This window comes from Oncorhynchus gorbuscha, linkage group LG02 (genome assembly GCF_021184085.1).
Source record: "Oncorhynchus gorbuscha isolate QuinsamMale2020 ecotype Even-year linkage group LG02, OgorEven_v1.0, whole genome shotgun sequence".
NCBI classification, from domain to species: Eukaryota; Metazoa; Chordata; class Actinopteri; order Salmoniformes; family Salmonidae; genus Oncorhynchus; species Oncorhynchus gorbuscha.
Genome location: NC_060174.1, coordinates 66,902,394 through 67,020,472, shown reverse-complemented (window position 1 = coordinate 67,020,472; position 118,079 = coordinate 66,902,394). Strand labels below are relative to the sequence as shown.

At 43.7% G+C, this 118,079-nt stretch overlaps 2 protein-coding genes across 4 annotated transcripts; both read right to left on the bottom strand.

The window, feature by feature from the left end:
- Positions 1 to 11,109: 11,109 nt before the first annotated feature.
- On the bottom strand, positions 11,110 to 15,501 carry LOC123993958 (V-set and immunoglobulin domain-containing protein 1-like). The gene is made up of 7 exons (XM_046296442.1): positions 15,289 to 15,501; positions 14,928 to 15,091; positions 13,659 to 13,863; positions 12,141 to 12,299; positions 11,924 to 12,040; positions 11,679 to 11,814; positions 11,110 to 11,575 (listed from the first exon to the last, which is right to left on the bottom strand). The coding sequence occupies exons 1-7, from the start codon at positions 15,347 to 15,349 to the stop codon at positions 11,425 to 11,427; spliced, it is 993 nt and encodes a 330-aa protein (XP_046152398.1). The 5' UTR covers positions 15,350 to 15,501; the 3' UTR covers positions 11,110 to 11,424.
- Positions 15,502 to 33,335: 17,834 nt separating this feature from the next.
- Positions 33,336 to 101,097, bottom strand: LOC124007883 (gamma-aminobutyric acid receptor subunit beta-4-like). 3 transcript variants are annotated; one of them, XM_046318716.1, is made up of 10 exons: positions 99,963 to 101,097; positions 98,388 to 98,482; positions 64,816 to 64,883; positions 59,837 to 60,057; positions 45,233 to 45,315; positions 41,205 to 41,342; positions 39,861 to 40,013; positions 39,206 to 39,462; positions 38,325 to 38,414; positions 33,336 to 37,974 (listed from the first exon to the last, which is right to left on the bottom strand). In XM_046318716.1, the coding sequence occupies exons 1-10, from the start codon at positions 100,040 to 100,042 to the stop codon at positions 37,621 to 37,623; spliced, it is 1,539 nt and encodes a 512-aa protein (XP_046174672.1). In that variant the 5' UTR covers positions 100,043 to 101,097; the 3' UTR covers positions 33,336 to 37,620. The 3 variants fall into 3 exon arrangements, with proteins under 3 accessions (XP_046174672.1, XP_046174682.1, XP_046174692.1); XM_046318726.1 differs by lacking the exon at positions 99,963 to 101,097 and adding an exon at positions 98,744 to 98,863; XM_046318736.1 differs by lacking the exon at positions 99,963 to 101,097 and adding an exon at positions 98,561 to 98,678.
- Between the last annotated feature and the right edge of the window lie 16,982 nt (positions 101,098 to 118,079).

The following is a 118,079-nucleotide window of genomic DNA, read 5'->3' as shown; positions in this document are numbered from 1 at the left end:
CTTGTCATTTTGCTTTTCCCTCTGTTCGTTTTCCCCCTGCTGGTCTTTTTAGGTTCGTTCCCCTCTTTCTCTCTTCCTCCCTCTCTCTCTTCTCTCTATCGCTCCGTTCCTGCTCCCAGCTGTTCCTATTCCCCTAATCAATCATTTAGTCTTCCCACACCTGTTCCCTATCTTTCCCCCTGATTAGAGTCCCTATTTCTCCCCTTGTTTTCCGTTTCTGCCCTGTCGGATCCTTGTCTATTGTTCACCGTGCTGTGTCTGTGTATCGCCCTGTCGTGTCGTGTTTCCCTCAGATGCTGCGTGGTGAGCAGGTGTCTGAGTCTGCTACGTTCAAGTGCCTTCCCGAGGCAACCTGCAGTTCATGATCGAGTCTCCAGTCTGTTCTCGTCATTACGAGTGGAATTATGCTGTATGATTGTAGATTTACTTTACTGGATTAAAGACTCTGTTTTCGCCAAGTCGCTTTTGGGTCCTCATTCACCTGCATAACAGAAGGATCCGACCAAGAATGGACCCAGCGACTATGGATTCTCTCTACTCTACTCTCGAGTTCCAGGGAGCGATGCTCGGCAGACACGAGCAGGAATTGTCTGCTGCTCGGCATGCCGTTGAGACCCTGGCCGCTCAGGTCTCCGACCTCTCAGGACAGTATCAGAGTCTTCGTCTCGTGTCACCAGCTACTTCCGGTTCTTCCGAGCCTCCGGAACCTAGGGTTAATAACCCACCATGTTATTCTGGGCAGCCCACTGAGTGCCGCTCCTTTCTCACCCAGTGTGATATAGTGTTCTCTCTCCAACCCAACACATACTCAAGAGAGAGAGCTCGGATTGCCTACGTCATATCACTCCTTACTGGTCGGGCTCGGCAGTGGGGCACAGCTATCTGGGAGGCAAGCGCTGAGTGTACTAACAATTATCTGAACTTTAAAGAGGAGATGATAAGGGTTTTTGATCGCTCAGTTTTTGGGAAAGAAGCTTCCTGGTCCCTGTCTTCCCTATGTCAAGGTAATCGATCCATAACGGATTACTCTATAGAGTTTCGCACTCTTGCTGCCTCCAGTAACTGGAACGAGCAGGCGTTGCTCGCTCGTTTTCTGGAGGGACTCCACGCTAAGGTTAAGGATGAGATTCTCTCTCGGGAGGTTCCATCCAGCGTGGATTCTTTGATTGAACTCGCTATTCGCATTGAACGACGGGTAGATCTTCGTCACCGAGCTCATAGAAGAGAGCTCGCGTTAACTGTGTCTCCCCTCTCTCCGACACTACCGTCTTTCCCCACTGACTCAGGTGTTGAGCCCATGCAGCTGGGGGTATTCGCATCTCGACTAAGGAGAGGGAACGGAGAATCACCAACCGCCTCTGTCTCTATTGCGGTTCCGCTGGTCATTTTGTCATTTCATGTCCAGTTAAAGGCCAGAGCTCATCAGTAAGCGGAGGGCGACTGATAAGCGCTACTAGACGGTCCTCTCCGTCAAGTACCTGTACTACCTTACCGGTCCATCTACGCTGGACCGGATCGGCAGCTTCCTGCAGTGCATTAATAGACTCTGGGGCAGAGGGCTGTTTTATGGACGAAGCCTGGGCGCGGGAACATGACATTCCTCTCAGACAGTTAGGGAGCCCACGGTCATGTTTGCCTTGGATGGTAGTCCTCTCCCCAGTATATTATATGAAACACTACCTTTAACCCTCACTGTATCTGGTAACCATAGTGAGACCATTTCTTTTTTGATTTTTTGTTCACCTTTTACAGCTGTTGTTTTGGGTCATCCCTGGCTAGTGTGTCATAATCCTTCTTTTGATTGGTCTAGTAATTCTATCCTTTCCTGGAACGTTTCTTGTCATGTGACGTGTTTAATGTCTGCTATTTCTCCTGTTTGTTCTGTCCCCTCTTCTCAGGAGGAACCTGGTGATTTGACAGGAGTGCCGGAGGAATATCATGGTCTGCGCACGGTCTTCAGTCGGTCCAGAACCAACTCCCTTCCTCCTCACCGGTCGTATGATTGTTGTTCTGATCTCTTCAAGAAGCGTTTTGCATCCGCTCCTATCCTTGTTGCACCTGACTTCACTAAACAGTTTATTGTTGAGGTTGACGCGTCGGGGGTGGGCGTGGGAGCCATTCTGTCCCAGCGCTCCGATACTGACGATGGGGTCCACCCTTGTGCGTATTTTTCTCATCGCCTGTCACCGTCGGAACGTAACTATGATGTGGCTAACCGCGAACTGCTCGCCATCCGTTTAGCCCTAGGCAAATGGCGACAGTGGTTGGAGGGGCGACCGTTCTTTTGTCGTTTGGACTGACCAAAAGAACCTTGAGTACATCCGTTATGCCAAACGACTGAATGCGCGTCATGCTCGTTGGGCGTTGTTTTTCGCTCGTTTCGAGTTCGTTATTTCTTATTGCCCGGGTACTAAGAACACCAAGCCTCATGCTTTATCCCGTCTCTTTAGTTCTTCTGTGGCTTCTACCGATCCCGAGGGGATCCTTCCTGTTGGGCGTGTTGTCGGGTTGACTGTCTGGGGAATTGAGAGACAGGTTAAGCAAGCACTCACGCACACTGCGTCGCCGCGCGCTTGTCCTAGTAACCTTCTTTTCGTTCCTGTTTCTACTCGTCTGGCTGTTCTTCAGTGGGCTCACTCTGCCAAGTTAGCTGGCCATCCCGGCGTTCGGGGTACGCTTGCTTCTATTCGCCAGCGGTTTTGGTGGCCTACTCAGGAGCGTGACACGCACCGTTTCGTGGCTGCGTGTTCAGACTGCGCGCAGAAGAAGTCTGGTAATTTTTTTCTGCTTCTGCTCCTGGTCTTGCTGGGTCTCAGTCTGTTCCCTGCCATCGCATCTCTCCTGTTCTTGTTCCTGCCCTTGCTGTGTCTCAGTCTGTCCCTAGTTGTTACTCTCCTGGCCTGTTTGGTCCTGTTTGCTCTAAAGCTTTCAGTTCTCTACCCGTGTCTCATTTTTTTTTTTTTTTTTAGAGTAGTACCCTAGTTTCCCTTTTTATCGTTTTTCGTTACGGTCCTGAGGAGAGGAGTTGGGTTCTTTCTCGGGACGTGCTGGACCGTTTGTGATCTATGATTTCCTCCGTTGCCGCCAGTGTTCCTCCTCGAGAGCGCCAGGAGGCGCTCGGTGAGTGGGGGGGTACTGTCATGTTTTGTCTTATTTTGTCTTGTCATTTTGCTTTTCCCTCTGTTCGTTTTCCCCCTGCTGGTCTTTTAGGTTCGTTCCCCTCTTTCTCTCTTCCTCCCTCTCTCTCTTCTCTCTATCGCTCCGTTCCTGCTCCCAGCTGTTCCTATTCCCCTAATCAATCATTTAGTCTTCCCACACCTGTTCCCTATCTTTCCCCCTGATTAGAGTCCCTATTTCTCCCCTTGTTTTCCGTTTCTGCCCTGTCGGATCCTTGTCTATTGTTCACCGTGCTGTGTCTGTGTATCGCCCTGTCGTGTCGTGTTTCCCTCAGATGCTGCGTGGTGAGCAGGTGTCTGAGTCTGCTACGTTCAAGTGCCTTCCCGAGGCAACCTGCAGTTCATGATCGAGTCTCCAGTCTGTTTTCGTCATTACGAGTGGAATTATGCTGTATGATTGTAGATTTACTTTACTGGATTAAAGACTCTGTTTTCGCCAAGTCGCTTTTGGGTCCTCATTCACCTGCATAACAAGTATAGTCTACCCCGAGGAGGAGTGGTCCCCGGAAGGAGATCAATACTACAATCATACGACCGGTGAGGAGGAAGGGAGTTGGCTCGGGACCGACTGAAGACCGTGCGCAGATCATGATATTCCTCCGGCACTCCTGTCAAATCGCCAGGTTCCTCCTGAGAAGTGGGGACAGAAGAAATGGGAGGGATGGCAGACATTAAACACTTCACATGACAAGAAACGTTCCAGGATAGGATAGAATTACTAGACCAATTAATAGAAGGATTATGACATACTAGCCAGGGATGACCCAAAACAACAGGTGTAAAAGGTGAATGAAAAATCAAAAAAGAAATAGTCTCACTGTGGTTACCAGATACTGTGAGAGTTAAAGGTAGTGTCTCAAATCTGATACTGGGAAGATGACTACCATCTAAGGCAAACATGGGCGTAGGCTTGTCTAACTGTCTGAAAGGAATGTCATGTTTCCGAGCCCATCCGTCCATGAAACAACCCTCAGCCCCAGAGTCAATCAAGGCACTGCATGTAGCACCCGAACCGGTCCAGCGTAGATGGACCGACATAGTAGTACAGGATCTAGATGAAGAGACCTGAGTAGTAGCGCTCACCAGTAGCCCTCCGCTTACTGATGAGCTCTGGCCTTTACTGGACATGAATTGACAAAATGTCCATCAAATCCGCAATAGAGGCACAGGCGGTTGGTGATCCTCCGTTCCCTCTCCTTAGTCGAGATGCGAATACCTCCCAGCTGCATGGGCTCAGTCTCTGAGCCAGAGGAGGAGATGGTTGCGATGCGGAGCAGGGAAACACCGTTGACGCGAGCTCTCTTCCACGAGCTTGGTGACGAAGATCTACCCGTCGTTCTATGCGGATGGCGAGAGCAATCAAAGAGTCCACACTGGAAGGAACCTCCCGAGAGAGAATCTCATCTTTGACCACTGCGTGGAGTCCCTCCAGAAAACGAGCGAGCAGCGCCGGCTCGTTCCAGTCACTAGAGGCAGCAAGAGTGCGAAACTCTATAGAGTAATCCGTTATGGATCGATCACCTTGGCATAGGGAAGCCAGGGCCCTAGAAGCCTCCCTACCAAAAACTGAACGGTCAAAAACCCGAATCATCTCCTCTTTAAAGTTCTGGTAATTGTTTGAACAATCAGCCCTTGCCTCCCAGATAGCTGTGCCCCACTCTCGAGCCCGGCCAGTAAGGAGTGAAATGACGTAAGCAACCCGAGCTCTCTCTCTAGAGTATGTGTTGGGTTGGAGAGAGAACACAATATCACACTGGGTGAGAAAGGAGCGGCACTCCGTGGGCTGCCCGGAGTAGCAAGGTGGGTTATTAACCCTAGGTTCCGGAGGCTCGGCAGGCCAGGAAGTAACAGGTGGCACGAGACGAAGACTCTGGAACTGTCCAGAGAGGTCGGAAACCTGAGCGGCCAGGTTCTCCACGGCATGGCGAGCAGCAGACAATTCCTGCTCGTGTCTGCCGAGCATGGCTCCTTGGATCTCGACGGCAGTGTTACGAGCGTCTGTAGTCGCTGGGTCCATTCTTTGGTCGGATCCTTCTGTCATGCAGGTGAATGAGGACCCAAAAGCGACTTGGCGAAAACAGAGTCTTTAATCCAGTAAAGTAAATCTACAATCATAAGACATAATTCCACTCGTAATGACGAGAACAGACTGGAGACTCGATCAAGAACTGCAGGTTGCCTCGGGAAGGCACTTGAACGTAGCAGACTCAGACACCTGCTCACCACGCAGCATCTGAGGGAAACACGACACGACAGGGCGATACACAGACACAGCACGGTGAACAATAGACAAGGATCCGACAGGGCAGAAACGGAAAACAAGGGGAGAAATAGGGACTCTAATCAGGGAAAAAGATAGGGAACAGGTGTGGGAAGACTAAATGATTGATTAGGGGAATAGGAACAGCTGGGAGCAGGAACGGAACGATAGAGAGAAGAGAGAGAGGAAGAGAGAGAGAAAAAGGGGAACGAACCTAAAAAGACCAGCAGGGGGAAAACGAACAGAGGGAAAAGCAAAATGACAAGACAATCTAAGACAAAACATGACAGTCCATAGCTGACAAACATATTTTTTTTGTCGTTCGTATAATAGCTTGTAAATGATCCTTTGTCTGTCATTTCAAAACGATTCTTATCCTTTTTAATCAAGGCAGTGCACAGACCTTTCAGGGGGCAGGTGCTCAAAATAAAAACACTTTCATAATTCATATCTTGATATTCCTAAAATATCAACTGCCTCTGTAGCGATGTATTTTTATTTTGAAGAAAAGGGCTATTTATTTGTACAATACACTCATTACAAATTGTATGCCTCCTAAAGACATGATTGACAGGGGAAAGAGGGTGGGCTTTCAACTTGTCATTGTTGATAATTGATGTTAACCTGCTAGTTAGCTAGCTTGATTTTTGTTTTGTTTTTTGTACTGATTGTGATTTATCCTCAATGTTCTTCAATTCTTAAATAATAATTTTATAATGTAACATTCATAATCTTCTAACTCATGATATATGACTGGCTGGCAAGTGGCTTGTATTGTTATTCGAGTATTCTGGTGGTCAGCGCCAGTAGACTGCCTGTGTTGCTGCTGCCCTGACATATGATGCAACTCCCGACTGAAGAAGGCATGGAGTTGAGTCAGAGGGTCGTTGATATTATTATTATTATTATTATTATGAAGACGCACCTCTGTCTTTCTGCCTCTCTCTGCTGCGTTTATTAGCCAACCAGACCAGGTATTGATGATGCTATTTAATCTAGTGTTATCAAGTGTTAATAAAATATTATGCTGATGTGGCAGTACTGCTGATATTTAAACTAGGTAGCTGGCTAGTTGCAAAGGGTCGGAAACTTTCCGGTAAATTTCCGCATATTTTCCGAAAATGTTTCATGGAAAGTTTGCTTAATAAATTCATCAAAAAAGTTAGCTTATAACAGTGAACCTTTTTTGGGGGGATACACATAAGGCAATTCTAGGTCTTGTGGTATATTTTGGTTAAACTATCCTCAATTCAATAGAATTGCAACCCTCTGCATGCACAGTGCATTCTTCCATCACATGTGCAGCTGATTCTCAAGATCTTGCATACTAATGAGATGCTTTTGAGCCCACACTACTATACTGTCTGAGCCAAGGACTACATTCTTTCTGGTAAGTTTTGATGACAATACTGGGTGGGGTGGATATATGACAATTTTTTTGTTAACTAGTAAATAGTAGCCTACAGCAAAGTGTGTATGAATAATGTAGAACTTGTTAACCATTTCTGCTAGTTAGTTTATGCTACCATGTGGGTTTTAGTTTGCTTGAGCCTGCTAACTGAGGAGTGTTAATTCACCTGTTTCCATACATGTTTCATTTAAAAATATACATCTTACAAAGGAGTTGTTTAATCTAACTGCTTAACTATTTATCTGTACATGGAATTGTATTTGTTTTTTCTCTAATTATTTTCTAACGTTTACAGGAAAATGCCACGGGTGTCACGCCCTGTCCTTAGATATCTCTGTTTTTCTATATATTTTGTTTAGGTCAGGGTGTGACTAGGGTGGGTACTTTAGTTTTTGTATGTCTAGTGAGTTTTGTATGTCTATGTTTATCGTTGTCTCTGATTGGGGATTATATTTAGGTAGCCATTTTCCTCATTTGTGTTGTGGGATCTTGTCTATGTATAGTTGCCTTAGTGCACATCAGTAGCGTCACGTTTCGTTTGGTTGTTTGTTGTTTTGTTCAGTGAGTTTCGATTTATTAAAATTATGTGGAACTCTACTCACACTGCGCCTTGGTCTCACTCATACGGCGATATTGACAACGAGCACTATCAGATGTGTGGAGACATTTCACTGCAGGTAATGTAGAAGGAAAGCTGTGTACATTTGCAAATACTGTGCCAAATCATATGTGAAGAATGCAACAAAGATGCAGAATCATCTGGCCAGGTGCATTAAGTTCCCTCAGCGCTCACAACAAGCAGCCTCTGACAAAAGTCCCTCTACTTCTATTCAAGGTGAAAATGATGAATCAGACACCTTAACGATAGCAACAGCTCATGGTCGTCTTGGAATCAGTAGTTTTTTGACTCAATGGAGGAACGTAGTCTGAGAAATGCTGATGAATGTCTTGCTCGAGCTGTGTATGCAACTGGTTCACCTCTGATGCTCACAGGCAATGTGTATTGGAAGAAATTTCTGAATGTTCTTCACCCAGCATACATCCCTCCAACCAGATGGATGCAGAGTTCAACAGAGTTCAAGTGAAGGTCAAGAAAATCATAGAGAAAGCAGACTGTGTTGTAATCATCTCTGATGGGTGGTCGAATGTTCGTGGGCAAGGAATAATGAACTACATCATCTCCACCCCTCAACCCAGTATTCTGCTAGAGCACAGACACAAGAGATGACAGACAAACATGTCTCTACATTGTAGATGTGCTGAAGGCAGTCACCTTCGACCACATAAGGTATTTGCACTGGTGACAGACAATGCTGCGAACATGAAGGCTGCTTGGTCTAAAGTGGAGGAGTCCTACCCTCACATCACACCCATTGGCTGTGCTGCTCATGCATTGAGTCTGTTCCTCAAGGACATCACGGCACTGAAAACAATGAATATTTTCTACAAGAGAGCCAAGTAAATGTTTTAAGTATGTGAAGGGTCATCAAGTTACAGCAGCAATCTACCTCACCAAGCAAAGTGAGAAGAATAAGAGCACCACACTGAAGCTGCCCAGCAACACCCATTGGCGTGGTGTTGTCATCATGTTTGACATGGAGAGTATGCTGGCAAGAGCATCCTGTCTGGTGCAGAGATCAACGAGGTCTATGGTGTCATCACTACCATGTCTCCCCACCTTGGCCTGGATGAGGGCAGGGTTCTTGGCAGTCTGGCGAAATACACTTCCAAGCAAGGGCTTTGGGATGAGGATGCAATATGACAGTCGTGCCAACATAGGACTGAGGCTCTTTCCCCTGTTGCCTCCCTCATCAAAATCCCACCATCATCAGCCGCCTCAGAGCGCATCTGGTCCTTGTTTGGGAACACACACACCAAAGCAGGCAACAGGTTGACCAACACAAGAGTGAAAAAATTGGTGGCCATCCAGGCAAATTTGAGGCTTTTTGAGCCTGACAACGAGCCGTCCTCAACAAGGTTGGAAAGTGACAGTGAAGATGAGGCCTCAGAGGCTGATGTTCAAGAGGTGGACATTGAGGAGGTGCAGGGAGAAGACATGGAAGCCTGAGAGGAAGACAACCAAAGCTTTAGTTTCTGGACTATCATTTTACAGATGTATGTTGAAAATGTTTTTGGGAGATGCGATGGATCATTGGGGATCATTCAATATTCCCTTTCTTTTGTTGTTCAGTGAAATCATCCCATGTGAAGAGTCAACTCACTGTGTTCAGAACGATGACAAAAACTGTATACAAAAAAACATACAGTGCCTTCAGAAAGTATTCATAACCCTTGACCTTTTCACCCATCAGACTATCCTCAATTTAAACTTGTATTTACTAATATGTTGTTACAGCCTGAATTCAACATTTATTAAATGTATTATTTTTCTCACCCATCAAGACACAATATCGCATAATGACAAAGTGAAAACATGTTTTTAGACATTTCTGCAAATGTATTGAAAATTAAATATCTAATTTACATAAGTATTCACACCCCTCAAAATTCTTCAAGCTCTGTCAAATGGTTGTTTATCATCGCAAGACAACCATTCTCAGGTCTTGCCATAGATTTCCAAGTAGATTTATGTCAAAACTACCTCGGCCTCTCAGGAACATTCAGTGTCTTCTTGGGAAGCAACTCCAGTGTAGATTTGGCCTGGTGTTTTAGGTTATTGTCCTGCTGAAAGGTGAACTCATCTCCCAGTGTCTGGTGGAAAGCAGACTGAACCAGGTTTACCTCTAGGATTCTGCCTGTGTGTAACTCCATTACGTTTAATCCAGAAAAACTCCCCAGTCCTTAACAATTACAAGCATACCCATATCACAGCACTGCAACTTTGGTTTTTAGATGTGTTTTTTGTTGTTGTATCCAGTCGGATAAACACTCCAAACCACCTACACGATGCTCGGAGGAGTCTGCGTGGTCCTAAAGCACACCGTTGTGTCCCCCCCCCCCATGATAAAACTGAGGGGGACAAAAATGACATGTCCCCCCATCCCCAGTGAAAGTTGCATCCCTGCCATAACATGATACAGCCACCACTGTGCTTGAAAATATAGAAAGTGGTACTCAATGGTACTCAATTATGTGTTGTATTGGATTTGCCACAAACAATGCTTTGCTTTCAGCATTTGAAAACCTCCTTGGTCTTTGTGGTTGAATCTGTGCTTGAAATTCACTGCTCGACTGAAGGACCTTACAATTATCTGTATGTGTGGGGTACAGAGATAAGGCAGTCATTAGAAATTATTTTAAACTCTTATTGCACACAGAGCAAGTCCATGCAACTTATGTGACTTGTTAAGCATATTTTTACTCCTGAACTTATTTAGGCTTGCCATGACAAAGGGGTTGAGTACTTATTGATTCAATACATTTCAGCTTTTCATTTTGTATTAATTTGTAAAAATTCCCTAAAACATCATTGCACTTTGACATTATGGGGTATTGTGTGTAGGCCAGTGACCTAACAAAGATCTAAATTGAATCCATTTTAAATTCAGGCTGTAACACCACTAAATGTGGAAAAAGGTAAGGGGTGTGAATAGTTTCTGAACGCACTGTATACATACTACCCCCTGAAAGGGCACTTGGCGAGTGGGAGGGAAAAGGGGCAGGTGCCCCTTTAACAAAAATGTATCTTATCTGTGTATGTATCTGGCTCTAATGTCAGTTAATTTTCCTGTGATTTTGTTAGTAGTGACATCACTTCTGGCCTTTCAGCTCCCCCTACTGGTCATTAACACTGTCTTTGAATCAGTATGTGGCATAATATTTGACAACAATGTTTTTCCTTTCTGTTCGGGCCATCTGTATCCGGGCCATCTGTATCCATCTGTACGCACCAGAGACTTAAAGGTCCACACCTCTATTTTCATGCATATCTGAATCGTGACTGTGGGATCAGATGGACTCTGTACTCACACAGCTCTCTCTCTCTCCTGATAATGAAAAAGGTGAAGGATTAACAGAACATTAACACGGAGCTCTATTCTAGTCTTTTACACCATTATTTTTCTCCATGGGCTCATTCTTAGAAATGTATTTCTTGGAGACAGCAGCAAGGTGTTAAGGTCAAGTGGTAGAGGCCACCTCTGATTGGCTGTGCTACTTTCATGTTGCTCTCCTCAGGTTTCCTGGAAAGGCCACAGGGAGTCATCACAGTCATTTCAGACCAAACATATCAGGATTTACCCCATGTCATTCCAGACTATGTGTATATCCACATTAGTAATTAAACACTTGTCTCAGTTATGCAAAATTGAATTTGTATTTATTTTCTTCCAGAAAGCATGGATGAGCATTGGTTAGATTTGTCACAATGTATATGAAATGGGAATAAACATTTTGTCAGGGAATGGGTGGATTACCACATTAATCAGGGTGTAGAGTGATTTGTATTTTTTTTGTGTGTGAAATCAAGACAATTGGAATTCCTTATATCACATAAAACAAATATGAACCATTACTTAAATTGTGACTTAAAAAAAACATTATACAAAAACACAAACTTCAGTGGAGCATTGTTTTTCAGAGTAGTGATGTCACCCCAGAAGCATGTCAGGCCTCTCCTAAGCTTCGGCCCGCTCTCCGTCAGCGTCAGAATGGACGTGGCTGTTTGTTGCCATGGGAACCCCTCCGGAGGTCACATAGGCTTGATGGCCACTCTCCCTGGTAGGGACGCCTTCATACGCCACTGTGGCCGAACTCTTAGGGATGGCTCTGGCGGGGGGAAAGGAAACTGTCGGTAAGACACTGCACCACACATTTGAATTGTATTGTCTGTGAATGCGTTAAAAGTGCAGCACAAATCATAATCACTCACTGCATCTCTGTTGCCTTTGAAGCCTTGTATTTCTGCTTCTTCATGGAGTGTGTCATGTACCAGATAATAAGGATAATAAGGACAGCTCCAAGAAGTGCTCCAATGACTGCACCAGCAATGGCCCCATCACCTAGCTCTGTTAATGGTGGGTTATTGGTAAGATTAGTTACAGCAGTGTGTTTAAAGATTATATAGCCGCAATCAATAAAAGTCGAAACAACAGTATACGTATATATTACCCATACCATGGCTGAGCTCCACGGTGCAAGTAGCAGATCCTACAGCGTTAGAGGCACTGCAACAATACTCTCCAAACTCAAACTGGGATATGTTTTGGAAATACAAGGATCCTATATTCGGATCTGAAAAGAAAGAGAAAGAACACAAGTCTAGCAAAAGCATTCTAACGAATCAGAGAACAACAGAGTGATGGGGAATGTGTGTTACAGTATGGCAACTCACCAGGGTTCCCCATTACAGGTGTCTTGGTCTTGTCCTGATCCACTCTGATCCAGGTATAGGTGGGGGTGGGGCTTCCCCGCTCACTGTGGCAGGTGAGGGTAACCAGGTGACCAGACTCCACATCACCATGGACAGCACAGAAGGGCACAGATGGCCTCTCTTACAGACCATGTAATAGAGAGAGAGAGAGAGAGAGAGAGAGAGAGAGAGAGAGAGAGAGAGAGAGAGAGAGAGAGAGAGAGAGAGAGAGAGAGAGAGAGAGAGAGAGAGAGAGAGAGAGAGAGAGAGAGAGAGAGAGAGAGAGAGCAAGAGTTAAGCTTACGTAATATGCTGCAAGCTGGACCCAGTTGATCCAACTACCGGCAATCAGAGAAAGTGCCCAAATGGTATGGCCAAGTTAGACATAAAAGTCAACACTTTGCCCTGGACCAGTAGCGAGCTATTTAAAATAATTACTTTATTATTCTGGTGGGGACATTTTGGTTGTGGCTCTATTCATAGATTTAAAAAAATATGATCAAACATAGACAAAGAACATATGCAATATATACAGGTAGAAAAGGGCAGTTCATGAGCGATCAATGATGAATCTGTACGTTATACACCATACACAGCAAAACACTCTGTCAACTACAAATTCAACTGTAGGCCAGCGCTCTGGCCCTACTTGGGGTTTTTAACACTCAGGATTTGGTCTAGTACTAGGTACCGTTGACGTTGGAATGCAGAACACTGGATGATTGATTGATACGAGTCGTTACAGTGGTACATTCATACATGAGCATTCTAGTGAAGCTGGATGTCATCGCCCTGAGTGTTTCTTATGCTTTGCAATGGTGACAAAGGTGGCATTGTACTGTACACAATGATACCGGCAGGGTTTACGGTGGCAAAGATGATGAATTTATACAACAGACATGACCAATTAAGACAATGCTATATTGGTAAGATGTGCAGCCATTGTTACAGTCAAATGTGTATATCAACACAGCATGAGAAACAAAAAGGCCAAGACCATTTCCATGGTAGGACTGAATACCGCGTATTACCTTCACCATAATGCTTCACTACAACCTCTCTGCTTTATCAAACTGGGAATCATTCATTTCATCTGAAAAAGTCATGTGTCTCTCCAGTCTATTCCTGAGGAGTACGAGACATGTCGGAAGACGGCCTTGTACTCCGGTGTTCCTGTTCTAATTTCTGACACTGACAATGAAGATACTAGTCTGCTCCAGTTCCCATGGAAACTATTGTGGACACTGAGGCCTGCAAGGTTGTCCTGGTAACTCTGTGGATGAGTGGAATCACAGAAGGCATGTAATTCAACGATCACCAAACTCAGACTAGCAAAAACAGTGAAACTATTTCATAGATCTGCCCGTGTGTTGTGGTGACACTGAAATAGGAAGAAGATTTACTTCAATTCAATGATTACATGTGACATCATTGTATTCATTTATGAAGTAAACCATGACTCATTTCAAAGCATTTGACCAAATGTAAAACAGAACTTACCAAGAATGTTGACAATGATAGTGGCCTCAGTCTGCCCATTGACATCAGGGAAGTTGTGGACTTCGCAGGTGTAGGCCCCTGCATCTGACACTTGCATGTTGCTTATTGTTATTGAGGCATTGCTAGTAGCTGGATAGGTGGGAGCATTCAACCTGCCTTCATACGGTTTCGAAATAACGTCCTCTCCTGACTGAGAGTAATACACCTAGAATGTAACAGCAAGAATGTTTTAGAGCTTACATAAAAACAACCACGGGACAACCAACAGATTTCGTGCTGATATTTCAGAGACCTACTCATTCTACAGAATCAAGTTACAATGCGGCAGGGAAGTGGGAGCAACCCCAAGTGTGAGTGAGACTGCGTGACGTGAGGATCCTGAGGTCTGAGGTTCTGCTCTACTGTAACATTGCCTCCGGTAAGAGGGCAGGGAGCCACTTGTGCTCTGGTGACTGTGCTTTTTTTTTGTCGTTCCAAGGTGTGTCACAAAATGGGCGCTCAAGAGCAAACACCATATTGAATAGTACCTGCCTTGGCTTTTATGAAAATACGGAAGCACAGCAATCAAGAGCGATGATGTACTGTTTTGTGATTGAGGGGAGGTCCAGAATGAACTGCACTTCTTAATTTATTGTACTTTATGTGATGATTTGAGAGCTGTACTGTTTGATAAAATGTTGCAAAGACAACAGGAACTGTTCTGAATTAGAAAAACTTGAATGGTTTTCGAGGAAAGAAGCATTCCTGGTTGCAAATTGTATCTCCAGCTTGGAAGACAAGATCAGTTGTATTTTTGATTTGTTCTCTCAATAGTTTTCACTGATGCATGAACGTATGTTTATATACTGTATATGTATGTCTGCTCATGTAGACATAATGATTTTATTTTGCTACAGAAAATGCAGTGTCTGATATGCCCATGTGGGCATCCAGAAGATGCACGACACTGTACTTATAAAACAAATCAAATCATCGATCCTTCGATCAAATCATGGGAAGTCATGCCATCCAACAGCATGCCCGTCAACTGCAATGACTCTCCTGAACTCCCATGTACACCCGAAAGCAGTTTGATCACGCATGTTCAAATTCAGACGTCTTTGTAAATCCCATGTAAGTACGATAACATTGCCTTTGGCACTCTTGTCCATGAACAGGACAATATCCTTTGGCAACACTAGGTGTGTACAACGGTCCAGGTGACAGTGAGGACACAGAGGGAGTGTGATCATGTGGCAACATAGGACATAGTAGCGTCAGCCTACATACCTGCTGTGGCACATTGGAGGTTTTGGCAACAAAACTCCACTGGATGATGATGTCGCTGGTGTTCTGCACGGTGGTAACAAACGTGCACTGGAGAAGAGCACTTTGACCGTTTGTCACGGTCATAAACTTCTCGGGGACCGTCACTGTGATTAAATGCCCACATCCTAGAAAAAAAAAGACTGAAAACACATATTGTTTTTACTTTTATGAGCATTTTCCTCTGCTTGAACATGATCCTTTAATCTCAAATATGTCGCACTCCAACGTGTAAGGCCAAGATATATACAGTAGGTCCACAATACTTCATCATTATTGTTTCAAAAAAAAGGTATAGCACAGGAACGAACGCATAGTTACCCACCCATCATGCTGAACAGCAGCGCCATTCTCAGTGGAGGGGACATTTTAAAGGAACTGTTCATGTGTCGTTCAATAAGGCAGCCGAGAGCGTTATCGTAGCAGTACCTGAGAAAGCCCTCACCTCTCTCAGTCCTTACCTATCAACTAAGGAGTAATGGGCAACGGCCAGGCAGAGTGTACTGTATTAGCCCGTGGTGACACTGTAGTAGTGGTCAGGCTGATTTTGTGCCTGTAGGAATCGTGGGGGTGTTTGCACAGCCATATTTGCCATATCACCTAGACTGGGCGGGAACACTCTCTGACTGTTATCTTTCAAAATGAGGAATTGCATTTCCAAATGACTGCTATTTGTTCATACTTCAATGTTTAGACTTACAGGCAGGCCATGATGTCTGTGCTAAAGAATATATAACACAATTGAATTGATGTCTTTGCACTTTGCACCATACTGTACTACACAGTACAGTATACCTTCTTGATTCTGTCTGTTAACCTTATTCCAACGGCCCACTATGTATCGACAATGACTGTTCCAGTAATTCATTATTTCGTATTTGGCCTGATGGTCATTCCTCCCTCTTCTATGCTCTAAATGTACCTTGTAATTCATTCTGGGTCAAGGAATTCACGTAATGTAATCTCTACTTGGTTTTTATCACCTGCCCTGAGGAAGTGTGAGCCAGAGCACTACAATACCCTGCTTATCTTTGGGGAGTTCACTCCCTGGCACTGCCGCTGAGTTGTAAAAGACCGTTTTGCCCGTGTCACTCTGCTCGTGCTAAGTGATCGACACGGCGGTAGGGGGGACAATGAATCAAGTATAATTAGTTGTGCATAATTACAATAAAGTGACATAAGAAATGAATGATGAGGAAATGTTGATCAGCAGGGACTAAACTGTCAGAGGGAAAACAGGGAAGGGGAATGTAGAGGGAGATGTGGAGAATGGAGATGGTGTTGAGGAAGGTCACAGGGAAAACAGGGAAGGGGGATGTAGAGGGAGATGTGGAGAATGGAGATGGTGTTGAGGAAGGTCACAGGGAAAACAGGGAAGGGGGATGTAGAGGAGATGTGGAGAATGGAGGTGGTGTTGAGGAAGGTCACAGGGAAAACAGGGAAGGGGGATGTAGAGGGAGATGTGGAGAATGGAGGTGGTGTTGAGGAAGGTCACAGGGAAAACAGGGAAGGGGGATGTAGAGGGAGATGTGGAGAATGGAGGTGGTGTTGAGGAAGGTCACAGGGAAAACAGGGAAGGGGGATGTAGAGGGAGATGTGGAGAATGGAGGTGGTGTTGAGGAAGGTCACAGGGAAAACAGGGAAGGGGGATGTAGAGGGAGATGTGGAGAATGGAGGTGGTGTTGAGGAAGGTCACAGGGAAAACAGGGAAGGGGGATGTAGAGGGAGATGTGGAGAATGGAGGTGGTGTTGAGGAAGGTCACAGGGAAAACAGGGAAGGGGGATGTAGAGGGAGATGTGGAGAATGGAGGTGGTGTTGATGAAGGTCACAGGGAAAACAGGGAAGGGGGATGTAGAGGGAGATGTGGAGAATGGAGGTGGTGTTGAGGAAGGTCACAGGGAAAACAGGGAAGGGGGATGTAGAGGGAGATGTGGAGAATGGAGGTGGTGATGAGGGAAAACAGGGAAGGGGGATGTAGAGGGAGATGTGGAGAATGGAGGTGGTGTTGAGGAAGGTCACAGGGAAAACAGGGAAGGGGGATGTAGAGGGAGATGTGGAGAATGGAGATGGTGTTGAGGAAGGTCACAGGGAAAACAGGGAAGGGGGTGTAGAGGGAGATGGAGAATGGAGGTGGTGTTGAGGGAAAACAGGGAAGGGGAATGTAGAGGGAGATGTGGAGAATGGAGGTGGTGTTGAGGAAGGTCACAGGGAAAACAGGGAAGGGGGATGTAGAGGGAGATGTGGAGAATGGAGGTGGTGTTGAGGAAGGTCACAGGGAAAACAGGGAAGGGGGATGTAGAGGGAGATGTGGAGAATGGAGGTGGTGTTGAGGAAGGTCACAGGGAAAACAGGGAAGGGGAATGTAGAGGGAGATGTGGAGAATGGAGGTGGTGTTGAGGAAGGTCACAGGGAAACAGGGAAGGGGGATGTAGAGGGAGATGTGGAGAATGGAGGTGGTGTTGAGGAAGGTCACAGGGAAAACAGGGAAGGGGGATGTAGAGGGCGATGTGGAGAATGGAGGTGGTGTTGAGGAAGGTCACAGGGAAAACAGGGAAGGGGGATGTAGAGGGAGATGTGGAGAATGGAGGTGGTGTTGAGGAAGGTCACAGGGAAAACAGGGAAGGGGGATGTAGAGGGAGATGTGGAGAATGGAGGTGGTGTTGAGGAAGGTCACAGGGAAAACAGGGAAGGGGGATGTAGAGGGAGATGTGGAGAATGGAGGTGGTGTTGAGGAAGGTCACAGGGAAAACAGGGAAGGGGGATGTAGAGGGAGATGTGGAGAATGGAGGTGGTGTTGAGGAAGGTCACAGGGAAAACAGGGAAGGGGGATGTAGAGGGAGATGTGGAGAATGGAGGTGGTGTTGAGGGAAAACAGGGAAGGGGGATGTAGAGGGAGATGTGGAGAATGGAGGTGGTGTTGAGGAAGGTCACAGGGAAAACAGGGAAGGGGGATGTAGAGGGAGATGTGGAGAATGGAGGTGGTGATGAGGGAAAACAGGGAAGGGGGATGTAGAGGGAGATGTGGAGAATGGAGGTGGTGTTGAGGAAGGTCACAGGGAAAACAGGGAAGGGGGATGTAGAGGGAGATGTGGAGAATGGAGATGGTGTTGAGGAAGGTCACAGGGAAAACAGGGAAGGGGGGTGTAGAGGGAGATGTGGAGAATGGAGGTGGTGTTGAGGGAAAACAGGGAAGGGGAATGTAGAGGGAGATGTGGAGAATGGAGGTGGTGTTGAGGAAGGTCACAGGGAAAACAGGGAAGGGGGATGTAGAGGGAGATGTGGAGAATGGAGGTGGTGTTGAGGAAGGTCACAGGGAAAACAGGGAAGGGGGATGTAGAGGGAGATGTGGAGAATGGAGGTGGTGTTGAGGAAGGTCACAGGGAAAACAGGGAAGGGGAATGTAGAGGGAGATGTGGAGAATGGAGGTGGTGTTGAGGAAGGTCACAGGGAAACAGGGAAGGGGGATGTAGAGGGAGATGTGGAGAATGGAGGTGGTGTTGAGGAAGGTCACAGGGAAAACAGGGAAGGGGGATGTAGAGGGCGATGTGGAGAATGGAGGTGGTGTTGAGGAAGGTCACAGGGAAAACAGGGAAGGGGGATGTAGAGGGAGATGTGGAGAATGGAGGTGGTGTTGAGGAAGGTCACAGGGAAAACAGGGAAGGGGGATGTAGAGGGAGATGTGGAGAATGGAGGTGGTGTTGAGGAAGGTCACAGGGAAAACAGGGAAGGGGGATGTAGAGGGAGATGTGGAGAATGGAGGTGGTGTTGAGGAAGGTCACAGGGAAAACAGGGAAGGGGGATGTAGAGGGAGATGTGGAGAATGGAGGTGGTGTTGAGGAAGGTCACAGGGAAAACAGGGAAGGGGGATGTAGAGGGAGATGTGGAGAATGGAGGTGGTGTTGAGGGAAAACAGGGAAGGGGGATGTAGAGGGAGATGTGGAGAATGGAGGTGGTGTTGAGGAAGGTCACAGGGAAAACAGGGAAGGGGGATGTAGAGGGAGATGTGGAGAATGGAGGTGGTGTTGAGGAAGGTCACAGGGAAAACAGGGAAGGGGGATGTAGAGGGAGATGTGGAGAATGGAGGTGGTGTTGAGGGAAAACAGGGAAGGGGGATGTAGAGGGAGATGGAGAATGGAGTTGGTGTTGAGGAAGGTCACAGGGAAAACAGGGAAGGGGGATGTAGGGAAGGGGGGAGATGTGGAGAATGGAGGTGGTGTTGAGGAAGGTCACAGGGAAAACAGGGAAGGGGGATGTAGAGGGAGATGTGGAGAATGGAGGTGGTGTTGAGGAAGGTCACAGGGAAAACAGGGAAGGGGGATGTAGAGGGAGATGTGGAGAATGGAGGTGGTGTTGAGGAAGGTCACAGGGAAAACAGGGAAGGGGGATGTAGAGGGAGATGTGGAGAATGGAGGTGGTGTTGAGGAAGGTCACAGGGAAAACAGGGAAGGGGGATGTAGAGGGAGATGTGGAGAATGGAGGTGGTGTTGAGGAAGGTCACAGGGAAAACAGGGAAGGGGGATGTAGAGGGAGATGTGGAGAATGGAGGTGGTGTTGAGGGAAAACAGGGAAGGGGGATGTAGAGGGAGATGTGGAGAATGGAGGTGGTGTTGAGGAAGGTCACAGGGAAAACAGGGAAGGGGGATGTAGAGGGAGATGTGGAGAATGGAGGTGGTGTTGAGGAAGGTCACAGGGAAAACAGGGAAGGGGGATGTAGAGGGAGATGTGGAGAATGGAGGTGGTGTTGAGGGAAAACAGGGAAGGGGGATGTAGAGGGAGATGTGGAGAATGGAGGTGGTGTTGAGGGAAAACAGGGAAGGGGAATGTAGAGGGAGATGTGGAGAATGGAGGTGGTGTTGAGGAAGGTCACAGGGAAAACAGGGAAGGGGGATGTAGAGGGAGATGTGGAGAATGGAGGTGGTGTTGAGGAAGATCACAGGGAAAACAGGGAAGGGGGATGTAGAGGGAGATGTGGAGAATGGAGGTGGTGTTGAGGAAGGTCACAGGGAAAACAGGGAAGGGGGATGTAGAGGGAAATGTGGAGAATGGAGGTGGTGTTGAGGAAGGTCACAGGGAAAACAGGGAAGGGGGATGTAGAGGGAGATGTGGAGAATGGAGGTGGTGTTGAGGAAGGTCACAGGGAAAACAGGGAAGGGGGATGTAGAGGGAGATGTGGAGAATGGAGGTGGTGTTGAGGGAAAACAGGGAAGGGGGATGTAGAGGGAGATGTGGAGAATGGAGGTGGTGTTGAGGAAGGTCACAGGGAAAACAGGGAAGGGGAATATAGAGGGAGATGTGGAGAATGGAGGTGGTGTTGAGGAAGGTCACAGGGAAAACAGGGAAGGGGGATGTAGAGGGAGATGTGGAGAATGGAGGTGGTGTTGAGGAAGGGGAGTGGGAGGAAATCAAGTCATTGGGCACAGAGCTCATTTACAGTACCCATCAAAAATTTGGACACACCTACCCATTCAAGCGTATTTCTTTATTTTTTACTATTTCTACATTGTAGAATAATAGTGAAGACCTCAAAACTATGAAATAACACATATGGAATCATATAGTAACTAGAAAAGTGTTTAACAAATCAAAACTTATTTTATATTTGAGATTCTTCAAAGTAGCCACGCTTTGCTTGATGACAGCTTTGTACACTCTTGGCACGCTCTCAGCTTCATGAGGAGGTCACCTGCAATGCATTTCAATTAACCGATGTGCCTTGTTAATTTGTGTTATTTCTTTCCTTCTTAATGCGTTTGAGCCAATCAGTTGTGTTGTGACAAGCTAGGTGTGGTAAACAGAAGATAGCCCTATTTGGTAAAAGACCAAGTGCATATTATAGTAAAAACAACTCAAATAAGCAAAGAGAAACAACAGTCCGTCATTACTTTAAGATATGAAGGTCAGTCAATGAGCAAAATGTCAAGAACTTTGAAAGTTTCTTCAAGTGCAGTTGTAAAAACTGGCTCTCATGAGGACCGCCACATGAAAGGAAGACCCAGAGTTACCTCTGCTGCGGAGGATAAATTAATTAGAGTTAACTGCACCTCAGATTGCACCCCAAATAACTGCTTCACAGAGTTCAAGTAACAGACACATCCCAACATCAACTGTTCAGAGGAGACTGCATGAATCAGGCCTTCATGGATGACCACTACTAAAGGACACCAATAATAAGAAGAGACTTGCTTGGGCCAAGAAACATGAGCAATGGACATGTCTTTGTGAGACGCAGAGTAGGTGAACGGATGATCTCCTCTTGTGTGGTTCCAACCATAAAGCATGTAGGAGTAAGTGGGATGGTGTGGGGGTGCTTTGCTGGTGACACTGTCTGTGATTTATTTAGAATTCAAGGCACACTTAACTAGCATGGCTACCACAGCATTCTGCAGCGATACGCCATCCCATCTGGTTTGTGTTTAGTAGGACTATCATTTGTTTTTCAATAGGACAATGAGCCAAAACACACCTCCAGGCTGTGTAAGGGCTATTTGACCAAGGAGAATGATGGAGTGCTGCATCAGATGACCTGGCCTCCACAATCATCAGACGTCAATCAAATTGATAATAATGGCGCTGGAGGAGATGGCTGCCGATTTACGGTCCCATAACCAATTGTGCTACAAAACAAGGGGTGGTGGTCTATGTGTATTTATAAACAACAGCTTGTGCAGGAAATCTAAGGAACTCTCAAGGTTTTGCTCGCCTGAGGTCGAGAATCTCATGATAAGCTGTAGACCACACTATTTACCGTGAGAGTTTTCATCTATATTCTTCGTAGCTGTCTATTTACCACCACAAACCAATGTTGGAACTAAGACCATACTCAATGTGCTGTATACGTCCGTAAGCAAATAGGAAAACACTCATCCAGAGGCGGTGCTCCTAGTGGCCGGGGACTTTAATGCAGGGAAACTTAAATCCGTTTTACCTCATTTCTACCAGCATGTTAAATGTGCAACCAGAGGGAAAAAAACTCAGGACCACATTTATCCACACAGAGACCCATACAATGCTCTACCTCACCCTCCATTTGGCAAATCTGACCATAACTCTATCCTCCTTATTCCTGCTTACAAGCAAAAATTAAAGCAGCAGTAACTCGGTCAATTAAAAGTGGTCAAATGAAGCAGATGCTAAGATACAGGACTGTTTTGCTAGCACAGACTGGAATATGTTCCAGGATTATTCTGATGGCATTGAAGAGTACATCACACTGGCTTCATCAATAAGTGCATTGATGACGTCGTCCCCACAGTGACCATATGGATTACAGGCAACATCAACACTGAGCTAAAGGGTAGAGCTGCCGCTTTCAAGGAGTGGAACTCTAACCTGGAAGCTTATAAGAAATCCCGCTATGCCCTCCGACGAACCATCAAACAGGCAAAGCATCAATACAGGACTATGATTGAATTGTGCTACACCGGCTCCGACGCTCATCAGATGTGGCAGGGCTTGCAAACGATTAAAGACTACAAAGTGAAGCACAGCTGCGAGCTGCCCAATGAGCTACCAGACAAACTAAATTACTTCTATGCTTGCTTCGAGGCAAGTAACACTGAAACATGCATGAGAGCATCAGCTGTTCCGGATGACTGTGTGATCACGCTCTCCATAGCCGATGTGAGTAAGACCTTTAAACATGTCAACATTCACAAGGCTGCAGGGCCAGACGGTTTACCATGACGTGTACTCAGAGCATGCGGTGACCAACTGGCAAGTGTCTTCACTGACATTTTCAACCTGTCCCTGACTGAGTCTGTAATACCAACATGTTTCAAGCAGACCACAATAATCCCTGTGCCCAAGAACACTAAGGTAACCTAACTAAATTACTCACGTCTGTAGCCATGAAGTGCTTTGAAAGGCTGGTCATGGCTCACATCAACCCCATTATCCCAGAAACTTTAGACCCACTCCAATTTGCACACCGCCCCAACAGATCCACAGATGACGCAATCTCTATTGCACTCCACTGCCCTTTCCCACCTGGAAAAAAAGGAACACCTATATGAGAATACGATTCATTGACTACAGGTCAGTGTTCAACACCATAGTGCCCTCAAAGCTCATCACTATGCTAAGGACCCTGGGACTAAACACCTCCCTCTGCAATTGGATTCTGGACTTCTTGACAGGCCACCCCCAGGTGGTAAAGGTAGGTAACAACCTATCCGTCACGCTGATCATCAACACGGGTGCCCCTCAGGGGTGCGTGCGCAATCATCTCCTGTACTCTCTGTTCACTCATGACTGCACTGCCGTGCACGACTCCAACACCATCATCAAGTTTGACGATTTCACAACAGTGGTAGGCCTGATCACCGACAATGATGAGACAGCCTATAGGGAGGAGGTCAGAGACCTGGCCGTGTGGTGCCAGGACAACAACCTCTTCCTCAACGTGATCAAGACAAAGGAGATGATTGTGGACTACAGGAAAAGGAGTACCGAGCACACCCCCATTCTCATCGATAGGGCTGCAGTGGAGCAGGTTGAGACCTTCAAGTTCCTTGGTGTCCACATCACCAACAAATGTCATAGTCCAAACACTAAGACAGTCCTGAAGAGGGCATGACAAAGCCTTTTCCCCTGCAGGAAACTGAAAAGATTTGCCATGGGTCCTCAGATCCTCAAAAAGGTTCTACAGCTGCACCATCGAGAGCATCTTGACTGGTTGCATCACTACTTGGTATGGCAACTGCTCAGACTCTGACTGCAAGGCACTACAGAGGGTAGTGCGTACGGTACATCAATGGGGCCAAGCTTCCTGCCATCCAGAACCTCTATTCCAGGCGGTGTCAGAGGAAGGCCCTAAAAATTGTCAAAGACTCCAGCCACCCAATTCTAGGTCCAAAAGGCTTCTTAACAGGTATATCAAAGGGCTACCCAAACTATTTGCATTGCCCCCCCCCTTTTACGCTGCTGCTACACCCTGTTTATTATTTATGCATAGTCACTTTAACTCTACCTACATGTGCATATTACCTTAATTACCTCGACTAACCGGTGCCTCGGCACGTTGACTCTGTACCGGTACCCCCTGTATATAACCTCGCTATTGTTATTTTACTGCTGCTGTTAAATTATTTGTCACATTTATTTTCTATTTTTTACTTATCTATTATTTTTACTTACCACTAATTTTTCTTAAAACTGCGTTGTTGGTTAAGGGCTTGTAAGTAAGCATTGTTACTCATCACTGTTGTATTCGGCACATGTGACAAAGCCAATTTGATTTGAGATGGTTTGGGATGAGTTGGACCGCAGAGTGAAGGAAAAGCAGCCAACAAATGCTCAGCATATGTGGGAACTCCTTCAAGACTGTTGGAAAAGCATTCCTCATGAAGCTGGTTGAGAGAGTGCCGCAAGTTTGCAAAGCTGTCATTGAGGCAAAAGGTGGATACTTTGATGAATCTAAAATCTTAAATACATTTTAATTTGTTTAACACTTTTTTGGTTACTACGTGATTCCATATGTGTTTTGATGTCTTCACTACAATGTAGAAAATAGTAAAAACAAAGAACCACCCTTGAATGAGTAGGTGTGTCCAAACTTTTGACTGGTACTGTACGTCTGCCAAGTTGTCATACCATGACCATCATTAGGATGTATGAAAAGGATCATCTGAAACAGCACCAGAAATGTCAGAGCAAAGCATGTCCATGTTATAGTTCTGCTGGGTTTATGAAAAGGAAATGTGGCCATTGTGAATAAAACCTGAATCAAACGGCATGACTAAACACACACACGAAAGAGAAAGAAAACCATTTGTAAGTCGCTCTGGATAAGAGCGTCTGCTAAATGACTTAAATGTAAATGTAAATATAGGTTAATCATTGGAATCTCTAGGGCCTTACTGGTGTGGCCCTGCTAGCTCATCTAGTTAAAGCAAACTGAAACTCAAGTATGCATCCACAGCAACCATACTGGTGGGGGGGGGGGCAACAATTACAATAACATTTTGTCACCAATTAGATCAAAGAACTCAGAACTACATCCTTCCCAACATGATCTGTTCAGGACATGGTCATGATTCCAATTGACCCTGAGAGTATCCAAAAATCCAACGTGCAAGTAATTTACATTGGCAAAAGATGCGTTAAAGAGGTCAATCGAACCCGACCAAAACAATGGAATTGCCATGGAAACGTGTTGGGGGAAAGGGGGTGGAAAGATCCTGAGTCTCCTCATTGCCCCCCAGCAAAATAGCCTACTAGGCTATTGTTTAAATGTGTATTCCTCAGTAAGTTGAGGTAATATCGGAGTATAATACTTGTATGGATGTCCACCCCAGCAGCAGTGTAGCCTAGTGGTTAGAGTGTTGGACTAGTAACCAGAAGGTTGCAAGTTCAAATCCCCAAGCTGACAAGGTACAAATATGTTGTTCTGCCCCTGAACAGGCAGTTAACCCACTGTTCCTAGGCTGTCATTGAATATAAGGATTTGTTCTTAACTGACTTGCCTAGTTAAATAAATAGAAATGTTGATGTCACCAATCAACTGCATTACAGTTAAAAACGACTTTGACTACCACCATTGATTTATGTATGGTTGCTATGCTAACCATCTTATACAAATGGGAGTAAGCATTTAGTAGTCACTTCTTCTAAAACCTGAAAAGGGACTTCAGCCAAATGTATCCAAGTCAGATTTAAGTAACCACATTGTGGGCCTGTTACAATACATGACGGATTTGACGAATATCCACTGTTAGATTTGTTGAATGTGCGCCAATCTAGGCTACCCTGCCGCCCCTCTGCGGTCCATTGACTCCTTTAAAGCGTCTATGGTTTGTCACAGTGCTCTAATCATCTTTGCCATGGAAATGCTCTAGACCTTTCCAAAGTTATCCTCAGCATTCGGAAAGACAACTTCTGATATTTGAAGCACATTGGAAAACATTATCAGTCTGCCATTTTGAGAAATGTAAACAAAAAATGAACCGAAAAGTCTCCCAACAACGTTTTACGATGGATAAGATGTTAAATACATTTTTATTTTGCGTCCGGATTTGAAATTACAACTACAGTGTATCAACATTTGCATTACCCCCTAAAGGGGGTCTCACAGTAGTTTGAAGTTTGACATTACACAGTAGTTGAATATTTTACATTACATGAAGGCCTAGATGAATCATGAATACTCCATTTGGAATTCTGTTCAGAAATGACACATCGTTAACTGTTTTTGAACAGGAGTTTATCATTCATGAGACCCAAGTAATCTCCTCCAGCGATGGATATGGACACTGACAGGGTGACCTGGAGATAAAGACTAAGACTGCTGGGGCCTCCCAGCCAAAGGACTCCCAGCCCATCCAGGGCATCCAGAACCTCTCCTATGGCGTGTGCTATCCTACACCTTTGTGCCTGGGTATAAGGTGATCGACAGGTCCTCAATCAAAAGACACCACGACGAGTCTGATGAAGAAGAGGAAATGTTTCAAAGACCCCTCTGAATTCCTCACAGGTACTTGATCTCTTTTTACTCTTGTCCAGAGAAGTGGACCGAGCAGTCACCGAATCCTGGAAAGAGCTCGGCGTCTTGCCCAATCAGTGTTGGATGCAGAGAACGACTGTGGTCATATTTATGACATGGTGACCGGTCAGAGCGATAATAGCAGTCGTCCTGTCATGCTGACCCGGGTTGTGAAGATGTCCAAATGAGTGGTACCAGCCCATGTAGATCCCGAGGAGGACCACTGCACGCTGGTCCTGCCTCCCAACAAAAACTATGGAGAGAGGCCCTGTCTGATTGATGCAGCATATTTACCTAGTTTAATAAAGCTATCTATTAAAACCCTGCTTGTGACCTGTCCTCTCTCTCTCTGTCCATTAATCACGCCATAAAAAAGAGGCCTTTGTAACTCTTCCAGGAGTCCTGACATGGTCTTAAATTCCAACGTGGCTCTCATATTTTAAACCTCTCTCTTGCACTCATTGATTTTTATGGTCTCTTCAAATGATCCCAATCAAGTAAGTGTCAATGTTTAGTGATATGATAAACTATGCTAGCTCCCTCAAACGCAGAGAGCAGAAGGGCTTCACTCTTACTGTGCTTTGATGAGAATATTAGCCTGGAGGACACCGTGTGCAGGTCTGCCTGTAATTACATATAATCATCTCATATTAGATTCGATTAGGTAACAAAGACGTTGGTTTTGGCTGCTGTTGTTCAGCCAGAGTGGTTCATAAGAGATGTGATTTAGCAGTGGTGTAGTTAGATCCTCTGCCAACAGAGAGCAGTGTTGGCTGCCGACTGATGAGTGGGAGGGAAGGCCATTTGGGAGATGGAGGTGAGGGGAGTTTGAGGCGTGAGATGACAACAGAGAGAAGACCTCCTCTCTGTCCTCAACATGGCTCACTCCTTGCCCCTCGTCCCATCTTCCCAGCAGCCTGGGGAAAACAGGCAAGGCATGTAGCATGACTTCACACAGTCCCCACAGCCACTGAAAATACCATCAACACAAAATAGGGAGGGGACACATTGCAAATTCACATATGTGACAACACACAACCATGTAAAAACTCTCACTAGATTGTTAAAAATAAACATTCAGGGTGCGTTTCTCAAAGGCAAATGCAATGCCAATGAACCATCGTCCTGCATTGCCGTCAACTGCAGGGATGCAATAATGTTCTACTGGAATTGTTGCAGTCATTTTGTTTGAAGCAAGATAAAATAAGAGAAGCCTGAACAGAGACAGTCAGCCTTGCTTGTCTTTTTTCCATCTCTGCCGTTCCAAGTGTATTTGGTAGACATTTGTAGAGGTTTCTTTGTATGTGCTGAATAAATAAGGAAGATATATATATATATATATATATATATATATATATATATATATATATATATATATATAGAGAGAGAGAGTGAGAGTGAGAGCGAGAGAGAGATAGAGCGAGGGGAGAGAGAGAGAAAGAGAGAGAGAGAGAGAGAGAGAGAGAGAGAGAGAGAGAGAGAGAGAGAGAGAGAGAGAGAGAGAGAGAGAGAGAGAGAGAGAGAGAGAGAGAGAGAGAGAGAGAGAGAGAGAGAGAGAGAGAGAGAGAGAGAAAGAGCTAGGGATATATAGAGAGAGAGACATAGATCCAGCAGTGCAGCGATGGCCACATTGTATTGGATAAAAGAGCTCTGTCCTAATATTTTATTAGACACATTCCGTCTCCACTCCCCCTCATCTCTCCACTCTTTCTGATCAACCTCAAAACAGGAGCTCCCAAATTAAAATATCTGAAAATGGATGGACATCCCAGAGTGAAGTGACCTCTCCCTTAGAGAGACACACCACGGCCAAAGTCAGAACATGGTTTCTCTGAAGGTAAAAGCAACAAAGGCACGTATTCATAAAGTCACCAGTCACCAGTAAGAAATAAATGTTTCTACGAGTAACATTTTGATCTTTAATTTGTTTTTACTTAAAAGACCATCACTTACCAATGTGTGTTCTCAATAATTGGGAGATGGGGAAGCAACTGCTGATATGAAGTAGTCATTTTCTCTCCCACTACTGAAGCACCTTCCAGAGAATCATAAGGAGTCCTTTGGAAGTCTGGCCTCTAACAAGACATTTCATTTCCTCAAGCAGTTTCCCAAGTCTATTTAAAAATCAACACCAAATATCTGTCTCCATGAGATATTTGAATAGACAATGCTCAGTGGCTTTTATCAAGCACAATTGTGACAACTACTGCCTTGCGCTTTACATTGTCAAAATCTGTGTTTGAACTAAACAACTCCATTCATCGCATAAGATGGCATGGTGCTGTCAGGCTTATGATGACCACAGTTTTGAATCCATTGTCTTGATATCATCATCACGTTTACAACTATGTACAGGTAACTGCCAAAATAAAGGAAACACCAACATAGTGTCTTAATAGGGCGTTGGGCAACCATGAGCTGCCAGAACATCTTCAATGCACCTTGAAATAGATTCTAAAGTGTCTGGAACTCTGTTGGAGGGATGTGACACCATTCTTCTAAGACAAATTCCCATAATTTGGCGTTTTGTTGATGGTGATGGAAAACACAGTATCAGGAGCTGTTCCAGAATCTCCCTTAAGTGTTCAATTTGGTTGAGATCTGGTGACTGAGACACACAAACCCCTTTAAACCTCCCATGCTCCTTTGAGAAACCCCTCTTTCAAAGTCACTGAGATCTCTTCTTCTAGCCATGGTAGCCAAAATAATGGGCAACTGGGCATCTTTATACATGACCCTAAGCATGATGGGATATTAATTGCTTCATTAACTCAGGAACTACACTTGTATGGCAGAACCTGCTTTCAAGATACTTGTTATCCATCATTTGGTTGTGTTTCCTTTATTTTGGCAGTTAACTGTTTTTTGTCAACATCATCTTTTGTAAAAAGCGCAGGGTACGGGTTAGGTTTGCTTGTGACACAATAGATCAAAATACATCACTGCAGTAGAAAGTGTAAGCCATGAAGCGAAAGCATCATCTTCTTTATGACCGGTTCTGCTCTTTTTTTCCCCTCAGTGGAGCAGCCATCAATTTCTGGCCCATGTTAATGCACCCTTTCAATATTTGATGTTTTTATATGGGAGTGCTGATAATAGAACACGGAAATGGAGGGCACATTTTGCCGATCTAGTTCAATGGCTCGGCATCCATCTTCTTAACAGAGCAATGCACTCCAATCCTGTGAGTGCTTCTTCTCCACCAGCCCCTCCACTTGGGGCCATTTTCAAAGTTTACCATAGAAAGAAACACAGAGCGAAAAGGGGGGGGCAGCAAAGATGTCTGGCTACCCCCATGGCATCCTGGTAAGAGTTGCTCCTGGATCTGTCTAACATGTCCCACACCAAAGGTCATGGAAAACTTGTATGGAACTAGGATCTACAGAAGCTTTTCAATGACAGAATGTGACCGTTTCTGCATGAGCATCTTTGACTCCTGTAAGTATCAATGTGCTAACTTCACAAGATCAGATTGATGACTCTGGTCACATGCTCTTTGTCCTCTGTTATCTCTCCAAATACCTTCACCACTCTACATACTCCAAAGCATAGAACAGACTCAGTATGAGCCAGAGGACTGAGCGGTCCAGCAAAATGATCTTAAATGATAGTAGAGCACAGTTAGTGCTAGGTGTCTATATTATGTTATCCATCTCTCTTCATGCAGATAAGAGGTAAACAGTGCTGTGGCTTGAGTTGAATGAGGGGCGAACATTGCACTTCTCAGCAGGAGTCACTTTGTGTCTTTATTCAGGAAATGGGGCACGAAAGGAGGTATACTCTCATTAATGCGTCATGGTTGTAATCAAATTAAAGAAGAAGAGTCTCTCTTGTCTTTTCTCTCTTTTGTACTCATGGCTGATAGCCCAACAAGCCCTTATGAGAAAGCAACACACCAAACAAATAGGTGAAACGTCCCACGACAGCTTGGAATTTCAATGGTAAAGAACTTATTTAGTTTTTCAATAGATTTTTTTGTTGCAACAGAGTATGTTATTTACCTTTTGGGGACTAACACATTAAAATGAACTCAGCAAAAATGTGAATTAAACAATAGATATTAGTCCTCAAAGGGCAAACAAAAAGACATTGTCATTCGTTACTGTATAAGCCTTTATTAGTAAAAAGTCTGTTGTTTGAATGATAATCCTTTTATACCACACACTTTAACACCTTGTATTTGTAAAAAAAAACACATTTTGCTCAAACACCTAAAAAAAAGCTGATTGACACTATAACATTAATTGGCACTGACAAAAAAAAAGTAAATACAACTGCATACTATACAAATGTTGATTCCATGAGTACAACTCATACCCCAAATGAAATAAAACACCTCATTAGATAACTGAATAAAATAAAGCGCCCAATGTGAACTCATCATTTACAGTGGAAAAAGTGAATACATTTGACGTCCAGGGTAGGTTGTAAGTACATGTCCTTTTTTTTATGAGAAAACAACAGTAATAATAACAATCCATAACAAAACGCAACAAATACAGCCAATTACGAAGAAAGAAAATAGAAATAAAAATAAATATAAAACACTGATTGAAATCTTTAAAATAGATATGGGTTGGTGGCCTTTCAATTTAATTTATTTTTTAAACATTTTTACAGAATTATCCCCATAGCTATTTGTTTTACAAGTAGTGTTTTCCCTGGTAAAAACTTATTGAAAGAGGGAGCTATACTGATGTATAATTGGGACTCAGCATAGCCTCCTGAAAGTACCATCATAATCAGTAACAGACCAGAACCACCCCAGTCCAGAAGCAACTCATTTAAGAGAAACGGCTGGGAATACCCACTCAGCATGCAATCTCATGGCTTAAGTTCAGATGCAACTGTTAAGCATCCTTTACATCCTTTGTAGTTGAAGGGCGATTGATGTTAGTGCTAAAGCTAAACCTGATAAAACTACAGTATGTACTTGGTGCATTGATTCCAAATTGTATGTGCTTCGGTACACAGTAAGTGAATATGATTGAGAGGTACATATTATTCATGTTGACCATGAGATATAAATGTACGTTCCATTTTTCAGTTTTTCTCCAGTTTTATTGAATGTACAGTTTGTTTTACAGTGTTTTGTCGAGCTGGCTGTAAAACAAGTGCAACTAGAGCATGTAAACACTGGGTCCTTCCTTTCCTGGCTGTGAGAATGAAGCTGATGAAAAGTGTGAAATAGAAAAATACGAAAATAAACCTTTCCAAACTTAGGTCATGCAAAACAAAACCTTAATCTTCTCTTCTTAACATTTTAGTTTTTTTTTTTAAGTTTTCTTTGCAGAAGTATGCCAATGCCATAGAAGCTGTCCATGCCATTAGCAGTGAAGCTAGCTGCTATTACGTACTGCCCTGTTTTGTTCATGCATTAAGAAATATCCAGTGAGAGATCTCATATTTACAGTACAATTCACATGTAATTACACATATACACAAGAGGCAAGAAAATTCACATTGAAATCAGTTCAACAGCTGTAGTTTTGTTGTTGTTGTTTTTATCTCCACTAAATGAACGTATCAACAAAACATATGTGGCATAACCAAAATCAATCATAACATGAAAAACATGTAGCTGGTATTTCCTCACAGCTTCTGAGACATGAAAGTGGTTTACATTTGCACGTAGAGTAGGTGTGAGTTCAATGTCATGGGTATATTGACTGCACTCATGCAAGGGTTTCCATACAGACCAATCTTAAGTTACTTCTGGGAAAAATGAAATCATTTTTTTCACTGTAGGTTATATGAAATTAACTGTCATTGTGTGAAAAAAAGTATAAGCTATTTAGTGCATAGTGAGATTCAGATCAAATGGATTATTTCCAAACAAAAGGCCAAAAGGTTGTAATCCATCTATTACCTTTACTTGATATTTTCACTATGCAGTATAAATGCAAAGTGCAAAGGCTTAGCTAGTACATCTGGCCCTAAGTTGTTTGTTAGAGTTGGGTGGCTTTATGTATTGTCTCCTTGTTTCTCAACTCTTTGTATAGTATGCCTTTGTAAGACTTGTTTTGCACTTTAAATCATTACATTTATTGTATTGCCATTGAACATTTTCACAAAATGTTTTGTGACCACCGTCTTGAAGCTATGTAAGCCAGGGTGATTTGCTATTTAATCATATCTCATTTTACTCAAGTGCTGGCTACTTGAGGGTGGGGAGGTTACCTAGCATGACGTTTAATATCCAGTGGGCTCCATCCATCCAGGCCAAACCAAACACACCATAGGTAGGGAACATGTGTAGTGTATGTTGGATCACTAACAGACGAACATCAACAGAGCTGAACTTTTTATCTAAAGGCTGTGGACAAGAACAACAACTGCAAGATGATGCCAGATCTAGTTGTTTCCTGTCGAGATCTGGTTGGACATCTAGTGCTACTCTGACAATATGATCAGCTGGTTGGACATCTAGTGCTACTCTGACAATATGATCAGCTGGTTGGACATCTAGTGCTACTCTGACAATATGATCAGCTGGTTGGGACATCTAGTGCTACTCTGACAATATGATCAGCTGGTTGGACATCTAGTGCTACTCTGACAATATGATCAGATGGTTGGACATCTAGTGCTACTCTGACAATATGATCAGCTGGTTGGAAATCTAGTGCTACTCTGACAATATGATCAGCTGGTTGGAAATCTAGTGCTACTCTGACAATATGATCAGCTGGTTGGAAATCTAGTGCTACTCTGACAATATGATCAGCTGGTTGGACATCTAGTGCTACTCTGACTATATGATCAGATGGTTGGACATCTAGTGCTACTCTGACAATATGATCAGATGGTTGGACATCTAGTGCTACTCTGACAATATCACAATCTGGTTGGAAATAGTGATCATGATCATCTGGTTGGAAATCTAGTGCTACTCTGACAATATGATCAGATGGTTGGACATCTAGTGCTACTCTGACAATATGATCATCTGGTTGGACATCTAGTGCTACTCTGACAATATGATCATCTGGTTGGACATCTAGTGCTACAATGACAATATGATCAGCTGGTTGGACATCGAGTGCTACTCTGACAATATGATCAGCTGGTTGATCATCTAGTGCTACTCTGACAATATGATCATCTGGTTGGACATCTAGTGCTACTCTGACAATATCATCATCTGGTTGGACATCTAGTCTACTCTGACAATATGATCAGCTGGTTGAAGATCTAGTGCTACTCTGACAATATGATCATCTGGTTGAACATCTACTGCTACTCTGACAATATGATCAGCTGGTTGAACATCTAGTCTACTCTGACAATATGATCAGCTGGTTGAAGATCTAGTGCTACTCTGACAATATGATCATCTGGTTGAACATCTACTGCTACTCTGACAATATGATCAGATGGTTGGACATCTAGTGCTACTCTGACAATATCATCATCTGGTTGGAAATCTAGTGCTACTCTGACAATATGATCATCTGGTTGGAAATCTAGTGCTACTCTGACAATATGATCAGATGGTTGGACATCTAGTGCTACTCTGACAATATGATCATCTGGTTGGAAATCTAGTGCTACTCTGACAATATGATCAGATGGTTGGACATCTAGTGCTACTCTGACAATATGATCATCTGGTTGGAAATCTAGTGCTACTCTGACAATATGATCAGATGGTTGGACATCTAGTGCTACAATGACAATATGATCAGCTGGTTGGACATCTAGTGCTACAATGACAATATGATCAGCTGGTTGGACATCTAGTGCTACTCTGACAATATGATCAGCTGGTTGGACATCGAGGGCTACTCTGACAATATGATCAGCTGGTTGGACATCTAGTGCTACTCTGACAATATGATCAGTTGGTTGAAGATCTAGTGCTACTCTGACAATATGATCATCTGGTTGGACATCTAGTGCTACTCTGACAATATGATCATCTGGTTGGACATCTAGTGCTACTCTGACAATATGATCAGCTGGTTGGAAATCTAGTGCTACTCTGACAATATGATCATCTGGTTGGACATCTAGTGCTACTCTGACAATATGATCATCTGGTTGGACATCTAGTCTACTCTGACAATATGATCAGCTGGTTGAAGATCTAGTGCTACTCTGACAATATGATCATATGGTTGAACATCTACTGCTACTCTGACAATATGATCAGCTGGTTGGTGTCTCAGTGACTGAGTGAGTGATGACAGTACATACAACATAAATACACATAGTTACTTATGAATTCTATAGGCTAAAGCCCATATAAGGCCATCTTAACCATGACACAATCCATACCAAAACCATTCATAGAAATCCTGATGACACTAGCAAGCCTAAGTCCTTATATGTGACACCACAGGGGTCGTTGGCCAAAAGGAGATGTATGGTTAAAACAAGAGTTATGCCATGTTTATGAAGTATTATGTAGACTAGTTTGACATAGATCACTAGGGAGCAGAAGCGGAAGGTCTTTAAAATCTGATACCAGGTTCCTGAGTAACATCAAGTGACGTCATACAGTATTTCTTCCCCCTACAGATTAGCATCATCCACTGATTATGTTTTAGACTAAACAGAAACTCATTTGTTCAACCTTTAGTCTCAATAGCTACACTGTACTGCTTCATTTTCTGCTGTAGTGTAACCTGGCATTGCAGGTTGGACTTAGTGCAAACTCTGGTTCATTTCTCTCAAATATGTTGCAGAGACGAGCCGTCATTGGTGGCGTAACATTGTAACCAGTGACAACAGTATGCTACAGTATCCCAGATACAGATCCGGTTACAATCAACTACAGGTAGAACGTTGGAGTGGGATCCAACTCACTGGGGCGAAAAGCGTCAGGATCCAAGATCTCTTCTTTGCTCCACACTATGATCTTTCTCCTTTTCTGTATCTCTGTTTCTCGCTCTTTGTCCTTCTTCCTGTCTCTCCTCTCTCTCTGCCCCGTGGTGCATCCTGTCCTGTGCTTGTCCTCCATGGGGCCCGGGGCTCCCAGTTAAAGGTCCGTTTCCTTCCTGTCTGGTGCCGGCCAGGGGAAGGAGACGTTGGAGAGACAAGCTCTTGGAACTTAGGGGAGCCCATCAGTGAGTTCTAGGGAGATTGGTCACTGCAATGTGCAAGGCAGTAACTGTGATGCTCTCAACATTCTCTCCTCTCTTATCCTCTGGAACGTCCAAAGAACCCCATCTCTTGGTTTGGCTACCTCTGCATCTGACCTGCAACTTTTCCTCCCTCTGTCACCCCATGTCATTTGATAACCATGCAAACCCAGTAGATTCAACAATGTGCTGCATGTTTCAATCACAACCGCAATTGTCATTCCTTAGCATGAATATTCAAATCCACTGCACTGCATTGTTGAATCAATGCAATGCTAGTTTGAACACAGAGATAGCCTGTAAATGCCAGTTTAAACTGAAATGCCTGAATGCATTTGCTCTTCTCTTCACTCTAGGCAGAACCAAATAATGAAAAACAAGGTTGTCCTTTAAAGGTACACTGTGGCTCAAAATGGCATGGCATCAACTCTGCAGTGGACATCTCATTAGTGTGTGGATCTGAGCAGATGGAATGTAGTGACATTAAGAGCAAAAGCCAAAAATAACATAGGGATTCTAGGCCTTTTTGGTTCTCAATTTAGTTCATGGCTATATTTATCACACATCTAGTCTTGCCCCCTAAAAACTGAAAACCAAATGTTCCCGATTCTGCTGATGTTTCTGATCTTTGGGGTGTGATCCTCAGAGCCCATTTAAAGGGTGGTAGATATGCAGTGTTTTCAGAGCTAATGGATGCGAGAGGTTGATTATTTTTCTTCCTCTAATCCCGCTACAACCGCAACTAAAAAAGCTAATTTGAGAACACGGCCATTCAAATTTTAAGACAGGCACGTTTCATAGGAACTATAATATCAGTGCCCAACATTCTCTGGGTGAAAACTGTTTCAAAGTGAGAGAGTATTACATTCAACTACAGGTCAAACTATGGGCTGATATGTTGATTTCACTCTCAAACAAATAAACCATCGCGATATCCCTTTTTTAATACACAATATTGTTTCTCACATTTTTATAGTGGAATAACTTCAAATGTGTTCATTCTCGGTATCGTTTCTTCCTTACAGAACACAAAGCTGAATATGAGGCAATAATGACTGTATCTACAGAGCATGTGAAGCACGAGGAGGATGGTAAAAAAATGCACAATTATATTTGCCAACTATGTCCACGAGGATACTGAATTACAAAATGTACATTATATGTCTATTTTTTAAACAATCAAAATGAGCAATTCATACCTGTGACTTTTTGTTCTAGTAATGCACTAACTAGAACCTCGTTAAGTGACACACTCCCAAAAGCCCAGTATTTTCAAGACGAAATAATAATTACAATAATCATCATCTGGATAACCATAATGAAAATACCCCAAGGAACTGCTCTAAAAACAAACATGAATAGAGAAATGAAGAGAGGTTTTGCACTGACTCAGAAACGCAGTGGTCTAACATCCCATCCTGATGGCCCCCCAAACGCAGACCAGCATTGTACCAGAGCCGATGTCCCATAAAGAGAACAACGTCACTCGAAAAAAAAGCCAAGGAACGACACATAATCCAAACAAGGTTGCTGTACAGGGTCGAACCCGGAGAATTCCGTGTATGTTATCCATGGGAAATGGGGGGGGGGGGGGCTGGATATTAGGGACTTGACTCAGCCGATGCCTGAACACACGAGTCACCTGATTTGATGAGCTGCAGTAGAGGACGCCGATTACGGAGTATCAATAAAAAGCCAATGAGACTGAGACATCTCTTCTCTCAAGAGCTTTCGCTTTCTTTTTTAGCAAAAATATCATGCAGTCTTTAGTTCCAAAATCCCCCAAAGGGATCTGATGGTTGTTAGTTCGTTCGTTTCTTTGCTAGTTTGTTTGTTTCACAAGGAAAAGGAAACTCAAAGGCTTGAAATTATTCTTAAACATTCAAGTCATTCTAATAATACTTTATACAGGAGAAAAGTCCTTCAGATTTACACACACACACACGTGTATATATAAATATAATATATAGAAATATGCATATACATACTGTATGTATCAACTTGTATATGTGTATACATATTTTCCAACTGTATCAAAGCCAATTTAATGTGCTCTCAAAATATGGCCCATGATTCCTAGTGGGATGCACATCAATTCACATAGTACAACCAGTAGATTAGGTTGAAAAATCCAAACATGATGGGGAAAAGGACCCGGGACCATTTGTCAATGGTGCTGACATCTGCCAGATTGGGGATTTTCAGCTTGAGCTTGGAGGAGCGCCGTCGTAGCCGACAGTTGGCCCTGCTGCGCATGGCGCTGCGGTCCAGTGAGTGGTGGCTGAAGCCGTCCCGGGGAGCCATGGGCTTCCTGAACTGGACCCCGGAGCTGTCGAATGACATCACTGAATTCCGGGAGTCACTGACGCTACTTCCCACATCTGACGGCATCACCTCATTATTCATCTCCAGCGTGGTGAGCAGGATATTCCCGTATGCGTCCACCTTGGAGGACAGTGGAGGGGTAGAGAGAGAACATCAGGGAGTAGCAGAACACGGTGACATTACCACAAACGGTCCTACTAAAACTCTACACCCACCCAGCGTTTCATTTCCAATTTTCCAGCTAAAGCAAATGTAATGATGATGTGGAAGGACATTTCATTTTTTCATGCCTCTAAAGAATTCTGAATTGATGCACTTTTCCCATTTTCTTCCTTATAGCTGATGCCTTACGGTGCTTTTTCACTGAAAGTAAATCGACACAAATGAATTGCCACCACTCCATCAACCATTGTATCAGACCTCTATTAGGCCACAGTGCCACTGCTCATATGATTTCTAAATGCATGTACCCCAACTTTTCTTTGCTCCTCGAGGTACAGATTTCTTCTCTGTGTATATGACCTGAGGGTGTTGGTTTGAAACGGCGTGGCAATGGAGTCCTTGCAATGGAAGAAGAAAAGTGAAGAGAACATTAAACCCCTATAAGACACTGACAATTAAGCACAATTTCTTAAAAATACAGAATGCATAAACATGAGGTTAACAAGAACAACTTTGCATACGGATGGCGTGTCAATTTTCAGACACAAAGACAAGGGGCTTCGTTCAGTCGGACTGTTTCAGCATTTTCCTTTGAATACTAATGTTTCTGGCTGCATACCCATTACGATTTGTTACATTTTAGACGGAAGTGGGGTGAATGTTGGTAAGAAAGCAACTCCCAGGACAGAACAGAGATAAGACTAAGAATCAAGCCCACAGCAAAAACATAGACAACAACCTGAGAGGAGAATGAGAATGTAGTTTTACACATCTCCAGAGTTAAAGAAACAGCCACAGTATATCTCCAAGCCAAAATACTCTGCTCAATCAACTCGAAGTGTCAAAAAGCAATGGAGGGTGGTCGTTGGATGTGTATCTGGTGAAGGTGGCATCTATACGCTTGTGAAAGTACTGTCTTATGACAAACTAACATAGGGGAATAAGGGGATTCCCCTAACATAGGGGAATAAGGGGATTCCCCTAACATAGGGGAATAAGGGGATTCCCCTAACATAGGGGAATAAGGGGATTCCCCTAACATAGGGGAATAAGGGGATTCCCCTAACAGGGGAATAAGTGTTTTGGAGTCTTTGTGATTCTCCCTAAAAAAAGAATGCATAAGGATTCAGATAGACAGAGAGGGAGTGTGCAAAATAGCCAGCGAGAGAAGCCAGCTGAAGATACAAACCTGTTCTCTCAGGCGCTTCTCTTCGTATCGCGGGCGCTCGTTGTTGGTTTTGTTCAGCCGCTCGTGGATTTTCTTCTGTTGCTGGGGGCCCCGGCCAAAGAACACGTAGTTTACGAAGGCATATTCGAGCAGGGCCAGGAACACAAACACAAAACAGCCCATGAGGTAGACGTCGATGGCTTTCACATACGGGATCTTTGGGAGGGTCTCCCTAAGGTGGGTGTTAATGGTTGTCATGGTGAGCACCGTTGTAACACCTGGAAATTGCAAACACAAACACAAAGAAATTATTTTTAGTAACAAAAACAATCAATAGTCATCGCCATCAAAGTAAAGTATTGGTCATCAGGAAGGCCAACGTGCAAGGTAATGATTTTGAGTGGGAAGTGTGTGCCTCTAAACATTGCTTGACAATTTGTTCCTGCAGGGTGGAGATTTATTCAATGGAAAGTGCACATTATTAGTGGTTGTAAGGGCTCCTTTGTGTAAGTGGGAGTTGGCCACTAATCTGTTTATGACAATTCCCAATTGTGCTGTGTGTAGCATTTCGTACTGCAACAGCAACATAAGTCACCTCAATGTTAGGGCAACCTTACCCACTCTGTTCACTGGGAATACTCTGTGTTGTAACACTGCAGTGGAAGCGGAGTCTTACCAAGGGCCACCCGAGCTGCAGAGGCATCGTAATTGATCCAGAAGGAGACCCAGGATAGGATGGTGATCAGGATGGAGGGCATGTATGTCTGCAGGATGAAGTAGCCAATGTTCCTCTTAATCCTGAAACTCAGTGATAGCCTGGGATAGGAACCTTTCACAGAGAACAAGAGAGAAGGAGAGGTTGGAGCGATGGAGCGATGGAGCGATGGAGCGGGGCAGCGGAAACACATCAGTGAAGAAAAGAAACGCTGGCACAACTTATGAGTTCCAAAGTCTGCACTTTGACAATGCGCGGGGTAGTCATTTCTCCATTTGTTCAGACGGAGCACTTCATTTCCCCAAAGCAATGGATTCCTTTCCAGGGACAAGTTCGATTCCAATTAAACATGGCAGAAAGTCGCAAACAAGGCAGATTTTTCCTCAACCCCCCCATCTCAGCAGGCAGCTCCAGCGTCCCTGTGAGAATTGTCACGGAAAGCTGCTGTGCTTTTCTCTGTTTAGCACTTTCTCTGTCCTCTAAATAGCACCAAAAGGGGATTTAAAAAGGTCCGTAATTGGAGAGCACATCTTCTCACTACTTAAGTGAGGAGGAGGAACCCACATGAGACCGTGCTGTAGCTGGTGGGGTGAACCTATGGCGCTTAACATTTATGCATGTTGCAGAGAAAAATGCCAGCTCGTTGTGATGAGACATTAATTTGTTGCATTGAATGTATTGATTATTCAAACAAGCTCAACAACAAGTTGTTAAAGAGAAATACATCTCAGGATATTCCCCTGTGGCTTTGACTTTCCCATACTTCAGCTAGAGAGAAATGTTTACCGCTATGGATGCATAGCTAATTCCATCAAGGGAATTTGTATGGCCACTTTATCAAAATGAGAGAAAGGGAATAAGAGAGCTATGATGGTTTTAATTTAAATGGCAATCGACTGTGAGATGCACAGAGTGAGAAATGACCCCATCATCTCGCTGGTCTGGTAAATCTTTTAATGAATCAATATTCAGGCATACATATTTTATCCCAGCAGGTCCTTCCTGCCATACCTCGTGAATCTAAATAAACAAGTGCACACACAAGGGCAAGACAACTTCAATCATGGCAACCTTTTCCAAATGAACTCAAGTTAACTGTCACACAGAGATGAATTGTGAAGCAGCAAGTGACAAGTGTTCCCCATTGGAATAACATCAACAACACAAAACAGTGTGTTGAACTGGACTGACAGTGTAACTCATCCTACAATCAAGTCCACATTCAAATATATTCCTGAGAATGTATTCTTATACCATACTATACCCTTTCAGCACAGATATGAGGTGTGGAAGTGGAGGCCTTACCTGTGGTAAACCTGACCTCCCTGGACACCAGCCGAAGCGCCACGATGGAGAACTGGGGAAGCTCCAGTTTGTCCACCCCTGTCACCGCATTGTCCCCTCCGTGCCAGTAGAACACAATATCGTCTGTGGTGTACCCATCTGTCCCAGGTTACAGAGAATGGGTGGAGGGGATGAGAGGAGAATGAACAGGTTCAGTACCGGTACAACCTCTCACCTTAGACATTAGGGAAAGCCGAATGGGCCAAAGCAGAGGAAAATAGGCCTTCCTTCCATTGGTACTGTATAGAATATGGTCCACGCTTATGTATGTCTCCCACTTCAGCAAAACTGAACTATATAAGAGCCTGCATAATGACACGGCTAAGTTACGTCAGACAAAACATGAATATTTATCACGTGTCAAGTCATGCTTCTGTTTATGATTCATGTTGACTCCACGGGGCTCCATCAAAATGCCAGTGGAATCAAAGTGAGAAGTGTAAGGTAGATTTATGTAGTGCGGTTCAGGCGATATAATGCCTTACATTCACTGTTAAACCTCATGGCAATTACATTTCCTGGATATAGGTGCCTTTACTGTATTTACATTTAATGACCACTCTTCTGCCCCCTGGCTGTGCCAGCTCTCTGTCCATGGTTATATACCAGCCAGCACCGGAGCACCATTCATCCACTTTTAATCTTTTTCTAAAGTTAGAGGTCCAGGAACTGAATTTGACATGTTTTCATAAGTGGATGCTCCTTGTTAATCTATGATATTGAACGGTTGTTAATGAATTTTATCCCCCATGGCATTCTGCCTCTCCCAACATGTAGCAGGATATAGAAGAGTTTCATTTCACAGCATGTCCAGATGTCCTCCCTTATCCACATGTTATTGAGGGTGTGGGGTGATGGATGTGGTAGGTCTATTCATAATTACACTTTATATCTATGGGGACTGAGGTAGGGCCAAGCCATGGACATGTTATGTTGCTTGGCTGTCACTAATGGGGAAATCAACGGCATGACATCGTTGGTTTGGAGAGGAATACTGTAGCTGTAACTTCTCTGTACACATTGCATGTTTCACATTTGCATATGTTAGGATGTGACAAAAACAGTTTTTCACTCTGGCTGTAAAATTAAGGGAATTTGGGTTGATAAAAGATATCCATCCAATGCCATGCCTCTGTGCTGCTTTGCCATGAAAGGAGCATCGATGCTGTTATGACAGACGGGGTCCATCTGCCTGCTCAAGTTGCCTTCAATGGTCAATATGTAACGGCTTCTAATTGAAATTACAAGCAAGCATTAAACATTTCACCTGCTTCTGTCAATGCAGTCATTGCCCTCTGAGTTAACGCATCTATAAGAAATGGTACTCAGAGTCAGAGATGCCAATAATGTTGGCCAGGATAGCTGCTTTAAATGATCCATAATGATCACACCTGCTGACAGCAGGCCTCTGCAGACTGAACCCGGAACCACCCCAGTCAAAGAAACATCAGTACAGCTTAGACCTAAACCACCCAGATGTCAAAGATACATCAGAACCACCCCAGATTCAAAGATACATCAGAACCACCCCAGAGTCAAAGATACATCAGAACCACCCCAGAGTCAAAGATACATCAGAACCACCCCAGAGTCAAAGATACATCAGAACCACCCCAGAGTCAAAGATACATCAGAACCACCCCAGAGTCAAAGATACATCAGAACCACCCCAGAGTCAAAGATACATCAGAACCACCCCAGAGTCAAGGATACATCAGAACCACCCCAGAGTCAAAGATACATCAGAACCACCCATGCTGACATCAAGCCTCTGCAGACTGCACCCAGAACCACTCCAGTCAAAGATACATCAGAACCACCCAAAGATACATCAGAACCACCCCAGAGTCAAATATACATCAGAACCACCCCAGAGTCAAAGATACATCAGAACCACCCAAAGATACATTTACATTTACATTTAAGTCATTTAGCAGACGCTCTTATCAGTACAGCTTAGACCTAAACCACCCCGAAGTCAAAGATACATCAGAACCACCCCAGAGTCAAAGATACATCAGAACCACCCAAGGATACATCAGAACCACCCCAGAGTCAAAGATACATCAGAACCACCCATGCTGACATCAAGCCTCTGCAGACTGCACCCAGACCCACTCCAGTCAAAGATACATCAGAACCACCCAAAGATACATCAGAACCACCCCAGAGTCAAAGATACATCAGAACCACCCCAGAGTCAAAGATACATCAGAACCACCCCAGAGTCAAAGATACATCAGAACCACCCCAGAGTCAAAGATACATCAGAACCACCCCAGAGTCAAAGATACATCAGAACCACCCCAGAGTCAAGGATACATCAGAACCACCCCAGAGTCAAAGATACATCAGAACCACCCATGCTGACATCAAGCCTCTGCAGACTGCACCCAGAACCACTCCAGTCAAAGATACATCAGAACCACCCAAAGATACATCAGAACCACCCCAGAGTCAAATATACATCAGAACCACCCCAGAGTCAAAGATACATCAGAACCACCCAAAGATACATTTACATTTACATTTAAGTCATTTAGCAGACGCTCTTATCAGTACAGCTTAGACCTAAACCACCCCGAAGTCAAAGATACATCAGAACCACCCCAGAGTCAAAGATACATCAGAACCACCCAAGGATACATCAGAACCACCCCAGAGTCAAAGATACATCAGAACCACCTATGCTGACATCAAGCCTCTGCAGACTGCACCCAGAACCACTCCAGTCAAAGATACATCAGAACCACCCAAAGATACATCAGAACCACGCCAGAGTCAAAGATACATCAGAACCACCCAAAGATACATCAGAACCACCCAAATATACATCAGAACCACCCCAGAGTCAAAAATACATCAGAACCACCCCAGAGTCAAAGACACATCAGAACCACCCCAGAGTCAAAGATACATCAGAACCACCCGGGAGTAAAAGACACATCAGAACCACCCGGGAGTAAAAGACACATCAGAACCACCCGGGAGTAAAAGACATATCAGAACCACCCGGGAGTAAAAGACACATCAGAACCACCCAGGAGTAAAAGACACATCAGAACCACCCGGGAGTAAAAGACACATCAGAACCACCCGGGAGTAAAAGACATATCAGAACCACCCGGGAGTAAAAGACACATCAGAACCACCCGGGAGTAAAAGACATATCAGAACCACCCGGGAGTAAAAGACATATCAGAACCACCCGGGAGTAAAAGACACATCAGAACCACCCGGGAGTAAAAGACATATCAGAACCACCCGGGAGTAAAAGACACATCAGAACCACCCGGGAGTAAAAGACATATCAGAACCACCCGGGAGTAAAAGACACATCAGAACCACCCGGGAGTAAAAGACACATCAGAACCACCCAAAGACACATCAGAACCACCCAAATATACATCAGAACCACCCAGGAGTAAAAGACACATCAGAACCACCCAAAGACACATCAGAACCACCCAGGAGTAAAAGACACATCAGAACCACCCAAAGACACATCAGAACCACCCAGGAGTAAAAGACATATCAGAACCACCCGGGAGTCAAAGATACATTGGAACCACCCAAAGATACATCAGATCCACCCGGGAGTCAAAGCTAGAGGGTGAAGTAAGACTGTATGGAGAATTTTGGCCTAAGGACTTGGGCTTCATCTTTCAGTAAGGATAATACAAATGGTTCAATTCCAAATACGTTTTGTGAATATTGACAGAAACAACTTGAAATGTAAAAGGCTCCTTTTGTATTTTTCATCTAGAGACATACAGTATGACAGGTCTAAAAGTTGATGATTGCCTGCAATCATGGGCAGTCCCTTGCTGTGTTTTTAAAACGCTGTGATACCCAGTGAAAATGGCAGGAAGACATTCCTGCTGAGATGCTTGGAGAAGCCAAGGCAGGTAGTTGGGGGAGGGATGGGAGGTGACTTAGCTAGAGTGCAGAGGAATGGGGGAGAAGACGTTTGTATTAAGTCCACCTACAGCTTTCGATTTCCAAGGTGCAGTTCTGTTCGTCGAGGGGGTACCTCCTCAAATCCATCATGCAAGCTGCTGTGGTGGTTATTCTGGAAAAGATAGAGAGCAGAGACAGAGGGTGAGAGAAAAGGGAGAGCAGAGAGAACCGCTGTTACCTTGGTAACCTTTAAGAAATCGTAGCTTAGCCTTCACTGCACGATGTGGATCTTTAATTGAGCAATGTTAGGCAGTTGTCTTGTGTTAAAAAAGAAAAAGGCAAGCTGGTGTTGGATACAACCTCTGAGGTCTGAGTTGTAGGAGCGAGGGATGAGAAGGGATGGGGGAAGACGAGGAAGATACATTTAGGTCCGTTTCTAATCATCTGGCCCACTGTTTGAGATCTTCCATAATAGTCGTGGTCAGTTCTTTATGAATTTTGAATGAATGAAATTGCAGAAAGTGAGGTTGTTAGGAATGTATTCTGACTGAGGCAAGTTGATTCCAAACAGAGAGAGGTTGGAATAAGAAATTATATGTGTCTCAGTGAGCAGCATTTTAGTGCTCATATATAGGCTTAATGACAGCCCTGATCTATGTTGTGACTGCAACCTCGCACACAACTGGAGCTGTTTGCTTCTTATTTACAGTTCTACCTATAGAAACATTATGAATGAATTAAAACTGTTAAAACGTCAAACAAAACCATAGGTACAGTTGAAGTCAGAAGTTTACATACACTTTGGTTGGAGTTATTATATTATTTCAACCACTCCACAAATTTCTTGTTAACAAACTATAGTTTTGTCCAGTCGGTTAGGACATCTACTTTGTGCATGACACAAGTCATTTTTACAACAATTGTTTACAGACAGATTATTTCACTTATAATTCACTGTATCACAATTCCAGTGGGTCAGAAGTTTACATACACTGAGTTGACTGTGCCTTTAAACAGCTTGGAAAATTCCAGAAAATTATGTCATGGTTTTAGAAGCTTCTGATAGGCTAATTGACATCATTTGAGTCAATTGGAGGTGTAGCTGTGGATGTATTTCAAGGCCTAACTTCAAAATCAGTACCTCGTTGCTTGACATCATGGGAAAATCAAAAGAAATCAGCCAAGACCTCAGAAGAACAATTGTAGACCTCCACAAGTCTGGTTCATCATTGGGAACAATTTCTAAATGCCTGAAGGTACCACGTTCATCTGTACAAATAATAGTACGCAAGTATAAACACCATGGGACCACATAGCTGTCATACCACTCAGGAAGTAGATGCGTTCTGTCTCCTAGATGAAGGGACTTTGGTGTGAAAAGTGCAAATCAATCCCAGAACAACAGCAAAGGACCTTGTGAAGATGCTGGAGGAAACAGGTACAAAAATATCTATATCCACAGTAAAACAAGTCATATATCGACATAGCCTGAATGGCCACTCAGCAAGGAAGAAGCCACTGCTCCAAAACCGCCATAAAAAAGCCAGACTACGGTTTGTAGCTGCACATGAGGACAAAGATCGTACATTTGAGAAATGTCCTCTGGTCTGATTAAACAAAAATAGAACTGTTTGGCCATAATGACCATCATTATGTTTGGAGGAAAAAGGGGGAGGTTTGCAAGCCGAAGAACACCATCCCAACCGTGAAGCACGGGGGTGGCAGCATCATGTTGTGGGGGTACTTTGCTGCAGGAGGGACTGGTGCACTTCACAAAATAGATGGCATCATGAGGAGGGGAAATTATGTGAGTGTATATATATATTTTTTTTTGTATTTTTTTGATGTGGGTATATTGAAGCAACATGTCAGGACATCAGTCAGGAAGTTAAAGCTTGGTCGCAAATGGGTCTTCCAAATGGACAATAACCCCAAGCATACTTCCAAAGTTGTGGCAAAATGGCTTAAGGACAACAAAGTCAAGGTATTGGAGTGGCCATCAGAAAGCCCTGACCTCAATTCTATAGAACATTTGTGGGCAGAACTGAAAAAGCGTGTGCGAGCAAGGAGGCCTACCAACCTGACTCAGTTACACCAGCTCTGTTAGGAGGAATGGGCCATAATTCACCCAACTTATTGTGGGAAGCTTGTGGAAGGCTACCCAAAATGTTTGACCCAAGTTAAAGCATTTAAAGGCAATGCTACCAAATACTAATTGAGTGTATGTAAACTTCTGACCCATTGGGAATGTGATGAAAGAAATAAAAGCTGAAATAAAATAATTCTCTCCACTATTATTCTGACATTTCACATTCTTAAAATAAGGTGGTGATCCTAACTGACCTAAAACATGGCGACATCAACTGTACGTCTTTAATGCTTAATGTAAACATATATTTCATTCAAACCCAAAAGCCAACAATCAAAACGCAGAAAGTCAATTTACCAAGCTTGTGTAAATTCCCTTGGGATACATTGAATCAGTTGAAAAATGAAACTAAATGTATATGCTTTAAATCTCACACTAAATTGCGATCGACTGCTATACGTATATGTTTCCGCCAGGTGTGTTTATGAGGGTGTACATTCATTATATTCCATTTCAATAAATGCAGAAAAGTAGGAAAAGTGCACTGCTTACAGATGATTAGTGTGGGAGTCTATGGCATTGAACTGAGATATTAACTAGTGCAGCACATTTGAGTAATTACATTTGTGCTGTTAAGTCATGCCAGCTTGTGCCTGCTTTCAGGTTTGTGGGTGTAAATGAACTAGGGAGCTCACTGGTTTGCCTGAATGGGAAAACTAATTGAGTTTCAACTCATCACCCCAGTGTGTCAGATGCACCGTCACATTCATGGGGAGAATTTGAAAGGTAAACCATTTGTGTGTGTTAGGGGGCGGGAGAGAGTGGTGGGGAGTTTACCCTTTACAGCAGCCTATTTTACATTTGGGATGCCCAATGTAGGATACCTGAGTCCATGCTGTCTTCCAGACTGCTGGAAAATTCATCACATTGCAAAGGATTCCCAGTATGCAGGCTAATACAAGCCAACCCAACTACTGTCACACACATGCACAGGTACTGGTGAAGTGTATAGAGAGCAATAGGAAAACAATGTGGAGTGTTAGCAGGGCATATACAACCATGATGAAAACAGAAATCATTTCAATACAGTGAGTCACTGTTTGGGACGATATACTTTTTGACTCCCTCTACTTTGGTGCGTTAGGACATAATGCCGTAGCAAAATTATTCTGACTCTCCCCATGGCACAACACAACCTCATTATCACTCCCCTCCGGCTTTATCATAGACCAAGTACATTTAACTTCGCATTGTACATTGTTTTCTATCTCACAACTTTACTGTAAATGACTAATGTAAAGCAAAGCTGAAAAATGTTGGGGAAAGAAACAAAGCCTGTGTCCCTTTGGGCTCTGGCTGCTGTGCTACTTTGAAAGGGCCCCAGGATGCTCCTCTCCCCCCAGCAGCCCCCCAGTCCTCTGGGTGGGTCCCTGTGGGCACCTCACTGCAGACTCACTGTCTGGGATGTTTCATTGATGAAACTGGGACATTGTGGTGATGAGGGATTAGGAGGGTGGTTTGTGGCTTTTTTCTGGGGCACAGAATTCTGGATGGGAATTGAGCCTCCTTTCCAGTCAAACAAATAAGCAGAAATAAGTGGTGCACTATATTTGTTTGTCTTGTGCAGTACAATAGTGACTGCAACATACAATAGTGACTGCATCATAAGAGTGACAGCTTAATACAATAGTGACAGCTTAATACAATAGTGACTGCTACATACAATAGTGACAGCTACATACAATAGTGACTGCTCCATACAATAGTGACTGCTCCATACAATAGTGACTGCTACATACAATAGTGACTGCTACATACAATGGTGACTGCAAAATACAATGGTGACCGCTACAAACAATAACGACTGCTACATACAATAGTGACTGCTATATACAATGGTGACCGCTACAAACAATAACGACTGCTACATACAATAGTGACTGCTATATACAATAATGACTGCTACAAACAATAACGACTGCTACATACAATAGTGACTGCTATATACAATGGTGACCGCTACAAACAATAATGACTGCTACATACAATAGTGACTGCTATATACAATGGTGACCGCTACATACAATAGTGACTGCAACATACAATTGTGACAAGGACATACAATAGTGACTGCTACACACAGTAACGACTGATAAATACAATAGTGACTTCTTCATACAATAGTGACTTCTTCATACAATAGTGAATGCTACAAACAATAACGACAGATGCATACAACAGTGACTGCAACATACAAATGTGACTGCTACAAACAATGCTGACTGCTACATAAAACAACAACTGCTACATACAACAGTAACTGCTACAAACAATGGTGACTGCTACAAACAATGGTGACTGCTACATAAAACAACAACTGCTACATACAACAGTACCTGCTACAAACAATGGTGACTGCTACAAACAATGGTGACTGCTACATAAAACAACAACTGCTACATACAACAGTAACTGCTACAAACAATGGTGACTGCTACAAACAATGGTGACTGCTACATAAAACATCAACTGCTACATACAACAGTAACTGCTACAAACAATGGTGACTGCTACATAAAACAACAACTGCTACATACAACAGTAACTGCTACATACAACGGTGACTGCTACAAACAATGGTGACTGCTACAAACAATGGTGACTGCTACATAAAACAACAACTGCTACATACAACAGTAACTGCTACAAACAATGGTGACTGCTACATAAAACAACAACTGCTACAAACAATGGTGACTGCTACATAAAACAACAACTGCTACAAACAATGGTGACTGCTACATAAAACAACAACTGCTACATACAACAGTGACTGCTACATACAACAGTAACTGCTACAAACAATGGTGACTGCTACATAAAACAACAACTGCTACATACAACAGTGACTGCTACATACAGCAGTAACTGCTACATACAACAGTGACTGCTACATACAGCAGTAACTGCTACATACAACAGTGACTGCTACATACAGCAGTAACTGCTACATACAGCAGTAACTGCTACATACAACAGTGACTGCTACATACAGCAGTAACTGCTACATACAACAGGAACTGATAGTTGCAATAGTGACTGCTCCATACAATAATGACTGCTCCATACAATATAGACTGCTACATACAATGGTGACTGCTACATACAATAGTGATTGCTACTTACAATGGTGACTGCGCCATACAATATAGACTGCTACATACAATGGTGACTGCTACATACAATGGTGACTGCTATAAACAACAATGACCGCTACATACAATAACGACTGCTGCACACAACAGTGATTGCTATATACAATGGTAACCACTACATACAATAATGACTGCCACATACAAAACCGACTGCTACATACAATAGCAACTGCTATATACAATGGTGACCGACACACACAATAGTTACAGGTAAATACAAATGTGACTGCTACCTACATTAGTGAGTGCTACATACACTAGTGAATACTACATACAATATTGACTACTACATGCAACAGTGAGTGCTGCATACAACAGTGACTGCTCCGTACAATATTGACTGCTACATACAATATCGACTGCTACATAGAAGTGTCAGCTACATTCAATGGTGACTGCTAATTACAATAATGACTGCTACATACAATAACGACTGCTAAATATAAGAGTGACTTGTACATACAACAGTGACTGCTATATAAAATGATTACAGCTACATACAATAATGACTGCTACATACATTAGAGTACTACATACACTGGTGAATGCTACATACAATATTGACTGCTACATATAATAGTGACCTCTACATACAATAGTGACCTCTACATACAATAGTGACTGTGACATACAATGGTGACCGCTACACAAAAGAGTGACTGCTACATACATTAGAGTACTACATACACTGGTGAATGCTACATACAATAGTGACTGCAACATACATTAGTGACTGTTACATAAAATAGTGACTGCCACATAGCATATAGACTGCTACATATAATGGTGACTGCTACATACAATAGAACTGCTACATACATTAGTGACTGCTCCATAAAATAATGACTGTGACATACAATAGTGACCGCTACATAAAATAGTGACTGCTACATACATTAGTGAGTACTACATACATTGGTGAATGCTACATACAATATCAACTGCTACATATCAAGGTGACTTATTCATCCAAAGTGACTGCTACATACAATAGTGAGTGCTGCATACAATAATGACTGCTCCATACAATGTTGACTGCTCCATACAATAGTTACTGCTACATACAATAATGACTGCTACATACAATAGTGACTGCTACATACAATAGTGACTGCTACATACAATAATGACTGCTACACACAATAATGACTGCTCCATACAATGTTGACTGCTCCATACAATAGTGACTGCTACATACAATAGTGCCTGCTACATACAATAGTGACTGCTACATACAATAGTGATTGCTACATACAATAGTGAGTGCTCCATGCAATAGTGAGTGCTCCATGCAATAGTGACTGCTACATACAAGTGACTTCTACATAAAATGGTGACTGCTACATGCAATAGTGACTGCTACATACAAGTGACTTCTACATAAAATGGTGACTGCTACATGCAATAGTGACACTACATGCATTAGTGACTGCTACATGCATTAGTGAGTGCTACATACAATAATGACTGCTACATACAATAGTGACTGCTACATACAATAATGACTGCTACACACAATAATGACTGCTCCATACAATGTTGACTGCTCCATACAATAGTGACTGCTACATACAATAGTGCCTGCTACATACAATAGTGACTGCTACATACAATAGTGATTGCTACATACAATAGTGAGTGCTCCATGCAATAGTGAGTGCTCCATGCAATAGTGACTGCTACATACAAGTGACTTCTACATAAAATGGTGACTGCTACATGCAATAGTGACACTACATGCATTAGTGACTGCTACATGCATTAGTGAGTGCTACATACAATAGTGACTGCTACATACAATAATGACTGCTACATACAATAATGACTGCTACATACAATAATGACTGCTACATACAATAATGACTGCTACATACAATATTGACTGCTACATACAATAGTGATTGCTACATACAATAGTGAGTGCTACATGCAATAGTGAGTGCTCCATGCAATAGTGACTGCTACATACAAGTGACTTCTACATAAAATGGTGACTGCTACATGCAATAGTGACACTACATACAAGTGACTGCTACATGCATTAGTGAGTGCTACATACAATAGTGACTGCTACATACAATAGTGCCTGCTACATACAATAGTGACTGCTACATACAATAGTGATTGCTACATACAATAGTGAGTGCTACATGCAATAGTGAGTGCTCCATGCAATAGTGACTGCTACATACAAGTGACTTCTACATAAAATGGTGACTGCTACATGCAATAGTGACACTACATACAAGTGACTGCTACATGCATTAGTGAGTGCTACATACAATAGTGACTGCTACATACAATAGTGACTGCTACATACAATAATGACTGCTACATACAATAATGACTGCTACATACAATAATGACTGCTACATACAATAATGACTGCTACATACAATAATAACTGCTACATACAATAATGACTGCTACATACAATAATAACTGCTACATACAATAATGACTGCTACATACAATAATGACTGCTACATACAATAATGACTGCTACATACAATAATGACTGCTACATACAATAATGACTGCTACATACAATAGTGACTGCTACATACAATATTGACTGCTACATATAATAATGACTGCTAAATACAATGGTGACTGCTACATACAATAATGACTGCTACATACAATAATGACTGCTACATATAATAATGACTTCTACATACAATAGTGACTGCTACATACAATAATGACTGCTACATACAATAATGACTGCTAAATACAATAGTGACTGCTGCATTCAATAGTGCTACATTCATTCTGTTGCACAGTCAAAATAATGTTGTGTCCCCGTGGCATGCCTGCTGAAAACACTCTAGGCGTATACTGTATGTTCCTTCTCATGTAAGAGAAGCTCACATGCCAATCGAATTAACAGGAAAGTCTTCTCTTGTGAATGGTAAAGGGATCATGGTCTTCTTGATAAGTCATAGAGGCATATTTGTTACAATCATGAATATATACCCTACAGGCAATCTGTACAGGCATGACTTTGTCCTCACTTCATCCTTCCACCTTTTCACCAACTCCCTCTGGGTAACAAGAGATGCTGCGACCAATTCCGCCCCTCCCCCCCTCCCTCGCTCCTTCCTCTGCACCCACAGCTGATTCCACCAAGAGACATATTAAATAAGCATTTACCAGACCATTAGTTTCCCGTCTCACTTCCAAACATCATCAAATTCTCATTAATACCCCAGTCTGTCTGACAGATCCTAAAACATCTACCCCTCAGAGACAGACACCAAGATGCCCCTGTGTTTGGCGGGGTGGACTGGGGATGAGGACCTAGTTGATATGAACAATCTCAAAGTCATTTAGTGAGGCAGTGTTAACAAAGTGTATGCTGACTGGCTGAAAAACCACCAAAGAATGGAGAAGACTGCCATTCTCTTGCAGACACTGATAATGCAATCATGTATCTCATGTCTATAAGCAAGGGCATGCGCTAAGTCCCCCATTCTGGAAAAATAACACAATCCTTTTCCTTAGGCTTACCTAAGCTATATTTCATCTTCCAGACAATAGGGACATGACAAGAGCAAAATGCCATCTCCACTGATTGTGAAGTGGAATGAGGTAATAGAGCCTCATAACAGAGCTACGCATCAGATAGCAATACAGCCATTACATCAGCATCTGTACATTTAGCTGTAAGCTTCCTATAATTAACATTTGCAGCTGAATTTGTTTCTTTTGTTGCTTTGAAACATAAAAGAAATGGGACTGCCCCATGTAACAAAAGAAACAAACATCATTGGCCAATGCACATCAGCATTATTTTTAACCCAAAGAAGGCCTCCATTCACTGGAGGCACATAATGCTAAACAAATAAAGTTAAGTCAAATGAATTTATTTAAAAGCACAAGTGCATGTGTACCATGTGTACAGTCAGGTCCAAAATCATTGGCACCCTTGATAAAGATGAGAAAAAAAGACTGTATAAAATAAATAATGCAAATACTGAGATATTTTGTATGCTACATTTTATACTAGTACAATTGCTCAGAGAAAGATATTTTGTTTAGCAAGTCATATTTTTGGGGGGTAACACATTATTTGGATAGTCCATCTGGGCAATTCAATGGTAAGGGAATTTAGGTTTTGACTCAGTATTTTCCCCTTAAAATGTATGCCAAACAAAAACCATTCATTTCAATGTTTAGCTCTATGTACAAGGACAACTTTTAGCAATTTCCACTGAACATCTTACAAAAATGAATTTAGTGGAAGAACTGTGCAGATGCAACGTTTGTTAAGGGAATTATGGAGAAATCTCCAGTCAGGTTTTCATGCGACAACGTTTTCCACAAACTCTATTAAATATCTGTTCCGAACTAAGATCCAAAGATGTGTGTGTCAGCTATGACATAACACATAGCTGGGTGTGTCAGCTATGACATAACACATAGCTGGGTGTGTCAGCTATGACATAACACCGTGAGTTATATTTTTAAAATTGTAGTTATTGAACTACAGTAAGTGAAGTGGATTTACACCTGGTAACAGAATTAAGGGAATGGGTTTACCTCCATGGGTCCCTGATATGTACTACACAGAAATGCGTAATTATGTAAATCAATGTAATTCTCTTCATTTTTTCACAAGTTTGGACATCACAGCAGATTACAGTACAGTGCAGTAAAGTAGAGTCCAGTACAGAGGGATAAACCATGTGATTCTATGTTCAGCAAAGATCTTCTGTGTATAAGTGACGCGCGAGGGCAAAAAAAGCATCTAACACAATTCTATGAGTAGTCTGAGGCAGACGTTAGGGTAAGGAGCGTTTTCAAGTGCAACGTTAATAACGACGGTTTTGGGAAACAGTTCAAAGATTTTAACAATGCTCCTACGACGGTTCTAACAATGAACTTAGCCTTAATATGCTTTTGGGAAACCTGGTCCAGTACTGTGCTATCCAAACTTGGGAAACCTGGTCCAGTACTGTGCTATCCAAACGTGGGAAACCTGGTCCAGTACTGTGCTATCCAAACTTGGGAAACCTGGTCCAGTACTGTGCTATCCAAACGTGGGAAACCTGGTCCAGTACTGTGCTATCCAAACTTGGGAAACCTGGTCCAGTACTGTGCTATCCAAACGTGGGAAACCTGGTCCAGTACTGTGCTATCCAAACTTGGGAAACCTGGTCCAGTACTGTGCTATCCAAACGTGGGAAACCTGATCCAGTACTGTGCTATCCAAACGTGGGAAACCTGATCCAGTACTGTGCTATCCAAACGTGGGAAACCTGATCCAGTACTGTGCTATCCAAACTTGGGAAACCTGGTCCAGTACTGTGCTATCCAAACTTGGGAAACCTGGTCCAGTACTGTGCTATCCAAACTTGGGAAACCTGGTCCAGTACTGTGCTATCCAAACTTGGGAAACCTGGTCCAGTACTGTGCTATCCAAACTTGGGAAACCTGGTCCAGTACTGTGCTATCCAAACTTGGGAAACCTGGTCCAGTACTGTGCTATCCAAACTTGGGAAACCTGGTCCAGTACTGTGCTATCCAAACTTGGGAAACCTGGTCCAGTACTGTGCTATCCAAACTTGGGAAACCTGGTCCAGTACTGTGCTATCCAAACGTGGGAAACCTGGTCCAGTACTGTGCTATCCAAACTTGGGAAACCTGGTCCAGTACTGTGCTATCCAAACGTGGGAAACCTGGTCCAGTACTGTGCTATCCAAACTTGGGAAACCTGGTCCAGTACTGTGCTATCCAAACGTGGGAAACCTGATCCAGTACTGTGCTATCCAAACGTGGGAAACCTGATCCAGTACTGTGCTATCCAAACTTGGGAAACCTGGTCCAGTACTGTGCTATCCAAACTTGGGAAACCTGGTCCAATACTGTGCTATCCAAACTTGGGAAACCTGGTCCAGTACTGTGCTATCCAAACTTGGGAAACCTGGTCCAGTACTGTGCTATCCAAACTTGGGAAACCTGGTCCAGTACTGTGCTATCCAAACTTGGGAAACCTGGTCCAGTACTGTGCTATCCAAACGTGGGAAACCTGGTCCAGTACTGTGCTATCCAAACGTGGGAAACCTGATCCAGTACTGTGCTATCCAAACGTGGGAAACCTGATCCAGTACTGTGCTATCCAAACGTGGGAAACCTGATCCAGTACTGTGCTATCCAAACGTGGGAAACCTGATCCAGTACTGTGCTATCCAAACGTGGGAAACCTGGTCCAGTACTGTGCTATCCAAACTTGGGAAACCTGATCCAGTACTGTGCTATCCAAACGTGGGAAACCTGGTCCAGTACTGTGCTATCCAAACTTGGGAAACCTGATCCAGTACTGTGCTATCCAAACGTGGGAAACCTGGTCCAGTACTGTGCTATCCAAACTTGGGAAATCTGATCCAGTACTGTGCTATCCAAACGTGGGAAACCTGATCCAGTACTGTGCTATCCAAACGTGGGAAACCTGATCCAGTACTGTGCTATCCAAACGTGGGAAACCTGATCCAGTACTGTGCTATCCAAACGTGGGAAACCTGGTCCAGTACTGTGCTATCCAAACGTGGGAAACCTGATCCAGTACTGTGCTATCCAAACGTGGGAAACCTGGTCCAGTACTGTGCTATCCAAACTTGGGAAACCTGATCCAGTACTGTGCTATCCAAACGTGGGAAACCTGGTCCAGTACTGTGCTATCCAAACGTGGGAAACCTGATCCAGTACTGTGCTATCCAAACTTGGGAAACATACGTCTATGATGGGTTCAGATTTGGTCCACTCTGGTCCACCTGTGGACGTTAACATCAAGGCCAGAGTGTACTGACCAAATTTCAACTACCCTAACCGCAAACTTAGCAGACAGTTGCTTATCAACAGATAGTTTGTTGATAGTATGACCATCTATAGAGAATCAACAGATGGACAATCGAAAGTTGTTTTTTAAATTTCCCCCAAAAAGATAGGAGTCAAAACGACTGTTTTCAGTACCTTTCAATACCTCACCTTGCGAGGATAATGGCACTGAGCCTTTTTCAAAAATGTTTTATGAGATTAGAGAACACATTGGGAGGGATCTTAGACCATTCCTACATACACAATCTGCCCAGATCCTTAATATGCTTTGGCAGTACTTATGGACTGCCTTCTTCAATTCAAACACACACAATGGGGTTCAAGTCCGGAGACTGACATGGCCATTTTATGGTCATTTAACCTCCTTTTTGGAATTTGATGTGTGCTTGCGGTCATTGTCTTATTGGAAGTTTCAGCCTGCTGGTAGAGGCAACCAGTTTTTTGGCTAAAAGATCATGGTACTGGGTAAAGTTCATGATTCAGTTGACCTTAACAAGGGCCCCAAGACCAGTGGAATAAAAATAGCCCCATAACATTAAAGAGCCACCATCATATTTGACCGTAGTTATGAGGTACTTTTCTGCATATGCTTCTGTTTTTCAACACCAACTCCACTGCTGGTGTACCTGGCCAAACAGCTCTATTTTCATGTCATCTGATCAAAGCACCAGTTCCAATCCATGTGCCAGTGCCGTTTAGAAAACTCCAGGCGTTTACATTTGTTGGATGACATGAAAATAGAGCTCTTTGGCCACGAACAACAGTGGTGGGTTTGGCGTCGAAAGAAAGAAGCTTATGCAGACAAACTTGGCTGCAAGTGGATCTTCCAGCAAGACATTGACCCCAAGCACACATCAAAATCCATAAAGAAATGGTTAATTGACAACAAAATCAATATTTTGCAATATCAGGCTCTGAACTTGATCCCCATTGAAAACCTGTGTTTTGAATTGAAGAGGACAGTCCATAAGCAAAGGACAAAGGATATTAAGGATCCGTAAAGATTATGGATGGAGGAATGATCTAAGATCCCTCCTAATGTGTCTTCCAATCTCATAAAACACAAGAAAAAGGCTCAGTGCCGTTAAGGTGGGGTACTGAAAGGCATGTTAAACAGGGGTGCCAATCATTTTCCCCCATACTGTATTTTTTTGAGAAACAAAACGATTACTTGTTAAACAAAAATCTTTCTCTGAGCAATTGTATTAGTATCAAATAATATAATCTATTTTTTTGTATACAATATAGCTCAGTATTTGTATAATTTACAGTATTTTTGTCACGGCCGTTGAATGAAGAGGACCAAGGTGCAGCGTGGTCAGCGTACATTTTGTTTTTTATTAGAAAAGACGCCGAACAAAACAATACACACTACAAAGCTAAAGGTGAAGCTAAAGGCTTTGTGCCATAAACAAAGTCAACTTCCCACAAAGACAGGTGGGAAAAAGGGCTACCTAAGTATGGTTCTCAATCAGAGACAACGATAGACAGCTGTCCCTGGTTGAGAGCCCTATCCGGCCAAAACATATACAAATAATAGAATAGAATACAAATAATAGAACATAGAATACCCACCCCAAATCACACCCTGACCAAACAAAATAGAGAAATAAAAAGGATCTCTAAGGTCAGGGCGTGACACTTTTTTACTAATCTTTATCAAGGGTGCCAATACTTTTGTACCTGACTGAGTATACAGTTCCTTCCATGACAGACTGACCAGGTGAATCCAGGTGAAAGCTATGATCCCTTATTGATGTGACTTGTTAAATCAACTTCAATCAGTGTTAGGTGAAAGCTATGTTCCCTTATTGATGTGACTTGTTAAATCAACTTCAATCAGTGTTGATGAAGGGGTGGAGACAGGTTAAATAAGGATTTTAAGCCTTGAGACAATTGAAACATGGATTGTGTATATGTGTCATTCAGAGGGTGAATGAGCAAGACAAAAGATTTAAGTGCCTTTCAAAAGGGTATGTATGGTATTAGGTGCCAGGCACACCGGTTTGCATCAATAACTGCAAAGCTGCTGGGTTTTTCACGCTCAACACTTTCCTATGTGTATCAAGATTGGTCCTCCACCTTAAGGATATCCAGACAACTTGACACAACTGTGGGAAACATTGGATTCAACATGGGCCAGCATCCCTGTGGAACGCTTTCGACAAATTGTAGAGTCCATGCCCAGCCGAATTGAGGCTGTTCTGAGGGTAAAAAGTGTGTGTAGGGGGAGGAGGTATACTCAGTGTATATGTCAGGTATTAGCATGTCATGTAATTGTCAAGGTAGGCTATAACTACTTACAATTGAATCCTGTCATCAGAAATTCAGCTAAATAATTTAAGTTAGTCGTGCTTTTATCAGTGATTCTCTGGACTCATGGTTTTTTAATGGAAGTAAGGAAAGTGAAAAGGCAGGAGGGCCGTGATACTATTTAGACACAGACCTAGTTTCTCATGTGCCTGCCCAAGGTCTCTTCCAGTCCTGCCTGACAGGCCAGGCTTTAACCAGTTTAGTTACAGTAGAATTCCAATGAAAGTTAGCTGTACCTGAGCCCATATAACACGGTGCCATCAGGATGCAGTCGAATCATACGGTTCTTCACTGTCACGCCATGCAGGAAGGACTTCTTGTCATTGAGGAAATAGGTGTCTGGGAGCCACAGCTGGTCTGCTACGCGGTTATCCAGAGTCAGGTTGAGGGGCAGCTCAGCGTATGCCAACCGCTTGTCTCGCCAACTTTGCTGGAAATACATTGTGATGGTGTAATCCTGTGAAAAAAGGGGAAACAGCACTGTGAGATTGAAAATAAATAGTTGCTACACTCTTAGAAAAGAATGTGCTATCTAGAACCTAAAAGGGTTATTTGGCTGTCCTCATGGGAGAACCCTTTGAAGAACCTTTCCAGGTAGAACCCTTGTAGGTTCTCCAAAAGGTATGGGGACAGCCGAATAACCCTTTTGGAACCTTTTTTTCTAAGAGTGTATGCATTGACAAAAGCTTCAACTATGGGAAGGATAAGTTACCCTTACTGTAATTGCCCTATCCTACACCATACACTTACTACCCAATGTGCATAAATGTATGCACATCTAAATGTATCATCATAGTCATTATGTGCAGAGTACATCAAAAAGCATTAACAGTGTTTTTCAAGGATACAATGGAAACACAATGGAAACGTAATGAAAATGGGAGACTTACAGGGAAGTGATTTAAAGGCTAAGTTAAGTTGAACACCTCCAATGACAGTACAGTATTTCTGAGTATTTCTCAGTATTTCTGAGTTTCGCATGATAAATGCTGCCAATTTATTCTGAGAACCTCAGTGTCCCGAAATCTCAATATAATTGTCTTAAAACCATAATATACATCACATTTTATAAGCGGACTGAGAGCTAATCTTAGTGGTTATTCAGCTGGACATAAAATGACCTATATTCTCACAGGGTTTACCCTATCTGAAGAATATTCCATATTTTCCAGAAAAAAATACACTTGCTGCATCGTGAAAAAAAATGAAATGAAATACTAACAAGGTAATTTTGTTTTTCATGGCTTTCGTCTGATTGCAACAACAAAAAAAGTGAAACGCTGTGGTTTTCTTTAGCTATGACTATGTTGGCTGGCTGACATAAAGTACCTCCAGGCTCTGATCAGGCCCTACACCCAAATAAGGGCACTGCGTTCATCCACCTCTGGCCTGCTCGCCTCCCTACCACTGAGGAAGTACAGTTCCCGCTCAGCCCAGTCAAAACTGTTCGCTGCTCTGGCTCCCCAATGGTGGAACAAACTCCCTCACGACGCCAGGACAGCGGAGTCAATCACCACCTTCCGGAGACACCTGAAACCCCACCTCTTTAAGGAATACCTAGGATAGGATAAAGTAATCCTTCTCACCCCCCCCTCCCCCCCTTAAAATATGTAGATGCACTATTGTAAAGTGGCTGTTCCACTGGATGTCATAAGGTGAATGCACCAATTTGTAAGTCGCTCTGGATAAGAGCGTCTGCTAAATGACTTAAATGTAAATGTAAATGTAATAAAGCAAAAATGAACAGCTAAAATAGACGAGTTATGGCGTTAGACATAACATGCTTGTTGAGATTATCCAATGGTTTCCAAATTGACAATAACCAGGTTTCCATCCAACCTTTTTATGCGAGTAAAGGAAATGTCGGATAAAAAAATGTCATGACAGGCCTTTTATCGGTAAACTTTCCAAAACAAAATACGCCAGCTAAGGTAGAATCTTTTTTGTGTCGGTAAAATTAATTATGCGAGACATATCGGTGGAAATGCTTTTAATGCACAAATATTGATATAATAATGACATTGTGTGGTCCTCCCACTACGACTCGCCGGGAAAGCATGCCGTTTATTAGGCTACAGATGAAAAATGATAATATTCACAGGGTGGTGAAAGTGCAAGGTGAGGAGCATGATGCTCTTTTCCAATAAATATTGAGGGTCTTATTCTGGTGACATGATCAACGATGCATGGCTGCCGTTTGACAAATATAAAAAAATCTTGCTCTTTTGTTCATAATAATCTCATAATGTAGGCTATAGCCGCATTGTATCTGCAAACTGTTGGTTAGAGCTCACGTTCCAAGACCAGAGTGGGCACACTCGCTATTTAACGCAACACTTTGTGAGAAAACCATCAGTAGAGTTGCAAATCTGCAACAAGTCAATTTGACGCAAACACATCTCTGGTGGGAAAATGCACATATTTTTTAAATGCCGATTTTTAAATATTCGCATGAATATATGTCTCAAATTGAATGGAAACCAAGCTAGTCATATCGTTTTGTGTCTGTCTTTGTTCACAGCAACCTTTTCAGCCCTGCACCTAATGCTACCTACTCAAATGTCCAGGGAAACTAAAATAACATCAAACATAAGATAAAACTTGCTGTCTTCAAAAACACCGGAGTAGAAAATAAATCTCAGAAATAAAAAATGAATATATCAAAGCGCCTCATGTGCTCTTAAAAATAAAGAAAACAGCTTTGTACATGATTGACTACCTCTAACAAATTAAAAATAAAATGTGCTATTGCTTGAAACTGGATGAAAATCCTCTCGTGATTCGAAATGGAAACATTACAGGGAGAACAAATCCAGAATAAAAAACAAAGCTCCTCTGGCTTGTGGGGGGAGTGAACTCTTGAGTGTGTCTGTGCCACATTAAAGAAAAGAAAATACAACGGCGAGCAGAGAGACAGAATGTTGTCATTGCAGAGACACCAGCCATGTTGTCTTCTTTAAAGACAGCCTGATTTCTCACCGCGCTCTAATAAACAGAAGTTAAATACGTAATATAATCAAGTAAATCAGATGCACAACATGTCTATGGTTATCCAATGTTTGCCAGGCCAAATATGATTGACTGAAATGGTATTATTGCATTGCAAATACACCGAACAAAAATACAACACCTGAGGTCATACAGTGCCTTGAGAAAGTATTCATAGAGGAATAAGGGGTATGAATACTTTCTCAAGGCACTGTATGACCTCAGGTGTTGTATTTTTGTTCGGTGTATTTGCAATGCAATAATACCATTTCAGTACAAAGCTGTTTTCTTTATTTTTAAGAGCACATGAGGCGCTTTGATATATTCATTTTTTATTTCTGAGATTTATTTTCTACTCCGGTGTTTTTGAAGACAGCAAGTTTTATCTTATGTTTGATGTTATTTTAGTTTCCCTGGACATTTGAGTAGGTAGCATTAGGTGCAGGGCTGAAAAGGTTGCTGTGAACAAAGACAGACACAAAACGATATGACTAGCTTGGTTTCCATTCAATTTGAGACATATATTCATGCGAATATTTAAAAATCGGCATTTAAAAAATATGTGCATTTTCCCACCAGAGATGTGTTTGCGTCAAATTGACTTGTTGCAGATTTGCAACTCTACTGATGGTTTTCTCACAAAGTGTTGCGTTAAATAGCGAGTGTGCCCACTCTGGTCTTGGAACGTGAGCTCTAACCAACAGTTTGCAGATACAATGCGGGTATAGCCTACATTATGAGATTATTATGAACAAAAGAGCAAGATTTTTTTATATTTGTCAAACGGCAGCCATGCATCGTTGATCATGTCACCAGAATAAGACCCTCAATATTTATTGGAAAAGAGCATCATGCTCCTCACCTTGCACTTTCACCACCCTGTGAATACTATCATTTTTCATCTGTTGTGTTACAGCCTGAATTAAACATTTATGTAAAAAAATGTCACTCATCTACACACAAGAAGTGAACATTTAAATTTGTTTTGCACATTTATTGAAGATGAAGTACAGAAATATATATATATATTTTTTAAGTGTCACACCCCTGAGTCAATACTATACTGAACAAAAATATAAATGCAACATGTAAAGTGTTGGTCCCATGTTTCATGAGCTGAAATAAAAGATTCCAGAATTATTCCAGAATTTCTCTCACATTGTGTGTCCAAATTTGTTAACATCCCTGTTAGCGAGCATTTCTCCTTTGACAAGATAATATATCCACCTGATAGGTGTTGCATATCAAGAAGCTGATTAATCAGCATGACAATTACACAGGTGCACCTTGTGCTGGGGACAACAAAAGGCCACTCTAAAATGTTCAGTTTTGTTACGCAACAAGTTTTGAGGGAGCGTGCAATTGGCATGCTGACTGCAGGATCGTCCACCAGAGCTGTTGCTAGAATTTAATGTTCCTTTCTCTACCTTAAGATACCTCCAATGTCATTTTAGAGAATTTGGCAGTACGTCCAACAGGCCTCACAACCGCAGACCATCAAGCGTTTTTTCCGATGTCAATGTTGTGAACAGTGCCCCATGGTGGCGGTGGGGGTATGGGCAGACATACGCTATGGACAACAAACACAGATAACGTGATGAGATCCTGAAGTCCACTGACGTGCCATTCATCCGCCGCCATCACCTCATGTTTACGAATGATAATGCACGGCCCCATGTCGCAAGTATCGGTACACAATTCCTGGGAGCTGAAAATGGCCCAGTTCTTCCATGGCCTGCTTACACGCCAGAAATGTTACCCATTGAGCATGTTTGGGATGCTCTGGATTGACATGTACGACAGCGTGTTCCAGTTCCAATATCCAGCAACTTTGCACAGCCATTGAAGAGGAGTGGGACACACCAGATACTGACTGGTTGTCTGATCCATGCCCCTACCTTTTCTTTAAAGGTATCTGTGACCGACAGATGCATATCTGTATTCCCAGCCATGTGAAATCCATAGATTAGGGCCCAATGAGTTTATTTCAATTGACTGATTTCCTCATATGAACTGTAACTCAGTAAAATGGTTTATATTGTTGCATGTTGCATTTATATTTCTGTTTAGTATACTGTACATTGAAACAAATTAATTTATCAAAATTGTAGTTTATAAAATGGGTGCATCATGCTTTAACCACGGACCCTAATAAATGAAAAGGGACACATTGAGTCGATGTTCTATATGGACAGTGCTACTGTAAGAGAAGGGGTTTGTAACTCACCATGTTCACTTCTGAGATGGAGTCAATGCTAGCGATGTTGATGCTCATTCCTACGATGACTGGGGCACCTGAGGGAACACAAGAGCCAGTACAGTCACACAACAAATTCACACCATTATTCACACTGGGCCAAAAATACACGTCTAACATAACGTAGGACAACACGTACACAGATTATAATGTACTTTATTTGCAAAAGTAGTATGCAATAAGCAAGGCATGTTTTTTTCTGTTTGGTTTTTCTTTTATCTTATGAAGATTATTCTGTATAATGAAAAGCGCTTTACAAATGTAATAAACTATTATTAATGTTAAGATAATTAGATTATTTTCTTATCTTCACATGCTGGGTTATCTCAATAATTATCATGATATTATCAGGATATCATTGTATTTTTAAAATTTTAGATGCATTACATATGAGACTGGACGTGGACATTTCTGATGTGGCAGAGTGAATCAGACATTTTTGGGAAAACTGTCATAAATGTGTTACTGTGGGAACAAGCCTCGTATGAGCAGGAAGAGACCACTGACGGTATCGAGATGGGCATGAAGAAAATTGACCATTACTTAAACCCATTGACCTTTATCATACAGTATGTGGAATGTGACCAAAAAAAGGCTGCAGACTTTAAAGTAAGAACAAATTGGTGGAACAAAAATCATAAAAATTGCAGAGGCTGATGAATAGTCAAATCCAATTTTTGGGAGGCTTTAAACAGCCATATAAAATCTGACTAAATCTTTCTTTAAACTTCATAAAATTGTAATCCATATGAGATTCAGGTACATCACGCTAATTTCACGGTCAATATTACATTTAAATTTACATTTAAGTCATTTAGCAGACGCTCTTATCCAGAGCGACTTACAAATTGGTGCATTCACCTTATGACATCGAGTGGAACAGTCACTTTACAATAGTGCATCTAAATCTTAAAGAGGGGGGGTGAGAGGGATTACTTATCCTATCCTAGGTATTCCTTAAAGAGGTGGGGTTTCAGGTGTCTCCGGAAGGTGGTGATTGACTCCGCTGTCCTGGCGTCGTGAGGGAGTTTGTTCCACCATTGGGGGGCCAGAGCAGCGAACAGTTTTGACTGGGCTGAGCGGGAGCTGTACTTCCTCAGTGGTAGGGAGGCGAGCAGGCCAGAGGTGGATGAACGCAGTGCCCTTGTTTGGGTGTAGGGCCTGATCAGAGCCTGGAGGTACTGAGGTGCCGTTCCCCTCACAGCTCCGTAGGCAAGCACCATGGTCTTGTAGCGGATGCGAGCTTCAACTGGAAGCCAGTGGAGAGAACGGAGGAGCGGGGTGACGTGAGAGAACTTGGGAAGGTTGAACACCAGACGGGCTGCGGCGTTCTGGATGAGTTGAAGGGGTTTAATGGCACAGGCAGGGAGCCCAGCCAACAGCGAGTTGCAGTAATCCAGAAGGAAGATGACAAGTGCCTGGATTAGGACCTGCGCCGCTTCCTGTGTGAGGCAGGGTCGTACTCTGCGGATGTTGTAGAGCATGAACCTATAGGAACGGGCCACCGCCTTGATGTTGGTTGAGAACGACAGGGTGTTGTCCAGGATCACGCCAAGGTTCTTAGCGCTCTGGGAGGAGGACACAATGGAGTTGTCAACCGTGATGGCGAGATCATGGAACGGGCAGTCCTTCCCCGGGAGGAAGAGCAGCTCCGTCTTGCCAAGGTTCAGCTTGAGGTGCCAAATCATGTAATCTTTGAGTATCTCATCCTACCTCTTTCTCCTTACAAGAAAGGTAAACATTGAAGTGAAAGGGATGTAAAAGTGTGTGGATATTCAGCAATGTCAAAAGTGAATAATTAAAGGCCCAGTGCAGTCAGAAACCTGTTTTATACACTGCTCAAAAAAATAAAGAGAACACTTAAACAACACAATGTAACTCCAAGTCAATCACACTTCTGTGAAATCAAACTGTCCACTTAGGAAGCAACACTGATTGACAATACATTTCACATGCTGTTGTGCAAATGGAATAGACAACAGGTGGAAATTATAGGCAATTAGAAAGACATCCCCCAATAAAGGAGTGGTTCTGCAGGTTGGGACCACAGACCACTTCTCAGTTCCTATACTTCCTGGCTGATGTTTTGGTCACTTGAATGCTGGCGGTGCTTGCACTCTAGTGGTAGCATGAGACGGAGTCTACAACCCACACAAGTGGCTCAGGTAGTGCAGCTCATCCAGGATGGGACATCAATGCGAGCTGTGGCAAGAAGGTTTGCTGTGTCTGTCAGCGTAGTATCCAGAGCATGGAGGCGCTACCAGGAGACGTGGAGGAGGCCGAAGGAGGGCAACAACCCAGCAGCAGGACCGCTACCTCCGCCTTTGTGCAAGGAGGAGCAGGAGGAGCACTGCCAGAGCCCTGCAAAAGGACCTCCAGCAGGCCACAAATGTGCATGTGTCTGCTCAAACGGTCAGAAACAGACTCCATGAGGGTGGTATGAGGGCCCGACGTCCACAGGTGGGGGTTGTGCTTACAGCCCAACACCGTGCAGGACGTTTTTCATTTGCCAGAGAACACCAAGATTGGCAAATTCGCCACTGGTGCCCTGTGCTCTTCACAGATGAAAGCAGGTTCACACTGAGCACGTGACAGACGTGACAGTCTGGAGACACCGTGGAGAACTTTCTGCTGCCTGCAACATTCTCCAGTATGACCGGTTTGGCGGTGGGTCAGTCATGGTGTGGGGTGGCAATTCTTTGGGGGGGCCGCATAGCCCTCCATGTGCTCGCCAGAGGTAGCCTGACTGCCATTAGGTACCGAGATTAGATCCTCAGACACCTTGTGAGACCATATGCTGGTGCGGTTGGCCCTGGGTTCCTCCTAATGCAAGACAATGCTAGACCTCATGTGGCTGGAGTGTGTCAGCAGTTCCTGCAAGAGGAAGGCATTGATGCTATGGACTGGCCCGCCCATTCCCCAGACCTGAATCCATTTGAGCACATCTGGGACATCATATCTCGCTCCATTCACCAACGCCACGTTGCACCACAGACTGTCCAGGAGTTGGTGGATGCTTTAGTCCAGGTCTGGGAGGAGATCCCTCAGGAGACCATCCACCACCTCATCAGGAGCATGCCCAGGCACAGTAGGGAGGTCATACAGGCACGTAGAGGCCACACACACTACTGAGACTCATTTTGACTTGTTTTAAGGACATTACATCAACGTTGGATCAGCCTGTAGTGTGGTTTTCCACTTTATTTTTGAGTGTGACTCCAAATCCAAATGAGCTGTTTGAAAAGACGGGCTGAAATTTCAGCCTGTTTTGTTGGGTTGGAATGTTGCCTTCCATGGGGTGACATCACTAGGGTCATAACTACATATGAGGATGCCGTATTATTATTATTATTATTATTTGACAAATCCTTTGGGAGGAACTCAATCGGGGTCTCAACTTACAGTTGAGAGTGAGAATAGTAGAATACACAAGGTGCAATTTCAAAACTTTATTGTGCATCAGCAGTTTTCATCTCGTTATATGTCACTCATTGACAGTTTTTTAGATTGGTAAATTAGTCTAGTGTAGTAATCATGGCCAAATTTCCGACCGGAGACGCAGGGCACATGCCCAAGGGGGCGCTGATGTAACAGTATAATTTTAAACCGTCCCCTCGCCCATACCCGGGCGCGAACCAGGGACCTTCTGCACACATCAACAACAGTCACCCTCGAAGCATCGTTACCCATCGCTCCACAAAAGCCGCGGCTCTTGCAGAGCAAGGGGAACCACTACTTCAAGGTCTCAGAGCAAGTGACGTAACCGATTGAAACGCTATTTAGCGCACACCGCTAACTAAGCTAGCCGTTTCACATCCGTTACACTGACCTCCAGGGGGTCACTCTCACTCAGAGACTGTATCAGATACCCTGGATATGGCCATGGACATCACCATGCGGTAAATTAGTTAATAGCCCAATAAGAAAGACAGTTACAAACCTCTCTGCCAATAACAGCTCATTTTCAGTTTTCCCCTCCCCACTAAGACCACTCCCAGACAGTCCTAGCAAAATTCTTGCTTGAGAAACTGCCCTTTGCTAATAAGCAATTTTTTTGTTCTTTTTGACCGTTTTAATTGAAAACAATCAATGTAAGGTACTTAATTGTTACCCAGAAAGGATTTGGTATTGAGATAAAAACGGCCGTATTGGACCTTTAAAGGCAACATTCCTACATTTTTGGTTCTATTCAGATCTTGCTGCCCTTCAGTTTAGAGCAACCTGGATTTTAGAACGGACACTAGATCTGTGTTGAGTCAGATAAAACAACAAATAAAACCAACATTATGTGCGTGGGCCTATAAAGAAAGTAATAGCAAATGGCAGGTCAAAAAAGGTTTCAAACTGACCACAAATATACTCAAGTACTGTGTATGACAAATGTACTAAATTTGTCCTTTGCCTTCGTAGTGTGGAGTTAGTCAACCCTCTACAGATGCCCCGTGGAGTGCTTTAAGTGTTGTTAAAATCAATGATATTAGAATATACTGGTTGACCTTCACGCCCATAGGAAATAGCAGTTGTCATTTTGTATTGTTCAAAGCGAATGCTGAATCTTTAGTTTTAAGAAGTGCTGTGCTGAACATGGGACGGCAGGATGCGAGGAAAAACCTGCCTATCTTGTGCATTATCAGAGTTCAATTTGTAATTTCTTTGAAAATGTGTGCATGTTTAACATAATTGCACCTGTCCAGATATACTGTTTATCCATCATCTGAAAGTGGAGAGGTTGTGAGGTCGTGTCAAAGAATGACGCTGAAATAGCGGAATGGTCAAAGTGGCACTTGAAGAGCTCTCTGTCTAGAGGTTGAGGTCAAGTGCAGTGTTCTGGAAAACAACAGAGACATACTGACAGTACTGATACAAAGAACACACTCTGAATGTCACCTAACTTGTGAATTTCTCTGGATAGGAGCATCAACGAGGAGGAAACAGTGTATCTGCACACAGTACGTCAGTGATAGAAACAGAATGTGGCTAAATCTGTAACCTGGCATTACAATGGATACACGTGTTTCATTCACAAACATTAAGAGTGGGTCATACTGTGGGTCTTTTCAACCTTCACAACATCTGGTGATAATTCATGCAGCGCCAACTTTGGAGCTCAAAGCAAGGACACCCCCCTCCCCTCACTCCAAAAGTTCACTCCTTGATTTGTAACAATTGCAACATTTCTGCACAAGGGAATTGTGTCAACCCCACAAGGGATGAATGAGTCATTTCCCAGTCAGCAGACCACTGAATCATGATGATCAGGTGAAGGAGGAAGGAATTGTGACCACAAAAACAATGACCAAATGCTCACAGAAAAGGCTGAGTCCCAACTTTTTGTTTCGGGACTTCTCCAAAAGGTTCTTCCTGTTTTTAGCAGTGGCCGGGGAAGAAACATCTCAAACACTGGGTTCAATGCAGGTTTATTACAGCAGTGTATTTTAGGGGAACTGCAATTCCCTTGAGCTAAGAGTGGCGTAGGCAACAAAGGCTCTTCCATACAGCTGTTGTATGTCCTGTATGTACATGTAATGTACCGTACAGTTACAGATAAGCAGATAAGCTGTTCAAATGAAATGAAGCATTGTCTAACTACAACACCTGTTTCAAGTATTTTTCACACAATTGAGAGCTTCCAAAGTAGCCATTACGGTCCAGTAAGTTCTTACTTTGTTACGAGAAAAAAATCGGCACTTATGATTTTTTTTTTCTCACAGACCAACACTTGGGACATTTGCTTGAACAGTTACCTGGGCATTGTCCACTTTATCAGGTGTGAATCACAGATTTGCTTCGGAGAAACATACTGCCTGTGGGTTTTTGAAATGGCTGGCTTGCTGCCAACAGAAATGTTTTCTTAGTTGCATTAATATTTCAGAGGTGGTTTACCCACAAAACACACAACAGACATTTTGTAAAGCATTGCAACGTTGGGCATTGAACAAAATATCTCTCAAACCACGCTAGGCAAAGGAGGCTGTCCCTGTAACTCATCCAGCCAAAGGTGTTCCAGCTTCCCCCAGAGACACAACACACAGACAAAGAAACAGAGAGAGAGGACTGTGAAAGATGATCTTGAGAGTATGGTTTCTGTAACTGCATCTCAGAATCCCTTCCAATTTGTACAAATTTAAACAATGAAAACAGTGATTTTCTGAGTTTGTCTCAAATCCATGACCATTGTTTGTTTACTTTCGTTCCTTCCTTCGAATAATCTGCAGATGACTCTTGCTCCGGCCAACTCTGGAAAGATCTGCCAATTACCATGTTTCTCCTAATACTGGCCCTGAAATGTTAAGCAGCACAGCACTTGAGTGAGAGTGCACATCTCTCCTATCTCTTCTTCTCTTCTTGACTGAGATTGCACATCTCTCCTATCTCTGCTTCTCTTCTGGACTGAGTGCACATCTCTCCTATCACTGCTTCTCTTCTTGACTGAGTGCACATCTCTCCTATCTCTTCTTCTCTTCTTGACTGAGAGTGCACATCTCTTATTTTTTTGTAATCCTATTTTCTTTCCCCCTCTCCTCCAACTCTAGCTGCCATGTTACCACGGCAGACCACCTCTCTCTTAAATGCCCTGCAGCTTTGTCATATTTCCTGATCAATCTTCTTTTTTTTAAGAGGAAAAAGTGGGGTCATTGCGCTTTGTGAAGGCAACCAGTAACAATTTTCCCCAGAGATGTCAAAGTACATTCGTTCGCTGGTTGTAAACAGAAAGCACAAAGATCTCTCTCTCTCTCTCTCTCTCTCTCACTGCATATTTTTGACCCTGCTTCAATGAAACAGAGGGATCCACTTTGCCACAGTGGCTTTCTCAAAATAAAAGCACTTACCTGCAGCAGCACTTTCGTGAGCTGAAGCTAAATAATCGCCTCGACAACAGCAGCCTGAGATATAATGTTTGTATCAATTAATGTTTTCACATCGGAAACAAATTTTGAGATTTTTTGTGTAAATATTTGTACATAAGTGGCATCTGAAAATGGAAGAAGCAGGATCTCAAATCAGACGATTGTGTGCACGTGCATGCATTTGTATGTACTTGTGTGTACGCTATTGTGTGCTATGGGTGCTATTGTGTATGTGTGTGGGGGGGAGGAGGGGGCATCTGTAATTTACTTTACTATTTATATGTTATTATTTTTCCTTTTACTTCACTACACACTGTAGCACGCGCTCCAGCAGGTATATCTCGCTGGTCACACCCCCAAAACCAATTCTTCCTTTGGACGCCTCTCCTTCCAGTTCTCTGCTGCCAATGCCTGGAACGAACTACAAAATCTCTGAAACTGGAAACACTTATCTCCCTCACTAGCTTTAAGCACCAGCTGTCAGAACAGCTCACAGATTACTGCACCTGTACATATCCCATCTATAATTTAGCCCAAACAACTACCTCTTCCCCTACTGTATTTATTTATTTATTTTGCTCCATTGCACCCCATTATTTTTTATTTCTACTTTGCACATTCTTCCACTGCAAATCTACCATTCCAGTGTTTTACTTGCTATATTTTATTTACTTCGCCATCTTTGCTCACATTGTATATAGACTTATTTTTCTATTGTATTATTGACTGTATGTTTGTTTTACTCCATGTGTAACTCTGTATTGTTGTATGTGTCTAACTGCTTTGCTTTATCTGGGTCAGGTCGCAATTGTAAATGAGAACTTGTTCTCAACTTGCCTACCTGGTTAAATAAAGGTTAAATAAAAATAAAAATAAATAAACATTCCTAAAGAAAATAATGTACTTTTTACTCCATATATTCCCTGACACCCAAAATATATTTGACACCCAAAATGTACACAATTATCAAGAGAACATTTTGACTACTTAGCAGGACAGGAAAATGGTCCAATTCACACAATTATCAAGAGAACATCCCTGGTCATCTCTACTGCCTCTGATCTGGCGGACTCACTCAACAAAGAACATCCCTGGTCATCTCTACTGCCTCTGATCTGGCGGACTCACTCAACAGAGAACATCCCTGGTCATCTCTACTGCCTCTGATCTGGCGGACTCACTCAACAAAGAACATCCCTGGTCATCTCTACTGCCTCTGATCTGGAGGACTCACTAAACAGAGAATATCCCTGGTCATCTCTACTGATTCCGATCTGGAGACTCACTAAACAAAGATGCTTAATTTGTAAAGGATGTCTGAGTGTTGGCTAAACAGAGAATATCCCTGGTCAAATAATAAAAAACAAAGAAATTTGTGATGTCTGAGTTTGGGTTAATAAAAAAAGAAAATTGAATTAATAAGGAAAATAATATATACTTTTACTTTGATACTTAAGTATATTTGAGCAATTACATGTAATTTTGATACTTAAGTATATTTAAAACCAAATACTTTTAGACTTTTACTCAAGTAGTATTTTACTGGAGGACTTTCACTTTTACTTGAGTCATTTTCTATAAAAGGTATCTTTACTTTTACTCAAATATGACAATTGGGTACATTTTCCACCAGTGTGTGTGTGTGTGTGTGTGTGTGTGTGTGTGTGTGTGTGTGTGTGTGTGTGTGTGTGTGTGTGTGTGTGTGTGTGTGTGTGTGTGTGTGTGTGTGTGTGTGTGTGTGTGTGTGTGTGTGTGTGTGAAAAAGAGATGGGGGAACATCGATGTCCAGAGCCAAACCCCAACTACTATTAGCAATTATCACATCACAATGCGTCAGCACTTTCCACTGCTTTCTCAAATAAGCCGCACCTAAGCCACTGACTGGCGTGACCTGATGCTGTTTGCCGACAAACTCTGACCTGATCTGCTAGAGTAGGGACTACTTCCAGCTGAGTCCCATAACTCGCCAGGTATTGATGTGGCATATTAAAGGAGTGTGGAGTATAGAAAATAGTCTTTATTAAAGTCAGGCTTGGATCCAACTCAACGTCCAGCATCCAGGAACTTCATCTCCTGATCTTTGATTGTCTGCCAGTTTCCTCTCTCCTCTCTGATCTCAGCACATTCCCCCCTACCAAGGAAGGCACCAAACAAATTCTACCACTTTGCCACAGTTTTAATTTAACAGGAGAAGAATGGATGTTCTTAATCCACAGTTTTACAGTTGTTTATCTCAGTGTCTTTGATAAAGGCTGTGAGTTTCTGATGCATCTATTGGCAACGGTGGGTGTGGTCCCTATGTCAAGAAGCATAGTAACTGCACAACCTGCAATTCATCACCACTGAGGTTAGTATCAATGCTAATGCAGACACACACCAACAATAAATCCAATCCTGAGAGCAAACATTGAAAAAAGCACGAGTACTTTCCGAAATATTTAAATAACACAATCACAGTTCACTAACATGCAATGATAAAATAGGGCGGGAAACATTAGCACTACATTCCTGTGTCTGCCATTGAAGAAATCATCTTTGGACAGTACCAGTGAATGAGAAAAACAAGTGTATTTGTCAATAGAGCTGCATACTAGACCCCTCCACACAGATTCCTCACTCCTCTCTGCCTTTCTTTGTTTGACATTTTGCCTCTACTCCCTCTACTTCCTGTATGTAGTGCTTTTGGGCTTCTCGGAGCAGGTCCACTGCTTTCTCAAAACATGTGTTACTTTCCTCCATTTTTACACTCAGCAGCCAGATGGCCCCATCATCTGTGTCCATATTTAAATGACAAATGCAAAGCAGGTGGCATCTCTGGTGTGCCTAGGTTTGGTTTTTAATAAACAGAGGGCCCCGTCCCTGAAAGCCTGGGAGATGCTCCATGAAACACGCAGCCAGTGTTTTCAGGAATACCTCAGGTGGTTGGGGTCGTTTAGACTGGCTCCCTCTTCAGGGGCAACAATCCCCCCCTCAGCATGTTTTTATCCCTGGCAGTGTTTTCTGTCGTACAGGTAAAGACGATAATAATGATCTCAAATTGCTTTACAGTAGGAGGTTGGGGACTGAGAGGGAATCACTCGCAGTGGGTGCAGTATATCTGCACGCCAGAGAAAGGGATGGTTTCAAGGTGGATCGGGTTTGATTTGGCTGATGGTAAGGGCTGGTGTTGGGAGGCATGTTGGTGATTAGATATTGTGACATTAGAACATCAGGACCTAAATGTGTCAGGATGAAGCCTACCCCGAAAACCCCGACCGGAATATGCTCACAGAGGCAGTTCAACCTTGTTTGATACGTATACTATATATACAAAAAGGTATGTGGACACCTGTTCAAATTCGGCGATTTGGCTATTTCAGCTGTAGCCGTTGTGGACAGGTGTATAAATACGGTAGAATGGCCTTACTGAATAGCTCAGTGACTTTCAACGTGGCACTGTCATAGGATGCCACCTTTCCAACAAGTCAGTTTGTCAGATTTCTGCCCTGCTAGGGCTGCCCAGGTCAACTGTAAGTGCGGTTATTGTGAAGTGGAAATGTCAAGAAGAAACAACGGCTCAGCCGCGAAGTGGTAGGCCACAGAACAGGACCTCCAAGTGCTGAAGCATGTAGCACATAAAAAGACTCTGTCCTCGGTTGCAACACTCACTACCGTAGTTCCAATCTGCCTCTGTAAGCAACGTCAGTACAAAAACTGTTCATCGGGAGATTCATGAAATAGGTTTCCATGGCCGAGCAGCCGCAAACAAGCCTAAGATCACCATGCGTAAAGCGAAGCGTTGGATTGAGTGGTGTAAAGCTCGCTGCCATTGGACTGGAAACACGTTCTCTGGAGTGATGAATCACATTTCTCCATCTGGCAGTCCAACGGATGAACCGGAGTTTGACAGATGCCAGGAGAACACTACCTGCCCCAATGTATAGAGCCAACTTTAAAGTTTGGTGGAGGAGGAATAATGGTCTGGGGCAATTTTTCATGGTTCAGGCTCCATAGTGCCAGTGAAGGGAAATCTTAACTTGACAACATACAATGACATTCTAGACGATTCTGTGCTTATAATTGTGTGGAGACAGTTTGGGGAAGGCCCTTTCCTGTTTCAGCATGACAACGCCCCGTGCACAAAGCGAGGTCCATTCAGAAATGATTTGTCGAGATCGGTGTGGAAGAACTTGACTGGCCTACACAGAGCCCTGACCTCAACCCAATCAAACAACTTTGGGATGATTTGGAATGCCGACTGCGAGCCAGGCCTAATCACCCAACATCAGTGCCAGATCTTACTAATGCTCTTGTTGCTATATGGAAGCAAGTCCCCACAGCAATGTTCCAACATCTAGTAGAAAGACTGGAGGCTGTTATGGCAACAAGCAAGTGTCCACATACCGTTGATCATGTAGTGTATGTATGCAGTACACACCATGAAGTGCCCTATCCTGGCTTTTCACTGACTCTACCCTCTGTTTTGCTGTTGATCACCAGAAAAAGGACAGTGTTTTATAATGCCTTACAAAGAACACAAATATACATAGATACAGTGAGGTAATATGTAGATTCATGAAATGGGTTACTTGTCACATCACACTGCTATTTCTCAGGTGGTGACTGCAGTAGTACTCTGTAGATGATAAGGAAGTTGATGTTGCTGTACTCTGATTTGTGACCATTTCATGTTACTCTGGTGTAATTGCATTATTTTGGAGGTTTGTATCCATGGATGCAGTCAATTGCAAACTGAAAACAAATTTACTGGATAACGCCATTGCACAGAAAATACCACTCTGCCTCTGATATAAAAAAAAATCAAATAATCGACTCATTGCTTAGCAACAAAGGGTTCCATGGCAACTGCGCAGCATTCTCACTATAACATTACAAGGGAAGCACGGTGCATCGTGTTGAATCTGCACTCATTTTTGCATTCAACGGCCACTGCCGTCATGAAAGCTCCTTCTTGAGACAATAAACCAAAACCAAAAACACATGCTGTGTCGCCTTGCGATGCTTCCTACTTATCGCGTGCTTCCCATTCAACGCATGACCTCACGTGTGCCAATATGCATATCTAATCTGAGACAAGGGATCGAATGTCTGTGGAGGCATCTCAAATATTTGTTTATATCCCTCAAAACTGATGTGTGTCATCGTCAATAGATTGTTGACATTTCCAACGAGTGTAGCTGGAAGCTATGAGTCATAAATAAAGGGCCGGCTCGTTATGCTTTAATAGTCATCGGAAACACCCCTTCTATTAAGCGGACTTTGGAGACGAACAGGGGAATCATAGATAAATTAGTCCACAACATCATCATCTTCCAATCCCATTGCGGTCATCACCGTGATATGTGTGTTAATATTACTACTAACGTTACTAGTAGTAGCCGTGACGGTCGATGCAGTAGTGAGAGCAGAGTTGTAGCGTCAGCTGTGCCACATACATTTAGTCTCTCAATGAATCCCTATTTGCGTGCTCGTGAGCTCGTCTTCAAATGACTCCCCGTCATACGATGTTCATTGCTTTCCTCAACCAGTGATGGTAACAGAACCTCCACCTGCGACACGCCTGTGGTCGAGAAGCCACGGGCGAATGAAAACACACCTATGAGTGCATCAGTAAGCCGAAACACTGTAGCATCTTATCACAGACACTGAGATCAGACATGCAATTAACCTAACTCTTGCTAATGAAATAGCCTTCTGAGTTCTGACACGTAACGATCGCGGATGAATGAAGGGAGATCACAATATAACTAGTGAAATGATGTCAGACGTTGAGGACACAACGATGAGAGGAGTACATGAGAAAGAGAAAGAGGGACAGAGCCTGCAGGGGTAGTAAATTAAGGGAAGACACTGGGACATAGAGACAGGGAAGAAAGAAAGGTGGCCCTATCCAACAAAAACATCCAGTGACTCCAAAAAGCTGAGGTTAAGTAATGAGATGGGCTTTTAAGCATGCTTCCTGGCATTGGGGCTGTTGGCATCGATCACTATGTGCCGTAAATGACATTTATATCCTTGTTTATCTGTCTGAACAATTGGATAGCCGCATCCCGTCCTTGGCCGGTCCCTCTCGGCCTGCTCAAGGACACACCTCCCATCAATCACTGGGGTTGCAAAAAGGGCGTGACTGGGGGCATGAGGAGGGGAGTTGAAAAGCAAAATAATGCCTCAGTGAGTTGCCTCACCGGTATGCGACCTACGGTTTCTGTACTTCACAGACCGCTGAGATACATTTTGAGCCTAATTTCCATCTGAGCTTTTTTTTCTCTCCTTCAGTTCAAAGTTGCTGGACACAACACTTTGTTTGATGAAGCCCCTCCCATCCCCTGCATGCATCCCCCCCCACCACACACACACCTCACTGACTCAGAGCAGAACAGAGCAGTAAGAAGAGGGAAAGCGCTGTGCTCCCTCCTTAAGCATTTTCGCCTTCTGCTCCCTCTGCAATATATCATCTGCTGTTCTCTCTTCATCAGGATACATATCAACCCTGCACACCTGAGCATCCATCCTGCTGTTCTCTCTTCATCAGGATACATATCAACCCTGCACACCTGAGCATCCATCCTGCTGTTCTCTCTTCATCAGGATACATATCAACCCTGCACACCTGAGCATCCATCTTCTCAGGCTGCACACCTGAGCATCCATCCTGCTGTTCTCTCTTCATCAGGATACATATCAACCCTGCACACCTGAGCATCCATCCTGCTGTTCTCTCTTCATCAGGATACATATCAACCCTGCACACCTGAGCATCCATCCTGCTGTTCTCTCTTCATCAGGATACATATCAACTGTTCTCCTTCATCAGGATACATATCACTCTGCACCTGAGCATCCATCCTGCTGTTCTCTCTTCATCAGGATACATATCAACCCTGCACACCCGAGCATCCATCCTGCTGTTCTGACAACACACTCTTTTGTGCTGAATGGACATTTATTTGGCACTGCGTTACAGTGGGTTGTGTAATGAGCCCACATGCAAAATGGCCCATCATTTAGCATGTGGCGACACACTAAGACAAGATTGTCTCCAAAATGCTAAATGTGTGGGGTGAAATTTAGATTTGAGCATCATAGGAATATATGTACAAAATATTTAAGGGCTGTTGCTGATATGTGCAGGCTGGTACCGATGGGCTTGTATGCGTAAATTACGAATGTTCTTTGTGAGCCATTCCGCTCTCATAAACAGACTTGAGGGGGCGTGTTTCATTGGATACTGTTCAGATAATATAGCAAAGAAGATGAACAATGCTATTATGATGACATGAATAAAGCTAGCACTCACCTCCTCAGATGGAAGACACGCTTGAATCTCATAAACAACTTGTGCATTCGGTCAGTGAGATGCACATACTGTACTGTACTGAGCATCAATGTCACTGCAATGACTGTTGCTGTTTCATGACTACAGTACATTTACTGCTCTGCCATTGCAAAAAAGATCAGGCTGCAGCTGGGACTCATTTGAGCTCAATGGGGAATGAGATCAGTAAAAAGAGGGCTGCGGGTGGAGGAGGACTGGTGGCCATGTTCAGATACCATGGCTGAGGGGTGAACTGGCACTGAAACACATTAGACTGTTCGAGTGTGGGCCTGGGCCACCCTTAGTGGGAGGGCAGGTGCTTACGGTTGTGGCTGCATGATACATGGCCAGGCTGACTTCTCAGATCCCTACTCCACATGGCTGTGGCTCCTCACCACGCTTCACACGGTACATTATCCTGGATCTTTGGAATGTCCCTGGCCCTTTGACTGAAACCAATAACACAAATGGCCTGGAGCTTTACAGTAGACTGGGACCAACCCCCAGGATAGGTACTTTACAATAGACTGGGACCAACCCCCAGGATAGGTATTTTATAGTAGACTGGGACCAACCCCCAGGATAGGTACTTTATAGTAGACTGGGACCAACCTCCAGGATAGGTACTTTATAGTAGACTGGGACCAACCCCCAGGATAGGTACTTTACAGTAGACTGGGACCAACCCCCAGGATAGGTATTTTATAGTAGACTGGGACCAACCCCCAGGATAGGTACTTTATAGTAGACTGGGACCAACCCCCAGGATAGGTACTTTATAGTAGACTGGGACCAACCCCCAGGATAGGTACTTTATAGTAGACTGGGACCAACCCCCAGGATAGGTATTTTATAGTAGACTGGGACCAACCCCCAGGATAGGTACTTTATAGTAGACTGGGACCAACCCCCAGGATAGGTACTTTATAGTAGACTGGGACCAACCCCCAGGATAGGTATTTTATAGTAGACTGGGACCAACCCCCAGGATAGGTATTTTACTAGTAGACTGGGACCAACCCCCAGGACAAGAGCTTTACAGTAGACTGGGACCAAACCCCCAGGATAGGTACTTTACAGTAGACTGGGACCAACCCCCAGGACAAGAGCTTTACATTAGACTGGGACCAAACCCCCGGGAAAAGAGCTTTACAGTAGACTGGGACCAACCCCCAGGACAAGAGCTTTACAGTAGACCGAGACCAACCCCCAGGACAGGAGCTTTACAGTAGACCGGGTCCAACCCCCAGGACAGGAACTTTACAGTAGACCGAGACCAACCCCCAGGACAGGATGTTTACAGTAGACCAGCACCAAACCCCAGGACAAGAGCTTTACAGTATATTGGGACCAAACCCCAGGACGGGAGCTTTACAGTAGACTGGGACAAACCCACAGGTCAGGCTTATGGGAGTCATCAAATAATGTTTTCTACACACCAGCTTCTGAATCTGGCTCCACAGGAGGGCCAGCCAGGTAACAGGACATACCAGAGGCACACAGGAAGAGAGCGTGTCAACCTTTTAGTTGTAGGGATAAAAACGTATGATGGGCATGCTGAGAAATAAGACATAGTAACCGCATTGGGCCTGTACTGAATTTCCAGCAAATATCATCATCTTTCACATCATTTTGTCATTATTTGTCTAGAGACAATGTCTCCCCATTTGGTACAACTTTCATTTCAATGGCCGCTCTTATATGAAGGTAACCTACCTACCTCCCACTCACACACACTAACACACACGGCAAAGTAGGAAGACGGAATTGAGGAGAGGCCTAGGGATGCCTAGCTCTGGGCCCAGGGGCGAGAGGGGCATGTTCATAGCACCAGTGATATGTCACCCACATTTCAAGCTTTGTTAACGGTGGAAGCTGAGACCATAAAAACCATTTCAGCGGTGATGACAGCTAGATTTAAAGTGCGTTCTCCAAGGGGAGGGGAGTGGGATGGAGCTAAGCCAGGCTCTCTCGCCACTTGGCACGGACTCAGCTGAGGCTTTGCTTTTTGTTTTGCGACTCTTGTGCGAGATCATTACACTGAATTCCCCTTGGTAGGATCCAGAGCACCGCGGCACACCGGTGACTCATGATCCCCGCTCCTCTGCCCAAATCAATGACGGCGGGCAGAGACAAAGACAGAGACACAGGCAGAGCCATGCTCCAGTCTCTGCTCCCCTCCGCCCACAGCCAGGCACCAACGCAGCCCACAGAGAAGACATTCAGCAGCAATAGTGCACACCGCTGTAGAGAACAAACTAGCAGTCTCAAACAGAGACTTACAACACAATGAGAACACAACACGAGATAAATCTTTTAATTGCCAAGCAACCCACAATATATCGATGTTTTGGCAGCTTAGCAGAATGTTCTTTAACAAATTAAGTATTCACTGAGAGGTCAACTGGCATTTACCAAATGAATCAAAAATGACTACTTGGATGTACAGTATCGGGAGAACTTGTATTGTGGTATTGTTAACCCATGAAACAACAATCACAGGTGGATAGAGAACAATGTGTTTGATTTCAACAGCCTCGTACTACAAAGCAAGGCTCATTGTAACAGGCGGCAGATAGCCTAGTGGTTTGATTATATAACCCACTGACACAGCGGTTAGGTCACTGCTCCCTCTGCTGTTTCATGAAGTCCACGATCATCTCCTTTGTTTTGTTGACATTGAGTGTGAGGTTATTTTCCTGACACCACACTCCGAGGGCCCTCACCTCCTCCTTGTAGGCCGTCTCTTCGTTGTTGTTAATCAAGCATACCACTGTAGTTTCGTCTGCAAACTTGATGATTGAGATGGAGGCGTGCATGGCCATGCAGTGGGTGAACACGGAGTACAGGAGAGGGCTGAGAACGTACCCTTGTGGGGCCCCAGTGTTGAGGATCAGCGAGGTGGAGATGTTGTTACTTACCCTCACCACCTGGGGGTGGCCTGTCAGGAAGTCCAGGACCCAGTTGCACAGGGCGGGGTCGAGACCCAGGGTCTCCATCTTAATGATGAGTTTGGAGGGTACTATGGTGTTAAACGCTGAGCTGTAGTCGATGAACAGCATTCTTACTTAGGTATTCCTCTTGTCCAGATGAGTTAGGACATTGTGCAGTGTGATTGCAATTGTGTTGTCTGTGGACCTATTGGGGCGGTAAGCAAATTGGAGTGGGTCTAGGCTGTCAGGTAGGGTGGAAGTGATATGGTCCTTGACTAGTCTCTCAAAGCACTTCATGATGACGGAAGTGAGTGCTACGGGGCGGTAGTAGTTTAGCTCAGTTACCTTAGCTTTCTTGGGAACAGGAACAATGGTGGCCCTCTTGAAGCATGTGGGAACAGCAGACTGGGATAAGGATTGATTATGTCTGTAAACACAGCAGCCAGCTGGTCTGCGCATGCTCTGAGGACGCGGCTGGGGATGCCGTCTGGGCCTGCAGCCTTGCGAGGGTTAACACGTTAAATGTTTTACTCATGTTGGCTGCAATGAAGGAGAGCCCGCAGGTTCTGGTAGCGGGCCGTGTCAGTGGCACTGTATTGTCCTCAAAGCAAGCAAAGAAGTTGTTCAGTCTATCTGGGAGTAAGACATCGTGGTCCGCTGCGGGGCTGGTTTTTCTTTTATAGTCCATGATTGACTGTAGACCCTGCCACATACCTCTCGCGTCTGAGCCGTTGAATTGCGACTCTACTTTGTCTCTATACTGACGCTTAGCTTGTTTGATTGCCTTGCGGAGGGAATAGCTACACTGTTTGTATTCGGTCATGTTTCTGGTCACCTTGCCCTGATTAAAAGCAGTGGTCGCGCTTTCAGTTTTGTGCAAATGCTGCCATCAATCCACGGTTTCTGGTTGGGGAATGTTTTAATAGACGCTGTGGGTACAACATCACCGATGCACTTGCTAATAAACTCACTCACCAAATCAGCGTATTCATCAATGCTGTTGTTCGATGCTTTGCGGAACATATCCCAGTCCATGTGATCGAAGCAATCTTGAAGCGTAGAATCCGATTGGTCGGACCAGCGTTGAACAGACCTGAGCGAGGGAGCTTTCTGTTTTAGTTTCGGTCTATAGGCTGGGAGCAACAAAAGTTGAGTCGTGGTCAGCATTTCCGAAAAAAGGTTGGGGGAGGGCCTTATATGCGTTGCGGAAGTTAGAATAACAATGATCCAGAGTTTTGCCAGCCCGGTAGCGCAATCGATATGCTGATAGAATTTAGGGAGCCTTGTTTTCAGATTAGCCTTGTTATTAAAATCCCCAGCTACAATAAATGCAGCCTCAGGATATGTGGTTTCCAGTTTACATAGAGTCGAATGAAGTTCTTTCAGGGCCGTTGATGTGTCTGCTTGGGGGGGAATATACATGACTGTGATTATGATCGAAGAGAATTCTCTTGGTAGATAATGCGGTCGGCATTTGATTGTGAGGAATTCTAAGTTGAGTTCCTGTATGCTATGATCACACTACGTCTCATTAATCATAAGGCATACACCCCCACACTTCTTCTTACCAGAGAGATGCTTGTTTCTGTCGGCGCGATGCGTGAAGAAACCAGGTGGTTGTACCGACTCCGATAGCGTGTCTCGAGTGAGCCATGTTTCCATGAAACAAAGAACGTTACAGTCTCTGATGTCTCTCTAGAAGGCAACCCTTGCTCGGATTTCGTCTACCTTGTTGTCAAGAGACTGGACATTGGCGACTAGTATACTCTGGAGCGGTGCGCGATGTGCCCGTCTACGGAGCCTGACCAGAATACCGCTTCTTCTGCCCCTTCTGCGGCGCCGTTGTTTTGGGTCGCCGGCTGGGATCCGATCCATTGTCCTGGGTGATGGGCCAAACAGAGGATTCGCTTCAGGAAAGTCAGATTCCTGGTCGTAATTTTGGTGAGTTGACGTTGCTCTTATATCCAATAGTTACTCCCGACTGTATGTAATAAAACCTAAGATTTCCTGGGGTAACATTGTAAGAAATAACACACAAAAAAACTAAATACTGCATAGTTTCCAAGGAGTGCGAAGCGGCAACTTCTGTCGGCGCCGGAAGTACTCAGTCGACGGGACAGTAGTGGAGAGGGTGCAAAAGTTTTAAGTTCCTCGGCATATACATCACAGACAAACTGAAATGGTCCACCCACACAGACAGCGTGGTGAAGAAGGCGCAGCAGCGCCTCTTCAACCTCGGGAGGCTGAAGAAATTTGGCTCAAATTTTTACAGATGCACAATCGAGAGCACCCTGTCGGGCTGTATCACCGCCTGGTACGGCAACTACTCTGTCCATAACCGTAAGGCTCTCTAGAGAGTAGTGAGGTCTGCACAACGCATCACCGGGGGCAAACTACCTGCCCTCCAGGACACCTACACCACCCGATGTCACAGGAAGGCCAAAAAGATAATCAAGGACAACAACCACCCGAGCCACTGCCTGTTCACTCTGCTATCATTCAGAAGGCGAGGTCAGTACAGGTGCATCAAAGCAGGGACCGGGAGACTGAAAAACAGCTTCTATCTCAAGGCCATCAGACTGTTAAACAGCCATCACTAACATTGAGTGGCTGCTGCCAACATACTGACTCAACTCTTTAATAACTTTAATAATGGAAAAATGTATGTAATGTATCACTAGCCACTTTAAACAATGGCATTTTATATCATGTTTACATACCCTACATTACTCATCTCATATGTATATACTGTACTATATACCATCTACTGCATCTTGCCTATGCCATTCGGACATCACTCATGCATATATTTTTACGTACATATTCTTATTCATTCCTTTACACTTGTAGTAGTTGTGAAATTGTTAGGTTAGATTACTTGTTAGATATCACTGCGTGGTCGGAACTTGAAGCACAAGCATTTCGTTACACTCACATTAACATCTGCTAACCATGTGTATGTGACAAATACAATTTGATTTGATTTGAATCCCTGAGCCAAATAGGTGAAAAATCTGTCAATGTGCTCGAGTAAGGCACTTAACCCTAATTGATCATGTAAGTCACTCTGGATGATGTAAATGATGTAAATGTAGCAGTCATCACCCTGACTATGACAGCCATACATAATACCCTCCATTTTGTAAAAGACAAAAACATTTTTTTTTTAAATATGCCCTGAGCTCTTACTCATTTGGAACGTATAATTAAGCAATAAGGCCTGAGGGGGTGTGGTATATAGCCAATATACCACAGCTAAGGGCTGTTCAACACAGAGTGCCTGGATACAGCCCTTAGCCTTGGTATCTTGTCCATATACCACCAACCCCCAATGTGCTTTATTGCTATTATAAACTGGTTACCAATGCAATTAGAGCAGTAAAAATAAATGTTTTATCATACCTGTGGTATAACACAGCTGTCAGCTAATCAGCACTCAAACCCCCCAGTTTATAATGCAGAATAAATATGAATTCAATACAAATGCATTATTGTGCTTTATAATGCCTTTTAAAGGAGACATGCTTTATAAAGGCCATATGTGTTACAGATGCATGGTGGGAAGGGGCCTGTCAGAACCGGGAGGAACCAGAAGCCCTGGGTCAGTGTTGTTCTGTGGGCTGGCCGTCACTGTCTGTGGCTGGGACTGTTAAATCACATAACTAACAAGTTCTGCGCTACTCAGGCTGCTGTATGCTGGCATTTGTCTGAGATATGCTGTCCATCCCACTAATATTTGGCGCTGCAATGTAAATTGCCATATATATCAGATGCGTATGGCCACACCTTGTTTAAATTCGTAGTTCAACCTTGTGATAGTAGTCAGAGTACTCTACAGCAGGTTGGAGTACGACAACACATTGCTATACACACACCCATATTACTACAGTAGACTAAGATAGTCAACAACCTCCCAACTAAACCCTGCAGCAAATTCAAGTTGAGAAAACGTACTACTGGAATTCCATTCCTACATTCCATTACACAGAAGGCTGATGTAACAATATTGAAGACGGACATATAGACAGAGTGAGATACAATTGTGCGGATTTCCCTTTTTAAAACAAATGTGCCTATAAATAATTTGACAATGCTTTTAAAAGTAACCACCAATGGGAGTCAAATGTTGGAAGATGTAGATAACAGAGAAGAAAAACACTTACCGAAACAATTTACAGACCACTGGTTTTCATTAGATTTCCCACAGTCCTTTAAGGCCACTTAAAACTCCAAATGATGAGCTGCTCATAGACAATGTAATTAGGGGCTTTCAGGTCACAGTGTCATTTCTAGGAGATCTCCTATTTGACCATAGCCTTAATTATTCTGCACTTATTGACTGATATGACCACCTGGCCACCGTGATCACGTGATTGTTTGGCGGACAACCTTGTTTGGAGAAATGTGTGACACAAAATGAAGTGGTCACCATGTGATAGTTGACAATGTCAAGCTCGGAAATTTGGATGGACTTTGATCCCAAAAATGGTACTATTCTCCACAACATTTAAAAATACATTACAGGCCTAATGGTTTGTCAGAAGTCATGGCTGTCTCAGTCTTGCATTTGCATTGTGAGTCTTATCATAGCCTATCTTAAAACCAACCATAGACGACATGCACTGTAGTTCAGCAGCTAGTATTCTATCCCCCTGGTGAAGTCGGACTGAAAAGTCAGATCTAGCCGTCTGGGATGTGCACTTTAGATTCTAATCATGGTGACTAGGATAGGGATCTCAGTACAGAAGGATCCTCTGACGCAAGGAGATAGGCAGCCTCTAACGCAGTCTGAGCGTGTGTGTCAAATCAAATCAAATCCAATTGCATTCGTCATGTGCATCGTAAACAATAGGTGTGGACTAACAGTGAAATGCTTACTTACGGACCCTTCCCAGCAACGCGGAAGAAAGAAAATAATAGAAAAGTAAAACATGTAATAACAGTATTAATAGATACAGAATGAGTAATGATAACTTGGCTATAGACAAGGGGTACCAGTACTGAGTCGATATGCAGGGGTATGAGGTAATTGAGGTAGATATGTATAGTACATGTACCGTACTGTAACGTGGACAGTATTTGACAGATAGTAAACATGTCTGCATGTGTGTGTGTGTCTGTATGTGTGTGTCTATGTGTCTGTGTCTGCGTGTGTGTGTCTATGTGTCTGTGTCTGCGTGTGTGTGTCTATGTGTCTGTGTCTGCGTGTGTGTGTCTATGTGTCTGTGTCTGCGTGTGTGTGTCTATGTGTCTGTGTCTGCGTGTGTGTGTCTGCGTCTGCGTGTGTGTGTCTGTCTGTATGTGTGTGTCTGTATGTGTGTGTCTGCATGTGTGTGTGTGTGTGTGTGTCTGCATGTGTGTGTGTGTGTGTGTGTCTGCATGTGTGTTTGTCTGTATGTGTCTGTGTATCTGTATGTGTGTGTGTGTGTGTGTGTCTGCATGTGTATGTGTGTGTGTGTGTCTGCGTGTGTGCGTGTGTGCGTGTGTGTGTCTGCGTGTGTGCGTGTGTGCGTGTGTGCGTGTGTGTGTCTGCATCTGCATTTGTCTGTCTGTGTCTGCATTTGTCTGTCTGTGTCTGCATTTGTCTGTCTGCGTGTGTGTCTGTCTGCGTGTGTGTCTGTCTGCGTGTGTGTCTGTCTGCGTGGGTGTGTGTCTGCGTGGGTGTGTCTGCATGTGTGTGTCTGTATGTGTGTGTCTGTATGTGTGTGTGTGTCTGCATGCGTGTGTGTGTATCTGCATGTATGTGTGTGTGTCTGCATGTATGTGTGTGTGTGTCTGCATTTGTGTGTCTGCGTCTGTCTGCATGTGTGTGTGTGTCTGCGTGTGTGTGTGTGTGTCTGTGTGTGTGTGTCTGTGTGTCTGCATGTGTGTGTCTGTGTGTCTGCATGTGTGTGTCTGTGTCTGCGTGTGTGTGCGTGTGTGTCTGCATGTGTGTGTCTGCATGGGTGTGTCTGCATGTGTGTGTCTGCATGTGTGTGTCTGCATGTGTGTGTCTGTGGTTGTGTGTGCGCATGCCTGCATATGTGATGGCGTGTGTGCTGGCAGGGTCGTCATGCACCCCAAAATTCTGAGCGGACACAAAGCACGTGAGGATGGTTGGAGGGTAGTTGGAGAATTTAGCATTTTTCAAACACCCGAAACAGCTTTTTCCTGTAATCTAGAGTCATAATGATTCTACTGAATTCTATATAAAAAGAAATATGTCTATTTTTCTGCACATCTAAGCATACCACTTGATCTGTTTGTATCCTCATAACTGGTGGTTCTTAAAAAAATATATATTACATTTAACATTACATTTACATTTAAGTCATTTAGCAGACGCTCTTATCCAGAGCGACTTACAAATTGGTGCATTCACCTATATATATTTATATATATATATATAATTACTACCATTTACATAAGTATTCAGACATTTTACTCAGTACTTTGTTGAAGCACCTTTGGCAGCGATTACAGGCTGGAGTCTTCTTGGGTAGGACGCTACAAGCTTGGCATACCTGTATTTGGGGAGTTTCTTCCATTCTTCTCTGCAGATCCTCTCAAGCTCTGTCAGGTTGGATTGGGAGCGTTTCTGTACAGCTATTTTCAGGTCTCTCCAGAGATGTTTGATCGGGTTCATGTCCAGGCTCTGGTTGGGCCACTCAAGGACATTCAGAGACTTGTCCCGAAGCCACACCTGCGTTGTCCTGGTTGTGTGTTTAGAGTCATTGTCCTGTTGGAAGGTGAACCTTTGCCCCAGTCTGAGCGCTCTGAAGCAGGTTTCATCAAGGATCTCTCTGTACTTTGCTCCGTTCATCTTTACCTTGATTCTGACTCGTCTCCCAGTCCCTGCCGCCGAAAAACATCCATTCAGATAATGCCTCCACCACCATGCTTCACTGTAGGGATGGTGTCAGGTTTCTTCCAGACATGACGCTTGGCATTCAGGCCAAAGAGTTCAATCTTGGTTTCATCAGACCAGAGAATCTTGTTTCTCATTGTCTGAGAAACTCCAGGTGGGCTGTTATGTGCCTTTTACTGAGGAATGGCGTCTGTCTGGCCCTTCTACCATACAGACCTGATTGGTAGGGTGCTGCAGAGGTGGTTGTCCTTCTGGAAGGTTCTCCCATCTCCACAGAGGAACTAGATCTCTGTCAGAGTGACTATCAGATTATTGGTCACCTCCCTGACCAAGGCCCTTCTTCCCCGATTGGTCAGTTTGGCCGGGCTGCCAGTTCTATGAAGAGTCTTGGTGGTTCCAAACTTCTTTAATTTAAGAATTATGGAGGCCACTGTGTTCTTGGAGACCTTCAATGCTGCAGAAATATTTTGGTACCCTTCCTCAGATCTGTGCTTCAAAACAATCCTGTCTCGGAGCTCTACGGGCAATTCCTTCAACCTCATGGCTTGGTTTTTGCTCTGACCTGCACTGTCAACTGTGGGACCTTAAATAGACAGGTGTGTGCCTTTCCAAATAATGTCCAATCAATTTAAGTTACCACAGGTGGACACCAATCAAGTTCTAGAAATATCTCTATGATGATCAATGGAAACAGGAGGCACCTGAGCTCAATTTCGAGTCTCATATGAAAGGGTCTGAATACTTATGTGAATAAGGTATCTTTTTTTTATTTTTAATAAACTTGCAAAAACAATCTCATTATTGTGTGTAGATTGCTGAGGATTTGAGGACTTGTATTTTTAAAATCAATTTCATAATAAGGCTGTAACTGTAACGACGTTCGTCTGTTGTATGAAGAGAGTCAGACCGAAATGCAGCGTGTAGGTTACTATGACTTTTAATGAAAGAATCGCTGTACATGAAATAACTGATATAAGAAAACAACAAACGAAACGTGAAACTAATTACAGCCTATCTGGTGACTACAACACAGAGACAGGTACAAACACCCACAAAATACAACGCGAAAGTCAGGCTGTCTAAATACGGTTCTCAATCAGAGACAACGACAAGCACCTGACTCTGATTGAGAATCGCCCCAGGCAGCCAAGCCTAACTAGACACACCCCTAATCATACACAATCCCAATTACTACAAACCCCAATACGAAACACAACATATAAACCCATGTCACACCCTGGCTTACCCAAACATACCAAAAACACAAAATACAATGACCAAGGTGTGACAGTAACGTAATAAAATGTGGAAAAGGTCATATGCTTCTCTGCATCTCTACTAAAATATGGATAAAAGATTGAAATAAAAGATTGAAAGCAATGTGAGTCTAATTCAGTACATTTAGTTATTGGTTGTTTTTTAAAGTCTACCAAACTGGACAGCAGGCATGCTAATAACTAAGATAGACAAGCTAGCTACTCTAACTAGATTAATAGTCTGAAATGGCTTCTTCGTAGCTAGTTTCAAGGTTGAGAACCTATCTGGGCTAGCTAAAGCCATCTTCATAAAATTGCTAGGTGGCTAGTAGTAAACAGGAAAAATCTGAGGGTCCTTGCGCCGGAGTGGTCAGGAGTGTGTATGTGGGAGCGTGTATGCATGTGTGTATTTATCTGAGAGAGGGAAAGAGAGGGTATTGATGACTAAGATGGGGATGAAAAGGGATAGATTAAGACTGTTAGTGCTGTGTGTGTGTGCGTGCGTGACCGTGCCTGTTTTCATGCGGGAGGTGCTTTAGTACTGACCACATGCTCCCAGCGCTGTCCCTGCAGTGACAGAGGGATGGTGATGTGTTCTCACATTGTTGCAATTACAACAAATTCAAGTGCAACACATTACTTACTGCTGAAATCACACCACATCTTTCTCTCCCCATTGTCATCACAAAGAAAAATCTAAAGGGGAGAAATTCCCTTGCCACAAAAACCCTTAGTGTATCACAGCCTCGGGTGTGACATGTTGCGTATCCAGACAACTTTCCTTTTCAATTTAGCTAATTAAACACTGGGCCATGTTTTATATGACCTGACCGTAAATGGACTCCTTCGTCATGAGACCATCCATGTGTGGGGCAACCTGGGGCTGTCTTTGTTGAAAGGCCTGGCTCCAAATGACAAACCGTGATCTGGTAAAAATCAAGGTTGTCAACAGCTGACCTGATAAGAAGTTGTAAATAAAGCCTTTATAGGAGGTCATTCATTTAATGGCATCAACAGCTGATTCCATTTCCTTTTTATTGGTGGAAATGTTACACCGTGCAGTCAGCAAATTACTACTTGAGTAAAAGTCTAAAAGTATTTGGGTTTAAATATACTTAAGTATCAACAGTGAATATGAATGCAAAAATATACTTAATTACCAAAAGTAAAAGTATAAATCATTTCACATTCTTTATACTAAGCAAACCAGACAGCACAATTGTCTTTTTTTGTAAATTTACGGCTCGCCAAGGGCACACTCCACACACTCATTTACAAATTAAGCATTTTGTGTTTAGTGAGTCCACCAGATCAGAGGCTGTAGGGATGACCAGGGATGTTCTATTGAGAAGTGTGTGAATTGGACCATTTCCCTGTCCTGCTAAGAAATTAAATTAAATGCAACAAGTACTTTTGGGTGCCAGGGAAAATGGGTGGAGTAAAAAGTACATCATTGTTTTTAGGAATGTTGTGGAGTAAAAGTCGTCAAAAATAACAATAGTAAAATAAAGTACAGATACTCAGAAAAACTACTTAAGTAATATTTTAAAGTATTTTTACTTAAGTACTTAACACCATTGCCTTTTCCACATTTTGTTGCGGTACATGTCACGCCTTGGTCATTGTATCATGTGTTTTTGTTATATGTTTGGGTAGGCCAGGGTGTGACATGGGTTTATATATTGTATTTCGTATTGGGGTTTGTATTAATTGGGAGTGTGTATTAGTAGCGGTGTGTCTAGTTAGGCTTGGCTGCCTGAGGCGATTCCTAATTGGAGTCAGCTGATTCTCGTTGTCTCGGATTGGGAACCGTATTTAGGCAGCCTGAGTGCGCGTTGTATTTCGTGGGTGATTGTACCTGTCTTAGTGTTAGTCACCAGATAGGCTGTATTTGTTTCACTCGTTTGTTGTTTTTGTATTTTCAGTTATTTCATGTACAGCATTTGCTTCATTAAATGTCATGAGTAACCTACACGCTGCATTTCGGTCTGACTCTCTACAAACAACAGACGAACAACATTACAGAATCACCCACCACGAACAACATTACAGAATCACCCACCACGAATCACAGACCGAGCAGCGTGTGAACTGGCAGGATCTGAAGGTGGACGTTATGGACAACAGAAGCAAGGATTATACGACGTGGGAAGAAATCGACAGGTGGGCGGCCGACCCAGAGCGAGTGCAGGAGCCCGCCTGGGATTCCCTACAGCAATGCGAAGAGGGCTATACACGTATGGAATCGAGAAGGAAAGCATTGCTATACAGAGCGAAAACCGAAGGTAAAGGGGGAAAGCGCAGAGAGAGAGTGGCTGAGTCAGAGAATAGACCTGAGCCTACTCTCCCTGTTAATCGTGAAGAGCAGTTGCAATGGGAGAGACTGCATCATTTGGAGATTTGGACATGGGAGGAGGAATTAGACGGTCAATGACCCTGGGAGCAGCCGGGAGAATATCGCCGTCCCAAGGAGGAAATAGAGGCAGCTAAAGCGGAGAGGCACATGTATGAGGAGGCAGCACGGCGACGCGGTTGGAAACCGGAAAGTCACCCCCAAAAAAATATTGGGGGGGGGGCTAAAAGGGAGAATAGTTATGCCAGGTAGGAAACCTGCGCATACTCCCTGTGCTCACCGTTGGGCTAGAGAGACCGGGCAGGCACCGTGTTATGCTATGGAGCGCACGGTGTTTCCAGTGCGGGTGCAGAGCCAGCTGCGACACATACCAGCCCTTCCTATTGGCCGGGCTAGAGTGGGCATCGAGCCAGGTAAGCTTGGGCAGGCTCGGTGCTCTAGAGCTCCAGTGCGCCTGCACGGTCCGGTCTATCCAGAGCCACCTCTACACACCAGTCCTCCGGTAGCAGCTCCCCGCACCAGGCTTCCTGTGCGTGTCCTCGCGCCAGTACCACCAGTTCCAGCACCACGCACCAGGCCTCCAGTGCGCCTCGCCTGTTCAGCGCAGCCAGTGCTTTTCTTCCCTCCTGCGCTGCCGGAGTCTCCCGCTTGTTTAGCGCAACCAGAGCGGTTCTCTTCTCCTGCGCTATCGGAGTCTCCCGCCTGTTTAGCGCAGCCAGAGCCTTTCTCCTCTCTTGCGCTGCCGGAGTCTCCTGTATGTCCAGCGCCACCAGTGCTCCCAGTCGGCCCAGCGCGTACAATGCGCCTCGCCTGTTCAGCGCAACCAGAGCTTTTCTCCTCTCCTGCACTGTTGGAGTCTCCCGTCTGTTCAGCTCAGCCAGAGCCTTTCTCCTCTCCTGCGCTGCCGGAGTCTCCTGTCTGCCCAGCGCCGCCAGTCGGCCCAGCGTCACCAGTCTGCCAGGATCCGCCAGAAGTGCCAGTCTGCCAGGATCTGCCAGAAGTGCCAGTCTGCCAAGATCTTCTAGATCGGCCAGACAACCTGAATCATCCAGGTCCACCAGCCAGCCAGGATTTACCGGAGCCTACTACCTGCCTGAGCTTCCTCTCAGTACTGAGCTTCCTTTCAGTACTAGGCTTCCTCTCTGTACTGGGCTTCCTCTCAGTACCGGGCTTCCCCTCAGTACTGGGCTGCTTCTGTCCCGGGCTGCCCCTCTGTCCCGAGCTGCCCCGCTGTCCTGAGCTGCCCCTCTATCCCGAGCTGTTCCTCTGTCCCGAGCTGCCCCTCTGTCCCGAGCTGCCCCTCTGTCCCGAGCTGCCCCTCGGTCCCGAGCTGCCCCTCGGTCCCGAGCTGCCCCTCGGTCCCGAGCTGCCCCTCGGTCCCGAGCTGCCCCTCAGTTATGTGGGGATCAGGGTTACCCGGACTATTTGCATTGTGTGCCCCCCCCATCTCCTCTTTTATGCTGCTGCTACTCTCTGTTTATCTTATATGCATAATCACTAACTATACATTCATGTACATACTACCTAAATTGGCCCGACCAACCAGTGCTCCCGCACATTGGCTAACCGGGCTGTCTGCATTGTGTCCCACCACCCGCCAACCCATCTTTTTACGCTTCTGCTACTGTCCGTTCATCATATATGCAGTCACTTTAACGATACCTACATGTACATACTACCTCAATAAGCCTGACTAACAGGTGTCTGTATATAGCCTTGCTGGTCCTACTCTAAGAAAGAACAGAGACAAGAGAGGTTCAAAGTTGACAGATAGGGAGAGAGAGTGTTTATCTTTTTCTTATCATTTTTCCTATTGTCAAGATGCATTAGCCAAGGCCAAAGCAAGACCATTCTACAGAAATATAACAATACAATGAATGTAATGCCATGTATAAACCAAACACTGGCCTTACCACCATGACCCATTATAGGGCTGGGCGGTATACATTATTTGACTAATTACTGGAATTGATGCACGGACCAGTTTGGTTTTTACTTTACCTTCTCTAACGGTATTTGAATGTTTGGTAAATGTGATATGCCTTGTGTAATGTCCATTTTTATAGTTTACTCCGCTACTTGAGTCATCCCTCTCCGCTCTCTCTCTCTCTATTTGCTTGACATCTCTCTCTCTCTCTCTCTGCCGCTTTCCACACAGACCTGGTCCCACCCTCTGTCACCCCCTGTCCCACTCTCTGCATTTTTTGTTACTTGACCACGAGACACGTTCGTTCAGTCTGCATGGTCAATGCAGCACATGCAACAATGTTGATTACAACAATGTTTCCAATATGATCTTAATATAAATCCACAAGCGTTCTATAATTACAACATTAGTTTGTGTTTCTTACATCTGCAAACAGCTAGTTTGTATTTTCTTAGCAAGTTAAGCTAAATCATGTTAGCCACTAATGCTAATCGCTAGTTAGTCAGTGCAAACGTACAGTTAAAGTCCAAAGTTTACATACACTCAGTTTTCAACCCCTCATTTTTCAACCCCGCCTTTAAACAGCTTGGACAATTCCAGAAAATTGTGTCATGGCTTTAGAAGCTTCTGATAGGCTAATTGACATCATTTGAGTCAATTGGAGGTGTACCTGTGGATGTATTTCAAGGCCTACCTTCAAACTCAGTGCCTATTTGCTTGACATCATGGGAAAAATCAAAAGAAATCAGCCAAAGAATTGTAGACCTCCACAAGTCTGGTTCATCATTGGGAGCAATGGAAGGAAGGCTACACGAAACGTTTGACCCAAGTTAAACAATTTAAAAGCAATGCTACCAAATACTAATTGAGTGTATGTAAACTTCTGACCCACTGGGAATGCGATGAAATAAATCAAAGTTTAAATAAATCACTCTCTATTATTCTGACAATTCACATTCTTAAAATAAAGTGGTGATCCTAACTGATTTAAGACAGGGAAGTTTTACTCGGATTAAATGTCAGGAATTGTGAAAAACGGATTTTAAATGTATTTGGCTAAAGTGTATGTAAACTTCAGACTTCAACTGTAGTTAGCTAATACAGCCTGATACCAGTGCTAGTGGAGGCCTAAATCAGCATATTGTTTCTGCAACAGTATCTTCGAAATCAAAGAGGATTAGGCAAAGCATGAATATGTTGGCTATGTGAATAAAGATTTAATGTAGCCAAATATTATAGGGTCCCCTAGGAAACACAAATGAGTGCAAGAAATGCAGAAATGGATGGAAATGCAGGAAATTATTTTAGGCTAAAGTTGAATTGAACAGTATAATCAATCAGAATGGAGAAAGACCCATTGAAATAATTTAGAGTGTATGTGTTGCCACCCTAGGGTCACACCCTACCCATAAAGCAAATTTAGAACTTGTATTAATCAAAAATATCAAATACCATCATAACTTCAAAAATTGGAAAAATACCATGATATTCATTTTTGGCCATATCGCCCATTATCATCATCATCATCATCCTCCTCCTCCTCCTCCTCCTCATCAACATCAAGCACAGTGATGTATTCTTTTCCTACCTTGTTTGTCTGTCTAGTTACCTCAATGCATAATCAGATTCAACAGAGCACCTGGGTGGTTCGGATAGTGCTTAGCACAGGCTATTTCTCAGTCAGACAGTACAGTATAATCTACACAATCATGAAAGGAATAAAAGAGGTAAGAAACAAGTCCTCACCATCACCAACTAACCCAACACTGAATATCACAGAAACACAGCAGAGGAGAGTGCAGTGAGATGGAAAAGCTGTCTTTATTGTTTCACCATACTATCTTGACATTTTGCTAACCTCGCTGATCATACACTGGACTCTTTGTAAATAAACTGCAAAATTAGACACAGATACGCTTAGAGAAAAGTCACAGTAGCCCGTGTTGTCATTCACGCTACAAAGTAAAGGTTGACTAGTTTGTCCTTAAACTAAAGCATAGAGAATGAAATCCAATTTATATGATCCCCCTTCGTAGTGGGGGTAGGTGGATGTTGCGGTGGGGGTGGGGGTGGGGCTGGGGAGATAGTGTGTGAAGGCCTGATGTTTGATTGTGTTGACCGTTTTAGGGCTCCAGTCTGGCTCAGAGATCAATGAAGAGGCGAGGGGACAAGGGGGCTGTGTGGAGCGAGTGCAGCCTGCATTTTCATGCGGATCTACCAGCAATAAGGCCACCACACATCAACTGGTTCCCACGGCAGCACCCTGGGCAAGCCAGGATTCAACCATTTAAACCACAGGCTCTATCATCGACAAGTATAGCGTTCTGGGTCAGTTTTCTCTATTCTGGTTCCAGCACAATAGCTTCAAATATCTGAGTCCAGCATGGGGCACCAATTAAAAGGCCTCCCTCGTTCTTTTGGCTCTCCAGAGCTGAAGTTGGTCAGCAGTTGTGTCAGGAGAGAAGTGGCTGATTGATGATGGAGTTATCAGGATGTGATGGACTACAGCTCCCTGGCCTGAGGCAGCCGTGGCTGGAGGAAGAGGCGCTGCCGCTGCCTGCCCGGGACACTCAGACTAACAATTTAGTGTGCTGCAGTGTGGAGGAGCAATGGGAACTGACTAGAGCTGCAAAGCAAGGAGAGAGCTGGACAAGAAAAAGCTTAATGCAATGTTTTTATGGTGACTTCAAGTGTAGACCGCTAAGCAAAGCATAATTCAAAGGCGGCGAGAGAGAGAGAGTGACATCCCAAATACACAATAGCACATCTCTGTCAAAGGAGCTCTATTCTAGCTTGACAGTAACCACAGAGAGAAAAAAAGAGGAGAGAAAAGTACAACTAATAAAGACAAATGGCTGAATTATGTTTTACAACCGTTTTTGTTGTTGAAACCCTGTTTAAGTTTCAGGTATCTGATCATGGATGTTGCTGTGCTTTTTACAACAACACCGATTGGCTGCTTTCACATTAAAGCAAAAATAACATGTTTTTGGGATAACATGTAAGTGATTAAAATGTGTATTTTAAGATAACATGTAAGTGATTAAAATGTGTATTTTAAGGTACTATGATAGATATATATATATATATATAGTACCAGTCAAAAGTTGACACACGTACTCATTCAAGGTTCTTTATTTTTACTATGTTCTACATTGTACAACAATAGTGAAGACAACAAAACTATGAAAATAACAAATCATGTAAAAAGTGTTAAACAAATCATAATATATTTTATATTTGAGATTCTTCAAAGTAGCCACCCTTTGCCCTGATGACCACTTTGCACACTCTTGGCATTCTCTCAACCAGCTTCATGAGGTAGTCACATGGAATGAATTTCAATTAACAGGTGTGCCTTGTTAAGTTAATTTCTGGAATTTCTTTCCTTCTTAATGAATTTTTGCCAATCAGTTGTGTTGTGACATGGTAAGGGTGTTATACAAAAGATTTCAAGATAATGCTGTTGCTTTCCTATTACCATGGAAGTAACATTTAAACCTCACAAATGAGCTTTCATTTTATACAACTTTCTCTTTTTGTCAGTATTTTGCCAGTACCACTGACAAACGGGACAATAATAAACGCATTTAGCTTGCCCTACATTTTAGAGAGGACTGAACTCACTGCTATGGCTACAGCCTGACTCACTTGTCTTCAGCTTGTTTTCAAAACTCACCACGCTAGTGGTTCAACCCATTATGTTCTCTCCAATTATACCAATCTACTAGCCTAAGTTCCCGCTATTAATTGCGTCAGTAGGTAAAAGCTTCATGTTTTTTTTTCTATTACAAAGACTTTGTGTACTGGCATAAGCCTTGGTTAACAATCCTTCAATGCAGCTGCACATCAAGAAACCGTGTGTTAGACAGGTTCTGTATGCACCCCACTTCTAGAGAACTAAAGCCATCTTCCATATGTGGTGGTTAACAGACGCGGAGCAAATGAGACGGTAGCAGACACTTCAAAGCCTCTGCCTTTGGCGTTCCAAAAGGCTAACAATTCAAATGGGGTTCAGGAAAAAATAACAACCAATAGCACAGGTGCAATATATCTCACACACCTCCAAAATCAGGCCTTAGACGGATGTCATACCCCTTCAGCAACTTGTCCACCGTGGCCTTGGCCACAGATATTCCGGTTTGTCCAGTGGAGGTGCTGTGGAAAGAAATCACAGTTTTAAGACCCTGTCAGGAGCCATGAGTTGAAACTAAACATGAAGCTCAGTTAGCCTACTTTTGAATACATTTCACTTGGAGCCTTCAACTTGCTCAATATTCAGTAGCAAACCTAAAAGATGACATTTCAATATTTCTAATTGGTAAGTCTATGGTGACAACCACTGCTTTAGTGGGGGTTGGGAGCCTGCTTTCTTGAAGTGATCTGAATTAGGCTACACCTGGCATGCTAAAGACTCACCTCTTACATCTAATTGCATGTGTCAGTGGGACATTGAGAAACACACAAGTATTTAAATTCCGTAATTAAATAAAATACCTGATTGATATGTTACTTATTTACACTGAATGACAATGTAATTAACCACATAATTCACGAGGCATACAAGTATGAAATCAATGAGCTGATGAACGTGTCAATGCGTGTAGGAGCGTGAGAAGCGTAGTGATCACCCTGTTTATTTCCTGTCATGATAGGCCACTAGAATGAAATTGAAATGTCAAAATGGAAGACCCAGTTTGGGGCCACGACTGTTTGATTAGCGAGCGAATGTTGTCAGTCTCAGTAGGTTAAATGCAATGTAGCCCAGTGGGGAATATACCATGTGAACGTGGTGAATATAGATCTTATTTTTGTTGGCCTAACAGTATGTCTTCATTTACACTGGACATGACAAAACATTAGTCAAGAAATCGTCCTTCTATTGCTAAGCCTACTTCACCATCTCCACTAGGCGGTTACAGGTGCTCAAAATACGCAACACTGGAGAGGACTGAAGACTTGAAGAGTAGTGTGAATGTTGAATTAAAGGTTTGATCAAATTCAAAATCATACGTGTTGAAGTGATGATGACCTACTTTAGACGACTGACAGGCGTTTGAGTTTTATTTTATCCCGCTGATCAAGGATAAATCGGTAGTCGGTAGGCGACATGGTGTTGTTGATGTGGGTGGAATCAAGACATGGTCATTTGCATTTAGGTGGATTTATGATTTTCTTCTTTCCATGTACATTGCGCAGATATACGTCTATAGTTAACGTCTTAAAATTACAGTACGGATGAGGCTTTGGCTACATTCCTCTAGCTAACATCCATTAAAAAGCTATTGGTGCTGATTGATCAAAGGCTAATTTAATAGACTCAGCATTGTTACTAATTATCGGGTATGTACGGTCTGATTGTATTTAATATGATTGATACTCGCCCCAGCCAATTAGCCGCTATTTACAATTTGGATAGGAGTGCGTTTAACAATAGACAACATGAACGCGCGCCTCTTGCTCGCACACAAGCGCGTGCGCCGCAGAAAATGGTTTCGTGTTAAGATTGCAAACGCAATACGAGTAGTAATGTCGCCTTAATGTCGGTGCTGACAAAATCTGATTTCTTCCTATAGCCTTCTGAGGGTTATGATAAGCTTTTGCTCTCATGGAAATATATCTTAGAATGCTGTCTTACCTTTGAACAAAGCAAACGAAGGACAGAGCCGCCAAAGCAGAGAACATTCCACATAATTTATCTTCTTGAGGACCCAACATTTCCACAAATCCTTATATAGTTTCAATAATCCAACCGCTTGTGGTCCAAAGAAAATTGTGAAAAGAAAGTTTAAAAAAGCAATTCAAATAAATTGCTGGAAAAAAATGATACATTACATTTAGTCATGTAATGGCTTTATACAAAATGCGTGTTTAAACCTCAATTGGTCCAAGCTGTTTTCCCAAGCTATGGAAATCCGTGCAGGTCACAGACCCCCTCAACCAACACCAGAAGATCCGACATCTTGCTCATTACAGCCTACACAAGACTTTCAAAAAGTAATAACAAGCCCTTTTCTTTAAAAACGAAAAAGCCCAGAAAAACTGAGAGACGTCTGATAAAGAACAGCAGCGTCTTGTTGATTAAATTGGCAGTTGCAATTTCCCAGTCCAAACCTGCAGAAGAGGCATGGTTCCAGCGATGCTCCGGCGCTAGAGATTGTTCCACAATGTAGGCTATGATGTGTTTAAGAATTTGTTTTAGCTGTAAATGTTTGGGGGTGAAAGGGGAGGCGTGGGTAAAAAAAATAAAACATAAATCTTCATTCCCCTTTTGTTGCTGATGATGATGTACATTTGCTTCTCTCAACTCAAAGTCAGTGAGGAAAAAATGTCCATAAAAAAATGCAATGGACAATATCTGATGCAGACGTCAGAGCAGGCTCTATCACCCTTCTGGTGGAAAATTAGGCACAGCGAAATATGGATGACCCGTCATATATATCGGCCAGTGTATGTATCACAACATTGGATTTTATGTCAAAGAGGATAACCAAGTGAAATGCCCAGCCGTCGCCGTTGTCCAGCCTTATCTCTTGATTGAATAACTTACATGTTTCGTTCATCTTCTTCTCGAAGCACTGAGCAAATAATGGCAAAGATTGAGGAACACCCACAAGAGCATTTGCGGTGAAAACAAGTGTTGAAATTCCCTTGTACAAGATTTCGTGGGAAATAAGTTCAGCCTAATGTATTGTATAAAATGCTAATGTTAATTGAAATTGTAAAAATCTGAAATCTAAGGAGAAATTTCAACGGCAGCCTATCCATGCACTGAATCGCCAAGGAATGAATTGAAATGATGGCCATATGAGTCTATTCTCCCTGCAACCCATTAGAATGTTGCTAGTACCTTCCGGTGCGTTACATGCATTACCACTTTACCACATAGCCTATTTGAACACACATCAACACTCATAGGGTACTGACTGAAGACAACAAACACACACACACACACACACACACACACACACACACACACACACACACACACACACACACACACACACACACACACACACACACACACACACACACACACACACACACACACACACACACACACACACACACACACACACACACACACACACACAATTGAAATGCAGCTAAATGCAATTCACATTACATCCATACAGTTGTGTAAGTAGATAAAGAACATACAGGCACTGCTGCAGCCACTTGAGCATATTAGATCAATAACTTAAATAGCATAAAACATTATTCAAGTATTTATTTGAATGATAATCACATTATTACTCAAATACACATCACATGGTACAATCAGACAAGATGTGTTTCACACAGAAGAGGAGGCTTTCTGTCGGGATCTATGTGCTATCCAGTTGCTAAGCAACCCAGCGAGCACTGATGCAGTTATGGTGTTTCGAAGGCTATGTGCAAAAGCTCATTGAAAGAACCACTGCCACTACTGTGGCATCATCTGTCGGACAGAGGAGCAGACATTCGGATGTATAGGCCCATGTGTGAACCATACTTCCAAATGCTAACATATAATTAGGGTTCAGTGACGTGTTGGGCCTGGAATACCTTTTGAATGGTGTGTGTTCTCTTTGTCAGTGTTTTAACAGAGGCAAAATTGTTTTCCCACTGCACAATAATAAACGTATTTAGCCTCCCCTGCATTTTAGAGAGACTGAACTCACTGCTATGGTTACAGTTTGAATCACCATATTGTCTCGGCTTGTTTTCAAACCTTACCACGGTCTTGTTATCTTTGTAAGTGTCTTAACAGAGACAAACTTGTTTTGCCACTGCACAGTAATGAACTTAGTTGGCCTCCCACTTATTTTAGAGAGGACTGAACTTACTGCTATGGCTACACTTTGAATCACCCAGCCTCACCTCATCACCATCATCATGACAATAATATAGTGTAACACAATCTGGCAAGCTTTGAAATAGAACAAACAGAATAGAACAAACTTACTGTAACTTACTACTGTACACACCAAGTGTGAAGAGAGTTTGATAACACTTTATTTGGATAGTCCATCTCCAGATGCTCTACAGACCGTCTACAGACTATCAGTGACATTTCAACTATCTACTAACGCTAACCTTTATCCTAACCATAACCTTAGCAAGCAGTTGCTTCTCAACAGATAGTTTGTTGATAGCATGACCATCTGTAGAGCATCTGCAGACGGACAATCTGGACTATCCAAATAAAGTGAGTGACTGAGAGTGGAGAGTTTGTATTGATCGTCTGTGCTAGAGAGCCAGCCACTCTGTCAGTGGTGCTGGACTGATTGATATTGAGGTCAAACCAGCAACTATTTGGGCTTTCTCTGTATCATGAACTTAATTGGTGATGAAAAAGTACACATTTGTACAAAAAAAGTGTTAAAACAGCTAATCTATAACAGTGGACAAGCGCATCGTCAGGCGTGTCAATAGCTGACGCCGATCTTAATCAGTAGCAAGCCTTTATACACTTAAACAGCCTTAATCCACTGCAATATGCCTGGAAACATTTAATTCACTTTTATTCTCTGCCTCTATATTTACATTTTAAAAGTTAATTATATTTGTTGCACGAATAATTTAATTCAAATATACAGTGTTGTAGAGAGCATGATGTTGAATATGTATTTTTGTTATAATTTCATTGAATGAATTAATTTCCTGTATGATTGTAAAAAGACAAACTTAAGATGCATTCTTAAAGAGAAAAAGGGAGAGAGAGCAAGAGAGAGAATTGCATCTCACTGAAGCCAAGGCACTTCTTTTTGCTGACTCAATGAACACAGCCAAGCCTGCTGTTTGGAAATGCAACACTGCAATGGATTGATGGCAACACCCTTTTACTTTGTAAATATCACACATTTTGGTTGTTGAATCTCAAAATTGTATATGTCAAACATTTTCAACAATTGTTTTATTACATGTATTAGTTGCTTACTAGTGTAGGTGTTGGTATATGGTTAGGGCTGGCATACAGTATACACAAAAAGTAAAGATTCTTGTATATTCCACAATATCTTGCAAGAAGATGATTAGTTCATTGATATTGTTCCCGAACCAACAGAAAACGGGATGAAAATGTGGAAAATAGCTAGAGATTTCCCTTTCATTTCCTTTTCAGACAACCCTTAACTATAGGTCTTCACCAGGGTGGGTTGTGTCAGAGGAAGATCGAGGGTCAGCTTAGCTGGAGCGCTATCTAGCTGTGGGGAGAGAGACGGAGCATCTCAGACAGTGTGCCAGATGGGTCCCCCTTAGCACAGTCTCTGAGGGACACAAAATCGACACCTCTGTCCACTTGCCTTTCCCCCCAAAGCCCATCCATGCATGCTGGAACCCTAGTCTCCGGGGTCACCTGAACACAGGACCTGGCTCTAATTGGCTTCTGTGGAAGGCCATCCAAGCCCCTGAGATGTGTGTGCTCCCTGCTCCTTTTTTCCCTTTGCTCACATGTTGCATAACGCATGCGAGTTATTGGGTCACCCTTACTCCTCTGATATAAATAGTATCACATGCTTAATGCATTGCTGCCTCCCAGTCACTATCTTGCTCTTCTTCTCTAGCTATGGGTGGCAGGTAGCCTAGTGGTTAGAGAGTTGGGCCAGTAACCCAAAGGTTGATGTTTCCTTGAGCAAGGCACTTAACCCTAATTGCTTCAGGGGGCCGTACTCCTATGCTGACCATGTAAAGCAACACATTTCCCTGCACCTGTACACTGAATGTGACATGCCTGGGCACAATGACATACATAAAACCACATTGCACTTCTCTCTCAACATCTCCCTTACTGTGGTGGGTTCATCTATGAACTATGAAATTGAAATGTTTCTGCAGGATTATCTGTGGTGCCTGTCACAATAGAAAAAGGTCAGATGGTGAAGGAAACCAACAATGTATAGCAGCGATTGGAGATTCAGCACCATGGACAGTGTCAGAATGGGAATCCCGAAGTTCAGCACTAGAAGACAATGGTCAGCAACCATCTAGGTGCAGCCAAGAATCCCTGGAAATAAATACAGGACTAGGCTACATCTACATCCAGCTAAATCTCATCCTTTACAGAGAGGTCCTTTGGTTATGCTTGATAAATGATAGTGGACATTTCTATTAGTTAAAACATGTAATCATGTGCCTCTCTTTCCTACAAACAGCACAGACTAACTTTAGGTAATGCGCTCATTCAAGCCACTCAGTGATTGCTGTGACATATCTGATTTGGGAGGGTCATATCGGCCCAATAGTGGGATAGGGAGGGTGACAGTGTTGTGCGAAGGGCTCCAGTCCATCTCCCCTGGACCACCAATTGTCTTCCTGTTTTCACCCTCCATGGGGAACAGAGAGTTCCAGCAGACCTCCAGGGAGCAACAGGGCTTGAAAAATACTGCCTTTTCTCATGTTACACCTGACAACGACTGCTTGGGCTAAAGGAAGAAAGAAATGTGAAAATCAATGGTTGTATAACTGATGTATGCTCTGGGCTTTCTGCTAAGGGTACCATCTCACTGATGAGTTTCTACATGCACTCACTCACACTGCTACTCTCTCCCTGGTCACTGTCGCAAGGCCTGATCAAACAGGAGGTGTTCAGTTCACTATATTTAGACAAAACACAAATCGTAACGGCCAGTAACAAACTGTGTGTCGTACGATAGGCAAGCAAGTGAATCCCCCTTAAATGATGCTGTTCTCAAGGGGAGTTCATTGTAACTGTAACCCTCACATTTTCTTTGAAGGCGTTCAGAATCCGGTCATTTGTTTGAGTGCTACAGTATATGCAATGGTATAGCAAAAGGTATAGTGCGAATAAAGGAGAACTGAAGCAACATGACAATAGAGAGAATGCCTTTCGACTTCACAACAACATGACAATTCATAACAAACGACCACAGTGACACATTTCCACAGTGTATCGTAACAGTGTTATATAATACATGCTATGAGATGCTACTTGGGACGTCGAGCGTCGTGTACAGTACTGTGAATAGTCTTAACGAGCCAAACAATGTAACTCACGGTTTGGGGCTTCCCATCCGTGTGGATCCACAACTGCCATTAAAAGCTATGTTTAGAGATGAGGGCATTTCAACACAGCCAATTAGGCCACACAATTGGATTACATATAGTTCTAGTCTGTATGTACTTACTGTCATTATGTTAGGCTTATATTGGTCAGAGAGAGAGAGAGAGAGAGAGAGAGAGAGAGAGAGAGAGAGAGAGAGAGAGAGAGAGAGAGAGAGAGAGAGAGAGAGAGAGAGAGTTAAAGGGCGGATGAATAAGACATACCGTAGATCTGAACCAAAATGGATGAGCAAATCTTGACAAAGCATAAACAGAAAGGGTAATGAACAAAACCAACTAACAGCAATGCTGGACGCAGCCAATCATGTGTTATGAGGCCTTTGGATCCCACAGCGTTGGTTTGTTCAACTACCATGCTATCTCACTAATTTCAATAGGCTCCAAATGGCAGCAGAAAAACCATGCAGTCATTAAAAGGGTAATGAGTGTGTACTATTTTGCCCAAATAAATACTGGAATAGCAATGAGGCCAATAAATTGCAATGTACATGCAGTGCCTTCGGTTAGTATTCAGACCCCTTGACTTTTTTCACATTTAGTTACGTTACAGCATTATTTTTCCTCATCAATCTACACACCATACCCCATAATGACAAAGCAAAAAAAAAACGTTAAAAAAAATACTTTGCTAAATAAAAAACTGAAATATCAAATTGACAAAAGTATTCAGACCATTTACTCAGTGCTTTGTTGAAGCACCTTTGGCACTGATTACAGCCTCGAGTCTTCTTGGGTATGACACTACAAGCTTGGACCACCTGTATTTGGGGAATTTCTCCCATTCAGATCCTCTCAATCTCTGTCAGATTGGAGCATTGCTGCACAGCAATTTTCAGGTCTCTCCAGATATGTTCTATCAGGTTCAAGTCCTGGCTCTGGCTTGGCCACTTAAGGACATGACCTCATGGCTTGGTTTTTGCTCTGACATAAACTGTCAACTTTGGGACCTTATATAAACAGGTGTGTGCCTTCCCAGCTCATGTCCAATCAATTGAATTTACAACAGGTTTACTCCAATCAAGTTGTAGAAACATATCAAGGATGATCAATGGAAACAGGATGCAACTAAGCTCAATTTTGAGTCCCATAGCAAAGGGTCTGAAATCTTATATAAATCAGGTATTTCGGTCGTAATATTTCATTTGCAAAAATTTATAAAACCCTGTTTTTGCTTTGTCATTCAGATGAATTGTGTGTAGATTTCCGAGGATGTTTATTTTCATTAATCCATTGTAGAATAAGGCTGTAAAGTAACAAAATATGGAAAAAGCCAAGGGGTCTGAATACTTTCTGATGGCACTATATAAGAGCTCCAGTTTGTGCTGATGCTGTCACTACTCACTCTTCCCCACAGCCCACAACACGCTGTACTCCCATATAGAACCGCCTCCCTCCAGAACCCACGCTGTACTCCAAGATAGAACCACTACCCTCCAGACACCACGTTGTACTCCCCATATAGAACCACCTCCCTCCAGAACCCATGAAGTACTTCCCATATAGAACCATCTCCCTCCAGAACCCATGCTGTACTCCCCATATAGAACCATCTCCCTCCAGAACCCATGCTGTACTCCCCATATAAAACCATCTCCCTCCAGAACCCACGCTGTACTCCAAGATAGAACCATCTCCCTCCAGAACCCATGCTGCACTTCCCATATAGAACCATCTCCCTCCAGACACAATGCTGTACTCCCTATATAGAACCACATCCCTCCAGAACCCATGCTGTACTCCCCATATAGAACCACCTCCCTCCAGACACCACACTCTACTCCCCATATAGAACCACATCCCTCCAGAACCCATGCTGTACTCCCCATATAGAACCACCTCCCTCCAGACACCACACTGTACTCCCCATATAGAACCACCTGCCTCCAGAAACCACACTGTACTCCCCATATAGAACCACCTCCCTCCAGAAACCACACTGTACTCCCCATATAGAACCACCTCCCTCCAGACACCACGCTGTACTCCCCATATAGAACCACCTCCCTCCAGACACCACACTGTACTCCCCATATAGAACCACCTCCCTCCAGAAACCACACTGTACTCCCCATATAGAAGCACCTCCCTCCAGAAACCACACTGTACTCCCCATATAGAACCACCTCCCTCCAGAAACCACACTGTACTCCCCATAGAGAACCATCTCCCTCCAGACACCACGCTGTACTCCAAGATAGAACCATCTCCCTCCAGAACCCATGCTGCACTCCCCATATAGAACCATCTCCCTCCAGAACCCACGCTGTACTCCAAGATAGAACCATCTCCTTCCAGAACCCATGATGCACTCCCCATATAGAACCATCTCCCTCCAGACACAATGCTGTACTCCCCATATAGAACCACATCCCTCCAGAACCCATGCTGTACTCCCCATATAGAACCACCTCCCTCCAGACACCACACTGTACTCCCCATATAGAACCATCTCCCTCCAGACACCACACTGTACTCCCCATATAGAACCACCTCCCTCCAGACACCACGCTGTACTCCCCATATAGAACCACCTCCCTCCAGAAACCACACTGTACTCCCCATATAGAACCACCTCCCCCCAGAAACCACACTGTACTCCCCATATAGAACCACCTCCCTCCAGAAACTACGCTGTACTCCCCATATAGAACCACCTCCCTCCAGAAACCACACTGTACTCCCCATATAGAACCACCTCCCTCCAGACATCCCACTGTACTACCAATATAGAACCACCTCCCTCCAGAAACCACACTGTACTCCCCATATAGAACCACCTGCCTCCAGACACCACGCTGTACTCCCCATATAGAACCACCTCCCTCCAGACACCACGCTGTACTCCCCATATAGAACCACCTCCCTCCAGACACCACGCTGTACTCCCCATATAGAACCACACCCCTCCAGACACCATGCTGTACTCCCCATATAGAACCACCTCCCTCCAGAAACTACGCTGTACTCCCCATATAGAACCAACTCCCTCCAGACACCACACTGTACTCCCCATATAGAACCACCTCCCTCCAGACACCACGCTGTACTCCCCATATAGAACCACCTCCCTCCAGACACCACGCTGTACTCCCCATATAGAACCACCTGCCTCCAGACACCACACTGTACTCCCCATATAGAACCACCTGCCTCCAGACACCACACTGTACTCCCCATATAGAACCACCTCCCTCCAGACACCACGCTGTACTCCCCATATAGAACCACCTCCCTCCAGACACCACGCTGTACTCCCCATATAGAACCACCTCCCTCCAGACACCACGCTGTACTCCCCATATAGAACCACCTCCCTCCAGACACCACGCTGTACTCCCCATATAGAACCACCTCCCTCCAGACACCACGCTGTACTCCCCATATAGAACCACCTCCCTCCAGACACCACACTGTTAAACTGTACTTGCCCATACCTGACCAGCTCCTTCCTGAAAGCTTACTACCTGACCTTAAACACACAGTTGTCCTCTGAGCCAGGACATCTCACCACATCATGTGATGTGACCTACTCCAGAAGTTAGCTGGGATATGGCCATATGGCTCCGCCTTACACTTGATTCATGTTAGTGACAGAGAATGTGTAAGACAATCCAAACGTGCAGAATGTATGTCTGTGTTATCTTCCCTATACTCAACCCTGTTCCCTCTCAATTTATTAACCTTTCGTTATACAGACATGGCATCCATTAATTCAAAACACATGAATAATTAAGTATTTGTAAAGGGCAAACAAAAGGTTAATCTTTGCAATGGTCTATCATTATTGAACCATATTCAGAGAAGTCATTGTTGTGTCGATGGGGTATATTTTGTGCACAAGTCAAGTCATGTTGCTTCATACACTAGCACATATGCGCAAGCAGGCACATGCAGGCTCAAGTGCAAAATCACGTGTTCACACACACACACGCACACACGCACACACACACACACACACACACACACACACACACACACACACACACACACACACACACACACACACACACACACACACACACACACACACACACACACACACACACACACACACACACACACACACACACACACACACACACACACACACACACACACGTAAGAGTGGCTACTGAGCCAGATGAACAGGCAGGGGACTGATGTCTGTGAAACCTCAGGTGTTGTGTTCACTTACGCCCCCATGTCTTAAGCAATCTGCTGGGTAATCATCAGTGAGGTGTCAGGTGTGTGTGTGTGTGTGTGTGTGTGTGTGTGTACATACCTATCTGCTTGGGTGCCTGTGTTTTGTGTGTATTTCTCTCTCTCTCCCAGTCTCTCCTCTCTTACTCCTCTCTCACCTCTCTCCCACCTCTCTCTCTCTCCCAGTCTCTCCTCTCTTACTCCTCTCTCACCTCTCTCTCTCTCCCAGTCTCTCCTCTCTCTCACCTCTCTCTCTCCTCTCTTACTCCTCTTTCCTCTTTCTCTCTCTCCTCGCTCTCTCTCTTCTTTATCTCCTCTCTCTCTCTCACCTCTCTCGCTCCCTGTCTCTCCTCTCTCTCTCACCTCCTTCTCTCTCTCTCTTTCTCCTCTCTCTCTCATCTTTCTCTCTCTCTCTCCTCTTTCTCTCCTCTCTTACTCCTCCCTCCTCTCTCTCTCTCCTCTCTCTCTGTCTCTCCTCTCTCTATCTCCTCTCTCTCTGTCTCTCCTCTCTCTCTCTGTCTCTCCTCTCTCTCTGTCCCTCCTCTCTCTCTCTCTCTCTCTCACTCTCTCTCTCTCTCACCTCTCCCTCGCTCTCTATCTCTCTCCCTCTCTCTCTCTCTCTCTCTCTCTCTCTCTCTCTCTCTCTCTCTCTCTCTCTCTCTCTCTCTCTCTCTCTCTCTCTCTCTCTCTCTCTCTCTCTCTCTCTCTCTCTCTCTCTCTCTCTCTCTCTCTCTATCTGTCTCTCCTCTTTCTCTCTTTCTCTCCTCTCTCTCCTTTTTCTTTGACAAGCTGCACTTCAGCCAGCACTTTGTTTATTATACATTTGAGCCAATCTCTATCTATCTGTGATGTGGACCCGTCTTAAAGAGGCAAAGGGCTACATCTGGACATTCTCTTAACCCTCTATTCACAGCTGGCATGTTTAACACAGTGTTAGTCTTGATGCACATTTTACCTGGATGGATCATGGGAAATTAAGACCATTCTAATGGATTTTCTTTCCTTTAAATTTAGACTCAATACACACCTAACAGGCTCTCTTTCTAGCTAGTTTGAATAAATTAATCAAGGCTTGTCTATACTAATATCATGTAAATTCATGAAAACTACAGAAGTCAGCAAAATGTGCCATGACCAAAAATAAAGCCTGCATGGATTTACTATCATGTATCAAATGTGAGAAGGCTTCCGTAAATAGAAGCATCCCTGCCTGTTTGCCTATATGTATTCTACGTGGGATTTCTGCGCGGAACCCCTGCGAGAAAGGGTTAATGAATTCCTCTCACAGATATATATTGCCATGGAAACAGCAGCGTGACTGCTTGCAGCTTGTATTTGGTACACAGAGGAGGAAAAAAAACAATGGTGCTGGAGGTATTTTGAAATTCAGTGAGCAGAGGCTTTCCAGCATACATAGCTGCATTTAAAAGCATTACCACAAAGAGTGAGGAGTATCCACCTTGCAGCCCCCCCACCCCATCCCCATGTCCTCCTCCCACTCTCCATCTCTGTCTCTTTCAGATTCAGAGGAGTGCAACTGGGACTGGGGCTGCATGTGGGGATAACCATGGAGATATGAGGTCCAGGCAGTGGAGAAGTAGGGGGGGACATAATGCTTTGCTCTATATTCTGTGGGCTTACTATACACTGTGGATTTACAGCGTTCATACACACAACCTATAATAACAGAATACTTGATGGATTCATTCCTTCACGGGATATGGATGAGACGTTACGGAATGTGCCTGGGAGTCAGAGTGAGTGAAGAGGGGAGGAGAGATAGAAGGTTGTGATGACGTTTACACACATCCCTTCTCTGACACACACACACACACACACACACACACACACACACACACACACACACACACACACACACACACACACACACACACACACACACACACACACACACACACACACACACACACACACACACACACACACACACACACACACACACACACACACACACAATGGTGTTTGTTATTCTTTACTTTGATGGATACTCCTAATGGTTCCAGAGTTTGTATTTTGAAAGTCTGTATTGTGTGTTTTGTGTGCCATAAACTGCCATACATCTCATAAAGCAAATTCAAAAGAGCCATAGGACAGTAATATGGAGATGTAAGATAGACCAGCACATAACCATCTAACCTGGTACCCTCTCTAAGCAGAATAACATGTTTTTTCTTTGCCATTAAGTACTCTCCATGCCAATGGCAAGTAAATAATATCTAGTGCTGCCCAAATGTACATTTATGCTTCAGTCTGCAAATCTGGTCCTATAGGTTTTACAACATTCACCATCGCTACATAACTTAGAAACTGCAGTGATAAATGGATTTTGGATTCATACATATTTTGAGATGCATTTTAAAGCTTTTTTAGGTCCATAGGGACTAGTACTGTCTGGCAAAGCATGGGTTTGTGGGTGAGAGAGCGGGGACAGAGCAAAGTGTGTTCTGTGTAAAAACCCTTCCCTCTGGTGACTCACAGCACTCCATAGAGGGTTTTCTGTCCATAAGTGAAGACTAAAAGGGCCTGCTCACCTCTCTAACCCCTCCTATTCCAACCCTGACCCAGGGAATTCACTCTACAGCTCAACCACATTCCTAACCTTCCACCTGATTCTTTGGGAAAATGAAGCCTGCTCTACCTATGTCAAAATGAGGAGGTGTGAACACGCACACACACACACACACACACACACACACACACACACACACACACACACACACACACACACACACACACACACACACACACACACACACACACACACACACACACACACACACACACACACACACACACACACACACACACACACACACAGATAAATAACACAAAGGTCTTAGCTATCGTGTTTGTTGTTCTTCTCTCTTTCTTTAGAAAAAAAGTATCAAATATCGATTGCAATCAGCAAAGAAATGTCGCAATTTCACTGTGGATCAGTCGATTCATGACTTGAGCCTAGGCCAGCATGTCAGCTGTGAAATGCTCCATTCTATCCGTTTCTGAGCCGTGTCAGCAGAGGTTAATTAGGAAGGGATGGATTTTAGCATCTGCCTCCAACACACATGGGGGCATAATTACACAGCTGCAAACAGGCCACAATGGGTTAATCATTCGCTAGAGTTCCTTTTGGGATCCCATCCTCATGTGGGAATTTCTAATTGACGAGATCGCTCAACTCTACCCTGTGTTACACGATTAGGTGGCTATTGTGGATCATTGCGGAGGTGCTGTGAATAGAGTTGTGCAGCAAATGAGAGAGATGCTCTGTGACATTGTCGGGCAGGCAGAGTATAATGTGATGACCACTAGCCATTATCACAGGGGCCAGAGAAAACAGGGGACCAGAGGTTTCTCCTGTTTGTCTGTAGAGACAGCAGACAGTTTACTGCAGGTTGTAGAGGCCATACAGCCGCTCGTACTGTGATGATGATATATGACTGCGTTTCATGTGTGAAAACCTTTATGGGATAGTTGGGGGATGGTCGGTATGGAAGGTAGAGGTAGGATATGGTCTCAGCACAATGAACAGTTGTTAATTTGATGTCTGGCGGTGCTACAGTAGTGCCTTTTGTTTATGGTCATGATACAGTAGGAGAGGGACATTGCATAGTTACAGGTATGTGTGGAATCAAGACCAGCATGCATCACCCGATCAGACATCTGTTGTGGTGGACACGGTCATCCCTCAGGGCAGGCATCCCTCAGGGCAGGCATCCCTCAGGGCAGGCATCCCTTAGGGCAGGCATCCCCCAGGGCAGGCATCCCTCCGGGCATGCATCCCTCAGGGCAGGCATCCCTGGTCACAGAGGTCAACAGGAATCACACTCACCATACAATATATATTCACAAACATTGTAGTGCTTGTAAAATGATTTAGGACAAGATCATTAGGATGGAATCAAATATCAGAGGCGAAGGGGTGACTTCATTGTCCTAGCCGTACATTTTAAATGGATACTTAAACCCTTTAGTAGCTGTGTACCAAAAGCAGCCTTGTGTTTTTTAAATTCATGAATCACCTTGCCCAGCAAGGCCACCTCAATACAAAAGGAATCTTATCATGTGTTATGACTTCGCCAGAAATCCTAGATCAGGAAAATATTATATTTTCTTCCAGGAAGGCTGTTGGAAATTGCCATCATCATAAAATATCCATCTGGACTTATTTGTTGGTAGATGACTGACAGCATATTGAAATATAATTTGACATATGCCCAAATGCGCTGTATGTCTAGATTTGAGACTTGGTCTTTTATAACAAGGGCAGATGAATGTAAACATTCTATATGGCAGGAGTCCAGTAATCAGTGCTTTACTAAAGAATGCAAAGCTCCCATTCTACGGTTAAATCAGGATGATACAGACACCGTTGGTCTCCAAATGTCCTCTCCTACAGTAATGCACAACAACTTTGCTTTATAGCTCAATCAATATGGGCATTGAAAGAAAGGACAGCAAATGTGTCATTCCAAGGTCACCATGTCTCCATTGAGACTGCTCCATTGGTGCACGAGACATGAGATCAGAGTGTGAAGAGTGTAAGACAATCAACCCTGTGGAGCATCTCCTTTTATCGCTGCAAAGAACAGCCCTGTACATCCATCCACGCATCTGCTTCCACTGTGAGCTCAGTTCTATTTGGAGATGTTTCTCAGGGATGACATGCTTTTCACATTTCTCCTCAGGCACTGTGGACATGGGGGTGGGGGTGTGAGGTGGAGGGGCAAGGGCTATTCGCCAAGGCTAGTCTAGGTGGACAGCAGAACGGTCAGAGCCACTGTGTTCATCCCTGTGCCGTTACAATGTCGATTTAGTCAGAAAGGCTCCTAAAATGAATTGAGATTGATGTGATTTTTAACCTGGCCTATCCACTGTACCGTCTATGCCTCATTGGCCACGTTCATTGCGGGTGGATCAATACATTGATAGGGGGGTGGGGGGTGGGGGGGGGTAGATTGGGGGAGGTGGCAGTTAAACAAGCCTCCTTTTCTCCCATAATACCTGATGACTGATGATTCATTAATTTGACAGGCCATGCAGAGCACGGCTGGATTACACAAAACAATCACAGTCTGTTGGGCACAGCTAGCATACCGATGAGGAGGGAGTGTATTTAAAAAAGATTGGTGGAAGGATCTCCCTTAAAACAGCCCTCAAGTGCAGGGTAAAACGGCAACAAATAATGTGAATGAGCGACATATTCACACATAATCAAACTCACGGCTCTCCAAATGTTGACCCACAGTGTTCACATGGCGATGATGATGGGATTGAAATCCTACTAGAAACAGTTTAGATGACTAATAACGACATCCTCTCATAATGCCATGCACCGGAGCAGATGGAATTTCTTAATCCATCTATGTATTTGTATGTAGGTGTGATATTCGGTGATTATTGGAGGAGGGATAGAAGGCAAGTCCACGCCTGCTCAGTGATCACACTGTGCCTAAGTGTCATTCTAGCAGAATACAGGAGGATTCTATGCGCATCCTTCCCCCTACATTTCATACAGTCTTGTCCTATGATGGTTTCACTATCATTTCTAGCTAGCTACATTTCAGTCAGTGATCCTCCTTAATGCTGTGGTCAATGGATAAACGAGTTATAAGTTGAACATGACTGAAAATGAAGTAGTTGCCAGTTGTCGTTGCCCATGGTGAAATCATAGCTAACCAGCTGGCTTCTGAAGCCTAATGTGCCCATGAACTCTTTGTCTGTGTGCTAACAGGAATTAGCTGGCTAGCATTTTATTAGAAAATGGCTGAGATTACTCAAAACCTCAATTGGCTAGCAAGCCAGCATACTCTAGGTGGTTATGTGAGTAAGGTGCTGGAATGATATAGTAGCAGGGCAAATGTGTCATGTTTGTCATTTATTATCATGTCTTGTCCCTGTGCTCCCCATTCTATTCGTTTCCCTCTGCTGGTCTTATTAGGTTCTTTCCCTCTTTCTATCCCTCTCTCTCTCCCCCTCCCTCTCTCACTCTCTCGCTCTCTCTTCTCTCTATCGTTCCGTTCCTGCTCCCAGCTGTTCCTATTCCCCTAATCATCATTTAGTCTTCCCACACCTGTTCCCGATCCTTTCCCCTGATTAGAGTCCCTATTTCTTCCTTTGTGTTCCGTTCCTGTCCTGTCGGTTCCTTGTTTAGAATTCACCGTGCTGTGATTGTGTATCGCCCTGTCCTGTCGTGTTTTTGCCTTCATCAGATGCTGCGTGTGAGCAGGTGTCTCTGTCAGCTACGGCCTGCGCCTACCCGAAGCGACCTGCAGTCTGTGGCCGCTTCTCCTGTTATTCCCCTCTACAGACTAGAGGATTTCTGTTATTTCCTGTTTGGACATTTCCTGTTAAGGATTCAGGATTTGTCGTTTTCTGTTTGGACTTGAATAAACTCTGTTTCTGTTAAGTCGCTTTTGGGTCCTCTTTCACCTGCATGACAGAAGGAACCGACCAAGGAATGGACCCAGCGACTTCAGACGCTCGTTACACTGCCGTCGAGATCCAAGGAGCCATGCTCGGCAGACACGAGCAGGAATTGTCTGCTGCTCGCCATGCCGTGGAGAACCTGGCCGCTCAGGTTTCCGACCTCTCTGGACAGTTCCAGAGTCTACGTCTCGTGCCACCTGTTACTTCCTGGCCTGCCGAGCCTCCAGAACCTAGGGTTAATAACCCACCTTGCTACTCCGGGCAGCCCACTGAGTGCCGCTCCTTTCTCACGCAGTGTGAGATTGTGTTCTCTCTCCAACCCAACACATACTCTAGAGAGAGAGCTCGGGTTGCTTACGTCATTTCACTCCTTACTGGCCGGGCTCGAGAATGGGGCACAGCTATCTGGGAGGCAAGGGCTGATTGCTCTAACAAGTTCCAGAACTTTAAATAGGAGATGATTCGGGTTTTTGACCGTTCAGTTTTTGGTGGGGAGGCTTCTAGGGTCCTGGCTTCCTTATGCCAAGGTGAACGGTCCATAACGGATTATTCTATTGAGTTTCGCACTCTTGCTGCCTCTAGTGAGTGGAACGAGCCGGCGCTGCTCGCTCGTTTTCTGGAGGGACTCCACGCAGTGGTTAAGGATGAGATTCTCTCCCGGGAGGTTCCTTCAGATGTGGACTCTTTGATTGCTCTCGCCATCCGCATAGAACGACGGGTAGATCTTCGTCACCGGGCTCGTGGAAGAGAGCTCGCATCAACGGTGTTTCCCTGCTCCGCATCGCAACCATCTCCCTCCTCTGGCTTTGAGACTGAGCCCATGCAGCTGGGAGGGATTCGCATCTCGACTAAGGAGAGGGAACGGAGGATCACCAACCGCCTGTGCCTCTATTGCGGAGTTGCTGGACATTTTGTTAATTCATGTCCAGTAAAAGCCAGAGCTCATCTGTAAGCGGAGGGCTACAGGTGAGCGCAACTACTCAAGTCTCTCCATCAAAATCCTGTACTACTTTGTCGGTCCATCTACGCTGGACCGGTTCGGGTGCTACATGTAGTGCCTTGATAGACTCTGGGGCTGAGGGTTGTTTCATGGACGAAGCATGGGTTCGGAAACATGACATTCCTTTCAGAGAGTTAGAGAAGCCTACGCCCATGTTCGCCTTAGATGGTAGTCATCTTCCCAGTATCAGATTTGAGACACTACCTTTAACCCTCACAGTATCTGGTAACCACAGTGAGACTATTTCTTTTTTTGATTTTCCGTTCACCGTTTACACCTGTTGTTTTGGGTCATCCCTGGCTAGTATGTCATAATCCTTCTATTAATTGGTCTAGTAATTCTATCCTATCCTGGAACGTTTCTTGTCATGTGAAGTGTTTAATGTCTGCCATCCCTCCCGTTTCTTCTGTCCCTACTTCTCAGGAGGAACCTGGCGATTTGACAGGAGTGCCGGAGGAATATCATGATCTGCGCACGGTCTTCAGTCGGTCCCGAGCCAACTCCCTTCCTCCTCACCGGTCGTATGATTGTAGTATTGATCTCCTTCCGGGGACCACTCCTCCTCGAGGTAGACTATACTCTCTGTCGGCTCCCGAACGTAAGGCTCTCGAGGATTATTTGTCTGTGTCTCTTGACGCCGGTACCATAGTGCCTTCTTCCTCTCCGGCCGGGGCGGGGTTCTTTTTGTTAAGAAGAAGGACGGTACTCTGCGCCCCTGCGTGGATTATCGAGGGCTGAATGACATAACGGTTAAGAATCGTTATCCGCTTCCCCTTATGTCATCAGCCTTCGAGATTCTGCAGGGAGCCAGGTGCTTTACTAAGTTGGACCTTCGTAACGCTTACCATCTCGTGCGCATCAGAGAGGGGGACGAGTGGAAACGGCGTTTAACACTCCGTTAGGGCATTTTGAGTACCGGGTTCTGCCGTTCGGTCTCACCAATGCGCCAGCTGTTTTTCAGGCATTAGTTAATGATGTTCTGAGAGACATGCTGAACATCTTTGTTTTTGTCTATCTTGACGATATCCTGATTTTTTCTCCGTCACTCGAGATTCATGTTCAGCA

What these genes read in the sequence shown, in the direction of transcription:
- LOC123993958 (XM_046296442.1), bottom strand. Translation starts at nt 15,349, where the DNA reads ATGAACAGTTCCTTTAAAATGTCCCCTCCACTGAGAATGGCGCTGCTG. An exon ending in GCTGCTGTTCAGCATGATGG is followed by an intron (nt 15,092 to 15,288) that starts GTGGGTAACTAT and finishes TTTTTTTTCTAG; the next exon opens with GATGTGGGCATTTAATCACA. An exon ending in TATCATTGTCAACATTCTTG is followed by an intron (nt 12,300 to 13,658) that starts GTAAGTTCTGTT and finishes ATGGTCTGTAAG; the next exon opens with AGAGGCCATCTGTGCCCTTC.
- LOC124007883 (XM_046318716.1), bottom strand. Translation starts at nt 100,042, where the DNA reads ATGTTGGGTCCTCAAGAAGATAAATTATGTGGAATGTTCTCTGCTTTG. An exon ending in GGAGGTCAGGTTTACCACAG is followed by an intron (nt 40,014 to 41,204) that starts GTAAGGCCTCCA and finishes TCTCTGTGAAAG; the next exon opens with GTTCCTATCCCAGGCTATCA. An exon ending in AGAAGCGCCTGAGAGAACAG is followed by an intron (nt 38,415 to 39,205) that starts GTTTGTATCTTC and finishes TTCCATTGCAAG; the next exon opens with GACTCCATTGCCACGCCGTT.